This window comes from Rattus rattus, chromosome 11 (genome assembly GCF_011064425.1).
Source record: "Rattus rattus isolate New Zealand chromosome 11, Rrattus_CSIRO_v1, whole genome shotgun sequence".
Taxonomy (NCBI): Eukaryota; Metazoa; Chordata; class Mammalia; order Rodentia; family Muridae; genus Rattus; species Rattus rattus.
Window position 1 is genome coordinate 75,023,975 of NC_046164.1, and position 115,262 is coordinate 75,139,236.

General features: G+C 45.2%; 1 protein-coding gene and 1 pseudogene across 1 annotated transcript; one reads left to right on the top strand and one right to left on the bottom strand.

Annotated features, from left to right (window-relative positions):
• The first annotated feature begins 7,500 nt into the window (after positions 1-7,500).
• LOC116912027 lies at positions 7,501-10,462 on the top strand (annotated as a pseudogene).
• An 11,994-nt stretch (positions 10,463-22,456) lies between these two features.
• Nudcd3 (NudC domain containing 3) lies at positions 22,457-104,087 on the bottom strand. The gene is made up of 6 exons (XM_032917104.1): positions 103,607-104,087; positions 97,456-97,778; positions 57,667-57,799; positions 41,642-41,785; positions 29,795-29,983; positions 22,457-24,906 (listed from the first exon to the last, which is right to left on the bottom strand). Exons 1-6 carry the CDS (start codon positions 103,796-103,798, stop codon positions 24,796-24,798), a joined length of 1,092 nt encoding a protein of 363 aa, XP_032772995.1. The 5' UTR covers positions 103,799-104,087; the 3' UTR covers positions 22,457-24,795.
• Between the last annotated feature and the right edge of the window lie 11,175 nt (positions 104,088-115,262).

Consider the following 115,262-nt stretch of genomic DNA (forward strand, 5'->3'; position numbering starts at 1 on the left):
ATTCGAGTGACATGAAGGGCTTCCACCAGATATGCAACCATCACTCACATATTTCCAAACCACTCATTGTCTCATGCAGAACTCTTTAGCTGTGGAGCATTATAACCTCTTTGTCTCTGTGAATTGCCTGAACATTGAAATATTCAAGTAGCAAAATCCTACCCTTTGACTTGCTCCTCTGAGCATGTCTGTAAGGTTCACCCCTGCCAGAACCCATGCTATACCATTAACGTCTCCCAGCATCTCCACACGAGACTGGCTTTAAACTCTCTGTGTAGCCGGGAATGAGCTGAAATTTCTGATCCACCTGCTTCCACCTCTCAGGTGCTCAGGTTACAACACATGCCATGACACCCGGTTTAATTTGGTGCTGGGGCTCAACCTCAAGAGTTGTGCGTGCTAGGCAAGCATTACACCAAATGGAGAGACATAGCCTCAGCCCCCAAACTTCTTTATGGTAGAATGAGAATCAGTGCACAGATATACCACATTCTTTGTAACCATCCAAAGGTTATTAGACACTTGGGGTTCTCTCCTTTGGGTGACTATGAATACTGCTTCACTGACTGCAAGTACCCATCTGAGTGGTTTGAATTCTTTTGGGTTTATATCTAGGAGTGGAATGACTGCTCACATGACAACTCCATGTTTAGCATGAGGAAGTGGCGGGTTGTTTCCCATAAGTACTTGCACCATTTCCCATCTCTCCCAGCAGTAAATGAGGCCTTCACTTCTTTTTATTAAAAAAAAAAAAGATTTATTTATGTATATGAGCACACTGGAGCTGTCTTCAGACATGCCACACCCCATTTCAGATGGTTGTGAGCCACCATGTGGTTGCTGGGATTTGAACTCAGGACCTCTGGAAGAGCAGTCGGTGCTCTAACCACTGAGCCGTCTCTCCAGCCCAGGCGCTCGCTCCTTTACAGCCTCCCTGACACCTTTGATTTCCTCCTGAGAGTTTGAACATTTGAGTACGTGCTTTGCCCACGTTCCACCACTTTGTCCTGTGGTGAGTAGGGAAGGCTCTTTCTACAATTTTTTGAGATGGGGTCTCTCACGTAGCTTTGGCTGTCTTAGAACTCACTCTGTAGCCCAGATGGCCTCACTTGGAGATCACTGCCTCTGCCTCCCGAGTGCTGGGATTAAAGGTGTGCGCCACCATATCCAGCTTCTTCCTACATTCCTGACCTTGAACATGCGCAGGACATATGATCACAGGTATTTCATTTCATTCTACAGGTGGAAGTGTAGGCTATTCTTTACCTCCTGGATAATGTATTTTGATGTCCTAAAAGTCCTAATCTCAATAAAGATCACTTGATCCATGCCATACCAAAGAAGCCACGGTCAAACCCAAAGTCATGAAGATACTTGTTTTCTTCAGCGTTCTATGGGGTCAGCTCTTATGTTTAAGTCGGGATATATTTTGGGTTAAATCCTCTTTGTGGTGTGCAGTAGAGGTCCAACTTTATTCTATGAGGCAGGTAAACTCAGAGTGGTGGTATCAGTGAGTAGACTGACTGATGAGGCTTTGTGGGGACGGGGAGTTGACTGCCGGTGGATACAGGATTCTTTCTGGGGTGAAGAACACAGTCTAAATTTAGGAAGTGGTAAGGGCTGCCGAATGCTGTGAATGCCCGAAAGCACCGGGTTGCGTGCTCTAAACAGTGGATCTTATGCTATGTGAATTATACCTCAATAAAGCTGTTATTAAAGGAACAAAGAAAAGGAACAGCTGGTGGCCCAGATGAGGGAGGACACACTGACACTCCTGCCTCTTGCTTCGAGGAGAGAGGACCCGCTGCACAGAGCCTGCTGGCCATGGCCAGACCCCCGCCGTGCAAGAGACTGTTCTAGATTAAACAAACGCCCCCCTACTCTTCCACACCACTCTTCAGAGAATAAAAGCTTTTCTTTCCCATGTTTTCTCAATCCTGCGTAACCCTTCCTAGGTCCCTCACACAGCTCTCTATCCATTCTCCCTGTCCCTTTGTCCAGATGGTCAGCTACAGAGGCCATGCATCCTCTGTTCAGGCCTCAACCAAGGTCACTCAAGGGTCAGATGGAATTGGAGGAGACAAGGGCACTTTTTCTGCAAGTCTGTTCCCTGGTGTCTAGAGCTGCATGATGCCCATCCTGCTAAGATCCATGCAGTTCAAGATCGTCATCATGGTGCCACACTGCCCGTGACCTGCCCTGTCCAGTTCCCTATGTGCCCAGTGTCTTCATATCATGGTGCCACACTGCCCGTGACCTGCCCTGTCCAGCTCTCTGTGTGCTGTGTGTCTTTATAAACCATCTAAGGCACAGCCTTTTCCACAGCTCTGCAGATGGTTGAAGGCAGCTTTGCTGGCCCAAGACTAGCTCTTTTCCACAGGCCAGATCTTCCTTTCTGTGCTTCAGTGGGATCTGTGCCTTTGTTTTCCATGTCTGTCTGTCTGTTATTAGGGGTGGGAAAGCTGATAATAATCGAGCTATACCCTGTACACCAACAGCCAAATGCCTGCCTTCTTGCGCCTCCTCCAGGGTCCAGAGCTAGCAGGCAGGGTGTCTGATTCCCAGGAAAAGCTGTTCAGCCAAACTTAGCACAGAACAGCAATTCAGGAGCTGAACTCTACCTAGCAACAAGATTAGCAGCTGATTTTGCAAGCTGGTATTTTTATCCTCGGATGGGAACGGCTGAGAGCGGCCACCTCCTGCTCCTCTGAGTGCTTCCCTCCTGTTCTACCCAGGGACCTTGCTCCCTACAAATCCTTCCTGGCCCTGTGCCCAGCTGTGTCTTCCCTTCTTAGTAAGGCAGTTTCTGACCCACCGAGGTTTGGGTGGGGCCTCAGAGCTTCCAAAGCGAAGCATCTACCCTGGGTCCATCAGGAAACATGAGAGTCCAAGCCTCCGAGGCCCAGGTCGACCGTTCCTCCTCTCCCAACTGCCTCACCTTCCTTTCTCCTAGCCTTCTCTCCTGTCCCCAGCATTTGTGCTTTATAAGGCCCTGGCACTCTGTGGCCTACCAGGCAGGAACTCTGCAAACGGGGTTCCTTCATCCTGTGCTCCTGAAATCTGGTGTTTTCTGGCCCATAACTGCTGCGTGTACACTCAGCCTGTCCTCTCATCAGCCTTCACGATGACAAGAGCCTTTTGGAAAGCTCAGGAGCTTTCTGTGTGGACTGGACTTCCACCCACAATTCCTTTCTTTGGGGAGAAAGATACCAGGATAAGATGGCAGAACCGGGCTTCTGGTGTGAGGACAAGACAGCGCAGACCCACTCTCGCTAGGGCTTCTCCCCCTCGATACCATTCGACACGCACAAAGGGACCCAGAGAGCTGAAAAGAAAGCGGCACACTGGCTGGGGCCGTGGTTCTTGAGAGCTCCGCTGTGGCAGCTCTCCTGGTTGCTGTCTTAGCTCCCACATGCTGGGATTAGGCACAGAGAGCCCTGCAGTGCGAATTTTCTGCAGGAATAACAGAAAATAAGCAAAGCACAGGAAAATCTACATCTTGTCAAAGGACTGGGAAATAGAGTCCACCACAGCTGGGACGGGAAGGAAGAGGCAGTGCAACCTTCTCTCCTCAGAGTGCTACAGGAGCCCGGCTGGGCCCAGCAGAAGGACCATCTACTGTGGCACGCAGCACACCACAACGGAAATGCCAGGTCTCGGAAACTGCCATGCCCGTGAAACTGTATCTCACAGAGTAGTCTAGATGCTTGCTCAGGTTAGACCAAAAGAGGACAAGCACCTGCTAAAGCAACCTAAAGAGGAGTGAGAGTCCCTTAGGATAACCACCAGTCTCCATGATCTGATAGATGCTCACACACAGTACCAGAAGCTGGGAAAGCCACAGTTTGAGAGAAGCAATCAACTGATGTCCATTGTAACACTACAGTTGCCTCACAGAGACTGGAGAGCAGCTATCATTAAAATGCTCAGGCAAAAGTTACCGATTATTTCGACCTAAGCGTAGAATTAGGAAATCTCAGCAAAACACTCGATAAGTTTATTTATTGAATGGTTGTTTTTTTTGAGACAGGGTTTTCCTATGCAGTCCTGTCTGTCTGGGAATTAACTGATTGATTAATGGAAACCAAGACAGACTGCAACTCAGAGGTCTACCTGCCTCTGCTTTCCAAGTGTTGAGATTAAAGGGATTAAGACACCATATCTGGCTTTCGTAAGTTTGTTTTTTTTATAGACTTATCATTTTATTATTTTATTGGATTGTATGTATATGCGTGCACACGCGCGCGTGCGCGCGTGCGCACACACACACACACACACACACTGTATAATACACACATTCACCTCTGTGTGAGGTGTTTGCATGTGTGTGCAGGTGCTCTAGGAAGCTAGATTCCCTCAAGCTCGTTACAGGTTGTAAGCCAGCTATGCTGCCAACAAAAATCTGGAAGAATAGAACGTGCTCCTAACTGCTGAGCCACCTCTCCAGTCCCTAAATTTATTTTTTATGTAAAGAACCCAAGTGAAAAATATAAAACTGAGAAACGCAGCCCCTGGATTTAAAGCCTGGCTGCATGGACTCAGGAGTGCACCAGTGAGGACTGAGGTGGCAGCCCTGAAGGCAGGCCAATGGGATTTACTCAGCAACAGACTGGAAAAAAAGAAAGGCTCAGGGCCTCAGGAACATGTGTGGGGGATTCGGGGGGAGGGTGCAGCGAGGTGTGTGTGAGGGGAGAAGCAGATCTCACTGGAGTCCATGAGGGGGAAAGAGTTAGGGATCAAAAATTACCCAAAACATGTTTGAAAGCACTCCAACTGTCACAAAGGAACCAAACCTATAGTTTTAAGAAGTGGATCAAATACTAAATAATGCAAAACCAAATCAATTCACATCACAACATTAAATCAATTCGCATCACACTATTAAACTTTTAAAAACCCAAGGCGGGCTGGAGCAATGGCTCAGAGGTTAGAACACTGACCGCTCCTCCACAGGTCCTGAGTTCAAATCCCAGCAACCACATGGTGGCTCACAACCATCTGTAATTGGATCTGATGTCCTCTTCTGGTGTCTGAAGACAGCTACAGTGCACTCAGATACATAAATAAATCTTAAAAAACAAACAAACAAACAAACAAACAAAAAAACCTCAAGGCAAAGGGAAGAAGTTACAGCATCCCAAGTGAAGCTGGTGTATATCCCACAGAGAGACACAGTCCACATGGCAGTAAAGTCTCCCTGGAATCCACCATGGTCAGAAGCAGAAGAGTTTTCAGGTGCTGGAAAGAAAAAAAACAAACAAACAAACAAACAAACAAACAAAACAAAACCCTCTTACCAAAAAACTCGATATCCAGCAAAACCTTTCCAGGGGTGTGGAGAAAATCCAACTCCAGATGAAGAAGAAAGAGAATGGATTCCCTGCGACCTAACCTCAAGGGTCAAATGTCCCGAAACAAGCAAAGGTTACAAGGAAAAGGGAAGTGAGTGATGGGAAGGACTAGACTGAAGAGACGGCTTAGCAGTTAAAGCACTTGCTGCTCTCCCAAAGGATCCAGGTTTGATTCCCAACACACTTGTCAGGCAGCTCCAGAGGACCTGAGGCCATCACTGGCCTCTGTGAGCACCTGCATGGCTGCACTCTCACAGGTGCACTCTCCCAGGTGCACTCTCACAGGTGCACTCTCCCAGGTGCACTCTCACAGGTGCACTCTCACAGGTGCACGCTTTTTCTTTTTAAAGACTATTTATTTCTTTATTTCTTTATTTCTTTAATGTATGTGAGTACACTGTAGCTGTCTTCAGACACACCAGAAGAGGGCATCAGATCCCATTACAGATGGTTTTGAACCACCATGTGGTTGCTGGGAATTGAACGCAGGACCTCTGGAAGAGCAGCCAGTACTTTTAACTGCTGAGTCATCTTTTCAGCCCAAGAGAAAACAATTTAATGTAAAGAATAAAAGTAAGGTATGGAAAGCAGACTCTTCATGGATTTCTTTAGTCACACCCAATGGTTAAAGCAAAAACTTGAGTACCGCCTGATGTGGTTCCTCGGTGTGGAAGGAATCCTTTAACAATTCCATTCTTAAATCAGAGAGGGGAAAGGAATGTTAATGGAATTAAGGTTCAGACACAGTGAAAACGAGGAGGTGTGGACACCAACAGTGTAAGTCACAGATGTCTACTGTGGTCATGCCAAGAGCAACCACTAAGACAGCTATAGGAAGCTCGTTGCTCTTGCCCAGGTTCAGGTCCCAGAACCCACGTCAGGTGTCTTACACTGCTTCTAACTCCAGTTCCAGGAGATCTAACCCTCTTCTGGCCTCCATGGGCTCCGGGTGTGTAATATGGGGAAACACTTATACACATAAGAAATAAATCTTTAAAAAAGACAAATCTTCAAAGGTGTGTGCGTGCACACACACATCTGTGTTTATGAGAAATCTCCATCACTGTGATGTGACAAACTACCCAAGAACATCCACCTTAAAGCAGGAAGGATTGATTTTGACCCAGGTTTCAATTTCCGATCGCTTGGCTTGTGTTTCTGGGTCATAGTGAGGCGACATCATGTGATGTATTCAGCAGAGCAGGTAGAGAAGGAGACAGTGCTAAGGAGAGGGCAGAGTTGGGAAGAAACCTAAGATAGGCACAGCCTTCAGCTGCACGACCCTAAAAACTCTGCTCAGGCTGCAATGACGGACGGCCCAGTGGTTAAGACTGTGTGCAGCTCCTGCAGAGCTCTGTTCCCAGCACCTACAGGACAGCTCAGGACTGTGTGACTCCAGCTCCAAGGGATCTGATGGCCTCTGCTGGCCTCCAAGGGCATCTGGCTACCACTTACACATAATAAAAATAAATCTTTTTAGAAGGCCTTCTCCTGGTAGTCAGTCTTATCTTCTCCTTCTATTACCTTCCAATAGCTCATCAACGTAGGACTCCACTAGTGAACTAACCTACTGTCTTACTTTCCCCATCCTGTTACTTCTGAACACTGCTGTCCTGGGGACCGAACTTTTACTGCATAACCTTTTGGGCTCAGCAAACAGGGAGAGAAATTTCTTCAACCCTTAAGGGGTCTACCAAAAACTGTACCTAGGTAGTAACAGACTGGATAATTTCCACCTCAGTCGTAGAGAAGTGAAGTAAATGTGTGCCCACAGTTCTTGCCAGCACAGTACTTAAGTTCTAGCCACTGCAACAGGAGATCCTAGAACCAGGAAGTTTAGTAAGGCTGCGGATCTAAAACCAACACACAAATGTTTGTTTCATTTCTATAAACTAACAGAAAACACCAAAACTTGACTACGTCTGGAATCAACTAAAACCCAAGCATTGGGGCACAGGGCTAGGATTTTTCTTGATTGGATCACTTGAGGTCAGGAGACCGCTGTAAACCTGGCCCTACCTTCTCACAGCAGCCTGTATAAAAAGACAGAAGAGACGCACCATGGCTTCGGTAGCAACCAGATCTCTGCTGCTTGAGCAGCACCAGCACCTTCCCCAGGAGTTCCCAGGAGCCTGCTGGCCCCTGCTCCATGGTAATCGTGTGCAACCGGAAGGCGGTGATCAGAAATGCAGACTTGTCAGAAGACGGGACACAAGACTCAGTGGAGTGCAAGACTCAGGTGTTGGAGAAATACAATGCAGAAAAAGACACCGTGGAGCTTGACAGACCTGGCACTGCTCTGTGGGGTGGGACTTCAGTAGTTAGGCCCCTGGAACTGCTCTGTGGGGCCGGACTTCAGTAGTTAGGTACCTGGCACTGCTCTGTGGGCGGGACTTCAGTAGTTAGGCCCCTGGAACTGCTCTGTGGGGCTGTACTTCAGTAGCTAGGTAACACACAGACGCTTCATCTACTTCTACCTGGGTCGGGTGGCCATTCTTCTGTTCAAATCTAGTTGTGAAGGTTTGTGTATGATTGGCCCAGGGAGAGGCACTATTTGGAGGTGTGGCCTGTTGGAGTAGATATGTCATTTTAGGGGTGCGCTTTAATACCCTAGTCCTAGCTCCCTGGAAGCCAGTATTCTGCTAGCAGCCTTCAGATGAAGAGGTAGAACTCTCAGCTCCTCCTGCACCATGCCTGCCTGGATGCTGCCATGTTCCCACCTTGATGATAATGGACTGAACCTCTGAACCTGTAAGCCAGCCCAATTAAATGTTGTCCTTATAAGAGCTGCCTTGGTCATGGTGTCCCTTCACAGCAGTACAACCCTAAGACACTGGTTAAAAGCATGGACTGTGCCAAACACCCAGGGATTCATTCAAACACAAGGACTGCATCCTAAATTTCAATACCGCGGAGGCTGGATCTTCAACCTGGCTAAGGGAGCACCATGTTTGAATCTGTTGCTTTGTACAGGGCATCCTCCTCTGTACAAGTTTGTGGTTATAAAATGATTATTAAAAAGCCAGCTTACACTTGTATTTATTTTCTAGTCCATATTTCGTACCTAATTTTTCCTCCCTTAAGCCATCATTTAAAAATAAACCCTGCCACTGAGGCGCTCTTTCAGTGGCTTTAGAACCTACCTCTTCGGGATCCCAGCATACACTGAAGATCACCTGAGATGTCCGTCTCATGGACTGAACAACTTTAGATTCTTGGCCTTTCCATCAGGAGGCAACAACTGCTGGATGAGCCAGACCACAGCCTATAAACTTCTCTAATAAATTGCCTTTTCATATGTATAGATTCACCCCATCAGTGGTTTCTCTCGAGAGCTCTGGCATGCATGCATACATACAAAACACATGCAGAATGCACGAAATTAGAGAAGTTCCCCAACTTGATACAAGTTAAGAGTTGTCTGAGAGGAGGGAACTTTAATTGAGAAAATGTTTCCATAAGACTGGCTTGTAGAGTATTTTCTTAGTGAATGATGTGGGAAGTTCCAGCCCATTGTGCCTGTCACACCAGGCAGGTGGTCCTAGACGGCACAGGAAAGCAGGCTGAGGAAGCCATGATGAGCAGTCCGATAGACAGTGTTCCACCATGGCTTCTGCCTCGGTTCCTGCCTGCATGTAGGTTTTCTTGCTTTGACTTCCTGTCCTGACTTCCCTCAATGATGGGCTGTAAGCTGTCAGATGAAATTAATTCCTCCCCAAGTTGCTTCTGGTCATGGTGTTTTATCACAGCAAGAGAAGCCCTTAAACTATAATGAAATACATGACTGATTTGAATGTTTGAAAACATACCGTGCTTGTGGCTTGGAAGACTCAACACAGCAAAGAGGTCAAATCTTTCAAACTGATTTATAGGTTTAATCTAATTCTAACATTAGAATTGCGACAAAGTGCTGGGCTTAACACTGAACTTGAGGCTGAAGTGGGAGGGCTGTGAGCTTGAGAGCTGAGTGGCAAGTCTGCCTTGAAAACACAACCCTCAACATGGCCTTTTGTAGAAATGCATATTGTTCTAAACTCTAAAATTTATGTGCAAAGAGCATACAATAAGTAAAAGAGATACGAAAAGGCCTCAATGTGTTGGGCCTACAAAATATAGAACTAAAACCGTGTTGGTGGAAGGTAGATACACAGATGACTGGACAGAAAAAGAAATCATGCCCAATGCTCCTTCTCCTTTTGGTTGAGTACTTCACTGTGTCCCAGGATATTCTCTTGGGCTCAAGCGATCCTCCCACTGCAGCTTCTCCAGTAGCTAGAATCATGGGCACTCACTAGGACTCTATGGTAATAGGGTAGGTTGGTCATGAAGAAAGGCCAAAATGTGCTACAAGTAAGAGACAGAGCATGCTCTAGAAAATCATGATGTACAGAGAAAGGAGAGGGTAAATGACGTTACCTATACACGTCATGGCTCTGAGGTAGGGAGGTTTTGTTTGGGCCTTGGACATGTTCCAGCGCATTTCCATTTGGGAAAAATCAATCAATCAATCAATCAATCTCTCTCTCTCTCTCTCTCTCTCTCTCTCTCTCTCTCTCTCTCTCTCTCTCTCTCTCTCTCTCTCTCTCCTCCTTCCCTCCCTCCCTCTCTCGTTTTGCTGTGTAGCCTTGGCTACACAGTGCTAGAACTCAGTGCTAGTCTCAAATCCATAAATGATCCACCTGCGCCTGCCTCTGCCCGCTGGGCGCTAGGATTAAAGGTCTGTATATCACGCCAGTCCTTTTCTTACACTGTCTAGTTTCTGTAACTATCCATCTGTCCTTAGGCCAACTCTTTGTTCTGGAACACAAGATCCTTGGAAATCTCAGAGGGTGTCACTCGGGACTCTGTTCTGTTCCTATTACAAAACCTCACTTTCCAACATTTTATTAATTACATTTATTTGTATGCATGTGTACACGTGTATGCATGTGTAAAAGTCAGAGGATAACATGTCAAGAGTCAAGTCTCTCCTTCTACCATGCGGGTTCTGGGAAGTCAAGTTGTCAGGCTTGGTGTTGAGTGCCTGTGCCGTCTTTCCAGCTGCCTCGATTCACTTTGGAGGAACAAAGGGACAAAGGGAGGCCATGGCGGGAAGACCGTCCTTTCAGTGAACAGTGCTGAATCCAGGAGACCGCACGCCTTCAATCTGTGTGATCCAGGCTTGCAAATCAAAATCCCTACATTTTAGATAAAAATTCACTCAAGACGGACTTCAGACTTAAATGTAAAAATGTAACAACAAAATTTCAAGAAAAACATGGGAGAAAGTCTTTGAGATCTAGGATAAGATTTTTTTTTAGATCTGACACCAGAAACTGATTCATAAATGGAAATTTTGAAACACTGGATCTCATCAACATTAAAAACTTTTGCTCAGGGATAGCAAGACTATGTAAAAGTGCTGAATTACTAACTACTCTGGTGTTGTGGAGAATATATTTGGACTTCTTATAGATTTCTAGGCATATAGACTCCCAAAATCCTTGGAACCTGTTGGAGTGATGGTGTCTTGTGTGCTAATGAGATAAATTGTGGCTGCCGCATCCTAGGTAGCATCCTAGGATGGCTGGTGACCACTACAAAGTCTATCCCAGGACAGGGAAGGGCTAAAAATTATACTGACCACAACGAGCCTTCATCAAACCCCATTCAGACACGGTAGCCAGTTAAAACCTGTGAATGTTCCTGAGCTGTGGTCTAGGAAGGCCCTTTCCACAGAGATTACTCTGAGTCCTCATTTGCATGTTCTATTAATGCCTGTGAAGTACCTGGGAATTTCCCTAACTCTACTAAGTTGCCCAAGGAAATTAACTGAGTTTGAGCAGAAAGCTCTAGAAACCCAGGTTATAGCCAGTCACACAGAAGAACAGGTCAGACACCTGGGGCTTGTGACTGATTCTGAAGAGGGGCTAATGAGGGAGACCACACCTTCAATCTGTGTAATCCAATGTTATGGCCAGGGAGACAGGATGTGAACTGAGTCAAACTGGAGGATACCAGCTTTGGTCAGTTGCTGCCCAATTTTTGGGGACATAAAAGTCTTCTATATTGATTGTTATGTATGTATATAAAAGCATGTATGTATGTATGTATATATGCATGCATGCAGCCATAGGAAAACATTAAATTGCACAGCCAGCAAATGATTTTTATCTAGAATATATAAAATGTACATAATCTGACACTTATAAAAAACAATGAATTCAATTAGAACCTGGCCAAGACTCACAGAGTTCTCACCATGTGTGACAGAAAGCACTTCTTTTTTTTTTTTCCCCCCCTTTTCTTTTTTTTCAGAGCTGGGGACCGAACCCAGGGCCTTGCGCTTGCTAGGCAAGCGCTCTACCACTGAGCTAAATCCCCAACCCCCAGAAAGCACTTCTTAAGAAGATTGCTCAATGCCCAGTCACTGGCCACCGGAGGCATGAACATTAAATCAGGAGATGCCTTCTCATAACTATTAGGAGGGACAAAATGTTTAGCGATGTCAGACGCAATGGCACACCTTTAATCCCAGAACTTGGGGTTAGGCAGATCTCTCTGAGTTCCAGGCCAGCCTGATCTACACAGTAGACCTCATTTCTAAAAACCTAAACCAATCCTGTTCCAACCTGTATCATTTCCTATTACTACTGTCACGAACGATAACAAAATCAGTCTTACACAGAACAAAGTATTCCACAATCTAGATGGCAGAAGTCCCTGAGTTCGTGGTCAGGGTTCACCCACAGCAGAAGCCAGGGATCCACGGCAAGTCTTCCTGACTCATCCAACTCATTGTGTTTATGGAATCAGGCAATTATTTTGGGTCCACCCAGGAATCCAGAACAATCTGCTGTTCAGGGTCAACTGCTGGAAACTTAAATTCTACCTGCAACCTTGATCCCCGCCCCACCCCCACAGGGCCTGGCCAGGACTCTGTGGAGCCACCACTCTGCTTATCACAGCAGAGACAATCTGGGCACTGATGCAGGGAAACAGGAGCTCGAGGTGCGGCTGCTGGGGATGTAGTGCTGCGGCTGCTCTGGAAACAGTCTGACAGCTTTACTAAAGTTACACACGCACTTAAACATATGACCTAGCAGTTACATTCTGGGGTATTTATTCCTAAGATATAAAGATATCTGTTCACCCAAAAGCCTGTACATGAATGTTAATGACAGCTTTGTTTGCGATAGGAAAACCAACCTGGAAACTGCCGCTGGCAGCAGGGACCTGAGGCTCCGCTCCCCTTCGCCATCCCTTCAGTCTTTAGAGACCTCAACACAGGAAAGACTCCATCCTTGACTTCGGTGCAGAAAGAATTTTATGGCAAACAAACCCGCAGAGGCAAAGTTGGAGTTTATTAAAAACAGAGAAGCGGGGGTTGGGGATTTAGCTCAGTGGTAGAGCGCTTACCTAGGAAGCCCAAGGCCCTGGGTTCGGTCCCCAGCCCCGAAAAAAAAGAACCAAAAAAAAAAAAAAAAAAAAAAACGAGAAGCGCCCAAGAACGTGTGTATCTTAAAGAGGAGTTGCAAAAACTATTACATATCCGTGTATGAACACACGTGTGGTGGCAGATGTTGATATCAGGCATCTTACCTGCATGTACGTCTGTCTGCTGTGTACACCCCTAGTACTTGTGGAGGCCAGAAGGCGCCATCAGGTCTTTGCAGTTGTAGTTCAGATTGAACTTCAGTCCTCTAGCAAAAAACAGCCAGTGTCCTAACTGCTGAGCTGTTTCTCCATCCCTCTATTTCCTGAGAAAACATTTCTAACTGAACCTGAAACTCTCCAACTGGTTACACTGGCTGGCCAGCAAGCTCCAATGATCGTTTTTATGTCTGCCTTCCCAGTGCTGGGATCATAGTGTGTGCTGGGTATCCAAACAGGTCTTTGTGCTTGTATGGCAACCACATAACTGCCCTACTAAATGAGCCATGTCCCCAACCCCAAGAGTTGCTAAGTTTAAAAGTCTCAAGTGTTTTTTCTTATTTTTTCTTTATTTCTTAAAAAACAAAAACAAACAAACAAACAAACAAAACAAACAAAAAAAACCCAGAATCTTACTATGTTGCATGGACCTGCCTCAAGTAGCTACATAGACCAGGCTGGCCTCAAACTCACAGAAAAGTGCCTGCCTTTGCCTCCCAAGTGCTGAGATTAAAGGCACGAGGTACCATACCTGGCAAAAGATATTTATTCAAACATAGACTTTCACCAAAGGAGTCAAGAGACACTCAGGAAAAGAACACGACATACCCAAACATGGGTGTGGGCTCCTGAAGGGATAGCCAGAGTTATCTATCTTGGCATTAAATATAATCTTAGCAGTACTCAAGTTATACAAAAGAGTTGCTAAGAAATTTCTCTCTTCCCACCCCCAGGGTCTATGTATCCCTGGCTGGACTGGAACTTGCTATGTACGCCATTGCTATGTATGGCTGGCTTTGAACTCACAGAAACCCACATGCTTCCCCTCCCCCATCCTCAGTGCTGGGATTAAAAGCATGCACCATCATGCCAGACCCTCTAGATAAACGGGATCATCGGGTGGCTCTGAAGCTGCCTGGACAGGTTGGGCCACTTGGGTAACATAGGGTTAGGATGTCTCTTACAGGTTTACAGATGGGAATGAAGGCCAGGTAACGCTGGCACGCATCTTCTATCCCAGCACTTGGAAGGCAGAGGCAGAAAGATCTCTGCACATTTAACAACAGGGTCACCCAGACAGAGAACACCTACACCAAATACGAAAAATGGAAGGAGTCAGAGACAGAAACAGAGAGGAGGAAAAGGCCTTAAACAAATGTTAAATATGATAGAAGTTTTGATTCTCAGTGAGAGAGGTTTAAGCAGATTCCAGCTTTTTTCTTTTTTTATGGTGGTGTTGTGTGGGGCCTTTTCTTTTCTTATTTCCCCTACTTTTTCCTTTTCTCCTGTCTCACAAACTATTCGGCCCAAATGTGCTTTGCTGAGTGGATGTTAAGTTACGGTACACCCACGTACTCAGCTATGCTACTCTGCAAGAGAAAGGAATAAACCCCAACACACAGCAACCCGAGTGGGCATCTGGGAAAGTCTGGTGTTCAGTAATAAAATACTGAACAACTGCACATAAACCACACATGAAATGGTTCACTACAGTGAATGAGAATAAATTAGTGGTCTCCAGAGGTTAGGGCAGGATACCTAAAGGAAGTATAATGATTGTAGAGGCCCAACAGTTCTATATTGATTCTGCGCGCATGCACACACACACACACACACACACACACACAAACAAACACACACACACACACACACAACAAAACACACACACACACACACACACACAAACAGATATACAGGGGGGGGAGAGAGGTGGTGGTGGGAAAGACAGGGGGGGAGGGAGGGAGGGAGGGAAGGAGAGAGGGAGGGAGATGGGGGGGGAGGAAGGAGAACTTGGTTTTGGCCTTGTGCTGTTTGCACTGGGGAGGCATCTTCACAACTGTGCAGTTGTAAAACCAATCTAGGATTATTTTTGGCTGCACATGAAAGGCACCCATGTGTGAAAGGTAATCATGGTAGGTTATGACAGCCAGGCCTACAGGACCATTTCATCCTGGCCATCTTTGTCTCCATGAGAGGCATTCGGCTAGGCCCATCTCTCAGCTAGGATCCCAGATCCTAGATACTCCTCCCTACAGAGACCAAAGGCAGAGCAGTCCATTCTCAGTTAGAAATGCCAAGTCTTAACCTGCAGCTCTCGCTCCACACGCTTGTCAGGAGACCCTCCCTGGCTGTGCCCTGAGACCGGCTAGACCCTGCTGTCCACCCCAAATGCGCTCACACTGGAGCCCACTAGCTCTCCCACTCCTACGCAATAATCAGACCAGGTAGGCTGGCGGAAGATCCACAGGGCCACCATCCCACGCCTTGACCCTGCAGGGAGCGGTGGGATGGGGAAAGTGGGTATTGTGGTGGTCAACCCTGACACTTGCTACCGCAGCCAGTTGCCCCTACAGTGGGGACCACTGGCTTTTAACTCTCCCAAGAGCCTCGAAAAGGGCCTTTTGTAACATTTCGCCTATTTAATACAGCAACAAATTAAAGTTCAGTGTTTTAAAAAGCGCTGGTGATGGATGCTGGTGATGGCTGTGCCACCGTGGAATCGTAAAACTGGTTGAAGTGGGGCCTTCAGGATAGCTCAGCAGGTAAAGGCTCCTGGCTGACCACCTGAGCTCCACCCCGGGACCCACATGCAGAACGAGAACCAGTTTTTACATGCATGTGTACCCGCGCGCGTGCGCACACACACACACACACACACACACACACACACACACACAATGTAAAACAAACTAATTTTATGTAATTTGTATTTTTCCACAATAAAAATATAAACACAAAAGCTTCCTGATGGTGGTGGAGTATGCCAAGGTGAGTGGGGGTTGAAAAGGGAACTGGTGGGTTTTTCTAGGCTGGGAGAGGGGCACCTTGAAGTAATATTTGAAGCTTTGTAGTCTTGCAAGCAGAGAAAGCAAAAACAGAGGTAGCAGTTGGAAAAATAAGGATTAAAGGAATTTGGATGGGTCTGAGGCACCCTGGGTGAGCCCTCCAATGGGAGAGACTAGGGGACCATTGGGCCTTCTAATTGTTGCCTTCCTGTGGTTTGAGTAGCGAGCTGCTGGGGACTATCAGGCGCTCACCCTCTTACAATTTAGGTAAGTACAGGACTATTCCCTCACCCCTGTATGTAGGGACATCTGGCTCTTGACTGGTATTCAGATCATCTAGAAAGTGTACACCATCTAGCTGGTATGGAGGAGACAGAGAAAAATGGGCATTTTTCGTCAAATGTAGATTTGGAAGAGGTCCCTGTTGGCTGGGGAGAATGGGTACCTTTACAGTATTAGCCCAATCTTGCATACCAATGGTTCATGCCTCCAACCGCCCATGTCTATGTCCAGTCTGGGAGTCCTAGGGCAAAGAGAATAACAAGAGGAAACCTGGGGCAGGGGAAGGAGAGGAGGCAGCGATGTGGGCTTAGCAGTGAGGGTACCAGGCTCTGGAGTCTAGCTGGATTGGGTGCCTGGTCCCATCTCCTAGAGTTCCTGTCCTGCTGGAGCCCTCAGGAATCTAGAAAAACTTGACACAAGACCAGTGCCTTCAAGAGATGGTTCCATCCCTCATGGGGTCATGAGTCCTCACGTTACAACAACCTGTGTCATTTGGGGTTCCAGTGGCCACCTGTGCTCTGGCACTCCCATTTTCCAGTGGGATCTGTGTTCGTTCACTAAAACATCATTTAGCACAGTGACTGAAATCTATCATCTCTTTCCAAGAGCCCATGACTTCAAGGTCAGAAAGGCTGTGGGGAAAGCCTGAGGACAAGTGGGCAGCCATCTATGCTGAGGAAGCAGGGCTGTGAAGGTTCTCATGTGTTGCGGGACTGGGGTGTTCCGGGACACCAGCTCTGGGCTCTAATGGGGTTAGAGCAGAGGTTCTCAACCTTCCCAATGCTGTTTATAGAGCCCTTCGACAGTTTCCCATGTGGTGGTGCCAACACCATGGAACCATTCACACTGATACTTCATAACTAATCTTGCTGTGGTTATGAACTGCAATGAAAACGTCTGCTATTCAGGGTTTCTGGTGTGTGACCCCTGTGAAGGGGGATCACAACCTGCAAGCTGAGAACAACTGGGTTAGAACCTAAAGTGGATCCCAATGTGTGGATCAAGGTGAAATGTGACCAGAGGGTCTCCCCAGAGGGGAGTGCAGGAGGGTGGAAAGGCTCAAGTTAAATGCCCTCTGCCTATTTCCCTCTCACCTAGTTTTGGACACTGTCATACACCGTAAGCTCTTCTGTTGTTAACCAGCATCGGGGACAAAAGTGCAGGAGAGGCAACCCTTGGGGCTCTAGTGCCTTCCTATCTGCTTGTCAGGACTCTAGTCAAGGACTCCAGGAAGCCGGCTCCCACACTATGCTCCTTCCAGCTGGCCCCAGGAAGGCTCTGGGTCCAAGGGCATTGAGATTTCTAGTAGCAACTTCCTGGTTGAGTAGACTTGAATCTGACTTTTCTAAGGTTATTGATTCTCACTGCACAGATAGGAATCCCTCCTCACTCTCTGTGGGGGTACTTAGCCTGCTTCAGTGTGCCTTAAGGCTTAAGTGTACTCGATGGCTCCTGGGTGACCTGAGAAGACAGGCTGTAGGTGGGATATGGGGATTGGGTCCCTTTGCATCCACACTTAGATCCTTGGCATCCTTCCCTTAGATCTACCCCGCCAGGCCTGTGCATGCTGTCTATGCAGGCTGAGCCCGGAGGGGCCAGGATGCTGAGAGGCTAGATGCTGGTGTTTTGCATGTCATTACATAAGCTCGATGCAAAACGAGAAAGCTAAGTATCTTAAGCATTTAATGTCCTCTGATAAGAAAGGTAGTCCCAACAGGGAGGAGACAGGCACGTGTTTGCAAGCTCCAGAGCATGGGAGCTGCCACCGGGCATCACAGGGACAACAGGCTTGGGCTCTGGAAACAAGGCCAGGAGTAGAAAGAGCTCTGACCTGTCTCTGGTGTGGTCAGGAGATGAAGGTAAAACAGACACAGTAGCTGAAGACACCGAGGTGATCCCAGGAATAGTCATACCCAAAGGGAGCAGGCTGGAGAGTGAGGAGCAGCCTTCTAGGAAAAGGTGGGCTTCAGGCTACTCAACTCTAGAATGTATGTGACTTACACAGGCGTCAATTCAGAACACCCTTACCTGTCCTGTGTGTGCAGCATGTAAGCAAAGAATAGACAAATGCAACTAGAAGTCTGTACAAGAAATCCATCCAGTAAAAAGTGTCAAAGACTGTTCGACTTCCCCACAAAGTGGTAATGCACAGTACTCTTAACTCCTCACCCGGCACAAAGACAAAAAAGGAAAAGGGAAAAGGAAAAGCGGAAAAGGGTCATAAAAATGAGAGGGAGGCTGCAGGAGATTCTACCATAGCTCCACTCTTAAGACAGAGAAATCCAGACCAACCAAGACACTCACCTGCAGCAGATAATTAGAGCAATACTCACGTCAGAAAGCCTCTCTGAGGGAGGCCACAGAGCCAGCTCACAGAGGCAAGGGTGAGAGAAGGACAAGCAGTCACCTATTTATACAATTTAAAAATGGCAGTCATCATCTCGGGGCAAAGACAGGGGTTCCTATGGCTCCCGACTGCTATGAGATGGGAAGCAGGGATGGCAGCTCCAGCACTATCCGGGATATGCTGAGGAAAGCTGTTACGAGCAGGAGGGGCCTGTGTAGAAGCAGCTCCCATGGGCAGTCCTCAGGCCTGCAAACGAGGGCCCACATGCTTCCACTTTACACACAGCCCCACACGATGGGCTTTGAAGGACAGCTTGCTCCTCTCCGACCTGCGACAGGCCTCACGAGGGACTGAGTTCCAGGACCCACAGGGAAGAAATGGTGCGTGAGGGCCCAGGGTGAAGAGGAGGGCTATGAAATGTATGTGAAAGTAAGAGTCCTACACAGACATGAGTGCTGCAGAGCCAGGGGCCAGTAGGAATTTATTAAAAGCAGTTTGTCCGATGACTTAGTTCTGGAAAGTGTGGTGAATTTTATTAGACACCTGTATCACCTTACTTTCTGATGACAAGACTTTCTCACTCAACATGGAGTTTGCCTATTTGGTGGGACTGGTTGGTCAGCAAGCTCTAGGGAACCATGTCCCTATCGTCCTACCTAGCCTTTTATGTTGAGTCTGTGAATCTGAACTCAACCTCACACATGCCCAGCAACATTTTACCAACTGACCCATCTATCTCCTCAGCCCAGGCCCAAAACTGCCTCCTAACCTTCAACCAACCATGTCTTTACACCCTGCTGGTCCAATCAGGAGCAGATATCTGGGATACCAGCTGTGGCCATCTCTGTAGTCTGAGTGGCCATACAGGCAGGACAGTGTCTGCTGGCATGGTCGATGCCAGATGCCTATGGAAGAGTCAGACCTAGTAGTTTGGACACCACCCGGGGCCCAAATGAGGGGATCCAGGAAAGGCAGAGGGCTCACAAGTTAGGGAACTGGCAAAGGGCAACAGGGGGCAAGATGGGAAACGCACCCACTCTAGGGCACACTCACACCTTCAGGGCTGCAGAAAGGAGCATTATCAATCAAGAGACAAAGGCGGCTCTGTAACTGAAGACAGCAGCAAGGGGCTCGCTAGCCTGAGGTGATTCCTGCCTCCACGCAGCAGACACCCTCACCCTCAGAAAGCATTACGAGTTTACAGAGGGGTTGAGCACTCACTGCCACGGAAACCCAGCCAGGGAGACAGGCCAGAGCTGGCTTTGAACTTCTCAAAGGTGTTGGGAAGATCAGAGGCTAGCTAGCACACACCAGTCAGTGCCCTAAGGGATAAGGGGACACATGTGATTTGGGGCGGGGGGCGGGTGGGATCTTACATGGAGTTAAGGGTGGGAAATCCTGAGGTCTGCAGAGGTGTGAGGTTAACTCCTGCCTGTTGTGCTGGAGGAAGCTGGCAAAATGCTGGCAGGCAGGCAAGCATAGTATCTCCACTTAGTACCTACCAGAACAAAGTGGCCAGGCATCCTTGACGGCCCTGGTGGTGGTGGTGGTGGTGGTGGTGGTGGTGGGGGTTTAAATATCTCTTTCTCTGGCTCTATCCCACCCTGACCTTATACAACGCCTCAGCAAAGGGTTGGGGAGACACTGAGGCACCCATGTCTGGGTTGTTGAGGGTTCAGGGACAACTGTTGTCAAAGGGGAGAAGATACCCTGTGCCAGTCTTCGGTTGGATGGCTGGAGACTGATAAGGTAGCCACAGGCCACATACCTTTGGGAGAGCTACTCACTCCTATAACTAGCATGGAGGGTTGTGCCAGGAAGTCTATGAGGTCTTGTCTAGCTCTTTACGAAACCTAGTATGGAGGTACGGCAGGAAGCGAGGCAGGGCTACCTCTGGGTATCTTTAATCTTGACCAACTGGCAAATGCTAACGTCCCAGGCAGAAATCCAGACGGCCAGCCTTGCAGTGACGTCCCCGGCCGGGGCTGGGGTGTGGCTGCTCCCATCATGCAGACCTTCCCCACAGCCACGAGGTGAGCTGGCCCTGTGACGACCCTGCTCCTTCACCTCGGGAACAGCAGGGGCCACCAAGCTTCAGGTGGCAGCAGGCTTTTCCTGGAACAAGGCCTTCTGGATATGCAGTGCAGGTCTTAGGCTCTTGACTGTGGAGAACAGACAGCAGAACCAACACTGAGCGTGCTGGGACTCTGTTCCCAATTTGAAGACAAAAGTTGTCAATTTTGAATCTTAAGAAATAAACCCAAAAGCCAGGCAATGGTGGCACAGCCTTTAATCCCAGCACTCAGGAGGCAGGGGCAGGCTGATCTCTTTGAATTTAGAGTGACTTCCGGGGCAGCCACAGCTACATAGTAATGCCAGGCCTTAAGAAAGAAAACAAACCAAACTAAACCAATAATGGCTGATTGGTGATGGCACGCCCCTCTAGTACTACCACTCAGGAGGTAGAGACAGACCAGTTTCTGAGTTTGAGGCCAGCATGGTCTACAGAGCACGTTCTAGGACAGCCAGCCAGAGCTACACAAAGAGAAACTGTCTTGAAAACAAAACAAAACCCTACAAAACCAAAACCAAATAAAGCATTTTAACACCCTAAGTTAACTGGTCAATCTGAAAAGAGTATTTATTTTCTCACCCAAGACAGTGACTGGTACGCAAAACTAGGAGGAGGCACCCAGGGCTTTCAGCCCACATCTGTGAAATGTTCCTGGGCAGGAGGCTTTTTGAGACACCTGATGCCCCAGACCTTCAGGCAGGTAGAGAGCAACCTCGGGTGGCCAAAGTCTGTCCTCATTCTGTAGGATACCCAGCTTTGGACCAGGGCACCAGTGCAGGCTACTGGGCCTCTCACCAAACAGGGAAGCTTATCAAGAGCTAGCCAGCCTCTGCACTGACTCCATGCTTTCTACTCACAGAAGCAGGCCATCCAGTTCCTGGCTGAGCTGACTGCCAGCTGGCCCGCTAGAGGAGCAGATTTGAGGTGGGGTGAGGGTCTGTTCCCCAAGCACAGTGTTCTGGCCAGTGAGTTCTCTGCACAGCAGCTGACGCCTCCTGGACACATTTCCACACAAACTGCTCGACTAGGCTCACTCCTGTACTCCCAGGGCCAATCACTGAAGATTTGGTGGGGGGGGGCAGGGGGGTGTTAAAGTTATTTCTGGGCCCAAGAATGAGATGGGCTATTCCAATGTTTTTCATTCATTTGAGGAGCTAACTTTCAAACCCACAGGTCCTGCCTACTGAGAGTAAGTAGGGTCAGTGATGGATTCTCTGGAATAGGGCAGAACACAGAAAGGAGAAGTCTGAGATCTAAGTGGATTTTGAGAAACACAGCATTGTGTACTGATGAAAGCCTGCGTTCTAAGGGCTTGGAAGCCTGTTAAACAATGAGGAGGGATGGGTGTAGGCCAGTTTTATGTCAACTTGACACAGCCTTAGTCATCTGAGAGGAGGGAATCGCCACTGGAAAAGTGCTTCTATAAGATCTGCCCATAGACAAGCCTGATCTAAAACTAGGCATTTTCTTAACTAGTGACTGCTAGGGGAATACCCAGCCCATGTGGGTGTTGTTATCCCTGGGCTGCTGGTCTTGGGTTCTGTAAGAAGGCAGGCTGAGCAAGCCAGGAGAAGTGAGCATTCCTCCATGGCCCCATTAGCCCCTGCCTCTAGATTCCTGCCCCGCTTGAGTTCATGCCCCGACTTTCTTCAATGACGGACTATAGCATAGAAGTATAAGCCAGATACACAAACCCTTTCCTCCCCAAGTTCCTTTTGGTCATGGAGTTTAATCAAGGCAATAGTAACCCCAAGAAAAGGGATCCCCAGCAGGGTGGTTCAGGATTCTGAATGGGTCTTTATAGTAATAATAAAGATTAATAGCTTATAGAATTTCTAGAAGTAGTGACAGGTCATGAGGAACAACCCAGAGAATTTGGTTTTAGTGTTAACCACGTACAGGGACTCAGGACTCATGGCCAGAAGTCAAGGGTAATGGCCACTCACAGCAGTGTCCTAACAGTGAACGTCACAGACAGACCCAGAACTGCTTAAATACAGATTTATTGCAAACCAACACCAAGGAGCCAGAGCGACTTTGCAGGCTGGACACCCCACTCTTTGGGTCTTTGGACAAAGGGGACAGAGTCACCCTGCTTTCCTCAGACCTCAGCTGGTGGGACTTAAAGGCCAAACTGTGGCTGTCGTGTCTAAAAAGAGAAAACAGGCAATGTGCCAGCTTCAGTGGCTTGGAAACCAGGGTAGGGCCTCGGGGCGAAGAACAGGGCACAGAGCTATCTACTCGGCTGGTTGGGATTGAGCCTCCCTGTAATGGAGACATGTAGACACAGTAGCCACCACCACACCATGCACTACAACATGCCACAGGGATCAGTCACAGAGCACAGGTTCCTGCCACATGGCTTCCCCAAATACTATCTCCCTCAGGCTGTTTTCTCTATACAGCCTTGTTTGCTCAAACGGGGCATCGACAAAGAAAAAACATAACACAGAAAATAAAACCATGCTAAAATGATGAAGATGAGTCGCCACTGTCCTAAATAGGAAGATGCAGGGCTCTTCCGCATCATTACCCCTTCTGGAAGACGACCCACAGGACGAGAGCTGAGAGGGAGGCAGCCAGCTGAGAGAGAGGGCTGCAGATACATACACACCACGAGGCTTCCCTCACTAGGTGGGAGAGCTTGCATGGGACAGGGACATGCACATCCTAGGACCTTGATGGAAACTTCAAGAACTAAAAGCGAAGTGTCCTGGGGATCTTGTGAATGTGACAGAGTCTACTCCCAAATGATGACCTCTTTAGAGAGATGTCATCAACCTGGTAACCAATGTCCAATCACAAGCTCAGACTCTGGAGTTGGTATGTAGGTTCCAATGCTAGCCCTTGCCCACCACCGTGGTCTACCTGGGCCCACAGATTAAATCCCAGTATGGACTTTTAAGAAATAAACCAGAAACCCCTCAAATGATAGCAACGAGCCAGCTCCTGTCTAAACAGTTGAGTAAGTTCTACAATCTGCTCTTCCAATGGCTCCTTCCAAGCATGTGGACATGGAATTCGGTGCAGGGCTATTTCCAGAGAGCAGGCTGTCTTGGCTTCAATGGGTCTTAATTCTTGCAGTTTGTATGGTTGGTTTCCAGAGTACAGAAACCAGTGCTGTGCACACCAAGACTGAGAACCAGGCAAATGGAGATGCCAAGGCACCAACTGCCACAGAGAGAGTCCTTAAAGGGTTGGGACACCTGGGTCCTGGTCCCTTGGTCAGATTCTCACCCCTTGGCTGGACTGGCCACACAGGCTCTGAGCTCTAGGAAGCAGTCTGGTGATTGGCACAGGGAAATCTTCATTTTCTTGGACTCAACTGTAGTTGCCTTCAAGCTAGTGGATACACATTTCTTCCTGAGGCATCCTTCAGGGTCAAAGCTCCTTAGGGAGTGTAGTTGACACGATCTGCCAATGAACTACCAATATGCTGTGATCTCTTCTTGAAGGTACCCAGGCTTCAATGCAGCATACCCAAAGAGGAGGTCTAATGGGGGGGAAGCAAGTAGTGGTGGCTAGTCTTAGCTCACTTCAACAAGGATCAAAGCAGGCAGCTGCAGTCAGAGGACAGATAGGATCCTTGCCACACCTGGGCCAGAGGCCAGAACCTCAAACTTTCTCCCAACATCTCAAACAGACCCTAGTTTCTGCTGCTCTACCCATAAAACTGAGGCAGGCCAAGTGTTTTCACAAAGAAATGAACAAGATGGAAAACATACACACACAACACACAAACACATGTGAGAGAGAGAGAGAGAGAGAGAGAGAGAGAGAGAGACAGACAGACAGACAGACAGACAGACAGACAGACAGACAGGTCAACAAGTGAGGGAACCCCACAGCAGCCCCAGAAGGAGCCCCAGAGCCATGCCCCATTAGCCCTCATGCATGTGCCTGGCCCCACACAATTCAACTTCGCTTTGTCTGAGCCCAGCCACTCCTTATCCCCAATCAGAAGACAAGCAAGCAGAATAGCGTCAAAACAACAGCAAGCAGAGAGAACAGGGGAGAAGGGAAATGCTGCCTGCAGTGCCTGGTTGCTGTGGAGACAGAACATGTGCTACCAGGAGGCTGGGACATGTCCCTCCTGCATGTCAAACACCTTCATTTAGTGTTGGCCATAGACACTGCCAAGCAGCTGGCCCTGCACCTTCTCTAGAATAGTCTGAAGGTGGAAGGTCAGCATGGAAGGCCTGGTTCATCATGAAAGAAAAAATGGCTAGGACTGATCAGGAGGAGTGAGTCCCTGGCATGCAGGGAGCGAGGAGGACAACTCTCCATCTCCCCGATGGCGAGGGTTTCCTTTACTTCCGGTCATTAAAACTGCACAGCCCCTGGGGAGATGTTGAACATGGCCGGGTCGAATCGCTGGCCTCGGAAGGGAGAGCCTTCAGCATCCCACCCCTTCTTCAGCATCTCATGGACTTTCTACAAACAGAAAATAGAGAGATTAAAGGAGATCACAAGGCACTGCATGCTTTCTCCTAGAACAGACTGCCTGCAGGCAAAGAGACATCCTGCTTCTTCAGGGCTTGAGGATTTGCCTGCTAGGGCCAAATAGCCAGAGGACAGCAGGCCCTGCAGTAAGTAGTTTGTGCCCAAGGGAGGCACCTACTGACTGCCATTCCTCTGAACGAGTCTTTGCTCTCCCAAGACTGAACTTCTAGCTTTCCAGCTTTGGTCTCCAGGGAAGCCCTGACTGCTCTTTATAGTTCATTAGGTCTGTCCAGGGTCCACACAACCCACAGAGCCTACAGTAACCCCAGGGAGATGATTCAGATATGAGGGGTGGTGTCCAGCCCCTCAGGCACATGACTAAGGTATGCAGAGGTGTTCTAGCATCTTTTTCCCAAGGAAGGAAGTTCTTGCCATTGAGAAATGCATCAGACAATACTGGGATTGACCAAGAATGATGATACAGAGGAGAGGAGAGACCTCCAAATGTTCACTGTGGACCTGGCAGGCAGTCAGAAAAGCCCCACTGCCTTTTAGGACACAGTAAGAGCTGATAGGCTTAGCTCCTCTCAGTCTACAGCCACTGCTGAACTGTCTAGCCTTTGAAAAACAGAGGCAGACTGGAGCTGTGTGGTTCTAGGCTGTGTCCCTGGTGACAGTACCTGTGCCTATGCTAATGGGTAATCCTTCCTCAGTTCCACCATAGACATACCCAAAGATAAGGAGATCTTTCCTTCCTTCCAACCATAGGAAACCAAAAAGACTAACAAGAAGACACATGGCCAGAGACTGTCCCGATGGAGCACCTGTTGCAGACAGCCCTGCAGAACAGGTGCAGAGGACAGGTGCTGCTGCCCTTATCACGAGGATGACAGACTGAAAGCAAAGTGGAAAATTTTGAATGTCAGCAAAGTTACTGGATTCTCGGAACTATGGATTGTTAAACAAAATCCAAGCTTCCTGCTAGGTGAGTCTTGGCTTGTTTTTAAACCTAAGTGAAGTAGCAACAAGCATATCGAAGTTACTTAGTACACAGTAGGCCTTCATCTTTGTCCATGAGAAGTGTGACGCTGTATAATCTCAGAAGAAGACAAGATGGGACCAGCCAGATAACCTAGCCGGAGGCTGCTGAGCCTTGGCCAGTGCAGGGTGAACGAGAACCCAGGGGCTTGTGGGGACCCACTAAGCAAATGGCAGGCTGCCTGGTTTGTTTTCACAATTGAGGGAGCTCAGGATGCCAAGGTGAGTGCATGGCCCTTTCTGCAGCGCCAAAGTAGAGGTCAAACCATCCTGTGTGTCACCAGATTCATTCCTAGGACACAGTGGCACCTGTCTATGCAATGTCAGTGACTGTTTGTTCAGGGCTAAGTGCCCCCAGGCTGGAGGAATCCTAGAGAGACACGGAAGCACGTACAGAACAATGGCACCTGTGCAGTTCCACATAACCCTTCTAGATGAGCGCCCACCCAAACTGAGATCCAACTGGGGAAAAGAGTGCTGTTTGCTGATGTTGGAAAGAAGTGACCTTATGGTGACATTAGAGAACTAAAAAAAACGACAAAAGAGGTATATCACCACTTCAAAATTAAAATGCTTTAAAATACAAAGCACTGGTGGCATTAGAAGCACAATTAAAATTCTGGCAGATTTAGAAAACTTCAAGTTTACACCATAAATGGGCATCAATACAGAGCCCGTTGGTAACTGACTGCCAACGTGCACAGCAGATGGAGGCTGGCAGAGGGACCTGGCCCCATTTCCATTCTCTGCTAGTTAGGAGTGGCAATCCTAGAGAAGTGACCCCAACTACCCACGAACCCCTGCATGTGAGTACTGACTATGAGCTAACCTGCCATACTAGGAAGCACACAGCCCTGGACCTGCCTTTCTAGTTCTATTTCTTTGTTCAATAAAAGAAAGCACTAAAGATACTTTACATGGAACCGCAGGGTGCTGTGCGCTGAAGATGTGTCTCCACGGCATTTCAAGCCTGAAAAGGAGCTCACACTTCAGCACGGATACTAGGCAGGTAGTGGGCCAAGTGAAAATCTAACAGAGCCCTAAGAGCTATGCTCCTGACTACCCACAGCCAGAGGCTTCCTTGGCCATCCTGACTCTTTCAGCTCTGGGGAGGGAATCACATTGGGTTCCACCCAAGCCTTAGGCTCCTTGAAGGCCTTCCTGGGACCTCATCTGGGCGAGCACACTCATTCCCTCAATGGCCCTTGCCAGATCCATGACAAGTCCACAGCAAAATCAATTTAGACTCAAGACTTTCCACTAGAGCACAGCATCTTCGAGGTCTTCCTTATGGTCCTTAGCTGGGTTGCTGCTGTTCAGTCTCCTCCGTCTCCAAGTGCTGGAAGGACCATAAGAAGCTGTGTGGACGCTGCATACCAGCCACGGCAAGTCTTCTATGCACAGGTCTAAGGACCTTCTGCTCCACACTCAGGTTTCTGCAATGTCTTGTGGGCAAAGAGGGCAGTCTTCATGGAAAGCAAAAATAGGACTCCCCCAAGCCTTGCCTTTGGAGTGAGCCAGCTTTCCAGTAGCAGCCCACACACAGGCTACTGTATTCAGTGTGCTTGTGCACAGTGCATACGTATGAGGATTAGCCCTGTAACCATTTGGTCCTTTTGCTAGCCTGTTTTCAGACTGGCAGTGAGGAACTTCCTGAGAGCTGCCTTGGTTTACTGGAGACAAGCAGACTACCCTAGACTTCCAAGGATGAACAAAGCAGCCAGTTCCTCAGAGGACCGTTACTGAGACTGCAGAACAAGGCTGAACTACTATTCTTTGAATAAGGTCACATTAGAGAGGCTGGCCTCTTGATTTCTTGAAGGCAGCTGTGTGCTTGCTCTCATTGACGCAGACTGTTTTCCATTTGTCCTTGAGGAAGGTGACACTAAGCCATGCCAGAGGGCATCAGCACCAAAGGTAAAAAAGAGGGCTGCACAAGAGGAACAGTAAGTGCAAGGTCAAGGGGCAAGAGGCTGGGAGGGAAAAGGGAGACAGGGTGCGCAGAGCTGACCTGTCATGCAAATCCCGCACTGCTGCCAACTCCCAGGCAAGTGGCACTAAGGTTGTTTTGACATGCGTCCTGCAAGGGACGCAATCCCAGAGACCTTGAGACTCACAGGGGCAGAAAGCTGTAGGCCCTCCTAGCTTCTCTTTCATCTCGCAGTTCAAATCTGCACAAGACTCCACTGAAGTCTGATACATGCACAAAGGCAATTCAAGCCATAATCAGTATCTATTTCAATGTTTCTCTTCAACAGAGACTCAGTCCAGCACCTGGGGAAGGCATGGCACTCATCCGCAGTCTGCATTCTGTGGCAAAATTTGTCAGTGGTACTTGGTAGCTCCTCTCCTTCCAATCTACCCAGGATGATAGACAGCATCTGCATTCACTTCTCTGGTGAAGGCAGACTCCTCTCTGGCTGTCACCTTTTATACACATCTAAGTCCTTCTGTGGACAAAGTCCTGACCCTGGGCATAGGAGTGAGCAAATCTATAAGGTCCCAACAGAGAGGCAGCGTGTCACAGATAGACCTTCCATTCAGCAGACACAGGCCAACATGACTGCATTACACTGTGACCAAGCAGGTCTGGCTACCTCTGCTAAGGTGAGGTTCCAAAGTTCCAAGCTTCTGCTTAAGAACCTCTGTATTACATGGACCTTCCCCTCACCACACACTGAGCCAGGACAGAGAAGTAAACCCCAGCCCTCTGCTAGAGTTGCTATGAAGCATAATACACCCTAAGACCTCAAACCTCAATCTCTTCATTTTGAAGCAGATGATCTAACAAGAACCCTTGTGCAGAGCCTACAGTCTGTCAACCCACCCTGACTAGCACACTTCATGCTCATGACATGCTGGTGTGGCCTGGGGGAAGAGCTAAGGACACCGGTGCTGCCTCTAAGGGCTTCCTGACCTCACTCATAGGAAACATGTCCATGGAAACAGACTAGAGTGGCCAATGCAACAACAGAGCATATTAAAGATCCTGCCCCATGTACTGTGCTACTCTGAAGGGAAAGTCGGGACAATCCAAACAAACCACGAAGAGAGGCTCCTTCAGAGACAACAGGGCACACACATTAACTTCTCTGGAGCCCTGAGGGCTGCCTTTCTATTGATAGCCTATACCCAAGTTGCCAATCCTTCTCTGAGCCATGCTTGGTCTACATGAACACGAGCTCATCGGTTGTTTGGCTGGGCATTTGACAGTGATGAGAACCCAAAGCAACAGCCTTTTCTTCCCTAATAGCTACTCTCAGGGTTATTAAGAGGGAGAACAAATGTGTTTATCTAAGCAATCATTCTTTGCCACCAGCAGCCTGTCCCTGGGCACTATAAAGGCCAGGCACAGCGTTCTGCTCTCTGAGAAGCTGCTGACCTCACACTCCCTTGTCATAGCCCCGGCACTACACTTGACTCACCTACTTCTGCTGTGCATTAGCTTTTGCAGTCAGAACCTAAGTTGGCCCTGAAGCCTGGCCCTCCCTTCTTCCACCAATGGGACTCTCAGAGCTCCAGGAAAGCTGCCTAGAGATAGGGCATAAGGAGTCGTCAGCACTCGACAATTCTAAGCTATGGTGTGTTCAGGGTAAATAAAGAGACACCCTCAAGACTGTGCCACCAGAGCTCACAGCTCAGGTACGAGATATAACTGAATAGCAATGTTTATCTGTCCTCAGGTGAGGAATAGGTGACATGAGCAGTTGGGCTTCCCTAGGTAGGCAGGACATTACAGAGCTGAAGCAGGCAGCCAGGAGTAGCCTATTCTCATGCCCTCTTCCCTACCAGCATGACCGCCCGCCTGCTGAAGGTACAAGAAGGGCCATGGTGCTCATACCAGCTCGTGGCTCTGGGGCTTGCCCTGCAGTTTCTGGTGGTAGTCAAAAGTGAGTCTGTCCAGGACTGCCTGTTCCTCCTCATCCACAGTGGCCATGGAGCGCTCCTTGTTGATCTTGTCAATGTCGATGGGTTCTTCTCCCTCCAGGATGGCACTCCACCAGTACTCGCCAACTTTGCTCAGATTCACCTGGGACAAGCAGGGAGAAAAACCTGTATCAAGTATGGCAGGAGACAACCCAAGCCTCTGGGGAAAGAATACATAGAACTGTGGACAGAACCTAGCAGAGGAAAGGTTTACTGTGCTGGGGACAGCACAGTGTGTGAGGGCAGGCAGTCTAGGCTGAGCTTAGGACCTGCACAAAGGGAAGGTGACTGAACGAGCAGGTATATGAGGTCACACACAGGAACCTCTGAGCCACAGGTCATGTATCTTACAGGTCTTAGTCCTCAGAGTCAGAACACTGTTACCACAAGTGTCCACACTTCCTAGGCAGACACTGTTTCCTAAAACTTGGCCCTGAGCCTTCCTTCCCACACTGTTACACACTGCTTGGTAAGGCCTTGTCCCTGGCCAGCTCAACCAAGTGCCTCTCTTGGCGATGATCTTTCTTCCTTCCAAAAGCCACACTTAGTCTTCTGCTGCCTTTATGGGAGGTGGAACCTCTGAGAGGAAGCGTGCAGCCTAACACATAACCGAATTTTCCAAGGATCCCTCCTATGACAAGGCCTGTCCCCATGTCCTCCTTGATACCTGGAGTAACCCTCCAGTCCCAGCTCTTAGCTTCCAATGGTTCAGAGAGGTGCCCAAGAGGAGCTGAACTCAAGCTGCAGGATCGTCTAGATCAATGTGGTCAAGCAAAGCAGCATCTACCGAATACCACGCAGTGCCCTTAGTATTGGAATCTGTAAAACTTATGACCACAGAAACTCAGAAGCCAAGTGGAATTTTAGCAAGAGAGGAACAAAGAACAGCAGCACCTTACAAAACTGGTGTTCAAGGACACGGCTGCTTTTGTCACAAGGACGCAGTAAAAGACACATCATTCCCCAAGTCAAATGGGCACACAAAAGAAACTAGAAGCACTGGCAGTAGCCTTCGTGGTCACTGGCTGGATGGCTCATCAAGAAACCTTTACCGGAGTAGAGCAAGGTATGATGGCTGTGATGGGAAAAAACAAGCCCCAAACCTGTAATCATATGACATCAGTACCTTATAATTACTACTCCTTATGCCCAAAGTACCAGGTAATGAACATGGAGAAGAGGGGCCAGAGAGATGACACACCAGTTCAGATCACTGGCTGCTCTTCCGGGGGACCTGGGTTTGATTCCTAGTACCGGAATGATGGTTTCTAACTGCCCACAATGCCAATCCCATAGGACCTAACACCCTCTTCTGGCCTTTCTGAGCATTGTACACATGCAGTTTGCAAGCAAAACACCCATATACATAAAATAAACGAGGAGGAAAAAAACACATTTTTTTTTTAAATAGGTGAAAGTACCTGCCTACTGTGGGCTCCACCAGTAAATGACTTCTGCTGTTCAGCCCCAACTTATAAACAAAACTATTCTAGATATTCCAATCCATAGGCCCTAAAATGATGTGCAGCTTATGAGGTAGGGACCTCAAATAAGCCCCAGAGAAACCCTAACGCCAAGAATTCTGCCCTGTCTTTACCAAGCTCGAGGGGTGAAGAACCTTCAAGTAGGAAATATGCTTACTCTATTCCAGAAAACACTCTGAGGTGCTTACAGAAGAACTGCTGGAAAGAAGAGAGCCTTTTATCTTTATCAATAAGAGTCATTATTGAGATCTACAGTAGTAAATTATTAGATACTCCCCAGGCTCTGTAACATACACATTATCGTGACTATTTATGATAAAGACAAATCCTCTAAGTCAGGGCTGTGGGAGGTAGAGCCTCCTTCAGCTCCGAGCTAGTGGACCTTTATACACCACAAAGACCAGACTCTAAACTATCACCAAGTCTACACAGATGCTCAACCCTACAGATCCACAGACATGATGAGAAATGGAACACAGGACAAGTCTCTGGTCTGCCCCAAGAGAGAGTAGATTACAGCCACCTGCCAGATGTAAGGGAAAGATTCACTTGCAAGTCTATAGTGGGAAGATGGGTAGGGTTCATCCCATTCCAGGTCTACCTGTGTACTTAGCAAATTAACAGAATTCATAATAAATCCTATCACTTTTGATCATTAGAAATATTTTATCTATATTTATTTTCACAAAACTTATAATTATAGGAACATGCTCAAATTCTTCTAAAACAAATCTCAAAAAAAATTATTGTAGCAGTAAGGATAAAACTAAGGGCATTGTACATACCAGACAAGTAATATACGACGCACTACATTTTAGGTTCTTTGTGTATATGAGTGTTCTGCACAAGTACCAGTGTGCATGCCCGCCCGCTGTGTATAAGTGGAGAGCAGAGGAGGATGTGGGCATTTTCCTCTATTGCTCTTCACCCTATGAAGCTAGGGTCGCTGGCCAGTGAGCTCCTGGGATCTGGCTCCACTCCCCATTTAAGACACAAACAACTAATGCATGGTTTTGGCCATTGTTTGCTAAAACACACAAACAAACAAAATCACACAACATGCATACTGGAGATTCAACCTCAGTCTTCATGCTTGCACAGCAAATGTTCTTGCCCACGAAGCCATCTCCCAAGTCCCTCAGCCCCACCCCACCTTCATCCCCCTTTTGAGACCAGGTCTGTATCTAGTTAAGGCTGTCCTTGAGTTCATGATTTCATGATTATTCTGTCCCTGAGAACTAGGATTAAAAGTATGTACAGCCACAACAACCAGCTTTAAAATGTCTATAATGAAACACAAACATTCCTCAGTCAGGTGTGCATGTCAGCTATCTAACTGGATGTTACTAGCATCCAGGGCTACCGTACCAGAGAGTGTGGTTTCACCAACATTGCATCACCAAGAATCACCAAAATGCATCACTGATTTATGCTGGTAAAAGATGTCAGCCACCTTGTTTTAAAAACAATTTTTTATTGTGAAATTACATAACACTTTTTTCCCCAAAGGTGAACAGCCGAGTGGCATTTGGCACATCCACGATGGTTTACAACCAGCCGTCATGGCTATACCCTCAAACATCACTCCAGAAAGAAGCCTACAGCCAGGTGTAGTCGCTCTTCATTTACCATAATAAAGTCTCTTAAATATCTTCTCCGACACCTCTGGCACAATTACTGATGCTTCGTCTCATCAGATGTCACACAAATGAAACCTTCTATTGCTGTGTTGACTTATTTCACTTATTGTAGTTTCTGAAGGACATCGTACTGTGGCTTGTAGCAGAACTTCATTCCTCTCCGTGCTGAGAGCATTCCACAGGATGAACGTACCACAACCTAACCATCCACTCTCCCCCTTCCGGCTCCTTTGGCATGTACCTACGAATGGACTGCTGCCTCACTTGGCACCTCTACTGCAGGTTTCAAGAATCCACCTCACTGTTTTCCACTGGAGCTGGACATCCTGGTGCTGCACAAGGAAAGGCTCCATCTCTCTGCTCCCTCGTGGACTTTTGGGATTTTTTGTTGTTGTTATGGCCATTTTCAGGGATGCAGCAGCTTAATCGTTATTCCTTTGCCTGGCTACATACAAGCATACACAGGCCAGTATTTTCCTCAGTGACCTCTCTCCTAAGGTCCAGGATGCTCTTGAATCTGGGGCAACAGACCACACCAAAGATGCTTGGAAAATCCAAGACGGTGTTTCTAAAAATGTTGTGAATACTCTGAGTGGGCAGTCAAAGACTAAGTAAGGCTGCAGTGCTAGTGTGATTCTCCTCACCCTTCACTGGCCTGGCCTCCTTTTCCACAAAGCATTTCATGTGCTGTTCTGTCTGGCTCCTTATCCTCACACCTAGGACCTATCCTTTATTTTTTAAATAGCTTCATGTCCCAGAAGTCTTAGCTGACAAGTTCTAAGCATCACTGACTTCCTTGGAGTGATACTTCTATGGAACTCAGGTAAGACACTTTGGGCATTTAATCTTCCAAATAAACTACTTAAAGTGGTTAGAATACACTCAGTTCTGAGAAGGTGGGGTAGGGTGTTCTTGATACTGAAGACAGAATCAGAGTTGTGTGAGAACAAAGAAAAAATGTTCATGTAACAGGCCTCAAGGGTTCCTGGCTAAAGACCACACCCAGGCAAAAGGACTCCCATGGCTTGCTTAAATTAGCTGCGTTTGTTTTAACATTTTGTTACTCTGTAACAAGTTGGACTTGTGGAGGTGTAGTTTGCACACAGCAAAACTCACCCTGCTGCAGCTTCATCTCCTCCACTACAGCCCACCCACAGCCAGGCCCCTCCCCCCACTACAGCCCACCCACACCAGGCCCCTCCCCCCACTACAGCCCACCCACAGCCCCTCCCTCCACTCCATTCTGCACTGCTCATCTTGCCATCCAGCTTGTCCAGGTCCAGGGTGTCTTCCCCATGAAACCCACAGCTTGTGAGCTTGTCACACACTTCCTTTCTGGATCCTGTGGACTATGACGCTTGGCAAGACTATTCCATGATGTAGGTGAACACTATCTGTCCATGGCCATGGAGATGTTCCTAAGGTTTGGCAGTTGGGTAGGAAGCTATTGTGAGGATCTGTGTGTTTCCACCTCTTGGGAGCATAGAGCAGGTTGTTAAGCAATGTGAGCACACTGGCTATGCCCACCGCCTGGCGCTCACGGCAGCAGTGAGTTCAGGGTACCACAGCTCCTTCAAATTGAGCACTGAGGGCTTCTTAGCCACTCTCACAGGTATATAAGGCCTCTCACTGTAATTTTGACTTTTCCCCCTTAATGATGCTGAGTTTCCTTGTATGCTTGCAATACCACTCATTTATTTACAAATAACTTCAAATTTACACATTGCTCAAAGTACAGAGAGCCACACAGGCATTTAGCAGCTCTTGCACTCTATGTGTTGGCATACAACATAATAATGTTTGTTTATGAGCCATTTGAGAGTAAAGAACATTGTACCGGCCCTTTACCCTGAGTTACTTTCTAAGACTAGGCAAGTCCTCTGAAGTAGCAGCCTGGCCTCAGCCCCCCCAGCAGCACAGGACCATGGTCCTCTCTACTTTGCTAAGGACCGTGTCTAGTGTCTCCTGAGGTACCCAGGTGTGTCTGTGGTCCACCTGCAGGCGTCCTGCAAGGATGTTCCCTCTCAGCCCAGGGCTTCCCACATTGTCACCAACATACCAAATGTCAAGATCTTAGGTCCCACCTCCCGACAGGCTGGGACACCTGACCTTGCAGTCAGTTTCTACTTCCTGACAGGGCATGAGCACTGCTAAAGTGAGCACCTGCCTCCTGGCCTCCTTTCTCAGTGGTTTAGAAAGTCACTCTGAACCATTCATTGGGTCAGAATTAGGTGCCCTCTACAAGGTCACTGTGACCTCATCATTTCCTGGATACACTCTCATTTTCCAGGTCCTCTTTTATCTGCCTGGTCCCAGAACATAATAATTTCCCAGAGGGACCCCAGACTGTCACTGACTGAACAGTGCTCCCAAAATGTCCTCACAGAAAAACTTCACCCTCAGTGTGAATAAACTTACCTCAGCATCCCCCGATCTGTGCCGATGACTCACCAGCATTTATATCCCTTTCCTTCCTTAGTAACGGAACCTCATTTCTATTCAGGGAAGCACTGTGCCCAGTGAGGATGGCTTTACTCCTCGCAGCTGCCCGTGTGATTGAGTTTGGGCCAACGGGAATGTTGTGGGACGTTCCTTCCAGGAAGGCACCTTGGAACAAGGGCAGATAATGGGGTGAGACGACAGCATGGCGGGAGCACCTGCTCAGCTCGACACCCACTGTGAGGAGATGTGGGCAGCCTGACTCCTGTGGATATGCTGCAAGCCAGCACTATACAAGCAGTCCCTGATTTTCAATGTCATCAACTGCCTTTTTGAGCTAAAGAAATTAAAGTAAAAACTAAGACTGCACAGGTCAGAAAGGACATGGCCATGGATCTCACCCAGGGAGGCAGAATACACCTACACTTGGAAGAGTGGGGACAACACAATGCTACAAAGCTGTGTACCGCTTTCTTCCTACTCCACAGGAGGAGGTGCTGAGGGCCTGTCCACACTGTTCAGGTCAGTCCCACTTTCATTTGGAGCAAGGAGTCTCAGGTCACTGCCCTCTGTGTGATCTCCAAGCCTCAGCTCTGCCCTACTGGCATCAGGGGTCAGGAGTAATGTTAAGAACCATGACAAAAACTGGAAACAGGACTCGACCTGGAGATAGCACTGCACTACAGGTACAAGGGCTCACACCCAGTACGGATACAGCTGAGGTTGGGGGCACTTGCCAAAACACTAAAATAACGTAATCTGTGGCTTCCATTCTAGATTAATGAACACGATGGGTAAATGACCTGCACGGGCCTCTTCGCAGGCCGGGAAACGTTATTACAGCAGGGAAGGGGGCTTACAACTCAGGGAAGGCCAACAATGGATTCTTTCATCCTTACATGAAAACTGGAGATGCCCAGACAAACATCAAGGAACATCAAGTAGTCCGTGGCCAGGAGACGAGGGGTGTCGGTGCTGACACAGCACTAGTGCCACTTAGAAATGCTGCACCCTTCAGGGAGAACCACAGAGCAATTATCCTGGGGCTCCACTCTCTGAGAAATAATAACTTCAGGAAATCATCTCAATACAGTCAAGGAGGTGCAGCATATATAAAAATACTCACAGGGCTAAAAAAAAGTCATAAATAAACAGTGCAGTAAGCTTTAAAGCCTGAGCGCCAACATCTACTATTTCTTCAGAAAATATTCTAGCGCTCTCTGAGCGTGCTAAGTAGTGTGTGTGTAAGATGTCAGTAACATGAAGATGTGTGTGTGTGTGTGTGTGTGTGTGTGTGTGTGTGTGTGTGTGTGTGTGCAATGGCATTCACTGCTCAGGAAGATCCTACTACCTCTGCAACACAGCCATGGCAAGAGTCCCTGAAGCAGAGCCTGCCGCCTGCCGCCTGCCGCCCACGCACTGCAGAGGGCAGCCAGCCCTCCACAGGGAGGGAGAAACGAGGACAGTGCACAAGCTCTGGGCCTGGCTTCTGGAACCAAATGGAGAGTCGGTAAAGTAGCTGGTGCCGTTGCCACGGCTGATTTTACATCTCTGTAACCAGGCAAGGAGCTTGCCTGAGTCAAGAAGTCTCATTTAACATTCTCAAGTGTGGGAGGGAGGGAGGGAGGGGGGGAGGCAAGAACTGTCACACGGTTTTAGCTGCCACCCCTGCCTGCCCTGACTGTCTGGGGTGGGATCCACCACAAAGGGAGAAGCAGCAGGACACGTGGAAGGGCTGAGAAGCAAGTGGCACTCCCCTGCTTGGAGGTGAGAAGGTCAGAAGCTCTTATTGCAGACTCTAGGGATACCAATGAGAGCTGAGAACGCCACTCCTCTTCACAGATGCTGCAAGGACCCTATGTCAGTGTCCCAGGGATGTTAAGACAAAAACCAGAATGGGCCAAAGCAGAGGGTATTTAAAACATCACCCATTTGTTTCTTGAGGTTCTGGAGACCAGATGTCCGAAATCAAGGAGTTGGCATGACTGACCCCCTGTAGGCTTCAAGGAAGAATCCTTCTACTTCTTTCAGCTTCTGGTGGCTGCTGGCATGCCTTGGTTTATGCCCACATCATTCTAGTCTTTGGTCTTCATAACAACTTCCTGTGTCTATGTCTCTTCTTCTGTCTCTTTTAAGGGTGTCTTTCACTGAATTCGGAGGTCATCCAGAAAATCCAGAAGGATCTTGTACTAAAATTCCTATTTATAAAGTCCTCCCCCCCGCCCCTCCCCCGCCCTCTCGCCCAAAAAAGGCTATATCCACAGGCCAACCTCTTGGCCTAACGAGAAGTGACAAGAAGGAAAGAAGAGATTAAGGAGCCAGGTGTTCATCTCAAGGATCATAAAGAAGTCAAACGTGGCTACAATGATGACCCAGAGGCACGGCCACCCCCTCAGTCAGGTAACCCTTTCTTAATCCTTATGCTGAGTCCACACAGCCAATGCAATGTGATGAGTGGGTCAAAATTAAGCCTTTCATAAGTAAAAACATCTCCTTAATAATTTATAGGTTTGTCTCATATATGTACTCAAAAGTAAAAACTGGCCATGGTACATCACCAGCAAATAGAGTAAAACACCCTGGACTTATAACACTTGATGTATTCCATAATACACAGCACTTTCTCGTGGGGTGAGAGACCAGTCCTGAGCCTCTCATCAAGAAGGGACTCTAAGTACAGCCAAGGGCTCAGGCTGATGAGAGAGCCGGAAAAGTGGTGGACTGTCTGTCCATGGCTCCTCTCTGTCAGATTGCTCACTGTCCACCAGTGATGCTCCCTGAAAAACAATATATAAAACAAACAAAAACATCCAACTCTGAGGGACTGTAGGAACTGATGGTGTGCTGTCTCAGTCCCAAGGGGTTCTCTTTGGTTCTACAAGAGATGGCAAAATACCCGAGTTTGCCATGGTTACGGTAGCAACTGGATGTAACTAGTTCTGCTTCTCTCTCAGGTACTCTGCAGACAACAGGTACCTGGCAAAGTCAAACTAAAACCTTACCAGTAACTGGTGCACAGGTAAACCCAGGCCATAGTAGAACATGGAGAGTCCTCGCGGAGTCTGCAGGAAGGGGATGTGTGCATGGATAGCAGGGACAAAAATCTTACATCTGGTTATCTCTACAGCTGTCTGGCTGTCTCCAGCCATCCTCGAGAGGGTACAGAACAGTACAAGAATGTCTCCAGCTTGGGGGTAGTATCACCCATATCTACATGACACAAGAACTACTCAAAACTACTCTGATCATCTACCTTCTCCTTTCACCTATTTTTATTTGTTTACCTTTCCCAACCCCCATTAAAGGGGCAAAACCTTTTCAAGAAAGAAAACTCCAGCTAAGCATTTGGGGCTTTGGAGGCTCATCTCAAAGCCTGAAGGTCCTGCCTGACTTCTCAGACTCTGCAAAGAATCAAACAGTATAATGTATTTCATAGAGCACGCACATGTTCAATATATGTTGGCATTTAATGTAAGAAATTAGTGTGTTAGCTATTAGCCGTGTGTGTGTGTGTGTGTGTGTGTGTGTGTGTACATACGCATGTGCAGGCATCATGGCACACATACAGAGAGCTATCAGAGGACAACCTGTGGGAGTTGGTCTTCCCCCTTCACCATGTGGGTGCTAAAGACCAAACTCATGGCGTCAGGCTTGGCGGCCAGCACCTCTTTTCTGGAGATACTTTCTGGTTCTACAGCTCAGGCTGGCATAAAACTCATGGCAACCCTTCTGCCCTATCTCTCAAGTACAAAGGTTACAGGTATGAGTTACTACGCCTGCCTCCATCCTATCCCACTTGAATGGATACCCCTACCCCCCAAAGGTAACATGGCTCTAGAATACTTATCAAGTCAGAGTTGGACTTAGCAACAAAAGCTCTTAGAAGGTTAATTTAGTAACAATCACATTTTATAGACATAAAGTAAGAGGAATTACTAGTATAGAGATTCTAATCCCAGTAGATTCTGAATACGAATGCAGTGTGAGAAGACCATTCCAATGGCAAACACTGGTAACTTTTGAGTGACACAAACCACTTGGGAAGTGCTGTGCAGAGTTGGGATCCTAACTCAATCCCATCCTCTGTCAACTAGCCAAGGCAGAAGACATGGCTGTCCCAGAACTCTAAGTACTTGAAGACAGCAGCCTTAGAATCAGAGAACCCTAGCATGGTGGCCAAAGCAGCCACAGGAAGTGTCTTCCAAGAGCCAGGCTATCAGTCCAGTACTGCCACTGTGTTACTCATGTCCGGAACTGCCTGACTATGCAAAGCTCAAGAGAGCTGAGAGGGCACCTGCAACTTCAAGTAGTATGACAGGTAAAGGAGCTGGGGTGCTCAGGAAAAAGTTCAATATAGCACTGTTAGCGTACAGGCTTCATAGTCAAGGGTGAGGGAAAACGGACTAAGCTGCCAAATTTAAGAAGGCTACATTAGGGCTGTCCAAAGAAACTGAGCAAGAAGGAACATACATACATACATACACACACACACACACACACATGTGTATACATATATGTATGTATGTATATATGTATACATGTATACATATATATATTACAGGCAAGGATATATAATACATATTAAATTGGCTCACATGACCACAAAGGTCATCTTCAAGGAACAAAGCTAGGGAAGTCAGACATTCAGAACGAGAGCGATCTATGGTGTAAAGCATCAGTTAGATATCGAAGGTACAAAGGCCTTCATAAAAACCATAGCATTGAAAGGATAAAGAACCTGGAGTCTGATATGCAAGGCAAAGGCATGCTTGCTTGGGAGGGGAGAGACAGAAACAGGCAAAATGTCTCTCTTCCTCCACACCCTGTTCAATCTGGGCCCAGCCTACTGAATGGTTCTGTGCTACCCACACTTAGGGTAGGTCTTACCCATTCAGATCACTGGCACACATGCAATTCTTCTCGGAAACATCCTTGCAGACACAGCCATGATTTGCCAGTTCATTCCATCCAATCATATTGACACCCAAAGCCCACCTTCAGAGGCAAGAGGCACGCCTTAGGCAGAAAAGTGCTTCTCGTTTCTCTGGCTGGGAAATGCTGCTCTGCCAAGGGTGAGCAAGCGAACGATCGGACACGGACAGCCTGGGGGAGTCCTGGGCCCCGTCCCTGTGGACACCATCGGTGCTGGGTGTTGGGAGACTCAGAACACAGGACAGACCAGATCCAGCCCCACCTCTGAAAACTCCACATGGGCCTTAGGAGACCATAGGAGAAATTGTGGCAGGGCGGGGACCTGGCAACATTTAGGCACATGCCTACATAGGGGGGACATTTCCACATAAGCAAGTTATGGTCTGCTTTTGGGTCTGATAGCAAGATGAGGCAGAAGATGCTCCCACTTCTCACAAGCACTGAGTTCAGTTCACTCAGTCCCTAGCCTATGCCTCCCTCTGAAACACCAGTGTAGCCAGGACAGAGCCACTGTGGGCTAGAGAGCTTTCTTTATCTGCCAGTTCCAACTAGGGTATCCCAGAGAAGCCGGCCACCACTGAGCACCTGTTGTAGAATCTAACAAATGCTTTCTTTATTTGATGCGTTACATATATGAAGAATGCCTGAAGGATTTTTTCATCCAAAGACTTACTGGTTTTCTTTTCATCTTTATCTCTCTTACCTAACTTGTTCCCTCTGTAGATAAAAAGAGGAAACAAGTTAGTCCAGATATGGTGTACTGCGATTCTCCTCTCGGGTGCCAGCATGCAGTCCGCTCTCACTACAGGGGTCAGAGCTGTCACACAGCCCAACTGTGGAGGGGCTGTGGACTGCTATTCATTTGATTTTATTCATCTGGAGTCACAACTTACTGGCATAGTCATGAATTTTATTTAACCCTTGTCTTGCCAGGTGCTCAATGAGATCTACTTGGTGAACTTAAACTCAGACTAGCACCTAAGAAAATTCCGCATTTTCATTTTATTTACTTGGTGTTGCCTTTATACATAGAAAAGTAGGCTCTTGGCAATGATGGGAACACTGAGGGGTAGAGAATACAAAGGGAAAAGCTCATGAAGATAGAGTCCAAGCAGGGGTGGGTGCTAAATACTCAAGGGATTAATTAAGTCTGCTCCAATTACTGTAATTAAAGACCTCTCTGCTTATTGGAAAGACCTGGACAAAGTGTCATCACAGCAGGCTCGAAACCCAGACGGAGCTCTGCACACAAGTAACCACACTTACCAAAACACACTTGCCCGGCTCAAGGCTCCAGAGGGAACTCTCGGTGTTGATCTTGTGAGTGAGCTTCCCTTCCATGAGGACCCGCTCTCCATTTTCTTCCAACATGGCCACGCGGATGGAGCCACTGCTAAGGGCCACAGAGACCTGAGAACACACCAGGAGAAAGTCATCTTGCAGCTCTATGAAGGTAGCTGCTACTGCCTTCCAGCTGTGCACACTTGGGCTCCCCAAGCAGCTCTGTGAAGGAAGCCATTCCAACCCAGCCCACAGTCCAAGCACTTCCAGCACAGCTGACTTTCTACCCACCCTTGTCCGTCTGCAGTGAGACTGGTTCTCACACTGGGCGGCAAGCAGAAGATACGGGGCTGGTTGGGTGCTTCCTTCCATCTCCCCCATGACTACCTAGACTGCCTCAGCTCAAGGTTCTGGAGGGAATCCTCAATGTCGCTCTTATGGTGAGCTTCCTCTCCAGGAGGATCTCCTCTTCATTCTCCTCTTGAACGGCCACACAGACAAGAGCCCTCTCTCTGACCTCTTAAGGCCCTGGACCACTGTGCCTAGAATAACTGAGCTGTTCACCCAAAACTTTCTGGCAAAAGACAAATGTGGCTGGCCTCTTATTTTCCTGAGCTGCTACAAAGGGTGTGACCATAGCTTGGTCTTTGTCCAGGACAGTAAAACCAATTCCTTCAGTTTTGTTTTTTCTGTCTGCCTGTCTGTCTGTCTGACCATGTAGCTCTAACTGGTCTGGAACTCACTACAGGGATTAGGCTTGTCTTGAACTCACTGAGATCCTCCTGGCTCTCCCCTGAGTGGCATGTGCCACTGTGCTTGGCCTTTTACTCGATTCTTCATAAAACCGAGCCTCAGCCACCTTTTTCTCTCAGGGCCTGCTCTGGTAGGGCCTGTCTATGTGTCCACGTTGCTATCATGGGTACGCCTGCCCTGAATGCATGGGTCCACAGTGCACTGGGAAGTGTCTATGTGTCCACGTTGCTATCATGGGTACGCCTGCCCTGAATGCATGGGTCCACAATGCACTGGGAAGTGCTAGAAAAAGGCGAACTCTAACAACCCTAACGTTAACCGTAAGCTCAATAATTAGAAAAAATATAGTTTGTATTTGTTTCACTTTTCTTATTTTAAAGACTTATTATTAGGAAGCAGTGTCGCATGCCTTTAATCCCAGCACTTGGGAGGCAGAGGCAGGTGGATCTCTGAGTTTGAGGCCAGCCTGGTATACAGCTAAGACTACACAGAGAAACTCTGTCTCAAAATCAACTCCCACAAAAAAAAAAAAAAAAAAAAAAAAGGAAGGAAGGAAGGAAGGAAGGAAGGAAGAAAAAAAAGGACTTATTAGTTTATGTGTATGGGTGCGTGCATGTGTACTGTATGCACACAGGTGCCTGTATGCCAGAAGGCACTGGAGCTCCTACAAGTGGTATCACAGTGGCTGTGAGCCACCTGATGTGGATGCAGAGAAATGAACCCAGGTGCTCTACACGTGTAGTAAGCATTCCTAAACACCAAGTGACCTGTCTAGCCCTGCATTCATTCTTTCCTAGAGTATCTGCCCAGAGGACACATGGCCTCATTAGACCAGCTCTTACACGGTACTTGCCACAGCCACATTGTCAGGTTCAAGAACAGACTTGGGAGGCATCCTCTCGTGGGACTTCAGGCGGACCTGCACTGTCACTCCTCTCCATACTCACTGCTAAAGCCTTCACCTGGATGGTGCTGCTGATAATCTAGGCTCACCGTGTACCTAAGCAAATGTGGCATGACTCAGCTCATTCCTGATAACCATGACAAACGTTGGCCAAATTAATCTAACCATGAATTTCTACTTGCAAACAAGACCTAATACAGGTCTTGGTACTTCCCAGGTACGAACTCACCTTAACAAACTCCCAGTAGTTTTATACAACATGTTCATTTCCAAATCTGGGCATGATTCTAACAGGAATTCACCAGTGTAATGAAATAAATCCCCAAAGGAGGAACCAGGACAGAAAGAGACAGTGAAGAAAAGAATGGATGGCCATGTTCTAGGTAAAATACTAATTCCTCAAACACAGAAACCACCAAGGCTCCATACCTGTCAGTTCACTCAGTCAGTTGACAGACCTTTGAAATGCAACAGAGAAAACCATCCATAAAGCACCACACTCTGTTGTTGTTTAAAAAAAAAAAAAAAAAAACTGGGCTGCCAAAAGTTAGGATGTGTTTCTGGCAAGATATCTAGCAGATATCTTGGGGCACTGTGGTGCCAGATCTAGAGGGAGTAAAAGACAGTCTTTTTATAATTTTACAAAACAACATTCAAGACAATGTGGGAAGATACTAAATATCAACAAGAAAAATAAATCGTGTAGGGAATTGAGAGTTCTATCTTATGAAAACTGCAACATGAAGGAAAAATGCTAAAAAGCAAAACCAAAGATGGCAGACTTAATCAGGAAAAAATGTATTTAAATAGTTCCATTTTATAACTTTGCAGAGATCTAAGCAGATATAAAAAAATTATAGGACCAAGAAAATTTAAAAAGAATTAAAAATATAATTGCAAAAAACAAACAAAAAAAAAGTCAATAGAAAGGTTAGAAGACAAAGAGATCAATTTGGTAAAAAGATGAGTAGTTCAGAGATTCTAATAATCTAATTCTCTAGAAATGTAAGAAACTATTCCTTTATGTTGAAAAGAATCCCTGAGAGCTGAGCAGAATGAACACAGGATGACAGACTCGTGTATTTGAGAACGTTGAGTGGTTTTTCGGAAGGTCCTATTAGTCCTACCAGAGACGTGGTAAGTTTACTCACTTGGGTGCTCAGCTGGTAATGGATCTGCTGCTGAGTCTGAGGATGTGAGTTCTATCACAGAGGCCCACAAGGTGAGAAGAGAGAACCAATTCCTGCTAGCTGTCCTCTGACTTCCACACACCATGGCATACAGAGGATACAGACAATATAATTTAAAATTTAAAATGGCTTTGGCACTCATTCAAACTGTGAAATACGTAAAGGTTAAAAATAAATACATTTTAAGACATGCAAGCTCTCTCACACACATATCATGTCAGGGGGTAAAACCTAACTGAGAAAACTAGAAGAAGTACTATATTCAACTAGGATGCAAACACAGTAATGTGTTCATTGCAGAGTGCAAGGCACAACTGGAAACAATCATTCATACTGTAGTCACTAGTGAGAAAGTCAAGAAGGAAGTTATCTCTGGACAACACAGAATATGACCGAATCTCAGTAACTTGAAGGTCACAAGGAAAGTATGTTGTTTTTGACAATATAAAAAAGAAAAGCAGTAAGAAATCCTTAAAAACAAAATTATATGAAATTTCTAACTCAAAAGTATGTCAATAGAAATGGTGAAGGGTTCCATATGTGCTCCAAAAGCATGACACGATCTGTCAGCATTCCACTATGAGCTTTGGAACCTAACAGGGAAAGCTGTAGAAGAGACCCAGAAAGCTAGGTGACCTCCTTCTTTGCCCTGAGCAGAACCAATCCCACTGTACTAGTCACCATCACAAGAAACAAGACAGAGAACTCTCAAAGCTCCATTTTAAAGCACTACCGTATTCTAACCTATCAAAGAGTGCTTAGAAGACCCTACCAAGGAAAAGGCTGTATGCCGGGGGCGGGAAGAGTACACGTACACCTGGGTATACGGCTGTTTCAAAACGTCTCTTCCCAGGGAAGTCTGTTAAAAATAGTTATAGGCAACTATTTTAACTCTGAGGCAATGAATAACAACTGAGAAAACTAAAGAAAAGGCTAGGGAATAACGTGGTCAAAGGGCTTTACAAGGCTCTGGTATCTCCATAGGATCCTGACCTTATAAATGCAGAGGGAAGCTCAGGAAGACTTAGTAGCTCCAGGTATTTAAGGAAATCTTTGGCAAATCACTCGCTGACCACTAAGTTCACCATGTAGAGAGTTCTACATGACAAAGAATTCAAAACTTGATAGAATTATTTAAGGAAGTCATGAAACAACTACACCAACAGTACAGAAAACACTAACAGAAACCACAGAGGAGGAGGAACCTGATCTCCAACATGGCCATATTGCTAACTTTCACTACACACCTTTCTCTTTCTTGTTCTTTTTATTGGGGGAGGGGGCGCTTCCCCTGGCTAACCTGGAATTCGTGGGAGACCCAAGCTGGCCTTGAACTTACAGAGATTCACCTGCCTCTGCCTCCTGAGTACTGGAAGTAAAGACATTTGTCACTACTGCCTGGCCAATACTGACTACCTTTCAATACTAAGATTACAAAATTTATTCTTTTAATTTTTAAAATATTTATTTTATGTACATGAGTGTTTTGTTTGCAGGAATATCTGTATCTTGAGCATTCCAGAACTGGAGTTATGGATAGTTGTGAACCACCACGTGATGCCAGGAATCCAACCCAAGAACAGATATGTGACCATTGAACCGACGTTCCAGTTCCCACAAAATGCATGAAAAAAACAAAGCAAAACCAAACCAAACCAGGAAGTGTGACCTATACATGGGTGAAAGAAAGCAATGAACAAAATCTATCCTTATGTAAATACAGACAAGAACTTAAAAAAAATAAGACAACAAATCAATTATTTTAAAATTCACTCAAAAACTAAAGAAAACCAAAGCACTAGCGGAAAGTATGAGGACAAAGTCTCCAAAGTGGAATATCAATAACGACATGGACATTAGAATCTGTAAGCCAAATATGAATGATGGAGTTTAAAGTACCTGGAGAAGGGAGTGAGTGGTGTACTGTTCTTCCAGGACTGGAGTTCAGTTGCTGGTACCCAGACAGGGTGGCTCCCAACTGCCTATAACTAGCTGCAGACCTGACGGCTCTGGAGATGTACACTAGAGTACAGTGGCCTCCTCAGCTGCTGACACTTAAGTGCACATACCCACATGCAAACACACCAATTACAAGTGATGAATTCAGAGGAGATTTTCAAAAGCAGATCTCAGCATTTAGAAACAGAATCAGGAAAACTTAAAGTTAGGTTTAGTCTGAGGAACAGAAGGAAAATGAACAGGACCTCAGAGCCCAAGAGACACCAACATTTTCAAAATAGGACTCACAGACAGATTTAGGAGAGAGATGCCAGAAGCTACTTGAAGCAGTAACGGCTGAAACTTTCCAACTCTGACAGATGAATCTGAACATCGTAGAGGCTCAGTGGATTCCAAGTAGAAATCTAAGAGAGCCATACCTAGACCCAAGAGAATCATTCCTGACAGACTGTCTTACCTGCCAAGTCCTAAAACCAAAACTAAAGAGAGTCCTGGCTGAAACCAAAGGACACAGGTAGGTGGTAGATTAATTCACACACAGAAAAAGAGAAGCTCAACAGGGAAACAGAAGGCAATGTGTATCCATGCACTGTCTTTTGAACAGAATATGAGAGAAAAAGAGTCACAACTGCATGAAGTGTAAGTGACAGCTCAAAGTAGCAGAGGAAGGACATATGAATGTACACTATTAAAGTTAAGGAAGGTGACATTAACCTAAAGAGATGGCTATAAAGCCCAATGTAATTATACTCTTGGGGCAGTCCTAAGAAATTAAACAAGCACACACAGCTACAATACAGTAAGACAGTATTCTGAAGAAATGGCAGGTGACCTTGCTCAGCCCTCTCCATCAGCACAAGAAAGGAATCCCACCGGGTCAGCCTGTCACCCTTTGTAAAACAACTACAATCCCCAAGGCCCTACAGTCCTCCCCTCCAAAGGCTGACAGCTTCTTCACCTGGCAGATCCCTGATTTCCTGAGGGGGAGGGGCTGCCCCTTGCTGTGTGACCTCTGTCTGTCTTCGGTCTCTTTTCACTGCCTTACTACTCTAGAAACTGCTCATTTAACACAAAGGAAAGTGATAATGAAGGAACAGTAGGAGAAAAAGAAAACAATAAACATTTCAAAACCTACTACAAAGCCAAGGTAATCAAAACGGTGTGGTACTAACACAAGCCAGACAAAGCTAAGGGCAGTAGCTGCTCTTTCAGAGGAAGAGTTCAGATCCCAGCACCCTGCGTCAGGAGATACTATTTGACAGCTCCCCACATTCTAGTCACAAAAAGATGCCATTCTTGGACTCTGCCCACTACTCAGCCATGGCAACTACAGCAGAACAATCCAGTGACAGCTGGGTATAAGGTAAAGAGACGCTCCCTAGGAGTAATTCTAGCAATTACTCCCTCCCCCAGCTCCAACTGACCTCAGAAAATGTTAGACTATTAGAAGGATTTCAGGTGGCAGCTTCCATGAGGTTTCCATCCATGATGAGATGGGACTTTACTATGATACAGCTGACTAAGGGTCACCCATGGTCCAGTAAGGAACCTCTATCCTATGCTTTGTAAGAAAGCTCAACAAATTCCTTGGTCTCACTAAGCTGGGCTTTGGTAAATCGTACTTAGTTCTGAAAATCCATCTCCAGGGAATCCAACAAGGCCACCCATACACATATGCACATATATGCACACAAACATGCACAGCAAATAACAAATATATTTAAAATGCTTAAATCATGTATCTGTGTGTGTGCACTCATGCTAATGGAAGCCAGAGATTCCAGACGTCCTGGAACTACAGGTGGTTGTGAGCCCCTCATCGGGGTACTAAGAACTGAACTAGGATTCTCTGGAACAGCAATATGTGTTCATTACTAATGAGCCATCTCTCCAGCCCCAAATAATAAATCTTTTCAAAAACTCAACTCAGTGTATCAAAAAAGACTATAAGAAAACTGTAACTGGCAAACCAGCAATAATACAAAAATGCAATCTATGGTCTAAGCGCAGCACACACATTTATTCTCAGTACTCAGGGGATAGAGGCAGGTGGATCTCTGTGTGTTCATTGCCAGCAGGGCCTCAAACAAACAGTTCTTAATACTACATGACAAGGTTGCAAAGATAGATTATTAGCCATAAAATTTTAAAGAAAACTAAATAAATGTCAATTTTAAAAATATATTTGTTACTTAATTTTAATACTAATTTTGATTGATTTTTTTTCCCCTCTTGGTTTCTCAAGACAGGTTTCTCTATGTAGCCCTGGCTGTCCTGGAATTTACTCTGTAGACCAGGCTGGCCTTGAACTCACAGAGATCCTCCTTTCTCTGCCTCCCAGAGTGCTGGGATTAGAGGTCTGTGCCATGGCAGCCAGCCAAATTTTTTTTTTTGTTTTTTAATTACAATATAACTATATAATTTCCCTTTTCTTTCAACCCCGCCCACATATCTGTGTACACACACACAAGTCTGTTTAGTGTTATTTGTATGGACAACTGGATGCTTCAACCAATAAAAAGCAATGGTCACAGTATGCGATGTGTGTGATAAGTGTTTGGTTAATATTGAAAAGGCCTAATTAAATGTGTTGGTGTTATGAATAATAGCACTGTGTTACACTAGAAAACACTGAAACTATATAGATCTCATCAGGAAACCACGTAAAAAGAGGGAAAAATACATAGATTCAGGAATGGTTAGACAGAAAACTATAACAATTACGGGGAAACCTCATCTGCCAAGGAAGCTGCTGCCACACTTCCAACAAAGTCAAAGAGACTGGTTAGGTCTAAACCGCACTGAACCTGGGCAAGAAGAAGACGCCCAAAGAGCCTCACTCACCAACAGGGCATCGACGGGCAGATTTGCCTGGGTACTGTGTGGTAAATCTGAGGTCACACAATAAAGTCAGGCACAGAGTACAGAAAGGAAACTGTATGGGATCTTAAAAACAAATAACAACAACAAAAAACCAGAACACTGGCAGATAATCAGGCGACCTAATCAGAAAGTGGGCGATAGCCATATTGTTCAGTAGAATGTTTTTACTAGTGTTTCATCCCAGGCGTGGAGAAAAATCCTTGTAAAAAGAAAAGTTTGAATTTAAAGTCCCATTAATGATAGACAAATCCATCTGGTCATTCTACCTGCCCTGAACATGTTAGTATAGAGGCTACATGTTTGCTCCAAACACAACCTTAACATATCAGCCCCTTGAGAAGGGCGTTATTTCATTTGTCAAGGCCTCAGACATACCGTGGCACTTTAATCTCACCACACAGACACTGTAGGTGATTACAGTATATCAGGATAGTTTAAGAGATCATAGTCATACTATTGCAGTGTACTTGTTAAATGCTCATATCTTATTACTATATACTGTTAATCTCTAATTTACCTACTTTATACATTAAACTATCATATGAATGGTACATAAAGAAAATGTAAGATATATAGAGTTTGGTGTCATCTCTGCTTTGAAACATTCCTTAAGGGGTACATCCTGACATACAGAAAGACACAGAGACACAGAGAGACACACAGAGACACACCACACCACAAAGATCCTCTCTCTCCATAGGGAACTCCTAAAAAAGAACAACTTAGAAAATGGGGAAGCTGAGAGAGAACAAACTCATAGAAATGTAATTTCACACTGAATCTAAACATTACTTTTTAAATGTTGTTGCTTGAAACAGTCTTCCTAGATAGTCCAGCTGTCTGCGTCCAGAGTGTTGGTTTTACAAGCATGCACTTTTCACACCCACTAGATACTATGATGGTATTTTTCATCTAACCTTCACAAGGCCCAGCAGGCTGAGGAAGAGCACTGTCAACAAGTTCGTTAAGAAGAAGCTCTTGGGCATCCTAACAGGCACTGGCATCTAGGGTTAGTACAGTACTACAAAGGTAGTTTTGTGGTAATCACAAACATGCCTTCATCTTACAACTAATGCACTTTATGAAATTTATTCAAATGGAAATGCACAGACGCAAAACAAAATGTTATGGAACATAGCTTTACTACAGGAGCCACAATGACTTCAGTACACTTTAATCATCAGCCTGCTGCTCGAAGGGGGCAAAAGCTGAGGATGAGAACTCTTGGTGCCAGGGGTAGCCACCTGAGCCAGAAGACTAAGGACAGTGAAGTGAAGTGCACCATGAAGGGGCCCTTGAGGACACAGAGATAAACAAGTGACCAGAGCTGCCCTGATGGTGCCAGATGAAAAACAGGTAGAAGTAGTAGGGGCATCAAGCAGAACTTATCATCTGTGCTAAAGTTGGGAATGCAGAATTACACACACACACACACACACACACACACACACACACACACACACACACACACACACACACACACACGCACGCATTTGCACGCACGCAATAATGATTATACATGCCTCTGCTAAAGTAGACACCAAAGCAGTTATAAGATCTCACAGCACAAGAAGCACAAAGCCAGGTCAGGGACTTTCCAATGGTTACATTACACTGTGACTATTTAAGTATGCTGTACATTCAAAAATTAGGTAAATTTAAATGCAGCCCAACAGCTTTTCTATTATGAAAATTTCTTACAATAAAGTCTTTCTACTTTTTATTTTTGTTTTTTTGTTAATTTTGAGACAGGGTTTCTCTATTTAGCCCTACTGTCCTCAAATTCACAGACATCAACCTGCCTCTGCCCCTCAAGGGCTGGGAGCCATCGTGCCCCACTATCCTCCTACTTTTTCTACAGAGCAATTGCAATAAGGGACGCTGGGTAAAGCTTTCCGCAGGTTTCGGCACCTGCATCAACCTCGGGAGAACACAACCACAAGTCAAAGCCCAGGAGGGCAAGCGCCATACAATCATGTCTGGGACCAAACAGCTATTCCAAGAGCCTCTTGGTGTGAGGTCAGAGCCAACTCAGGATGCAACCGGACCTAAACACCCACGGCCTCTGAGTGAAAACAAAGTCAGGAGACAGGTTCACTGGTTACTCAGCAATATTCAATAATGACTTCGTGATAAAATGCTAGCATTTTCCATTCAACAGAAGTCAAAACAAGGTGACCGTGAGCCTGGTTTCTGGTCCCCACTCCAGTGCCATCTCAGCAGAGTTTTCTCATGTGAAAAACAAAACCCTGCACCTCTAAGTCTTCAGGGTACTGCAGTCTATGGTGCCATAAAATGTGAGCAACCGTGGAGTTGCCACTCCTCACCTCTGAGGTTTGCACAGGAAAGGAAGACAGTGTGCTGCTCTTCTGTGCAGCAGAGAACAGGTGAGCAAAGACTCTGGCGAAGAAAAGCCTACTGAGGCAGACGAGAAGCTTCACACAAGGAATCTCTCAGATTAGCCAGAAGAAGCGGTTTAAAATCTTGTACGCAAAATAAGAAACTTCCCACTTTACCCTGAAGAACATAATGCACTTGGTACACACTCCATTCATTCTCCACCACCCTTGAAAGGCCAGTATGCTGTCCTCACACTCATCTGCACAGGACGGAGATGAGTGAAAACAGCCTAGGAGGCAACTCAAAAGGGGAACCAGGCCTAGGCTCTGCTGCAAGGCTCCCTTCTTTAGCCCTGTCTCACACCCACAGAGCACCAAACAAACAGCTGCCAACCCAGGGCCTCTTCATCCCCAACCAGAACCAACCCTGGCTCAATCTATCAGAGCTGCTGCAGTCATGGCCACCATGATTATATCTGATGGGTGCCAGAGACAAACCAAAAATAAAATACTGCTGACAGGCAACTGTGACAGGTACATTTAGGGAAACAGTCAAGAAGAAGTGCAACTCTGAGGAAAAGCCCTTAGGCCAGTGGAACCCAAGAGACACCAAAGAAACTTATTTCACAGTTTTAAGAGAGACTCGCCAAAAACTTACAAATCCTAAGAAACTACCAGAGCAGGACATTTTAAAGTCTTAAGTAAACATACTGCAGTTAGGCACACGCTGTTCCTGTATGTCCCATCCTCCCTCCCATGAGTCTATGTTCTAACAGCATCACTTTCAGCATCATGTCACGTGTGTGTGACTTTATGTATGTACATAAAATATAAGAGTACAAAGAAAAAACATGTATCCGCCTCCCCAAGACTGCCTTAACTTTCTTGTTCTGATACGTTCCCGACAAGCACACAACTGTACTTTATGGCTGTAAGATTTTCCTTGTGGTTTTCTTTCTCCACTTTCTCTGCTTCTGTGCCTCCTCCTTAGTTATGTGACAGTGCTGCCCAAGCCCTGCTGCATGCACGGTTATCTGCGGATACAGGGCCTTCAGGTGAGCGCAGGAGTGCTCCAGGTGAGTCACAGGCAAGACTTACTTCTCAGGTCTGTCTGGTATGTTTTGCTGCTGCTGTTGTTGTTGTTTTTATTTTGAGAACCCTCCATCCTGACTTCACAGGGTTTAGACGAGCTGGGACTCCCACCAGCAGTGTGTAAGAGCTCCCTTTCACTCAATGTGCTCACCAGCATTCGTTACTCTCTTAATAACTGTCCTTCTCGCTGTAATGAAATAGAATCTCAATGGCTTGCTCTTGGCTTTCTTCAGACAAGCTCTCACTATGAAGCTATGGCTATCTCGGAGTTCACAGATGCATCCACCTCTGCCTCTGCAATACTGGGATTAAAGGTGTGGCCGACACCCTGGCTCAATGCAGTTTCGATCTGCATTTGTATGAAGGCTGGTGGAGAACATTTTTTTAAACATTTGTTTATTTTTATTTATATGAATACACTGTAGCTGTCTTCAGACACACTAGAAGAGCGCATCAGATCCCATTACAAATGGTTGTGAGCCACCATGTGGTTGCTGGGATTTGAACTCAGGACCTCTGGAAGAGCAGTCAGTGCTCCTAACCGCTGAGCCATCTCTCCAGCCCTGGAGAACGTTTTTTATGATTATTAGCAATCCATGTTTAGTGCTAGTCTCAGTGACTGTCAGTGACTCAGCCTGTTTCATTAGTCCATCTACTGAGAGAACTGTTTAACTTCTTATTGTTTTAGGTTTTTTTTTTAATTCTTTGTATATTCCAGATATTAGTCTTCTGTCCGTAGCATGGCTGGCAATTGCCTCCCATTCTGTAGGCTGTCTCTTCACCAAATTAGCGGCTTCCTTTGTTGTGTAGAAAGCTATACATGAGACCCTGCTTGCTAATGTTGGTCTTATTACTTCCAAGTGAAGGGAGCTCCACTCAGAAAGTTCTTGCCTGTGCCTATTTCTTGAAGTATTTTTCCTACTTTTTCCTCTAACAGTTTCATAGCTTCATACCAGGGATTTGTAAAACAAGTTTGTGATATTGTTAAGCATAGCATGGAGAAATAGTATTAAGGAAAAAAAGAAAATTTCTTACCGTGTATGAGATAAGAATAGTCACAGGTAAAGCAATATCAGTAGGTGTCTCAAAATGCCAACATTAAGACTGGCAGCAGATCTGGAAAGCTCCTCGCCCCACCACAGTGCTCTAAAGAAACAAGCTAAGTCGACTTTGGGTGGGGACAGCTTTGACTCTTAGCGGGCTCCTGTGAGTGTACAGTGGTTTCTGCATGGTGGGCTAAAAAGCTAAGCCACTGAGATGGGCACTCACTCCATCTGTGCTGGACACACACAAACCACCACTTTGCTAACCATTACTGTCTATGCAATAAAAGGGACAAATGTTCGATGCTAGCAGTCTAACTTGGTGACACCACTTGGGCCATGTGCTATGACAATGTCCACAGAAGAATGAACCAGATCCAGGGTTGGTTAGTAAAAGCAGGTCTGCACCACCATTGAGATCAGAGCAAATACACAAGACATGAGTCTAAACTACACGGTGTGGCAGCCCCAAACCAGGTGCCCAGGGTGCAGGGCACGCCTCCCACTCCCAAGAGTGAACCAGCACAGTGTTCTGAGCACAGGAGAGGGGAAAAACAAGTCATTTTAAACTGGGCCTGCTATGAAGCCTTTCAGAGAAACCTTAAGAGATGAGGTTCTTCCCTTGAGCATTTAAGTTCAATTCCCAGCATCCATGTTAGGTAACTTACAACTACCTTAAACTCCAGCTCCAAGGGATACAATCCCTGATACAATGCCTTCCTTCTGGCCTCTGTAAGCATCTACTCTCCCACCTGTGGGAGGGGCGCCATAGGGAAGGGCGCTGTTAGGAGGTGTGGCCTTGCTGGAGTGGGTGGTCTTGTAGAGAAAGTGTGTCACTGTGGGGGAGGGCTTAGAGATCTCTTACGCTCAAACTATGCTCAGTGTGACTCACAGTCACTTCTCCTGGCTACGGATCCAGATGTACAGCTCTCGGCTCCTTCTCCAGCACCACGTCTGCCTGCCTGCTGCCATGCTTAGTGCCATGGTGATAGTGGACTGAGCCTCTGAACCTGTAAGCCAGCCCCAACTAAATGTTGTCTTTGTAAGACTTGCCTTGGTCGGGCTGGAGAGATGGCTCAGAGGTTAAGAGCACTGGCTACTCTTCCAGAGGTCCTGAGTTCAAATCCCAGCAACCACATGGTGGCTCACAACCATCTGCAATGGGATCTGATGCCCTCTTCTGGTGTGTCTGGTGTGTGTAATAAATAAATAAATCTTTAAAAAAAAAAAGACTTGCCTTGGTCATGATGTCTCTTCACAGCAACTAAGCCTTAACTAAGACAACACACAAACATAAACACAAAGATAATATATAATTTGAAATAAAATTTTAAAATTTAAATAGTTTATCAAATTTATTTTGTATCACAAGATATATATTCATGTATATGCATGTGAGTGACTCTGTGTGTGTGTGTGTGTGTGTGTGTGTGTGTGTGTGTGTGTGTGTGTGTGTGTGTGTGTGTGCGCGCGCGCACGTGTGTGTGTTTTCCAGAGACTGATGCTGGGTATCTTCCTCTATCTTGCTCACTTGTTTTGTGACATGGCCTCTTATTGAAGCTGGAGCGTTGATACAACTATGCTGGCTAACTGGTAAATCCTCAGGATCCTTCTGGTTCTGCCACCCTAGCTCTGGAACTACAAGCAAACAATCTGGCTTAAGTCTTTGTATGTATGTACTGGGGATCTGAACTCAGGTCCTCATGCTGAGGGAGCAAACACTTTATCAACTGAGAGATCTCCGCCAGCCCTTAAATTTGTTTATAATTTATTGGTGCTCTTACCACAAAATGAGTTGGAAGACAAAACCTGACCCACTAGCACCGAGGAAGATGCTAAGCAGGCAACTTGGGAAAGGCGATCAGCACCTGCCCCAACCACCAAATCAGACAAAGGTGAACCGAGCTTTGTAGACGGTCGCTATGTGGGTGGAGGGAGACAGCTAATTTGTCTCGATGTCAGAGCAAACTGTCCCCTAAAAAACAAGTATAACTCAACTTCCATGTTACACGTTCCACACAACCCCGCCTTCCATTAAATCAGGAATTTAAAGAGGTCTAAGCCTAGATACATCTAAACCAAAGCACGGCTTTGCCCTTTTAGTTATCCAGCACTCTTCTATTCAATAGGTAGCTAAGTATTTGCTCCTGCATTTTATGTATGGGTACTTTGCCTGCATGTACATCTGCCCACCAGAAGACAGCATTAGACATGGTGAGTGCCACGTGAGTGTTGGGAATTGAACTCAGGACCATTGGAAAGCAGTGAGTACTTTTAATCACTGAACCATCTCTCCAGCGCCCTCACTAGGTATCTAAAAACCCTGTTTGGGTCTAATAGGGGAGTCAACTCTGGGTAATTTAGTCATTTCTGTCAGCCTTAATTTCTCATCTATGAAACACAGGATTGTTTTGTATATTTAAGGTTCTCTTGAAATTTAAAATAAGGAAGGATTCTGACACGTCAAACTTCATTATAATGTGGATTCAACTTCCATTATATCCTATTTGAATCTGTTCCTTGAGATTATGTTAAGCGAATCCTGCTTATTTACAACAATCTATGATGTTATTTCTACCAAAGTTTCCTAAGTAAACCTCTGTATCCCTACAAAAAATTAGGTCCTAAATAGAAGTTTCAGAAATCAGCCCAAGTTGGTAATGTCACATAGCTGACACGGCTCCTGCCCTGTGGAGGAGCCACAGAACACAAGGCAAGACAGTACCTTGGTCACTGTAGCCTAGATTTATATGTGTGTGGTAATGGCCATCCATGTGCATGGAGGTTAGGAAAAGGCCCCGTGTCCCACTGTATCACTCTTCGCCTTATTCCTTAGGAGCAGGACCTCTCACTAATCTCATACCTGATACAGCTTGGGAGGCTGGGGGCAGGTGATTATAGGGAGTATTTATATCTGAGGAAGAGAATAAGCTCTGTTGTGTCAACAGGTGGAGAAAATGTATACATCATAGAATTTGTGCCTAAGAAAGTGAACTATCCTTCCATGAGCACGCTGAAGTGTCAAGTCTGGCCAATGAGTCTGAGCACTGAGAGGTAGGTACATTAGGAAATGCCAAATCTGGACCTCACAGAAATGGGATGCTCTCTGGTGACCTCTAGGCAACAGCAGCAACAAGGCCTGTGGACAGGAAAGCCTGCTTAACACATATCTGTGTGAGCCCAGCAACCACACAGACTTGAACAGTAAGGAATGCCTGTCCTGCTTTCCTGTGTTGTCATCTCACTGTCTTTGGAAAGTTTCTGTGTCTAAGAACACTCATACAAATCCACACTGTTCTTCTCTATCCCCTGACCCAAGATTAAACTTCAGTATTCATTTACCTCCAAAGTCCACAAAAGGGCTCTGCTGCCCCATTCCGTACTGAGCACTGGGCCTCCTACCAGTCAACAGACATGACAGTCATCATGCAAGGCACCTTAGCCCTCACTGTGAGGTCAGCTAACTGGAGCTTTCTTAGGGATGCTGAGGTAGACTCTGCTAAGATCGTGCCTGGATCTGCTCTTGAAAACCAAGAGACTAGCTGACTACCATAAGGCCAAAGGAATGCCTGAGCCCTAACTATGAGGCTGGGACATCAAACGTGAGCTTTCCTCCAGATTATGGCTGCGCAGACTAAGACTAGGACTCACTGTCCCCAGGGACACTTGAAGACCAGGTGAAAAGGCTCACAGGCAGAAGCAAAGGCCAAGCACAGCAAAGGCAATCACCCGCTGGGGACAAGATCCAGAAAGCCAATCCTAACTCTCTTGTAAGGAGTCTACCAGCTCTGCCTGGAGAGAGACTGGCAAAATGGCTGCAGCAAGGCCCCTGCCCACAAGCTGTTACCTGCTTCCCCTTCACCACATGCTTGGGCACTGGCACCCTGACCTCCAGGTCAGTGTAGTCTTGCGACCAGGTGTAGTTCTCACGAATGGCACCATTGTAACTGTCAGGATTTTTCTGGAACTGCTCCTGGATCCTGAGAAAGAACAAGAAAATTGAGATGCACCAGACAACTCCCGGAGCAGCTTTACACGTGTTAGTCCTATGTACTGAGCAAATTGCACATGTGTGTGTCCACCATGCATGCATGTACACACACACACACACACACACACACTTGCTTTCTACATCTATTAAAGTCTCTTTTGGGGCAATTTTCTTTGTGACACTCATGTGGTCTCCCAGGAAATCACAGTTCTGCTTGTCAGTTCAGAACCAGTCCTGTTAAGCAGACAAACACCTTGGTTAAGAAAATGCCTGGCTCATGAGCACTGGGTGAACCTGATGAACTGCTAAGAGGAACTTATCCTTTCAAAATAGGCAAAACACCCTATCCTGCAGCTGTTTGACTTCACTCCTAACCCAACACTAAGCCTCTCTTTCCTACTAGTAAGTAAATCAAAGCCACAAGGACTGCGTTAAAACTGCACATCATTAGTAAGAGGTAAGCAATTCATCTAATGAGATGGCCTTAAAGGAAAAACAGAACCTAGTGAACCAAATCCTATTACATACCTCCATTACACATCTAGCACAGGTACAAAAAGACCTAGCCAGAAAGCAGATGTTGAAGATAAGATATAAAGCCTGTCACAAAATTTATCATATAAATGCCTCATAAAGATGAGTCCAAACTTACAAGTCCACTAAGTAAATTGAGGATCTAATTCACAGATAAAAACTTCTGTCTAGAGGAACAAGCAGAATATTCTCAAGAAGGGGTGGCTCGGCAGTCCTCTTCAGAGTCTGCTCCAAGCAGCAGACTACCTGAGGAAGGCAGGGAGCTCCACACACTGGAAGGTGTGCCTGTGCGTCTGCTCATTCCAGAAAGCACAAAGTTGCAAGTGACTACATTTGTCTTGACACAGAAACAAGACCGGAATTGGAGAAAGAGTGACTAAAGAGGACATGGTTTTCTCACTTAAGTTTGAAGAATATCTTGGAGCTGGAGAGATGGCTCAGTGGTTAAAGGGCAATGGCTACTCTCCCAGAGGACCTGGGTGCAATTCCCAGCACCAACATGGCAGCTCACAACTGCCTATAACAACAGTTCCAGGGGATTTAACAGCCTCACACAGATATATATGCAGGAAAACACCAATGCACATAGAATAAAAATAAAGAAATCATTAAAAAAATACTTTTACCCATGGTATGCATACTTTTGTGTCTGTGTATATATAAGAGACGGGGTTTCCAAAACAGTTTGAAATCTCAGGGCTGGATAAGAGAATGCTGCTGAGGGTAACTTGTGTCCTACCCAATGATATCCTTGAGTCTTAACTCCTGAAGTCTAAAAAGTGATTCAGTTATAATCAGATCAATTAAGGTGGGCCCTCACCCACGATGACCATTGTTCTTCAAGTGGAGAGTTTAGACACAGACAAGAAACGATGTAAAGGCAGCCATGAGGAACAGGCAGAGACTAGAAGGATGAAACAAGAACTGTGGGCTTTTGTCCAAGGTTGGAAGGGGCTGGAGGATCCTTCTGCCCTACAGCTTCAGGAGTGAGAACCAGCCCACACATGATCTCAGACCTCCCTTGTTTAGCTTTGATGTGGCTGCACAGGCAAGGTGCTAAGGAAATTTGCTTCTGTCAGAGGTGACTTTAAACTTCAGCACTCAGGCTGGAGAGATGGCTCAGCGGTTAAGAGCACTGACTGCTCTTCCAGAGGTCCTGAGTTCAAATCCCAGCAACCACATGGTGGCTCACAACCATCTGTATGGGATCTGATGCCCCCTTCTGGTGTGTGAGGACAACTACAATGTACTTAAATACATGAAATAAATAAATCTCTAAAAAAAAAAAACCAAACAAACAACTTCAGCACTCAATATTGTGAAGATCAGGTACTGACCAATGAGCATGGACACAAACTCGAGACTGAGGAGAGGCACTGCGCAGCACAGGAAACAGACAGGAACTGAGAGCCACAGAGGACACCTGGCTTGATGACTTGACAAAACAGAGCAAGATGGAGGCACCAAAACAAGGAAAACATAGAACACATCTAACATTTCATTTAGACTATGGTATGGGAAAGCCTTTCAACACAACAACCAAATGGAAGGGGTTAAAAAACACACAACTTCTATGTATGGTATTGCCTCTGCTTTTAGGAAGAGATATGAGCATACATGCATAAGCAGGTTTGATTTTCGTGATGGGGGGGAGGGTCTTTGCTCTTTGCTTCCTTAGGTAATATCCAAATTCCCTACAATATGCAAACATTTTAGCCAAGAGAATAGCAACTACTTATACAAGCACAGGCAGGAGCAACGACGTACCTGTGCCCCCTGGGTCCAGTGCAGTAGCCTCAGCCCAGCCCCTAAAGTCCTCTGGAATGGAGTACAAGGAAACAAGCACAGCAAACAGTGCTGGCCAGCCAGTCACCAAGCTTCCACCAGGTCCTCCCACATGAACCCCATTGATAGTGCTAGGCTCACACGTGACATGGGCATACATGAATATGGAGTGGTATCTATGAAAATTAAAACAGCATAACAGTGGCTACCTTTACAGCTGGGAAGTAGGGAGAAAGAGATCCCTCTCCACTGACAGCCCTACCAATATTACCAGGTTAAACAAAACTATGAAAACATGGGCTAGAGAGGGATGGGTCAGTGGTTAAGAGGACTTCTCGCTCTTGCAGAAGAACTGGTGCCACATGGTGGTTCATAACCATCTATGACCCCAGTTCTATGGAATCCAACTTGCTCTTCTGATTTCTGCAAATACGTGGTGCATTTACATACACAAAGGCAAAATACTAATACACATAAAATATTTTTAAAACAATATGAAAATATAAATAAATTTACCTTTCCCCATGAAATTAAAACCAAGGACTAGAGAGAAGGCTCAGTGGTTAAAGCACTGGCTGTTCTTCCAGAGGTCCTGAGTTCAAATCCCAGCAACCACATGGTGGCTCACAACCATCTGTAATAGGAGCCCATGACCTCTTCTGGTGTGTCTGAAGACAACTATAGTGTATTTATATATAATAAATAAATAAATAAATAAATAAATAAATAAATAAATAAATCTATCTTAAAAACGAGAGAGAGAGAGAGAGAGAAATTAAAACCAAAATGGCCCTAGCACTTGACGGAGATCAGCGACTAGTACAAGGAAGAGAAGCCTGGACCCGGGAGAAGGCCTTGGACAGCTACTCTAGCACACATATTAGTCCTCACGCAAACATTGGCATGGCTTATGAACTCAACTGTTCGGGGAGAAGGCTGCCAGTCTCTGCCTGACCCCCTATCAGGTCCCCAAGCCCTGCATGCCCATTAGGGGCTCTCTATTTGTTGCCTGGGACCTGCTGGTCTATCCTCCTACCATGTCCTTCCAGCACAGACCCCAGGTCCCCTAGCATGGGCCTCAGAGCAGGCAGGAAAATTGCTCCTAAAACAGCCCTAGCAGGTTGCTGGTTGCTTTTTATAGCACTCTGAATCCACATTCTCTTTAAATAAAGTTGATTATTTCTAGCCAACAGTATGTAAAAATGTGTCCTGTCAAGTGCAGGTGGCTCCGAGCCCCACCCAGCAAATCCAAGGCCACCCCTGCAGCTGTGGGCCTGCAGCAGGAGGCGGGGGAGGAGGGCTGAGCAGCAGAGCTTCAGCAGCAGGGTAGGAGTGAGACGTGAGTCAGCAACCAAGTCTCACTGCAGCTCCCACTCTGTTCCTGAGGAGCACGGGACAAGAAGACTCTTGACAAAGTAAAAGGGAACACAATTCCACATCCTGCTGGGCACTTCAGGCCACAAGCTCTAAGTCTCCTTGAAGACACAACAGTTTTGACTGCTAAACAATTCCCAGCAGGCCTAGGCACTACAAAGTGGGACAAGCCAGGAAACCAGAATCAATAAGTAAATGTGGCTGGTGTTGTCACGAGGAACCATCCCTGCCTCAGGGAACAGGAACAAGACTCATGCCTGGGCAGGAGCCCAATCTACTTTGTCACTCAAACCAAAAGGACATCTCTCCGTTTGCTGTTTGTCAATGATAGGGGCTGAACCCTCACTGAACTAACTTCAAGTTTGTTTCTAAAAAACCAAAGGTTCAGAGACAATTTGGGGTTTAGAATAGTAGAACATATGATAAAAGGTAAGGAAGCTAAATCCTTAACCTAAAGGATTTGTACAAGACAGAATTCCAAACTCAACGAGTTATACCCACTGCCCTCATTTCTTTCCCAAGAAAGGATGAATGCGGTAGGCATTTGCTACATGCTGGGAGGGAGCTGGTGGACACACCAGAGCGTAGGTGGAGCTCAGAGATGCTAGGACTCCCTCTCCTTAAGTGAGCAGAGCCATTCCTTTGCTCCTCTTGAAATCAATACTGTCCACCCTACAAACATTTACCATGCTCTTGCGTAATGTGAGGAAGGGTCATTGACACTACACTTGGGTGGCAATGCCCACCATCCTTGCCAACCCCAGTCAACCCAGACACCAGTGAATTGTACCTCTGTGTACCCATTTAGTCGTGAGAAGAGGGACCATATGTACCATATGTATGTGTTATGGTCTGAAAACCTATGTCCTTCCAAAATTCATGTGTCCAGTCGCCATGACAGCTTCAGAAAGTGGGGCTTAGAAAAGCTGGTGAAAGGAATGCAGCCCCATGAATGCGATAATTAATGTCCTTATTAAAAGGCCCTTAAAGAGACCCCTTGTTCCTTCACCATGTGAAGACATAGAAAACATTGAATGTGAGGAGCATGCACACCAAACACTGAACCTGCCAATGACTGGATAGTAAACTTCCAGCATGTGAAACTCAGAAAGACTCTTGCTGTTATAAGGCACCCAGTCTATGGCAGCCCAAATAGGCTGAGACAAGCGGATGTGCACACCCACGCACAGTGCCGATGTGGTATGTGTATATGGCATATGTGGGGCACATCTGCGGATGGACATGCCACATGTATGAGGCAGTAAGCAGAAGGTAGTCTGTCTGTCTGTCTGTCTGTCTCTCCCTCCCTCCTCCCCCCATCCCCTACCCCGCCCCCACCGCCCCATCAAGCCAGTGTGACCATGTGGACCTCAACAACTTTCTGGGCTATGACTTAGCAAGGTATTCAAGATATTCAGTTTGTCATCAAATCCTCATAGCCTATTCTCCTCCTATAAAGGATTCTTCCTTCTCTTGTCAACTCCTCCCTGGCAGTGCTCACTTTCAACCTAGGATTTGCCTAAGTCCTTTCCAACTGGTGGAGATCCAGTAACTTTCCTTCTGGGTTCTTTATTGCTGACACTTTATAAAACAGACACAGTTAGGAAAATGGCTCACTGTCCTGCTCCAGAGCCCTGACACTCTCGACCTGCCAGGCTCTAATCCTGTGTGAAAGCCCTTCCCTTCTAGAGGATCTGTGTTCAATTCCCGACACCCACAAATTGTCTATAACTCTGGTTCCAGGGAATCTGATAACCCCCTCTAGACTCCACAGGCATCAGGCATACAGGTATCGCACAGACATATGTGGTAAAACCCCATGCATGTAAAATAGAAACAGGTTTTAAAAAAGAAGAAAAGAGCATGCTGGACTCCTTTTCAGATGTTTCAGAAAAATGGACTATTCTGAGCAATCCAGAAGATGATCTACAATAGGAATAGTTTGGGTTTCGAATAAGTGAGTTTATTAAATTTATAGCAACTCAAAGTAAAGGGAAAAATAAAAGAAATAGATGGACAGATAGATAGACAAACAGAAAAACAGCATCAAATCAGACCCTCAAACACCCAGCAGAAATTAACTGGGAACTCCTATTAAAGGTAGCTACCTGGAGCTCCCAATAGAGACTTGGGCAAAGCAGAATGAGGCTTCCAAATAAAAGACCAAATAATAACAGGAAAATACTGTCATCAAGTCAGAGGCTTGCAAACATCCAGCAGACAGTCACCGAGGAAGCCCATCAAAGCAGCCTGATAGAGCTCCCCATCAGGAAGAGCGTGCAGAGCAGAGTGTCCTGTTGGGTGAGGTTTCCAAGTAAAAGAACAGACATCGAGGCTGGGCTCACACAACACTGATAGAAACTGACTGAGGAAGCTGAGGCAGTCAGATGGAGTTCCTAACTGACTTTTCTCTCACAGCTGACTGTCCAGTTTCTCCCTTCCACAGGAGGCACTTTTGTGTCATGGAATAAAGAACAGAAACATTTGTCAGCAACACTTCACCTTCTATATATTCATGAGATGGCAATGTTTCTACTCCTGGGCTGTTCTACTAATTTTTCTCCCTCTGTCTCAAAGTTAGGGGAGCCAGCCAGTAAGACTCTTCTTGGAGGATACCATACATAAAAATATTGGGTCTGAATCAGAGGGTAGCAACACCATTTCTAAAACCAGTTTCATGGGTGCTCAAACAACACATGACAATTTCCAATATAATGTAGGTTAGATTTGCTGAAAGCCACTAGTAATCTTAATGACAGAATATAACTCATTCTAAAATCCACTAACAAATGTTCTGTAGGAACTGTAATTAATAAAGTCTAGATAATAAAGAAGGTAAAGCAAGAAAACCATCACCTTGTGGTCAGTGATGACAGACAGTCTGCACAGTTACGCATGGGCAGAAGGCACCGGCCAGCCCAGAACACCTGCCCAGTGTCTGTGAGTTGACCAGATGCCACTGTTGCCTGAGAGAGCCTCACCCGGCAGGCACTCCCATTTCCAAATACAAAGTGTTAAGTTAACGTCAACCTGCATGTCTCAGGAAATACGGGAAGCAGGAAGAATGAGAGGAACAGAGGCATGGTCACTAATACCAGCAGCACAGCCAGCCATTCCAGGACCTGGGAACTAAACTGAGCAATGCTCTGTGATCCTCTGACAAATAAGTAGATGGGATAAAAATAGGGACAGGAAATTGTGAGACTTAGGAGACCTATGAATAAAACTTAATGGATAATGCTAGTGTGAAAAAAAAACAAAACTACATTTTTGAGACAATCATTAACAGCTGGGTATCTATTTCTAAGAAATTATTAATACACAAAATATTAAAAATCTATGATAAGTACAAATTCTGAATTTTACCAAAATACTTAATTACTTAATTGATGAAATTGAATGGTGTCTGGGATCCATTCTATCCAAAACAAATGAACAAATATACGTGGAGTGGCAGGTGACAGGAGAAAGATGCCACAGGGCCTGTAACACACTGCTGAAGCGATGAAGTTAGGTACAGGTTTCATGAGTGTTTACTACGCTATCTCTTCCTTTCTGTACGACTGCAGCTCTGAAGAATTTGGGGGGGAGAGAACTAGTGTGTCAACACTGTCAAGTCCAACCTTAAGAGAGAATGCTACGTCTCTCAGGTGACTGCCCTACCTCACCCTCACTAGCAATACAGAGCAATGCTACAAAATCCACAGCATCCATCTCATACACTAGACTATAAAAAATCTTACAGAGTACAATAAGCAAAAGCAGCTTCCCAGCATAATCTTAATTCATACTTGCCTGCAGAACAGTTCATCATATGCTTCCTGGCTGATTAACCTTCTATAAAACCCTGGTTATCTTTGCTGTTTTGTCATTTCCTTGCTTTATATATCTTTCTATACTTTGATAAGGATTCACTGACGGCTTCAAACTTTATAAACACCTTTTCCTAGTTTGTAAGTTGCATTCATATTACAAAATGTGTGAATACAACTCTTCATTTTAATATAATCAAATTAGTTTTAATTTAATATAATAATACATTATTATATAATTTTAATAAAATCATTTAATGCCATCACACATGTGCACCTGCATTCACATACACACAAGAACATGCATGTGTGTAAATACACATCACATACACATTGTTTAAAAACCAACTCTGCCTTTGTTGACCTGTGATGTTCTATCTTTAGCCTAGCTAAGCTCATTTTATAGCTAGAGTTAAAAACAATCAAACAAACAAAACTACATGAGCCTATACTTACCTAAAATAAATCAAGCAACATGTATAATCACTCATGATATACCCACAAATACTTCAGTAAGACTTACATGCAAATCTGGAGAATATATTTCATAACATACATCAGTTGATCAGTCAATATCAACAAAATTAATATAGTACATAACTATTTTAATTAAAAATAAGAACTGCATAGTGACAGCTGTTCTTATATTAATTTTACCAAGGGAAGAGGCTCCTCAATTTTTAAAGTGCATATAAATATATTTTTAAATATTAGACAGTCAATTCCCCCTAAATACTCACTCTAAATTATATGAGCACATCAGTCTGATACAACTTTTTTTCCCCTATGCATGCAAAATCAGAAACATTCAGTCTACTTTTCTACTTCAGTTCCCTCAAAAGAAAAAAAAAAGTCCCAAATGAGAAATGATTAAGCCAAACTCCCATCATGAGTCAAGCCTATGAGCGCCCCATGTCGTTTCTCAGAAATGGCCTCCTAGCACAATGGTTCAGTCAGGATAGGTGTTTGCCTTACGAGACTGATGACCTGAGTCAAATCTCCTGCAGGAGACACACACAATAATAATGACTATACTCTGAAGGTGTTCAGAGTGGGACTGGAGATGGGTCTCAGCAGATGGTTAGGAACACTGGCTGTTCTTGCAGATACCTTGGATTTGATTCCCAGCACCCACATGACACTGTCTGTAACGCCAGTCCCAAGGGATCCAACGCCCTCTTCTGCCCTCCATGTCACATTTCTCACTGTGACTTCAAGTCATGGCTATAGTTGGGAAGTGTGAAAACCAATCACCCAGAGCTGCAATTCCTGCCACACTGTGGTATGCACACAGGCAATGTGCAGTCACACAAGCAAGCAAACACAAATAAAGTGTCTTTAAACTTTTAAAATGTCATTAACAGCAGAAGACCCAAGAGGTTCAGGTATCTGTTCTACTCCTTCAACATGAGAAGGAAACTACAATCGAACCCAACTACCTTCACCGCCACCCCCTAGCTTCCTCACGGCATTCTTCCCACACAAGAACATGGCCTGTTCTCAAAATCTCCACCCCAGACAACACACAGTTTTCCAGAGCCACCAACACTACAGTGGGTAGCACCCTCCCACAGCTGTGAATTCTCCCCCTCAAACCATAACCTTTTGGGTTTCACTAATTCTGCACTATTCCCCGTCCAGTCCTAACCCAGACTCAGCGTAAGAGTTATGGCAAGAAGACCACAATCTTCAGACACTACTAGAAAATACATACTCTAGAACAGAGGGACAGAACAGAGCAGAATGAAGTGAAAGTATGAAGACACACCACAGACGTCACTGCCACTGCACGTATGGGTGTATCGGGATCTCTGAAACATGCATTCCTCACTGTTAACTGCAGATCACGAACATAGCAGGAAAGTACAATAACCTACCACACGGAACTGCAGTTCCTAAGACACCATGGCAGTGTGTAGGGTAAAGGACACACCAGAGATCACCTCCTGGTCAGTGGACAGATGAACGGCAACTACAAACAGTAAGCCAAAGTCCTAGAGCAACAAGAGCACAGTAAGCAAGTGGCCCCAGGCCACCACACAAGATCCAGGAAATGAGGGCTCATATCCACAGCAACTATGAAAGAGAAGACACTGGATCCTGCTGGCCACCAACCTGCAGGTGGCAAGCTACTCTGCAAAGGCACTCTGCACAGTCTGCAGGCTGTGTGTCTGTCTGTGCTGTGTTGATCTGCTCAGTTGCACTCCACGGTGCCACCTGTGGGCATGAGTGCAGTGGCCTCTCGCCCCTTCTGAGAGAGTCTTTTGTTTCTCTACAAAAAGCTGCTGGGACTTTAGTGGAGAGATACCAGTGGAGGTTGAGAAGGCACAGTAATTTCAGATAAAAGGGATAACAATACCATCTAGTGCTTATGGACACAAACTTGGGTCAAAATCCCAGTCCTGCCACTGGCCGACAGTCTGACCTTGTACTGTTTATCCCTGGTTCTCTAAGCCTAGGTGTGTTCATCAGTAAAATAGGAGAAAACAACAAACATTTTCACTGCAGAAGCAGTGCAGGGCTCACATGCATCTAACATTCTGCACTTTCCTGGGGTCTAAACCAGTCCAACCACTATCAAACTGGTAAGTGAGACTAGACTACTCAAATCTAAGCAGATGCCCTGACCTCTACTGTTCTTAGCAATATGTCATAGCCTCATGGTGACAAATGGGCTTTCCTATAACTGTTTTAACTGGCCACCTCAAGTGCAAGCAACACATGGCCTGGTGACAAGGCACACAGGAGCATTCAAGTCAGCTAGTTTAAAGCTCTGCAAACTGTACTTTTCCATTCATTAGTTACAGGCTGCCAGGAAATTTTAGCACTGAACAGAATGAAGACAGGCTGGAGAAACAGTCCTACTATTTATAAAGCTCCAAGTTAGCCAATTTGGTTGTCTTTTGCATATAAATGGGATAAGATCCTCCAGCAGCCTATACCCACAGGATTGGAATGCTGGTGGGAAAGCCCAAAACCCAGACCACAGGGTTCTTCAAACACCTGGGCCCTGGCGAGGCTTGCCTTGCTGGTTTACATCTGACGTTATAAGCTACTGGACAGACAGATTGTCTTAACTCACTGTGAACTTAACAGTCAACTGTGATCACATCCCTAAAACAGAACTTCAGAGGCGGAGAATCATTGATCAATGTAGATTGCTGATAAATATACAAATTAGTACAGTTACTACCTTTTCAATGAGTCCATCAAACATGGTTATAAAGCAAAGCCGTGGGCATGCACACCTTTGATCCCAGCACCAGGAGGCAGAGACAAGTGATCTCTAAGTTTGAGGCCAGCCTGATCTACAGGACAATCAGGACTAAACAGAAAAACCCTGTCTTAAAAAAACAAACCAACCAACCAAACGAACAAATTATACAATTCAACCAAAATAAATCAATTAAGTAAAAAAAGCAATGTTTCAGAAACCGGCCTGGCTTCTGGCAATATTTATGATGTTTTTTGAGAGTTCTATGTAGTGAATTACATGGAATCTTTCAATAAACAGCCAGTAATGAAACAAATGTCAGAAAGTCAGCTTTGACAAGAGTGTTTACTTATGCTGCTGACAAAAAGCAATTAGTTCTTGGCTTAGAAAGAGCGTTTAACAAGGAGACAGTTTGCTGTAGGGCTATTTCATCCCCTGAGAACAGACCTGTTGTGAGTGAATCTGAAAGTCCATCTGTCAATGCCCCAAGTGGGATGATAGTCCCAGCCAGTTCAACAGCCACGACCTTAACTACCAGAGCCAAAGCAAAACCTCTAGAAACCTTTAACAGGCTCCTTAACTGGCAGACTGAACGGCCCTCCCTAATACAGAAGAGACTATAGTAAGAGGTTTCTCTAGAGCCTCCGCACATTTGCATCTGCTATGGTTTTAATATCCCCTCTAAAACTCAGAGAGTGTCATTTAATAATTGATGTGATGCTATAAAAGGTGATTTAAGTCATTAAGGCTCCTCACTAATAAAAAACATCAAGGCCCTGATGAAACACACTTGTCTCAGGGTGCAACCCAACTGCCCTTCTGTCCTTTCCACTGTGTGATAGCATGGCTTTTCCTCTCCAAAGAGGCATTGGTGAGGTGACATGTTGAATGCAGGAAGTAGCCCTCACCAAATACCTACCTTAGCAGTGTCTTGATCTTGTAGCTTTCAAAACATAAGAAACAAAACATGTCCTCTATAAATCACCCTCTCTCTGGTAACCATAGAAGCCATGGATCTTAGATACTACTAAGGTCACAGAGAAAACTGCTGATAGATGACATCGATGTGACCAACAAAGGTAGGACAATCCTTCAGTATAGGACACCTTGGTCTTGGCCCACAAGACCCATGAGATTCACTGAACCCTAATCCACTGCCAAATATCATCTGTCACAAAACAAAGGCTCCCAGAGCTAAAAGGAACACCCTAAGGGCAGGAGAGATGGTTCAGCAACTAAGAGCACTCTCTTATGGAGAGGACCTGAGTTCAGTTTCCGGCACGCACACTGGACAGCACACAACTGCCTTTAACTCCAGCTCAAAGTGATCCAATTTCCTCTGGCCTCCAGGAGCACCTGCACTCATGTGCCTATACCCAAATGCAGACACATGTTCATAATTTAAAAATGAAAGAAGGAAAGATAGATTTCAAGATCTGAGCCAAAGCCTACCCTATCCCTGTTCCCCAAGGTCACAATGAGACTATCAGGTCCTTTTCTGCATCCACAAGACACAAAAACAGGCCTCCCCTGAGATGCACTTGACTTCCTAACACTCACCACACACTGGGTTAATTCCTAGTGCAGCACAGTGGATGTGAGCAGCAATAAGACCTCTCAGGGCCTGGAGCCTCTTTCCAGCAATCTATATAGTCACTCCCTAGGACTGGTGACCTTGCCTACTAACCCCAGAGAGAAATAGAGAACAAATGTTAGCCCAACTAGAGGGTCTCCACAGGGTCCGGAATACCTCCAAAGGCACTGGAGAAGAGTGGGTGTGATAAGTGCCTTACGCTTCAATTCATAGGTGTCAAGGCCATTTCCCAATGCTGCTGGCACTAGCCCAACATCTTGGCTTCCTTGCTGCTAGAAACACTGTCAGATCACAGTAGACATTGCCATCAGGGAAAAAGTAAATCCTACCGACACTGAGAACTGTCGTCGCAGTTAAGTTATAGTCGAAGGTTGACATATCCTGAGTCTACACTCCATATCAGCCCAGCCATACAGACCTACTGCTCTCTATGACCCACAGCACACATCTGAGGCCCTGCTTCTGATTAAGTAGATAAACTAGAGGCACTGGCCACTCTATTCTGCCAAGCTCATGCCAGAATAACAGACAGAAACGTCATCTGTAGGTCTTTCTCTTTAAAAAAAAATATGTCGGGTTGGGATTTAGCTCAGTGGTAGAGCACTTGCCTAGGAAGCACTTAAGGCCCTGGGTTCGGTCCCCAGCTCAAAAAAAAAAACCAAAAAAAAAAAAAAAAAAAAAAAGTCCACTCTTTCCAGAATGTCAAGAAATCACAATGAAGTCTGGCTGGGATTTGAGCTTTGGGCAAGGGGGAATGGTAAAACCCTCACAGAGGAGAGCGGTCAAAGGATGACACAATCACCTGAAAACCCTCATGGCATAAGGACAATTAACCTGAAGGACTAAAACCAAGGAGAAGAATCAGACCGTAGCAAAAATGTGTGGCTTCAGTCTCTAAGAGTGGATGTGCTCTCCAGAAGAGTACAGCAAGAAGGAAGAGGAAGACTGATTATACACATAACTCCACAACACCCACGTTCAAGGGTGGGAAGAAGACAAGGCTAAGGAAGGCTGAAAAGTCATTGCTGGTAGGAAGAGAGCTGACTGCACAGAAGCCAAGCACACATGTTAACGAGAGCTGACAGCATCAAATGTGGAAGAACTGAGAAAAGCCATGAGGACTGAGGAGAAAGCTTAGTTCATAAAGTGCTAGCCATACAAACAGGAGCTCAAATTTCTCGAGTGTACTGGCAGACCAGTCTAGCCAAACTGGTGAGTTCAATGGTCAATGACTGACAATTCCTGTCTCAAACAGGAAAGTGAAAGGAATACCTGATATTAATCTGAGGCCTCAATATGCACATGTTCTCTCTCTCTCTCTCTCTCTCTCTCTCTCTCTCTCTCTCTCTCTCGTGAAATAATTTGAAAAGTTTTTTTAAAGAGCATACTCTCACATCAAAAAAAAAAAAAAAACAAACCATAAGCATAGCTTATGAGAGAATGAATCACTTAAAGTAAAAACAAACAGAAACCAAAAGAGAAACAGCTGACACTCACACAAGAGTAGGAGGTAAGGTTTGAGCACAACTGAAGACGCAGAAGGAAGACACGGGAAGTAAAAGTGATTAATAACCATGACCGGAACAGGGACAGGAGAAAGCATGGGATATGGGAAACCGACCATACAAACACACTAAAAACAAGGAGATGGGAAAGAGGACATTTAAAAAGTCAGAAAAGGGGTTGGGGATTTAGCTCAGTGGTAGAGCGCTTGCCTAGCAAGCGCAAGGCCCTGGGTTCGGTCCCCAGCTCCAAAAAAAAGAAAAAAGAAAAAAAAAAGTCAGAAAAATGGGTGCTATGGGTTTAAGTCATTTGTGCTTAGCTAAGTATGATCCCTAGGTTTGTTAAGGAGTCTTCCTTAACAACAGTGCTGCCGCACCTGGACACCCACATACAGAAAGAGATGTCCTCCTAGAGACATGTTGAATCACATTCCAAATTAACTCAAAATGTATCATAGACCTAATTAGAGATCAAACTATACAATCTTTAAAGTATTTGTGCTAGGTAAAGATTAGATATGGCAACAAAATATGTGATCGATAAAAGAAGAAACTGCCATTCTACACACTATCATAAGACTTCTGTTGGGGTCAGAATTTGGCTTAGAGGGTAAGGGTACCAGGGGCTGCTCTTCCAGAGGACCCAGGTGTGATTTAAAGCACCCACATGGCTGCTCACAACCATCTGTAGGGCTAGTTGCAGGGGATCTGGCACCCTCTTCTGGCCATCATGGCACCAAGCATGCACTTGCTGCACGGACATACATGAACTCGAAACACACAGACATAAAAGTAGAAAAAAAAAAGCCTTCTATTTTCTAAAGGTAATGTGGTGACTGGATATATAGCATGTTTCACATGTGCAAGAGCTTGGGTTTGATCCCCACCTCTCCTAACCTTAAATACAAAAGGCAACTTTAAGAGATCAAAAAGACAATTCAAAGTCTGAAAAATTATCTGCAAATTACATATCTAATAAAGTATACAGGAACTCTCAAAACTCACTAAGAAAATGAACAAGTCAATCTTTAAAAATAGGCAAATGATCTGAAGTGACACTTCACCAAAGAAGGCATAAAGAACTGCACCATCATTGCTTATTAGGGAAATGCAATTCAAACCACAATGACGTGCCAGCACGCACCTCTGAGAATGTCTAAAATTTAAAAAAAGAACATCAAATGCTGATCAGGACGAGAAGCCACGGAAACCCTGACACACAGCACAATGGCAACTGCTACAGACAAACCCTTTACTCCTAGATTGTAGTGTGTCCCCGTTGGCACTGAGAGACACAAATGTTCCCTAGCAGCCTCACCTGTGACAGCCGCGCCAACAGCACTGTTAGTCAAGCTTCCGCCACTTTAGACAGTGTCTGAGACGATTTAAAAGGAGGACACACTTATTTTCGCTTCTGATTGCAGAGTATGCATACAGTTCATACTTGGCAACCTGTATTGTTTCTGGCATGTGGTGAGGTAGAAAATTATGGTTGAAAGGCATGGTAAGACAGAGCTATTCACCTCATGGCAGCCAAGAAGCAAGTGTGTCAGAAAGGAACGCTGATATCCCCAAAAGCACTCCCAGAGATCTACTTCCTCCAGTGAGGCCTCATTTCCAGTTTCACCACCTACCCCAGACTATTCGAACTTCAGCCCATCAGTAGATTTTGGTCAAAAACCTCATGGAATCACACCGGCAGACATGCCCACTGGTCTGCTTCACTACTTTTCTAGGTGCCTTTCAATCCGATCAAGCTGGCAAGAACAAGATCAGCCATCACAAGAAAAGGGCCTGCTCTTGCCTAGGGCCTCAGCTGGTTTCTTAGGGGACTTGGTGGACTTTCTGGTGACCTACGTACCTACGTGTGTATATTCATATTCACACAGAGAGAGAGAGAGAGAGAGAGAGAGTGAGTTGACTGTCAAAATTATGTTGAAAGAAATCAGACACAAGGTTGCCAGCTCAGCTGATAAGAGTGCTTACCCAGAAAGCCTAAAGTCTGGAGTTTGATTCCCCAACACCACATAAACCTGGGTGTGACACCACTATAATCCCAGCATCCAGGAAGTGGAAGTAGGTGGATCAGGAAGTTCAAAGTCATTCTTGGCTAGCTGAGTTTGAGACCAGCCTGGAATACTAGAGACCTTGTCTCCAAATCTAAATAAATAAATTTAACTGTACTACTTATAACGGCTGAGGATGAAAGCATAAATGTGGTCTACCCATACAACAGAATCTGATTTGGCCTTAAGAGGAAAGAAAATTCTGGTATCTAGATGAATCTTAAGTGTACTAAGTGAAGTAATCTAGTCACAGAAAGATGAATACTCCATGACCCTACTTACATGTATCCCAAAAGGTCAAATTCATAAAGACACACAGTGGGATGGGGGTTTTCTAGGGCTACAGGAAGAGAGATGGGGAGCTATGTTTTAGTAGATACATGGAGAAATGAAAGAATTCTAGAAACATGATGTGAGTTTAACATCACCAGTTCATTTAAGTGAATTCAAATAGTAAATCTGATGTTATGTTAAAGATTTTTACTTTACATGCTTTTTTGCCTGTATGTATGTTATGTGCAACACACCTATGCCTGATGACCTCAAAGTCAGAAAAGGTGTTGGATCCTATGTGTGAGGAGGTAAAGTGTTTAAGGACAGCCTGGGCCCAATAGGCCCCAGAAAGGTAGGAGAACCAAGTCCCACAAGCTGTCCTCTTGACTTCCACATGCATGTATGCGCGCGTGCTCACAACCATCTATACCTTTAGTTCCAGAAGATCAGATCTAATGCTCTCTTCTAACCTTCACAGGCACCCATACCCATGTGGTATCCACTCATACAGACACATACACAAAAATACGTACTAAGAGGGGAAAAAATTAAAGACTCCATTCATGAGGCCAGGGAGATGGCTGAGCAGGTAAAGGCCCTTTCAGCCAACACCTGATCAGCCATCTTTGATCCCTCCACCCCACACGGTAGGAGTGAACTGACTGGCCTAGGTTATCCTCTGACCTCAACATATTTGACATGACACATGCCACGCACATACAAAGTTTAAAATAACAATAACAAGTGTTCCATATTCCATCCCCCTGAACAATGAGATCTACTGAGTGTCTAGGTCTGAGGGATGAGAGACAGGGAGAATATTTTCTTCTCTCTCTCTCTCTCTCTCTCTCTCTCTCTCTCTCTCTCTGTGTGTGTGTGTGTGTGTGTGTGTGTGTGTGTGTGTGTGTGTGTGTGTGTGTGTGTTTCTGGAAAAGCCAAAGTGTTCTGCAATTAGCAATTAATGAATTCTATCTCTAATTTCTGAATACTGACCATATATAGCACCTATGGTAAGGGGTGTATACATGTGTGAACCTATACATGAAGACGTACCCCCATGGTGTGCATGGTTCACTACAGGATTGTTAGGGCCAACTAAGGCTTCTTTTTCACATATCTGTAATTCGTTTGTCACAATACCCAAGTATTTTCTTTTACACTGTCGCTGTACTCAGACACACCAGAAGAGGGCATCAGTTCTCATTACAGATGGTTGTGAGCCACCATGTGGTTGCTGGGACTTGAACTCAGGTCCTCTGGAAGAGCAGTCAGTGCTCTTAACCGCTGAGCCCTCTCTCCAGCCCAAGCCAAGTGTTTTCTAATGTTGGAATTCTATAATAAAGAAGCAACAAAGGGACTGGAGAGATGACTGTGCAGTCAGAAATACTTGCTGCCCTTGCAGAGAATCTACATGGAGCTCACAGTCTTCTGTTAATTCCAATTCCAGGGCACCTGATACCTCTTTTGACCTCCCCACTCTACAGTGCAGACATGCACAAAATTTAAATACATAAATTTTTTAAAAAAGTATAGTTTTAATTAGAGAAAACTTACAAGATACTAATACCAATGAAACAACTAATTTTTTCGATTTTCCATATTTTCTAAAACCTGCTCTTATTATTTTTATGGTATCGTCCAGGTATAACATTCTTGAAGACAACTGGAGAGTAACTATCTGGCTTTAATGGAGCTCTGCACGTGAGATCTGTACGAGATCCAGCAGGGTAACTTTCTGTAACTGACTGAACGGAAGCCACCAGCAGCAGCTATTGCTTTTAATAGGACTATTTAATGAGTAACACTAAACGTGTGTTTCAAGTTAATGTGCTGCCTTAACTTATTCTCAATTAGCTTCTAAGAGCGTAATATACAACTTCACTGCGTCAGAATAAAAAGCGCCTTAAAGAAATCAAGAAGATGGGTCTATAGAGTACTCTACCTAAGATGTACAAGTCCTGGGCTCAATCCCCACCATGGGAGTAGCAAAGAGGAAGAGAAAGCACCTTGCTAGGGGCTAGGGAGTGCCCTAAGAGAGTACCAAAGAGCACCTAGAGAGCTGTATACAGTACAAACGTATACATTTTACATAACTGGAAGCTTGGAGCTCTTCACCTCTCTGGAGATAAACTGTTAGAAGTCTGAAACTCAAAATGGGACATTAAGGTCAGAAAGGATGGATACTCTAACAGGTCAACATGGCTTCTCCCCAGTTTTCCTCTGGGAATTCCACTGCACCCAGCCCATTTACTCACAAGTTCTGCTAATGCCTCTAAAACCTTGAGTTCTTGGTAAGGTAAAGGACTATGGCAATAACAGAGAGCCCTGAGGAACGGGTAGAAGACATCACCCAGACCCAGACTGTAGAGAAAGTTCAAAGGTCAGAACTCCAGCACTCTGAAGCACAAATGTTCTAAACAAGTGTCACTCTAACAGAATTAACAAAGGACTTTAGCAATCATAGACGAGCCCTTTCTAGAACAGCGAGCGCTTCTCAACCTTCCAAACACTGTGACCCTTTAATACAATTTCTCATGCTCTGGTGACCCCAACCTTAAAATTATTTTGTGCTAGTACAGGACTGTAATTTTGTTATGAATCGTAATGTAAATACCTGATATTCAGGATTATCTAAAATGCAACACAGACAATACACACACACATACATACACACACACACACACACACACACACACACACACACACACACACACACACACACACACGAGGTCTCAATCCACAGGCTAAGAACTGATGTTCTAGAAGAAAACTCTCTCTAAAACAGCAAGTCTTAGGGACTTGCCCCAAGTAGGCTCACGGGCTGCCTCTAGTGCTACACAGTAAATGCAGAGACGCAGCATCCCAGCACCAAGAGGGAATAAGCCCTTGGTCTGCACTCACACAGGGGAACCTGAGAGCAGGGTGAGTGGACTCATGCTCTCACAGCACCTTAGCCACGCCACCATATTCAGGCAGTTTAAAATCTCAGCCAACACTTCTCCCTAGGCACTGCCAAGGAGTCTTCTTTTAAATGCAGTTCCTATAGTTTACAGTCATTTATCTGTAGAAGGATAAACTTAACTTATACTCCACAATTAGAGAATAAAAGTCCAAGTGGGTCAGTTATACAAATACAAAAACTCAAAATATACAAAGGTCATTTTTACAGAATTTTATAAAGTGCAAGCATTATAGGAAAAAATGAATGATAATCCTTTGAAATTTTCAGACAACAAAAAGATTCAGTTTTATAATAAACATTTTAAACATCAAAAAAATAAAAAGTACTTACTTAGCAAGGAAAAAAAGCAAAAGCAAAGTAAAAAGATAAAATGGGGGAGACATTAAAATAACTATTAAAGACCAAGTTCTAATCCTCTCTCATACACTGTAAACTCTTAAATAAAGTGGAAAAGTAGAAGCCCGATATAAGAAAAGAAATGAAAAGACAGAAGAGTGACTCCTGCATGTGAGATGATATGCATGCACCTTCACACAAAGTAAAGAACCATCTACTTACCTAGGTTTTGTTTTCTGTTGTTCTGTTTTCTTTCCTGACTGTCCTGAACTATGAAGACAAGACTGGCCTTGAACTCAGAGATCCACCAGCCTCTGCTTCCCAAATGCTCATTCCCAAAATGAAACTCCCCACTTGTTTCATTTTTGAGACAGTGTATCCCACTGCCCAAGTAAGCACAGCAATTACTATGTAGCCAAGGCTGGTCTTGAATTTCTAATCCTCCTGTCTCTGTCCTCTCAGGAATTACAGTGTACAGTACTACAGCTGGCTACTAAAATAAATATTAAAACATCAGTATGAACTACCTCCCAAATGAATCCAATCCAAATCTTAACTACCCACCCAGTGACTGGTCAACTCTGGAAACTGGGCCTCTCATACATTATGGCAAGGATATAAATGGTACAACTGTCAGAAGGGATTTGGACAGCACTAACTTGCCATCAGCACCCCACTCCTAGGAATTCATCTTAAGAATACATTCCCCCCAAATTAAAACAACATAGTATGAAGCTATCACTGTTACAACACACGTCCCAGCAAAACACTGGAACAGCGTGTAAGCAGCCCTGCGCGGAAAGCTGGCTGGTCACTATGCCGTGCACTGCACACATCATTACAGAGGCCAATGCTGCAGACAGGCACAGACCTCCAGTGAGGGAGGAGTGCCAGAGCCTGTGGTCAGCTGAAAAGTCAAATGTTGAAAACAGAGAGGGTACATGATTTTTTTTTTATAAGAAGCAAAAATAAGAAGCTTATGCATATATAAATGCTGTTATTACTTACCTCTGAAGGGGTAAAAAGACAGAAGTTCATCAGAATTCACTAAAACTCAAAAGGTGTTCTCTAACTTGAAGTGCCAGGGTGAGGAGATACCCAGGGAGGCCCCACCAGCTCAGAGAAGGGGATGGAGGGAGAGGGGAAGGATTGTGGGAGGGAATGACTGGGAGGGAGGCAGTGAGCGGGATGTAAAGTGAGTAAGTACAAAAATAAAATTTAATTTAAAAAAATGTTCTCTAGAGAAGAGGCAGAAAGAATGTAGAGTGACAAATGTGAACTCACACTTCGAAATGTTTTTACTGTGAACTCCAAAAGTGGTTTATATATTCAAAAAGAACAAAAAAAATTAAACCAAAATTGGTGACAATGGTAGAAATGAACCTGACAGCATGTAAAATCGATAATAAGACGCTGTCATAGATGGACAACAGATGTTCAGTATGCTCAACTTAGCTGGCGTACTCCATTTCCCTCAGGCTCCCATTGCCTGTGGCCTGCCCAGCTGTGAAGCGCTAGCTCAGCTCCTGGCTCTCCAAGTAAACGGTCGGTCTCCTTAGAAGCTGGGTTAACACAGTCCCGAATGAAAAAACATGCAAACCTCGTCCTAACACAGAGCCAAACTTACCAAGCATCTGCAGCACTTCCTCCTCACAGCACCTCACACTGAAACACAAGGTAGCCAGCACCCTGTCAGCACGCTCCTGTCAGGCCCTGTGGGCGGCTTTGACAGCGTACACATTGGAGCCCATAAGGGAAGCTGAGGTGCTTGAAACCTCACAGCGTGTACCAGTGCCATGCCACAATGGTCATTTCAAACACTTGTCATTATTTTGGAAATTCAATTATAACTGCAAATATCTGTGTTGGGGGTAGGATTGTGAGGGTATCGGAGACCTCATATGGACAGAAGTATCTGGAGCCAAGCAGGTACAAGGATCCACTCAGGCCAAGGCAGGGCAAACAGAAGTCCACATCACAGATACCCCATTTCCAGGAAACATCTTAAACTCTCATTGTTCTAATTTTATTAACCTTATTTCTAAAGAAATGCTCAAATTCTCAGCCACCAGTCCGCCCTGACTCCATTGGAAAAAAAGTTGCAAGACTAGAGATCAAGACAGCTGGAGCAAGATCATCCAGCAAAACTATTCCCACCACAGGCCCAGCCTGAGGGAGCAGAACACTGTGCAGTCATTCTAGAAAATGCAGCCAATAAATACCCACTGCGCATAGTGAGGAGGAGGAGCAGCAGGAACTGACACTGGCTAACAACTGTAGAAAAGAGAAAAATTCAACTACAAGAGACAAAGGAGCGGCAGGGTAGAGTCCTGTAGCTCTGTGGAGCTCTGACAGCAGTGAACTGGAAGCTCTGGATGAGCCAAGCAGGGGGTGCGGTGGGAGAACACATGGAACTGCTGCTACCCAGGACCACCAGGTTACAAAGTCCCGAAGAGGAGAGCACATGGCCAGCCCACACCTGTGTTCCAGACCCCTGCAGGTCACAGGAAGAGAGCACTGGCCTCCCGAGGCGAAGACTCTAGTCTGTGCTTTGCTTGGCCGCCTACTGAAGGCTGAAGGGCCCTAGTTATGTTTCCTTCCCTGCATTCAACAGACCAGCAATGAAGAAAATTGCTTGAGGTCTTCCCTAGATCCCAAACAGCAGACAGTACTGCCACTAGGAGACCAGCAGAACCCTGGTGAAGAGTGGGTCAATTAAAAACAAACACTGCAGCAGAGGATGGAAGGAGGCAGAGTCCTTTCTAACACACAGCACAGCAGATCCACCCGCAGATCAGTGCGGTTTGCTTTCAGAGGCAGAATGTGCCCAGACACAATCAGAATTGCTCATTTAACTCTGGGACAGCACAACACCCACTCTAAAACTCCTACTCGTGGGTGGCCAGGAAGAACCCTTCCTTTTTCTCGTCCTGACTTGAACTGCATGAGAACTCAAGGGAACAAAGAGCCAAGAATTGAGAAGCTCCTGAACACCCTAAGCAGAGGCAGCAGAGACTGGACGGGGGTGGGGGTGGGGGTGGGGGTGGGGAGGGGTTGGGGAGTGGGCTGACACTCGCTGACTCGTTGCTTCAAGACTCTGAAACAAATGTTTATTCATTCCACATTTCATGAATCCAATAAACAAACCCAACACGGCTCTGAAATTGAACACATATATACCATAAGGTTATAACTGAACTCATGCGGCTGAGGAAGATACAAGGAAAAAGGAAACATCGATAAAACTCAGTGTGAGGTGTAGGAGAGAGAGACTGCTACAGGCCTCAACAGCTTCCCAAAATGTCTGAAAACATGGCCCAGCACCCAGCTTCTCCCCTAATTGAGAGGAATGTTCACGGCACACCATATGCTAGAGCATAGCTACTATGAAAAGGGAAAGAAAGCCAGCAACCTCCATGGACAACAACCTCCAAAAGAAGAAGCAGCTCCTCAACCTGTGGCAGGTTCTCAGGAAGATCCCCAAAAGGGCACTGTCTTGAAAGGAGGTGAGAGCATGCATGTTACTACCCCAAGGAAAGCACGATAGGAAGGCAGAGACAGCAATATTGATATCCTAATCCTGTATGTGGGTGGATGTTAGCTTTACACACACACACACACACACACACACACACACACAAATACAAATTTTAAAATACATATATCAAAAGAAAAAAGCTTACAAATAATGATACAAAGAAAGACAACAGTGTCCTTCCTTCCTCTTCCTCAAGAAACAGCAACCAGAAGGTACCAGATGCTGCGAGTCAGGAGGGCCCAGAGGACCCCAGAACCTGGGTTAGGAAGAAGCTGCCTCAGCTTCCAGTGGATTTGGCAGTGGTCTTAGGAGCTTCAGTTATGGTTGAGGCTGGGCCATGGCTGTGAGGCTCATGGAGGTAAAACTGAAGACAAGGAGTTGACGCCCGTCAGAAGCTGGGCCACCTGGTTAAGGACAAGAAGATCAAGTCCCTAGAGGAGACCTACCTGTCCTCCCTGCCCATTATAAGATCTGAGATTAGTGACTTTTTCCTGGGTACACTCCTAAAGAATGCGGTTCTGCAGATCCTGACAGTGCAGAAGCAGACTCAGGCTGGCCAGCAGACCAGGCTCAAGGCTTTTGTCTCTGTTGGGGACTACAATGGTCACACTGGTCTTGGTGTTAAGTGCTCCAAGGAGGTGGCCACTGACATTGGAAGGGCCATCATCTTGGCCAAGCTTTCCATCGTCCCTGTGTGGAGATGCTGCTGAGGGAACAAGAGTGGCAAGCCCCACACTGTTCTGTGCAAGGTAGTAGACCACTATGGTGGTGCCCAAAGAGGTACTGGTACTGATGATCGCTCCACATCACCCAGGAGCAGCACTGCCACCCTGGGCAACTTTGCCAAGGCCACCTGTTATGGCATCTCCTAGACCTGCAGACACCTGACCCCCAGCCTCTGGAAAGAGACCATGTTGATCAAGTCTTGTTATTAGGAATTCACTGACCATCTTGTGGAAACCCACACCAGAGTCTCTGTTCAGAGGACCCAGGCTCCAGCTCTGGCTACCACATAAGAGAGTCTATTTAAGAAAAATAAAGTGAATTAAGTCTGAAAAAAAAGGTCATAGAAGAACAAAGTACAGTGATGGTAAGTACAATGTGTTCATGTTTTCAGCCAAGTGTTCTTATATGAATCAGAGCTTAAAAAATTAATAAATTTATGAAATCAAAAATATGTATTAACCTTTATTATAGAAGAAAGAAAACCTTTTTATAAAGAGTATAGCTCGGGCAATGCTGAACTCGAGCGTAGCGTCCCGTTTAGCCAGGCGTCCGTGCTCATACCCACTCACTCACTGGCTCACAAGAACTCCCAATCCCGCAATCTCCTCATGGCGAGTGCCTAGAAGAGGTGTATCATTTTATTTTTTACACCCTATTTTTTGCTGTCCTTCTATTTCTAAACACATAAATATTCACCATTATGTTACAACTGCCTGCAGAATCAGTACAGTAACATGACGGGTACACTTATGGCTGCCCTTGTCTTCGTGCAAGTCCACTCCATGATGTGTATACCACAGCAACATCACCTGACTGCATTTCTCAGAATTTACCACACTAAGTAATGTGCGACTGTACTCCAGTTTTACTCAAACCATTTCATTTAAAATCCTTAAACCCTCTAGTGTTGTTACTCTAGGGTCTCAATTTAATCCCTAGAATCCATGTAGTAGTAGGAGGGAACTGACTACTGAAAGCTGACCTCTGACTTCTTTTTTTTTTTTTTTTTTTTTTTGTTCTTTTTTTGAGCTAGGATTGAACCCAGGGCCTTAAGCGCTACCACTGAGCCAAATCCCCAACCCCTGACCTCTGACTTCTACATATTGTGGCATCCACGTGTATAAACACACATATAACGAACAAAAACGGAGGCCCACTGAGTCGCAGCAATCTCTGAAAGCCAGAGAGCTAGAACTGCAGACAGGGCCTTCAGACTCTCTCAATCCATAAAATAATCTAAGGGGAACGGATGGTGGAGTCAAGAGGGAGAAAAGAATGGATGGCTTCTGAGTGTAAGGGAAGCAAAGCCATGGGGCTGAAGAGATGGCTGGGAGGCTTAAGAGCACTGGCTACTCTGCTAGAGGACCCAGGTCCAATCCCGGGCCCAACGATGGCTCACAACCATCTGTAACTCCAGTCCTAGGGGATACAAAAAGCCTACCTCTGGCCTCCATAGGCACCAGGCACATATGTGGTGCATACATATACACACACTCAGACGAAATTCACACACAGAACTCTCTTTTTTACCTCAAGAAAGAAGCCCATCACTGGTCAAAGTGGTGAGAATAAGAGCTGAGTCCAGGGGTTGGGGATTTAGCTCAGTGGTAGAGCGCTTGCCTAGCAGTCCTCAGCTCCAGAAAAAAAAAAAAAAAAAAAGAGTTGAGTCCTCAGCCACAAATGGGACATTTCTACACCCCTCAGGGAATATTAAGGGAGTTAAAAAAAAAAGTCAGAGGTGAAGCAATGGGCCCAATAATGTGGAATGCTGACTTCCAGGCATAGCGTGGCCACTGCATACCTGAATGCACAGGCAGCTGTGGCTACCTGCACAAGACTGATCCCAATAGCATCCACCATGGAGGAGGAAAGCTCATGAGGTCCTACCTACCCTTCAGGATTTACACAAGTCTCTCTATATATACATACATACATACATACATACACACACACACACACACACACACACACACACACACACACATATATATGTCCTGCAAGTTATGCAGTTAAAAGCACTTGTATAAGTCTGACAATCTCAATTTAATTCCTAGAATCCACAGTGGAAGAAGAGTGCCAACCCCCATAAATTATCCTCTAACCCCAACATTAGACACATCCATAAATAATTAAAAAGATAAAATAACCAGGTAGTGATGGCACACGCCTTTAAACCACACACTCACAAGGCAGAGGCAAGCAGATCTCTCCGCTTGTTCGAGGCCAGCCTGGCCTTCTGAGTGGGTTCTAAGACAGCTAGAGCTAACAGAGCAAAAGCCCAAATTAAACAATAAATGGAATTACAAATAAAGATGTGGGTTGGGGATTTAGCTCAGTGGTAGAGCCGCTTGCCTAGCAAGCGCAAGGCCCTGGGTTTGGTCCCAGCTCTGAAAAAAAAAAAAAAAAAAAAAAAAAGGATGTGAAGATGTGAAGATGTGAAGATAGAGGGCTAGTGAGGAAGACGGAACCAGCAGAAAGGGTAGACAAGCAGGGTAGTGGGAGGCGACCATGACCAATGTGCACTCTACACTTGTGGGAAGCCACAAAGAAACCCACTATTTAGAATTAATACAGAAATTAGCATAAAAAAAAAAAAAAATACTATGTCCAAAAAAAAAAAAAAAAAACCCCACCCTTCTGGTTCTGGGGAAAAAAAAACCTGTTTGAACATGTCTATCATCAGAACAAGTCAAGAAGCTACTTGAGCAAATATTAGTAAACAAACATTACCAAATATAAATGTTTAAAATTTTTAATAAATGAGCTGGGGATGGTCATGGCTTTAACCCCAGCATTCAGGAGGCAGAAGCAGCCAGATCTCTGAGTTTGGAGGCCAGCCTGGTCTACAAAGCAAGTTCCAGGACAGCCAGGGCTACATAGAGAAACCCTATGTTGAAAAACAAAAAACAAAGAGAAAATCTTGTTCTTACAGTTGTTACATAAAATTGACAGCTAATTGATTTGAACTAAGCCCCACACTAGCCACCAGCAGGCCAGACAAAATAGAGTAACTAATGGTAACTACTACCTCAAAACAGAATTTTAGAATTGGCCATTAAAAAAAAAAAAAAAAAAAAAAAAAAAAAAAGATGATTCCAGTCAACCAGAATCAAAATAATAAGTCAGTCCCTCTTATTTTAACCATGTAGAAAGGCTGCTCTGATATAGCCAATTCACTTTTCCCTGGGTTCTACTTACCTTCATCATTCTGTACATAAACCAATTTCCTTCTCAGCTCAAGAAAACATTGGTCTTTTTTTTTTTTTTTCTTTTTTTCGGAGCTGGGGACCGAACCCAGGGCCTTGCGCTTGCTAGGCAAGCGCTTTACCACTGAGCTAAATCCCCAACCCCAACATTGGTCTTTTATGACATATTATTGATTCTAAAATGGCAAATAAGGGCTGGAGAGATGGCTCAGTGGTTAAGAGCACTGATTGATCTTCCAGAGGTCTTGAATTCAAATCCCAGCAACCACATGGTGGCTCACAACCATCTGTAATGGGATGTAATGGCTCACACAGCTTCTGGTGTGTCTGAGCTACGGTGTACTTATATATAAAATAAATAAAAAATAAAACGCAAATAAGCCAATTAGATCTTTATGTTTATTTTAATTTTGTCTTTTGACAAGTGTATTAATAAATGTAGAATGGGGATGACGAGATGACTTAATGGTTAAGAGCACTTGTTCTTGCAGAGGAGCCTGGTTCAAATCCCCAGCACCAATATGGTGGTTCACAACTATCTCTAACTGCAGTCCAAAGGATCCAACACCCTCTTCTGACCTCCATAGGTACCAGGCATGTGCACAGTGCTCAGACATGCATGAAAGAAAAACATACACATAAATAAGTCTTTTCTAATGTAGAATGATGGAATACAGACAGTGTAAGCTTACCAAGCATTATGGTAATGACTGATTTAGGCAAAAATAATTAAGCTAAGATAACTGAACTCGAGTATTTGAGAAACATTTACCTAGTCCAAAGTATCTCCCCACAAGATACTTAGCAATTACAATGAAAAAAGGCATAACTAAACAAGAGGAAAAAGTGATGGCACTGACCTCAGCCTACAATCACAGTTATGGTCAAAAGGAATAGGACGGACATTGTAAGCTTCCTAATATGAGGTGCTCAAAATACAACGTTTTCTAAAGTGCTCTTGCTCAAAATATGCAACATGAATATAGTCAGAAGTAAGCATCAGAAGAAACTATGAGGAACATTTCACTAGAACAGGTAGATCCATACGAGAGAGAAAGGGGGAGGGAGGAGAAGCTAAGAGGGGAAAAAGGAAGGAGGGGAGGAAAGGGAGCAAAAATCCGTTGTCTTTAAAGATCATGAAAAGCACCAATTTAAAAACTGTCCTAAGAAAGGGAGGCTGGGGGAACACAGTCATAATAAAATGACAATAGCAGAATAAACCATACCCACACACACACCAAAAAAGGGCATTATTGAAACACAGAGAAAAACTGAATGTCTATGAATGAGCCAATACCAAGAAATATGGGGATTCTTGGTGACTTTTACAATTCTTTTAAAGGACTGAATTATCTAAAAGTCAAGGGTCTTATTTAAACCAAAAAATAGTGGTAATAATATACTAGTCCCTGGTTAGCCAAGAACAAACTGGTACTAATCAAAGGCCGTAAGTACACCAATCACATGCCACACACATCACCCTTACTCTACAGAACTCCATGCTATTGTCTAAGGGATCAGATCTCCATGAGCTCCAAATCTCATCTTGTACCACAGTTGACAGAACTCTTGGCCCATTTATCTGAGATGAGTCTTCCTGGAACTCTCAGGGGACTTCTTCCACTCACGCTATCGTTAGAGCACTGTTTTCACAACAGTTTCTTCATCCTAACAGATATTGAAAATCACGCCACTCAACCAGGTGCAGTGGCGCATGCCTTTAATCCCGGCACTTGGGAGGCAGAGACAGGAGGATATCTATGAATTCCAGGTCAGCCTGGCCTACATACTGAGTCTCTATCTGCGAGGAGGGGCAATTGAGGTGACTAACTCCAAGCCTCTCACAGCAGGGCTCAGAGGCCCCAACCCTCTAATGTGGTCTGCACAATTCTAAGCTGTCACACAAGTGTTGACAAGTGTTGTGAATCGAAAGGGACAGGAACAGGGCAAGATCATACCTAGGCGAAACTAGAGGAGCTCGCACCCCAAGGCTCAAGACAGAATTGCCCTATGAAGACAACGGAGTATATATTATGAAGAAATGCAAAAATGGAGGAAAAAGAAATAATTGTTACTAGACGGTTACATTCATGAGATGTGCTAGAACTTGAACTTTAATGTCCATCGCCATTCATTCAACTGTTTACCAGGTGCCAGTCAGCAGTGGCTAGGTAGACAAAACACACTCTCCTTTAGTGGGAAAGTCAGGCGCCAACAGGGAGACAAACGTTCTCGGAGACACAGACACAGGAGAAGTGGCGGGGCCAGCCCTAACTCTGCACATCTATCAGCTGACTTCCTGCCTCAATACTCTACCAGGAAATAACAGGTTGGGCACAAGGGGGCCACAGGGAGACATCAAAGCCAGCACATAAAGGAACAGGTGTGTGGAGAGCTGCGAATGTATCCATCTACCACCCGCAAGACAGGAAACAGTTTACCTAGGTATGCTCCGGGGCTACCACAGAGCACACAGCATGGGATCCTCAGTGAGCACCTCAGGGAGAAGGGACAATAACCACCAAAGGCTAGGATCTTAGGTGCTCGTGGAGACTCTAGGGAAACACCAAAGAGAACTAACTCCAGCAGCAAAACTGACCACATGGCTACCATACGGGTCACCTACGCTTCCAGGCCTGACTTGGAGACACCAGCTCAGAGAGGCTCATTCTCCTCACTGAAGTCCTCTTCCTACTCCCTTATGGAAGTCTCTTCAGATCACCAAATCCAGGTTCACCAAGTGCCACCTATGTGCCAAGTACTAGGAACCCCTGCAAATGGGTAGACAAAGGCCCTTCCTAGGAGAGTCCTGAGACCTCTCATTTTCAAACTACCTCAGTGACATTCATCTAAGCCACAGTCAGCCTCCATTGCACCTAAATGTGAATGCTTTAAATGCAATCGTCCCTGCTTGTCACAAAACTCCCAACCCAGGTCCGTCCACAGCTCATTTTGAAATGCCACCTTGACCTCTGGTCATGTCTCAATTCCTTAAGTTAATAAAGCCACACACAGCTCCCCCACCCCCATCTCCCACAGAAGCCTCCTTCCTGTGCTTTAGTGATTGTCAGCTCCATCCTTTCAGTTGCCTGGCAACAAGCTTGACAGGGAGAAAAATACACTTACATTTAAAATTCTAAGTGCAAAAAAAAAAAAATACATATAATTTACTACTAAAGACAGTCATTATATAGTAATAAAATATAATTTACTACTAAACATAATAAATACTAAACAGTCTATATACCTACAAAACCAAACAAAATTAAGTAAAAGACTATTAGAAGCCAAGAAGAGATACGAGTCTCATTTCCAGTTTCTCTACTGGAAAAAAAACATTAAAATTCCACACAAACCTTAAAGACACACCCTATTCTTAGGTTGAAAGAAAAATATAAAGATATCAACCCATCCTGTTCCGAAACATGAACTGAAGGTAAAACTTTCAATCAAATTTCCATATAGAAAAACTAATTTCTATAAAGAAAGGTCTGGGGGAAATGATTAAACATGAATCTTACTAATGTCAAAATGTATTAAAGATCCACAGTAAGGTAAATAGCTCGGTAATGGCAAACAAAAGAAACATACAGTATAGTGTTTGTAAGTAACAGAAAACCATCCACGAGGACAAATCAAAACCTAAGGCAGGCAGGCAGGCAGGCAGGCCAGCAGTGAACGGTACTTAAGAGCGGGTAAGAGGGTAAGAGCAGCACAGACCTGAGTCTAAGCCACTCCTAAAAGCTGGAAAGGGATCAGGTTCCCTCCCCTAATGCAAGCTGGCAGTGAGAGAGCAAATGGGCAGACTCTTTCAGGGGCCAATTTAGCAACATCCATCAAAATTAAAAAAACCTTCTGACCCAGTAATTCCTGTTCTGGGAATTCTTCCAACTGATATGTGTACACATGTTCCAAGAAACAATGCACGCATGTTCGCTGTGGCATCATTTGTGACACCAGCATACTGTAAACAGCTTAAATGCACCCCACCTAGGGACCATTAGATAATGACTCTAAGATCCATACGGTATGATACTCTATGGCAGTCAAGAAAAACCCTGGCTACGGGTCAGTCACTGGAAAGCTTCTGAAAATCCACAAGATACACAAACCACACCCAGACCTATCAGATAGACCTCTAGTGAAGGGGCCCAGCAATTTCCGCTCTGCATCAAGTTCAACAGTAGTGAAGAACCTCGGGGCCAACCAATCAAGGGACAGAAAAGCCCAGCTGCCACTCCTCTGCAACATGAGCACAAGCCACTTCTCCGAACTGCAAAATAAAGCTCGACAGTCCTGCCCCATGTAATTTTAAGGACTATAAAAGCTCACATGTGTGCTAAGGAGAGGATACCTGGCAACAGAAAGCACCAGTGCCAGCCGTTTATCAAGCCTGAGTGATCACAGCACATTTAGGGGATGTGGCAAAGTCAACAGTCACAGATGTGCTGTGTATACACATGTACAGTGTATTATAAGCAAAGTATATTGCACACACGAATAGATTTTACAAAAGACGCTATGGACAAATTGTCTCCAGGAAGAACAATTTATTTCCATTACATAGCCTTGTAACTTTAAAAATGTTACCCTTAATCCAACTGTGACTTACAAGAAATAGGACAGAGGACATGCTGAACCAGCTCACAGTTAACAGTCAGTAAAATTCACAGTAGCAAGCCCAACAAACAGCCTGATTCTCTCTCTCTCTCTCTCCCCCTCTCTCTCTCCCTCCCTCTCCCTCTCTCTCCCTCTCCCCCTCTCTCCCTCTCTCTCCCCCTCTCTCTCTCTCTCAATGCTTCTGTGGAATGAACCCAGGGCCTTACACACTGACTTCTTTAACAAGGATGTTCTGGGACGGGGTGAAAATTGTCAATTATGAGCCACTGATGTTTGCAGGGTTATTTACAGAGTCAAACAAGCCATACAACATCATAAGGAAACAAAGTTTAAATACCTGCTGAAAACATTAAGATGAAACATTATCAAGCAGATTGCTTCAAAGTAAGAGAAGAGAGGCAAGAAGGTCAGACAGTGAGGCTGCCGAGTCCTGGACTCTTGTGCTCACTGTCACTTCTACTTCAAATTCTACCTAACAAACAAGTTATCACTTTATGAAAAAAGTGTGTGTGTGTGTATGTGTGTGTGTGTGTGTGTGTCTGTCTGTCTGTCTGTCTGTCTGTCTGTCTTTAGTGCAGAAAGTTAACATGAATGATTATGGAACAACTGAGATACAAGCTGGTCGTCACAGTACTTCTAGACGGGGGCACAGGTAGCCAGGACTAGCCTTGAGCTCTGTAAGTGGCTGAACTCTGGTCCTCCTGCCTCTCCCCCAGGGCTCGGATTTGATGGCTGTGCCACTGCCTGGTTTATGTAGTGCTGAGGATTGAACCCAGAGCCTTGTCATGCCAGGCAACCGACTGAGCCACATCTCTAGCCCAATACCTCAGCTTTAAAAGCATCTTTCAGATAGTCTAGTTACAGCTGCTTCTTCACAAAGCAAAGCAAATGAATTCCTGCTCGGCCTGATCAAACAGAGCCACTTCCATCCAACAATGCTAGCCCTTCCTTCTAACTGTAGGATGTTAGGTAAAGCCCTTGGCCATGGTACATCTGACAGTAATTTTCTTCTGAATAAAGGAAGCAGATCAGTGATTATCACTATTTTGAAGAACACATTTTTTCAGGTTACTGCACCATGCTTCTACCTCCACTCCCAGATCCTCTGTAATTCTGACAAACCAGAACAGCAGATCAACTTCTGATACAGTTTCAATATCAAAAAACCACAAACTACTGTTTCCTAAAAACAAAGCCTGTTAAGTCTCACTGTGATTAAAAAAAAAAAAATCGAGGTTGGGGATTTAGCTAATGGTAGGGCTCATTGCACAAAAGAACAAAGACCTGGGTTCCGTCCTTAGTTACCGAAAAAAAAAAAAAATCAAATGAACTGCCAAACTTAAAAAACAAAACAAACAAAAAACAAGCCTAACAATCCTAGTTAGCTAGGCAGAGCTTCCTAGCACAAGAGTAAATTAGCAAGTACCTTCTAGAAATCAAGTCTTCCTAGCGGTGATTCAACCAGGCCCTCATGACTGATGTCTGAACCTCCTTTAAAAACCAGCAATTTCAAGGTAAGTGCTGCAAGATGAACGGCAGGACAGTGCCACAGAGTGCAGACTAAGGTGGCAAGCAAACGCCCCTCTGCTCCTGGCTCCTGTCGTTCCACTTGCTCTCATTTCTCCCTGTTCTATCTGAGCATACACTGTGCGGCACCCACCCTTGTGCAAGGCAAGAGTAACTTCAGGCATATCATACCCGGAGTGCGGGAAGAACTCAAAGTGCAAAACAGAATGCTGGAAATTCTCCACATACTGTTCAATAAAATAGAAAGACAGGTCATAAAAGTTTACAGATACACATATTTAAATATATGAAGATGTTTGCATACATAGGGAAGAAAATATCGCTAAAATTTAGTGAGGGGTAGTAAGCTTTTCTTCTTTTACATACTTACCTGTTTTCCAAATACCACATGAGTATCATCCAAAAGAAAAACAAGTTTCTCTTTTTTAGGACAAACACAGTAAAAACAATAGCTAGCTTCTGACTGAGCGACACCCTATCAGGAACCATGCTAAGTGGGTCTTCAGTATTCATTTCTTCAACCCTCACAACAACCTCCATGGAGTGACTTCTGACCGTGCCACCATGACTTTTCCAGGGACTGCCTATGATGGCATCTGAGAAACCCAGACCAGCCAATGGAGAACTATTATAAAGCTAAACCGAAGGGCCAGGTTTCCCAGGTAGTGTGACTGTGCCCAGAAAGCCTCTGACACAGGCCCTGACACAGCCTGCCCAAGGGGCATCAATGACACGAATGCCACCAAAGGTGTCAGCGCTACAGAATCAATGTCAACGTTCTCCTGAAACTTCTATGTTGAAGCCCTACCCCTCAAGGTGAGGCTACCTGCAGCTGGGATCTCTGGGAGATGATCAGGTCATAGGGGCTGAGCAGTCACTAATAAGGCTTAACAAACATAAGCAAGGAGCCAAGAAGCTCATCGACATGACAATTCAGAAAGAGGACAGATCAACCAGCCAGTGTACATGGCTATACCACGAGGAGGTAAAAGCAAGAAGATGAGAAGAATTCAAACCATACTTGGCTAAATAGTGGGTTTGAGGCCAGTCTGAAGTCAGACCCTGTTTTTAAAGAAAAAAGAAAAAGGAGAAAGAGGGTGGGGAAGGCAACAACAATAAAAAGCACTGGGAACAGAGCCTAGTGGAGCACTTCTGTAGCATATCCCAGTACCGCACAAGGCATGCACTAGACTGTCAGGAAACCTCTTCCACATGATGCAATTCTCCTCCCAGGAAATGCCTGGGTCCCTGTAATGCCTAGGCACAAAGGACACACTGGCAAAGCTATGAAATCATACTGATATCGATGGCTTCATTTAGTGCCATGCTCACATGGGCGGAGCAGCTCATACACCACCGTGTGGCTCCAGGAAGCCCTCTCCTCACACTGCCCACTCTACTCACCAGCATAGGCAGGAGAAAGCAACACAACAGCATGGGATCACTCATGCGTGGGATAAAAGGCACCTGACCCCAGCACTCTGGTAACTGTTTCCAGGTGGTAACGCATGCTCTTTTTGACTGTTTTGTGTGGGTTTTGGGTGGGGTGATCTTGGTTTTGTCTACCTGGTTATGGTTTTTTCTTTTGTCTTTGTCTTTTTGGAGAAGAGGGTTTCACTATGGAGCCCAAACCAGCCCCAAACTCACCATGACTGGGTGATAACTGGTATTCTTATTACGACCTTTTCCCACTTCCTTCCTTTATAAAGGGTTCTACTCATGATTTATATAAGAAAAACAGAACTGCCACATGCTGTCGAGAGCCTTTCCTCTACAGAGCTTTTTTCGCTGCCTGCAGCGACACCTGCAGGTGGAGAGCCTGAACTGCAGGTGCTCTGATAGCTTGGCGGTGAGTACTGGGGTGAGGCCAAGAGGTGAACCAAGCAGGCCACAGAGAAAGAGCTGATGCCTGGCGGGAGATAGTGAAAGCTGTGTGTTCCACAGTACTAGTCATGCTCACAGGCCTGGTCACTAATCAACTGCAACACACACTGAGACAAAAAAACAACCCACAATATCTACTATGGACAACTCCCAAACCTATAAAACTATGATGTACTTCACAGTCTTATATAACCAAGAATTTTTTTTTGTCTCCAAATAAATGGATATTAAGTGGGTGTTTCAAGCACCCTGGTACTTCTGTTCCTTCAGTTTCTTCTTTTCCTCATTCCTTAAGTAGACTTTTACTGTGTTGCCCAGTCTGACTGATTGGTCTTAAACTTGCTAGCCTACCCTGGAGTTGCAACTAAAGGCATGTCCACCACATGCCAGGCTCAGACTGGGAGTCTCCTGACAGCAGGTTGAAAGAACGAGACTCAGAGCAGAGCAACAGCGGCCTTTTAGTAAGGGAGACAGTATCAGAGTGACAGCAATATCCTTCACATAGACCCCTTAATCAACCCACAATACTGTGCCTGTAGCTTTGTGTAAAAACTCTACATCATTACCCATAGGTAAAATGTATGCTGCAGCCAGCCATGGTGGTACACACCTACAATTCCATGTCGGGAAGGTGGAGGCAGTAGGATCACACAAGGTTAAAAACAATCCTGTCTCCAAGCAAAAGTAAAATAACAAAAATGCTAAAATAATTCTTAAGAAAGAAATTAGCCCACAAAATGACTCAGTTGGGTGGGGCACATGTCACTAAACCTGATGACCTGAGCTCAGTCCCAGCACAGATACGATGTAAGGAAAGAGCACTCACACACACACACACACACACACACACACCACACAAATGTAATTTTTAAAGCTATTACCATAAAGCTTTAAGGCAGAGCACTGGCAATGAGGCAGGACCTGAGGACAGGAAAAGCAGCACAGTGCAGCCTGGCTAACGCAAGTGTCTCTATCGTGGCTGTGAGGATTACAGAACTATTTGAGAGAAGGCGTAACTATATTCCAAAAGAGTTCATTGCACTGTTAGGCAAATTATGTTCCAAAGATACAAAACGATTGCTTCTCGGCATTTTGGCTGTGATGAAGTGTTAAACACACACAAATACACCAAGTTTGATAGCCAGGCACACAGTGGTACGCACACCTTTAGTCCCAGCAAGGAGAGGCAAAGGCAGACAGATGTGTAGTTGAGACCAGGCTGGTCTACACAGCAAGTTCCAAGCCAGCCAGGATTACACAGTGAGAACCTGTATCAAAAAAACAAAACCAGAAACAACAAAAACTCCAAAAAAAAAAAAAAAAGTATACTATATATACTAATAAACAACTTATAATAAGACTGGATATACAAAGTATAAACACATTATTACCTTGTCTTTCTTTCCCCAAGCATTTATGCAAAATTTTGTTGAGCATGTCAAGTGACTTTATCGAAGACCATCTGTCAATGCTGTATAAGAATGGCAGCAAATGATTCTCTAACAAAGGCATCAGAAACGGCAGTCACACAGGGGGTGCAGAAAGAAAGCGGAATCAGAGCTAAGCATGGTGGCACACACCTATGATCCCAGCACTTGAGAGGTAGAAAAAGAATCAGGAGTTCAAGGTCATCCTGGGCTATAGATCTGTCTAGAAACCAAAGGAGGAAAAAAGGAAAAAGAAAAGAAATCAGTGTTCAAAGTCTCAGATCCTGGGTAACGGACTATGAAGAGGATACTGAAAGGGAGAGGTGCTTGAGCATAGATAGTCGCCTTAAGATTCTTCTTCAATTATTCAACTGACAGAATGACACAGCTTCACGTCTACCATGGAGAGCTAATTGGTGGAGGAACTCCGGGATCCAGCTCCAAGTGGAACTAAGAAAAGAAGCGCGTTTGACATTCCATTTTCAGACGCACAGAAACCGCACCTCAGCCGCAGCTGTAGACTGACGCTTCAGCTAGGAACTGACTCACCGTTAAACTACTGAAAGGTGAGACACTACATTTCTAAGCATGGAAAGAAAGGTCAGGACATCAGAGGTCTAACCTGAACGGCAACTAGAGAAGTAAAAACGTGGGTTTCAGAAACACATACAAATCTTCCCTCTAAACTCACTGTTACGGTAGCACTCTGACTGGCACCATAGCCAGAATGCAGCTCGCTGTTTAAGAACTTAAAAGAGAGCCCTACCATAAGGTAGTTATTCTTCTAGTCCATTACTCAAGCTAAATACAAATTTCTTTTTATTTTAGAAAATGCATTTTTAAAAAAGTAAACCAAGGGTTGGGGATTTAGCTCAGTGGTAGAGTGCTTGCTTAGCAAGCGCAAGGCCCGGGGTTCGGCCCCCAGCTCCAAAAAAAAAAAAAAAAAAAAAAGGAAACCAAAATTCTTCATTTGTCTTTTTAAAAAAGGTAAATATAAAAATGAGAGGTTGCAGGAATGTCTCCGTCTGTGCAGTAAAGTGCTTGCCTTTAAAACCTATGCTAGAACACTTTGATCCCACCACTTGGGAGGCAGAGGCAGGTAGAGATCTGTCAATTTGAGGCCAGCCTAGTCTACAGAGTGAATTCCATGTCAGCCAGAGCTACATAGTGAGACCCTATTCTTTAAAATAAAATTAAAAGTGAAAAGATCTGAATTTAACCTCCAAAGACCAAGTCAAAACAAAGCAAAATAGTCAGGTACAGTGGAGGTTAATAATCCTAGTCCACGGGCTGGAAAGGTGGCTCAGTGGTTAAGAGCACTGACTGCTCTTCCAGAGGTCCTGAGTTCAATTCCCAGCAACCTCATGGTGGCTCACAACCATATGTAATGGAACCTGATGTCCTCTTCTGGTGTGTCTGAAGACAGCTACATAAAATAAAATATATATAAAATAAATAATTCTTAAAAAAAAATTTAAAATAGTAATAATCCTAATCCAGGAGAGGCAGACAAGGGGGACTGCAACGTCACTGTCCATTTAACCTGATCGACTTGTGGAAGTTCCAGGGTAATGAAACTCTATCAAAATTAAAAAAAAAAAAAACAAAAAAATAGGCACCTGAGGAACAGCCTCCAAGGCTGTCTTCTGACCGCCATATGCACTCATACACACAGACAGCTAAAATACTCCTTACTGCATGGCTCTGTGAAAGTCACCATTAATAATGCATTGCTCCTCTAGGGTTTTCAGATTTGGCATTCAACAGTAAGGTATATACCGTTACTCTCACTTAACATTAATTATGCCATGAAACATCTGTATCTGTCAAGAGTTAAGAGAAACAGAACTAGCAGCAAATACTGAAAAGGATTTCTGTGAAGGCTGGCAAGATAGCATGGTGGTCTGACAACCTGAGTTCAATCCCTGCAGCCGAGATGAGAGAGAGTCGGAACCAGTATTCTAACATGTCTCGTGGCCTCCACACATGCACCCTGGCACAAGCCCACCCATACACACAGTGAAAAAGCAAACACAGAGCAGGCATGGTTGCGTGCACCTTTAGTCCCAGCACTGGGAAAGCAAAGGCTAGCCTGGTCTACATAGAGAGGTCCAGGACAGTCAAAGCTATGTAGAGAGACCCTGTTTCAAACAGATATAAGGATGGATGGACAGACAGATGAATGAATATAACTATGGGGGATGTCTAAGCCAGTCCAAAATCCACATAGGCCACTGAAAGCTCCCCAAAACTGAGTACAGGTCCCGTCCACAGAACTTTACTGAGTGCAGATTCCGTCCACAGAACTTCTTCTACCTCAGGGAAGTTGAAACTGATCAGGTCCACTCGTGTAGAAAATAGCCTCTCCTGCTAAAGTCAACTACTACAGACCCTACACATAGCTACATATTCTTCACAGTAATACTGGACAAGTATTTGAGTGACGAGAAACTACAGCCCTGCCTACATGACAGAAAAAAACTGACTCTCACCTTGGCCATCTTCAAGATCACTTTATAAACAGACAGGCAATTCGTGTTTTCTTGCACTTGCTATTTTTTGTTTTTGAGACAGGTCTCACTCTATAGCCCAGGTTGGCCTCTTACTCTTTATATAGACTATGCTGGCCTCAAACCTAAGTGATCTTCCTGACTCTACCTCTAAGTGTTGGGATTATAGGTACATGCACATGGGAAAACTTTTCTGAATACCTGAATTCTCCAGCACCGAGAAGAACCTCTACCCCACCCCCAAAATCAACTAGCCCTAGTCAGTCAGATCTGAGTTCGGGGCCAGCCTGGTCTACAAAGCAAGTTCCAGAATAGCCAGAGCTACACAGTCTTGAAAATAAACAAACAAACAAAGTAAACCTCTGAGGTAACAGACTCAAAGCTGAGTCCTTCCTAAAGGAGGCCCGGAAGCACCTGGATGGAAGGCAGTCTGCTCACTAATTAATGTGTCTGAGTGCTGCTTGAGACTAGGAGACTAAGACACCAGCAAGAACAAAGGAATGTGAAGGCCATTTGGAGACACAGCAAGATGGCTGTCTGCAAGCCACTGATAGAAGCCTTCAAATAAAGAGCCCAGGCAATACTTTAATTTGGGGTTTCCAGTCTCCAAAACAATTAGAAAATAAATTTCTGTAGTTAACCACCACCCACCAAAACAGAACTGATATTTTATATACCACACAAAACAAAATCCACTCCTAGGCAAACTTAACCTCAGTAGAGAAAGGAGGACACTGAAGAGGAGAGGCTCCTACCTGGGGAGCACAGGAGGGTCCTTAGGGCCTTCAGCAGCACTGCTAGCTGTTCCTGGAGCTTCTGCCTCCTCCGAGCCATGGGTCACTTTGCGCTCGGGGCCCTGTGGGCCTGGGGGCTCCTCCTTTTCTACTTCCCGAGGTCCACTCAACGCTGTGGTAGCATCAATCTCCACCTCCTGCACTGGGACTGGCACAGCTTCCTTCTCAGCTGTGGCAGCTGCCACCGCCTTGGCCTCTTCCTCCTTTTTTCTGATTTTCTCTTCCAGTTCCTTCTTCCTTTTCTCATCATCCTGGCGGGCCATGTGATCAAATGTTTTAAAGACCTAAAAATGAAACATAATCCAACAATAAGTTTATCTGCACCCTGTCAGACCACACCACCACAGAAATATAACTATCTTCTAAGTACAAAATTAAATAACAGGAAACCAAAGCAAAATGGACACACTCTACAATTTCACCAAAACCTGGTAGGATCGCTCTTCCTCATTTCCAAAGTGAACAAATGCAAACTAAGTCAGATCTCACCACATACAAACCTCGAGGACTCTAGACAGCTTTAGTTGTCATTACTTTTGGGGGACTGAGGTGGGGGCTGTTGCAAGACAGGGTTTCTCTAGTAGCCCTGGAATCTGCTCTGTAAACCAGGCTGGCCTTGAACTCATCAAGCTGCCTGCCTTGGCCTCCGCAGTGCTAAGATAAAGGCAGACACCACAGTTGTCATTACTTTTGCCAACCTTTCTGCCAATGTGAAGAACATACTCAGGGTGTGGATTCTTGAAACTGCCAGCAACTCAGGTTTAAAAAGAGAAAGACGAAAATCTACAAGATGCACTCAGGCTTACCAGACTCCTTCCACACCGTCCCGACTGACAACTCAGGGGATGTAGGAGTGAGTACTTGACTACATAAACACCCACTCTGGGCCTACAGTGTGCAAGGAATAAAAACTCCAAAAAGCAAAAGGATACAAAAACCCTGGGACTTCTAACAGAGGATTCCAAGATCAGGGCCTCCTTCGCTATACAGACATACCCTTAACATTTTCTCAGACACAGTCACACCCATGAAGGTGCTGGGGCCATCATGGATGGTCCATATTCCAGCTAAAGGGTCGGAGTGCAGGGCAGCTTGGTTAGTCGTGACAAGGCAATGGGTTCTATCTTCGGCCTGCACAAGTACAGGCTCACACCGATAGAGCTCTGTAGGAGGGGCATCGTGGAACCCTGATCCCCTGTCAGACTGTGGTGAGAACCTTTCTAGAGAAAGAAATTGACAAAGAAAGAAGGATCAGGTTCTCAACTGGTCCTTAAAGAGTGTGTCTTCCATAAGCACCACAGGAGGAACCACCAGAGTTTCAAGAAGCAACATCACTAAGAAAGAACAAGACACACTGCACCAGGCAGAGGTAGTAAAAGCTGAGAAAGCAGTTGGGACAAGGGTGGGGCCCAACACCAAAGGGCTGGGACACTGAACATTCACTAACATGTCTGAACACTAATTATAAGACAAAAGACAGTGCTAACTATGCTATGTGCTTCTATGGCCTCAAGGCTCACAAAAACCCTGTGAAGAAGACCACCAACATCCTAAAATGAAGAAAAATCAGATTCAGTGACGTTAAGTAACTTATCACGGTCTGGCAGTCAAAGGAAACAGTAAAATTACACAGGACACAACAAACAGTCTAGCCAGGATGGATGGATGGATGGATGGATGGATGGATGGATGGATGGATGGATGGATGGATAGATGGATGGATGGATGGATAGACAGTAGATTGATCAATCGATCGATAGATAGAAAGAATCCTAAAAGATGTAAAACTGGAGACGAAGGCCAGGTATGGTAGCACATACCTTTAATCCAGCACCCAGGAGGCAGAGGCAGGTGGATCTCTGAGAGTTCTAGGCTAGCCTGGTATAAATAGTGATTGAACAGTGAGTTCCAGCCCAGCCCAGCCAGGTACACAGCCAGACCCTGTTTCAAAAAAAAAGACAAAACGAAACACCAACAGACAAGCCCAGAACCATTTCTAATTTGCTTGTAACCAGACAGTCTGACTAGCTTCTCTCCTGCATCCATGCTAACAGTGTCTGAGTCCTTTGTGCTCAAAAGCACTCTATCTCTAACACCTCAAATCTTCAACTTAACTACCCATCTACACCACCTGGCTCTCACGCCACTGCGGAGCTCCAGCTGCCCTATGTTCACAGTACTCACCCTAGAGTCACAGAGTCCTTGACAGAGTAGATGTCCATAGCCTTCAATAAGCCATCTCAGAGGACAGAGGTGAACTGACTTCTCTAAGATTTCCCAACGAGTTACCAGAGAAGTGAGAAACAGGTGGCTCCTGACCCTCCTAATGAAGACCTCCACCAAGCAGTGTGTCTCCCGCTGACTCCAGGAGTTATCACTGTCCTGACTGACTGAACCACCTTTGTTCTTCACATTTTCTAATAATAATGAGCAGAACAAAATTTCCACGAGCTTCATTCATGCTCTAAACCTGAGAAGAAAACAGTGAGACAGCCTCCACCAGCAGCACAGTTCTTGTCTGCTTTCTACCACTGTTTAAAAAGCACCAGGATCAAAAACGACCTGGGGAGGAAAGGGTTTACATGACTTAGAGGTTACAGTCCATCGTCAGGTGAAGGCAAGGCAGGAACTTGAAGCAAGAACTAAAGCAGAGACTACCAGGAGACACCTAACTCACTCAGCCTGCTTTCTTATACACCCAAACCATCCTGCCCAGGGATGGCACTGCCCACGGTGAGCCCTCCCACACCAATCATTAGTCAAGAAAATGCCCCACAGACTTGCCTACAGGTCAAGCTGATGAAGGCAATTCCTCAACTGAGATTACCTCTTTCTAGATGTCTTAGTTTGTATTAAGTTGACAACAAACAAACAAACAAACAAACCCAGCACACACACCAGCAGTCCACTCCCCAAAATATCAGCAGGGAGCTCCGGAGCTCCCGAGCTCCACAGAAACACACCCAAACCACGTCTGCCTGCTCAGAGACCCTGGGGATCTCACTTTGAGAGAGGAAGTCGCAGGAAGGAACCTCAGGATCACTGAATCAGCAACAGAAAAAGAAGCAAATGAGTAGAAAGGACAACAAAACCCTTACCTTACAAGCCTCTTGCCAAAGGCTTTCTGTAAATTAAAACAAAACAACAACAACAACAAAAAAAAAAAAAAAAAACAAATCCTCAGGGACTTATTATGATCTACCCAATGAAAATATTATTCTCATATATATATAAAGTTTCTTGGTTGGCTAGGTGTGGTGGCACACACCTTTAACCCCAGCACTCAGGAGCAGAGGCAGGGGACCTCTTTGAATATGAGGCCAGCCTGATCTACATAGTGGGTTCCAAGCCAGTCAAGACTACATAGTGAAGAAAAAAAAAATCCAAAACCCCACAACAATTTATATGCCTCTGCTTCCCAGGGCCCAAATCAGTGTATAGTGGGCACTCAATAAATACTTGTTTGAAAATAGAAACTGGGGCTGAAGAGATGGCTCAGTGGTTAAGAGCTCTTCCAGGGGTCATGAGTTCAATTCCCAGCAACCACATGGTGGCTCACAACCATCTGTAATAAGATCTGGTACCCTCTTCTGGCCTGCAGTCACATATGCAGGCAGAATGCTGTACATAAAATAAAAAAATAAATCTTTAAAAAAAAAAAAAAAGAAAGAAAGAAAAAAGAAAAGAAAATAGAAACTGAGGCAGGTGATAGCGTATGACTTTAATGCCGGCGCTCAGGGAGCAGAGACAAGCGGATCTCTGTGAGTTTGAGGCCAGTCTGTTCTACAAAAGCAAGTTTCAAGATAGCCAAAGCTATACAGAAAAACCTTGTCTTCAAATCCTCACCTCAAAAAAAAAAAAGATAAAAGTCTCTTGGTCAAGGCTGATGGTTGAGAACCACCTGGGGTGGGGAACGAGGGATGAGGATAAACAACTCTTAAACCTGTACTTGAGGCTGTACCCTTGGCTTCAGTAGAACCCAGTGCCCTTTACTGTGACTGTTCCCCAGCTGTCCTCTACTCTGGGCTCTTCTTCAGACTTCACCAGCCCCTCCATCTCCTACAAGATCCAGTTCCACCACTCCAACAGCTCAGAGGTCAGAACTTGTCTGCGATCTCAAACTCAACTTGTCAAAAACTTCAGTTAATGAACCTCCCTGTTCCAGTCACCCAGATTTAAAACTTTGAAAAATTTAGTTCACCCTACCCCTTCCTCAGCTCCCTACCTCCGATAGCATGGGCACCACACTGTAACCTATAGAGCTATCTTAACCTTTCAGAGGTAGCTGTTTTCTAAAGTTACAAGATAAGTGCATTCCCTCTATCAGTTCATCAGATAAACAAGAACCAACCTCTAAAGTTGTGCTAAAGCTAAAATAAGATGTTATATACTAGAAAGGCAAATACCAGCTAGCCACTGGGATATACTCTCTTCTCCTCCAAACCTTTCAACAATCAAAACAAAAGTTTTGATTCCTACTATGGAGTGCTTAAATGACAGGGCAGCATGATTTGCAATCAGAAAGTTGAAGTCCTGAGTTGCAGCTATGAAGAAACAGTGAAGTTCCTGTTCTGTCATCTAACCTTGTTGAACTGGGGCCTCACATTCCGAGAGCATGAAGATCAGATGGCAAGACTTCATTATAAAGTAACGTAAGGTTCCACTTCAGCCCACTTCTCACTCTCTCCAATTAGTCAAATGGCACTTGGGCCTCTGATAAGGTTGAGCTACTACAGGAACTCATGGGTTTCCATTCTGAAACTGAAACTCAGCAAACCATCCCCCCCATCACCTGACGGCCATTATGTTGATAGTTACTAGAATATTCTAAGCTTGGGTTTCTTCCACTGAGAGGAACTGAGGAGAGTAACACCTGATGAGCCCAGTCTGGATTAAGACTTCAGAAGATTAAACCAGGCAGTGGTGGTTACCTTTAATCCCAGGCCGATCTCTAAATTTGAGGCCAGACTGAGTTCCAGGACCATCAGGGATACACAGGGAAGCCCTGTCTGGGGCTGGTGCGGGTGATGGCAAACAACAAAGGAGGTGACATGAAGCACGTTTTAGATACTAACAAGTCAGATTCTAACAGCCAGGTTTAACAGTCCCCTCAAAACCTACTTTTAATCTTATTAAAAGACTCTTGCAAAACTTTCTCGATGTCATAAGTACCATTTCCATTCCTCCCTTCCAGAGAGCTCTACCACACAGAGAACTAGCAGAGCTCTCTATGACCCTCTGTGCTTTACTCTCTGAGCTGTGTCAAGAGTAGACAGACCATCATTTAAATATCCATATCATCAGAGCCTAAATTGCAGCTGAGATGTTACATATATTCATTACATGTTTGCTTGTTACTAACTCAACAATGTCAACACTCCCAGCGCTGGAGAGTCAGGACGGAGGACCATAAGTTCGAAGACATCCTGATCTACCTGACAAGTTCCAAGTCAACCAGGCCTATTTAGCGAGACCCTGTCTCAAAACGAAACAATTTTTAAAAAGGTATCCAAACAACTTCAGTCAGTAATTAGTAACGCTTCAAAACCAGCTAATTTAACATAGGACCTACAGATTTTAATACAAATGTAAATTTTGTAATCATTTCAAAGTCCTCCGACCTAGTAAGTCACTGGCAAGAAGCCACACCCACCAATCAATACATACCAGTCATTCTTGCCACCTCCAGAGCCCGGGAATTCTGAAATCTTCAATTTTCTCCCGCTGTGAAATTCCTCCCCCTCCTGTCTGCACGGTTTGAAAACAGCCCAGCAAATCCCTTGCACCGTTCTGGGGATGCCCACAGGGTGCCTAGAGGCCCTCAAAACCAGACTGGTAGCTTCCAACATCTAAGAACGTCCCGCGCGAACCCAGCCTTGTGCCCAAAGCAGCACTTTCCTGACAACGGATCCGTGCTACAGATAACGCCTGGCCATTTACACAAAATCACCTTTGGCACCCCAGAAAGAACCACAAAACTGAAGAGTGGTAAGAGGAGCGGCGCTGTTCCCAGACGTAGGACGCGAGCTGGGAGCACCTCTGGCGCCTGGAGGTGGAACTGGGGATAAGGACCTGCTGGATCCCAACGGCCCGCCGCCGCTCCCCACCTCACCTGCAACACCAGGGCCTGTGCGGCCCCGGGCGGGAAGCCCATGCGGTCAGTAGGGTGGCGCAGCAGGCGGTAGAAGTCGGTCTTGCGGTAGAGAAAGCCGAAGAGCACGCGCAGAAAGTCCTGGACATTGCCCACGTGCTGCAGGATGCCCAGCAGGGCCTGGTCATAAAGCTCAGCAGCCCCGGGCTCCATGGCTCTACTGCCCGAGGGACGCGAACACAGTGGGCACCGCCTCACACCGGCTGATTGGCCACTTCCGGCGTGCGCGCCTAACGGCTCCCCCGGACAGCGAAGACGCGGAACTTCCGGTCCGCGCTTGTTATTACCGGCAGTAACCGATCGTCCTCCTTGCTACCCTGCTGGATCTCCTCCGCCGCCACACCTCCCTAAAGGTGATTGGCATGCACTCAGTATGGTTCCTACAAGCAAGAATAACCAAAGTCGCGGTGCAGAGAGTGCTTGCCAACCATGTTTGAAGAGGGCGGAAGCATTGTGGTGACGGCCGCTTGACGTGTTCCCTGGTGATGTCACGTGGTCTGGGAGCCTTTCTTCTTTCTGGATTGAATTCCTGCCTAGATATCTGGTGCGCCTTTCATAAGCCAGGGCTACCACATTTGGTTCGTGAGCCAGGGAACGGAAAAGGAATGTTGTAGGGTTTCATAGAATTCTTATTAATAATAATTAAAATAAAAATTAATAGCTGTGAGTGAAAGAAGGTTACATCACATTTCATTTCAAGGTGACTTGAGAGGACAAGAAAAGTGTGAAAAGCTCAATGAAGGAAAAAAGTATAATACTGTAAATAGATAGATGGATAGATAGATAAATTGATATGTGTGTATGTGTGTGTATGTATCTGCATGTATAGTATGTGTGTATACACATGCCATTAGTAATAAGTGCCTGTCAAAGTAGCATGAAGGGGATTCAAAGATCATTTTGAGGCTCTGCATACAGACATTTTAACAAAACGTTTGTGTAAGATTGACACACAATCAATCTGTGGTTCATACCTGTAATCCCGGCATCCAAATCTAGGCTAACCTGGGCTACAGAGTCAAACCCTATCTCAAAAATAAACAAACAACAAACAATTAATGACTAGGGGCATATGGTAGGTCACAAACCCCAGACAAATGGCTGAGGTACCTAATAACATATCAAAGCAGACTCTGGCCACCAGTCTCCCTCAGTCCACAGAAGTGTTACAGGATCCTTCTAGTCGGCATACTCTGCCCTCTATCCTAAACTTTTCCAGTCCAGAGTCTGAGCTGGGCTTTTCCTCTCCCAGCTTCTCCTGATTCTTATATAGCCCAGCCATTTTGGTTATATGGTCTTCTTTGACCTTTTGACCCCAGCTCTCTCTTACCCTCTCCCCGAACCCTGAACCCTTCTCCTCACATGGCCCAACTCAGTCCACAGTCAAGTCCTCCTTTTTAAAGCTCCTCCACCAAAGCTAGAAGCAGTCACGTCCTCCTTTTTACTTCCTTTCTTCATTCAATGTAGCTAAATTGGTGGGGCGTGTGACTAATGTGTCCTGAGTGTTGTGTAAACTGTGTAGTGCCCCACATCTGTAAACCCAACACTAGAAGGTGGAGACAGAACCAGAAATTAAACGTTTATTCATTCACATGGCCAGTTTGAGACTAACTTGGATTCTACAAGATCCTGATCAGAAGAAAATGAAACCAACAAAAAAACAAGATTTTAATGAATTACATCTCTACTAGACTTACATCTACAAACTAACTTTTTTTTTTTTAAAGACGTTGTCTCTCTCTGCAGCCTTGACTGACCTGGAACTTGCTGTATAGACCAAACTGTCCTCAAATCCCACTGAAATATACCTGTTTCTGCCTCGCACGTGCCAGGAGTAAAGGCATATGCCACCATACAGAGCAAAATATGATTTTATTTTTGTTTCCTTGTGGTACTAGGAGTCAAACTCTGGGTCTTAAGCACGCTAGGCAAATGCTTTTCTATTAAGATACATCCCAACCTCAAGAAATATCTTAATAGTGTTGGGCCCTAATACACTTTAAGTAGAAGCATACAGATAAAGTGATGTGAAGTAACGATTTAAAAGTCTTTCGACTTAGAACTTGTTTATGATCTTAAATTTTGTTTCAAGAACCCATGGAGCTCTCATGGTGGCTCAGCAGTTATGACAGTCAATCATGGCACGCATCTTTGATCCCAGCGGAGGCAGGCAGACCTCTGTGAATTCAAGGCCAGCCTGGTCTACGGAGAAAGTTCAGGACAGCCAGGGGCTACATGGAGAAACCCTGTCTCAGAAAAAACACCAAAAGCAAAGAACACTGACTGCTCTTCCAGAGGACCTGGATTCAGTTCCCAGCACCCACATGGTGGCTCACAATCATCTATGAGTCCAGGGAATCTGCTTCCCTCTTCTGGCATTAGAGGACACTGCATGCGCATATGACATACATGCACGCATGAAGGCAAAACACACACACACACACACACACACACACACACGATGAGAAAAATTTTGTTGAGAATCCAAACAGTTTTAATGTTTTATTCATCATTATTTACCATACTGGAAGTTAATGCTTAAATTTATTAATTTGTAAATAACTATACACATCACGTGTCCATGTCAGGGTCTGAGAATTGCCACACAAATCCCACGAACACCAATTTCAGTTAAACAAGAATAGTTTATTGAACTGGACATCCAGGTCCACAATAAGGAAAAACCTAATCGTGGCACCAGCCGGTTCTCAGGGCAAGCTTTTTTTTTTTTTTTTTTCTTTTTTTTCGAGCTGGGGACCAACCCAGGGCCTTTATTCCTAGGCAAGCGCTCTACCACTGAGCTAAATCCCCAACCCCAGGGCAAGCTTTTTAAAGGAAGCCCAGGTTCAAAAATTCGACAAGCAGTGAAGTGGTACAGCAGTTTTGACTAACTAGACAGAGTATCATCAGACAACCTTCAAGTCGATCGGCCCTGAGTGAGGTAAGGGGGCTGGCAGGCAGGTAGTGAACAGAGGAATTTCAGAACAGTGAGATAACAGGGTACAAGTGATTCAGCCATAACTTCCTGGCTTATTGGTAACATTCTTTAGTGTCAGCTATGGATAATTATTTCTGGGAAGTAGAGTCTGGGAAGCTGAACTTAATTTCACCTTATGAGCAGAATGGAGACCGAATATAAAATGGCTACAGCTATCTTGAAAGGAAACCTCAACAGTCAACATACTTTTAAAAAGAATATCTTTTATTTTTTTCAACAACCTAATGCATATATACAATGTATCTTTTTAAAATAGAAAAGAATTATTTATTTCCTGTATAGGAGTACACTAGCTGTCTTTAGACACACCAGAAGAGAGCATTTGATTCTATCACAGATGATTGTGAGCCACCATGTGGTTGCTGGGAATTGAACTCAGGACTCTGGAAGAGCACTCAGTGCTCTTAACCACTGAGCCATCTCTCTAGCCCTGATATATCTTTTTTTTTTTTTTCTATTCTTTTTTTTTCGGAGCTGGGGACCGAACCCAGGGCTCTACCACTGAGCCAAATCCCCAACCCCAAAGATTTATTTAGCCATCTTCAGACACACCAGAAGAGGGCACCAGATCTCATTACAGATGGTTGTGAGCCACCATGTGGTTGCTGGGATTTGAACTCAGGACCGCTGAACAGCAGTCAGTGCTCTTTTTTTTTTTTTTTTTTTTTTTTTTTTTTTTTTTTTGGTTCTTTTTTTTTCGAGCTGGGGACCGAATCCAGGCCTTAGGCAAGCGCCTACCACTGAGTTTAAATCCCTAACCCCAGCAGTCAGTGCTCTTAACTGCTGAGCTATCTCTCCAGCCCGATATATCTTGACCATATGAACCCCAACCCCAATTTCTACATTCCAAACCCCCAATATAATCCCCTCCTACCTTGTTTACTTAAAACAAAACATTTACTTGTTAATTTTATGTATGTGGGTACACTGTCGCTGTCTTCAGACACACCAGAAGAGGGCATCAGATCTCATTACAGATGGTTGTGAGCCACCATGTGGTTGCTGGGAATTGAACTCAGGACCTCTGGAAGAGCAGTCAGTGCTCTTAACCACTGAGCCATCTCTCCAGCCCTTACTTTTTTTTTTTTAATTCACTGAATCAGTGCTGCTTGCTGTCAACAAATTTTTAAAAGGAAATAACGTGGATGGTAAAGAAGTAGCTTTCTGGTTAGAGCACTTGCTCACATGTAGCACGCTCAGGCTAATATCAGGAATCACCTTTGCCCATTCTTCTGCCATTCACTGAAGAAGGGTCTCTCAGTCAAACACAGAGTTCACTGCTATGGCTAGTCATGCCAGCCACGTTTCTCTGCTGATCTCCTGTCTCTGCCTTCTGAGGCAACCACACCCACTGATCATTTACTTAGCTTCTGGGGATCGGAGTTTTAGTCGTTGCACTTGCATGGCAAGTGCTTTAACCACTGAGTCATCTTCTCAGCCACTTTGAATAATTCTTTACTATCTAAAATGTATCACAAAGAAGAGAATGGGATTCTGACATAGTGGTGCACACCTGGCATGTTAGCATTTGTATGCAGAGGCAGAAGGATTAGAACTTGAATACCAACAATAGCTACATAGAGAGTTCAAGGCCAGCCTGAGCCACATAGTACCTCTCTCCAGAAAAACAGAGAGAGAGAGAGAGAGAGAGAGAGAGAGAGAGAGAGAGAGAGAGAGAGAGGAGAGAGCGCCTCTGGAATAGGGACATCAAGGAAGGAAAAAATAGTAAAGGACAAAATAGAAGGGAGGGCTACTTTTGAATGCAAAAAGTAAATAAAGTTATTTTAAAATAAATTAGTGGAAGCTGGGTATGGCGGCACACAGGTTTAACCCTAGTGTTCAGGAGGCAGAGACAGGCTGATCTCTGTGAGTTCAAGGCCAGCCAGGTCTACACAGCAAGAGGCAGACCCACTAAGGCTAAATACAGTGAGATTTTTGTCTAAAAGAAAAGGGGAAAAAGCAATAATTAAACAAACCAATAAATAATAAAGTTAATGGGCTGGAGGGGTGGCTTAAATTTCCAGCACTTGGGAGGCTGGGATAGGAAGAGTATCAAGGGTTCAAGACCAGCCTGGGCTACAAAGTGAGGCCCAGTTACCTACCACCAGAAAGGAAGGGAAGGAAGGAAGAAGGAAGGAAGGAAGGAAGGAAGGAAGGAAGGAAGGAAGGAAGGAAGGAAGGAGGAGGGAGGGAGGGGAAAGGAAGAGAAGGAAGGAAGGTGTATTAAGATTATGGCTGCACAAACAACTCCCCCATTTTCCCTACACCCCCCTCAAAGATATCTCAATGCACATATACAGCTTGAAGAAGTTATGGAGAGTCGTCAGCCCAATTCCCTGGGTTTGGGGTTCTGGTAATTGTTATTTTACAAACTATAGAAAAGTTGTCATTTAAGGGATAATTTGGGAATGGTCATAATTTTGAACAGGGAGGGAACAGGCGGAATTGATTGTGTAGCCATACTCTTAATTGGTAGAAATCTTTATAATTGATACAATCGTAAAGTTAAAGTTATAATATTTTTACACTGTCACAGAATTTATTATAATACAGATTTAAGGTTTTCATTGATATGAAATTTTTATATTGATAGAAAAAAATTTCCCCCTTCCCCCCCTTGGTAGAAAATTTGAGATCTTGTCACTCTTGGATAGGCATTGTGCCTGTACAACTCATTTACAAGTACAAGGCTTAGACCCAGTCCTTCTACGACTGCCATTACAAACTGTTTTTAAATGTTTAAGCAATATGAGTTAAGAGCCAGATAGCAAATTCTTGGCCCTGAGTTGATTGCTAGGGTGCTTGCTGGATATTTTATTTAGAAACAGCTAAGAGTGGTTAATGGACAAAGATACATAGATAGTTTTCAAAAACATCATAAACCCACAAAACGTGATAGCTAATACTATTCGTGGAGACATATCTGCTCCTAACAACTCCCCTTCCTTGGATTCAAAGAAGACACTGAGCATCCTCCCCCAGGTGAGGTTATACATTGTGGTGAGGTGGCCACGGGGCAGAAATTGCCTGTTTCTTCTGCAGACCTGTACTGTTCATGAGAACACAAGTTACAGGGTAAGGACAACATAGTTCTGCCAAGACAGAATAAGCTAGTCCTTAATGATTCCTGTTTCACGAGGTATATCAGATGATCCTGGGCCAGAAGGCTAAAGACTGTTGATCCAACTCGTTGCTAACAGGGACTGGGTAGATAGGCAGCTGTCTCTACAACTTGTCTCAGTTCTAGAAGCTGCTTTAAGCTTCCTATATTTTCAGATAATATTGGTCATTCTCAGTTTTCTGACGGGGTTGGAGACTAATTATAGTTCCATAGCCTACCTGGGTTATTTAGCATTGAGAAAACTCACTTGAGAGGCTAGTTTTCAGATAGTATACAAGCTAGCCAGGACATAACATAATGGATTTTAAGCCTTTCTTAAGTTAGGATAGATAACAGAGTGTTCTATTTAATCAACAAAAATGATGGACTGGGATGATGTTAGGTGTATTTTGTACTTTGTAAATTACAGAATGGTAATAGCTGTGCTCCACTTACATTTAAGAGGAAAGTTCCTTTTTAATTGGACAGAAAGGGTGAAATGTGGTAAGAACCTTCCCCTAATGAATAAAGCTTTCAGGGGACCATTCACTGGGCGAGGAGTAGGCAGGACTTCCAGGTGAGAGTGGGGAAAGAGAGGAGGAGAGAGGAAGATGGAGGAAAGAGGAAAATGATGGGGGAAGAGAAAGATGATCCAGATTCCTCGTGGCTTTAAATAGCCACAGGTAGCTGTGAATATCTTATAAGGGATGGATAGTTACAGGACAACTTGTCTTATCTAGGTGGGCAGTTTATAGCAATATCAATTGGCTCTAAGTTTATTGCGTGGACGTTTTTTGTGGGGTGAGAATTTACTGATATAAATCTGATTGATAAATTACAAGCCTCTAGAGTTTTGATTTTGTTGGGTTACTGGGAATTGTGACTATAACCACAGGGGCCGGATGGCTGCATAGGGCTGGCATGGCAGTGACCAGCCAAGGGAACTTATCGAGTTGGGTAGAAACATTTCGAGGACTCCAGGCCAGAGAGTCTGCAGAGATGAGACACCCTGATGGTGCCATATGGCCCACCAGTGCCAGCGCTAGTGTCAGATGGTGTTCCTTTTTTATTATTTCTCACTACAGGAAGGACCTAAAAGAAAGTGGGAGGCTCAAGATAACTTTACGGAATAGCAAACATGCTACCATATATTTGCCCAGATATTTGAAAACCGTAATCATACAAAAACATGCAAAGGAATGTTCATTGCCTTACTCATAACTCCAAAAATTAAAAGCAGCCAAGAGTCTGCTCACCCTCCATGGGTGAATGGTTCATGAAGGGAAATACTACTCAGCAATAAGAAGGGATGAGCTGGGCTGGAGAGATGGCTCAGCAGTTAAGAGCACCCGACTACTCTTCCAGAGGTCCTGAGTTCAATTCCCAGCAACCACATGGTGGCTCACAACCACCTGTAATGGGATCTAATGCCCTCTTCTGGTGTGTCTGAAGACAGCTACGGTGTACTTATATATAATAAATGAGTAAATCTTTAAAAAACAAAAAGGAATGAGCTATCAAGCGACAATAAAAGGGAGTTTATCTTTTTTATTATTAACCGCTCTGTGTGTTTGTAAGTAAGTATGTATGTATGTATGTATGTATGTATGTATGTATGTATGTATGTATGTGGTAAATAAATACATTTGTGGGACTGTGCATTCTCACATACAGATGGAGGCCAGCAGTCACATCAGGTGTCTTTCTCAATCACTCTCCACCTTTTGGTTGGTTGGTTGGTTGGTTGGTTGGTTGGTTGGTTGGTTTGGTTTGGTTCTTTTTGAGACAGGGTTTCTCTGTGTAGTCCTGGCTGTTCTGGAACTCACTCTGTAGACCAGGATGTCCTCAAACTCAGAGATCCTTCTGCCTCTGCCTCCCGAGTGCTGGGATTAAAGGTATGTGCCTCCACTGCCCAGCTTGGTTTGTTGGGGAGTAGGGGGCAGGTCTTTCAACTAAACTTGGATTTAGCTACACTGAATGGCCAGCGAGCCCTGGGGATCCTCCTCCTCTGCCCCTGGAGCACTGGGGTTATATGGAGCACTGGGGTTATATGGAGCACTGGGGTTATATGGAGCACTGGGGTTAGAAGTGCACGCTGTCACACAGGCTTGTTCCATGGACGCGCAGGATCTGAACTCAGGTCCTGATGGTTGTACAGAAAACACCTTAGTAACTGAGCCCCTCCCCAGCCTACTTTAGCCAGAGATGTTGCTTTTCTTGGGACAGGTATCCACGCACTCACTCCACTGACTCATCTCTTTGCGTACTCTTTTTTTTTTTTTTTTTTTTCCTTTTTTTTTTTTTGGAGCTGGGGACCGAACCCCGGGCCTTCTGCTTGCTAGGCAAGCGCTCTACCACTGAGCTAAATCCCCAACCCCTCTTTGCGTACTCTTGATTTTAATCCTCGGATGTTGAACATAGGGCAAACATTTTTTTTTTCAGATTACTATGCATTTCCCATCTTTCTTTTGATTTTTGCCTTGTTTATTTTGGTTTGTATTACAGAGGGTTCCCATTTGAAATGGGCAAATCTTTTGCTTTTAGTTTATGGTTTCTGGGTCTGTGCTTGGGGAAATTGTCCCTCCCAAGATTATACAGGCCCCCCTGTGTAGTCGTATAGTTTTATGGATTTGTAAATATTTTATTTAATATTTATATACAGATCCAACCTACCCTCTATTCTCTCCCCTCCAGATCCTCCCTGGCCCCACACAATCTTTCCCTCCCAACTTCATGTGCAAATGTTTTCTCTCCCCCCACTCTCTCTCTCTTTCTCTTCAATTTGATACCCACTGACTCCATTCAGTCCCTTCAGTGTGGAACTGTCTACTGGAACATGGGTAGCTTCTCAGGGCCTGGGACTTGGTTGGGGTTTCTATTGCTGTAAGGAGACACCGTAACCACAGTGTCTCTTATAAGGAAAACATTTAATTGGAGGCGACTTGCAGTTTCAGAAGTTTAGTCCGTTGTTGTCACGGCAGGAAACATGGCAGCATGCAGGCAGACATGGTTCCGGGGAAGGAGCTGAGAGTTCTCCGTCTTGATCCAGAGGCAGCAGAAGTGACCGTGAACCACACCAGGTACAGCTTAAGCACAGGAGACCTCAAAGCCACACCTACCCACAAGGCCACGCCTCCTAATAGTGCCACTCCTTATGAGCATAGCATTCAAACACACGAGTCTGTGGGAGCTGATCCTTCAAACTACCATAGCTTGCATCCCTGAAGAAGGACGAGTTTATTTATGTAGCCCTCAGTTGACCATAGTGCCTCTTAGATTGGGTGAGACTTCTTGAGCCCCTGGATTATCCTGCTATGATTTCGGTTGGCTTGATTTCAGGCAGGCAGGTCTTGTACATGCTTCCCAGCCCTGTGAGTTCACATATGAAATGGCCCTATCATGTCTGGCAAAAATAGCCTCACTACATTGGTTCACTCCTTCTGTCTCTCTTTTTGTTTTAGGATTTATTTATTTTATGTATATGAGTGCTCTGTGTACACCTGAATGCCAGAAGAGGGCATCCGATCCTATGACAGATGGTTGTGAGTTACCATGTGGTTGCTGGGAATTGAACTCAGGACCAATGGAAGAGCTGTCAGTGCTCTTAACCACTGAGCCGTCTCTCCAGCCCTACCCTCTGTTTCTTGGTCTTTCTGCCCTCTCCTCCCCAATGATCTCTGAGTCTTGTGGGGAAGGCACGTGACATAGACAGCCCATTAGCTGAGCACTCCGTAGTGTCAGTCACTGCATGGTGATCGGTTGCTGTATTAATCACCATCTACTTCAAAAAGAAGCTTCTCTGATAAAAGTTGAGGAAAGAATGGATCTATGAGTATGTAGATGAGAGCTTGAAAGGACGTCTGCCACTATGTCCAACTTAACAATACTTAGACTAGGTTCCCCTCATGGCCTGTGATGTAGTTAGCCCAGTTTAGCCCAAGGTTTTAGCCCAGTTAATGGTACCAGGAATGGGTTCTATCTTGTGGAACTGGCTTTAAGATCAATCAGAATGTGGTTTGTGGGAGGCTGTAGAAAAGGTTCAGCAGTGAAGAACATTTCTGTTGTTTGCAGAGAAATTCACATGGTGGGTCACAACAGTCTGTAACTCCAGTTCCAAGAGACCTGACACCCTTTTCTGGCATTCACAGGCACCCAGGATGCACATAGTGGAAACACATACATGCAAGTTGAGCGTGTGTACACATTTTAAAAAATAAATAAGCAACTGAAAAGCCTGTTTACAAAAATTAGAAAATGGCTGGTTGGCCCCATACATTCGTGTCAGTCTTGCACTTGTGGACATACTTGGCCAGGCCAGGTTTACAGCTGGCTGAGTTTATAGCTGGATAAGACAGAGAAACACGTTCTTCCACAGTAATAGGCACAGGACAGTTCATTTCTCTGTTTTCATTACTAGTATAATGTGACATGTAGATATTTTATTTTGATCTGAATGATTCAATAGCCACTCCTGTGCCATGAACTTGGTCCATTCTTTCCTGACTTGAAGTGCCGTTGTTAGCAGACCCTGTTTTGTTCTTCAAACCCATATATCTGTTCTGCAAGTGTAACGTTTTAACAAGGTGAAGTCTGAGATTCATCCTCTATTCGTAGCAGATCTTCTTTAACCAGATTTCCCTCACTTCCTGACCTGCCAGTAACGCTTGTAAAGATCAGCTAGTAATGTGAGTTACACAGGGGGTTGGCGGAAAGTCCACCATAGCTTCCAGAGATGCTAGCTCCTTTCCTCCTCTCACAAACAGCCGCTCCTCAGCCAAACAGGAGCTGGACAGAGGGAGCAAAAAGGCTCAGAGCGGGATCTGGAAAGTTCCTTGTCAATCTCACCCCGGCAGAGTGCATTCTGGGAACTGGTAGTTTGTTGAATGGGTCGCTTGGTCTGGAATGCACTCTTGACATTCCCCAGCAGATTCTCCAACTCTGGGAAAGGAAAACCCCCACCCCGTTCTAACCCTGTGCCTCACAGTGAAGGACAGGACCCCTGCCTGCCCATCACAGGCTCCCGTAGCTCCTGTAGCTCCCGTAGGCAAAGGAGCATGCCACAAGGCTATTCCCTTGGAAACAGAGGGGAATAGAACAAAAACATAACGCTTCCATCAATTTCCCTGCTACTTGTATCATTGTGATTGTGTCCTGTGTGAAAGTTATCCTGAACCCAGAGGCAGGATGTGTGATAGAAACACTGTTTCTATCTGTGATGGTTTGTATATGCTTGGCCCAGGGAGTGGCACTATTAGGAAGTATAGCCTTGTTAGAGTAGGTGTGTCACTGTGGGTGTGGGCCTAAGATCCTCATTCTAGCTGCCTGGAAGCCAGTCTTCTCACTGCGGCCTTCAGATGAAGATGAAGGGCTCTCAGATCCACCGTGCTGCCATGCTCCTGCCTTGATGATACCGGACTGAATCCCAGAACCTGTAAGCCAGCCCCAATTAAAGGTTGTTTATAAGAGCTGCCTTGGTCAAGGTATCTGTTCACAGCAGCAAAACCCTAAGATACTATTCA

Coding starts and splice junctions, on each gene's coding strand:
- Nudcd3 (XM_032917104.1), bottom strand. CDS start 103,798: ATGGAGCCCGGGGCTGCTGAGCTTTATGACCAGGCCCTGCTGGGCATC. Junction 29,984..41,641: donor AGCCGGGCAAGTGTGTTTTG/GTAAGTGTGGTT, acceptor TGCTTGTCCCAG/GTGAATCTGAGCAAAGTTGG. Junction 24,907..29,794: donor AGCCCCAGAGCCACGAGCTG/GTATGAGCACCA, acceptor TTCTGTTTGTAG/AAAGTCCATGAGATGCTGAA.